Source organism: Polyodon spathula, chromosome 1 (genome assembly GCF_017654505.1).
Source record: "Polyodon spathula isolate WHYD16114869_AA chromosome 1, ASM1765450v1, whole genome shotgun sequence".
Classification (NCBI taxonomy): domain Eukaryota; kingdom Metazoa; phylum Chordata; class Actinopteri; order Acipenseriformes; family Polyodontidae; genus Polyodon; species Polyodon spathula.
Genome location: NC_054534.1, coordinates 31,532,047 through 31,676,225, shown reverse-complemented (window position 1 = coordinate 31,676,225; position 144,179 = coordinate 31,532,047). Strand labels below are relative to the sequence as shown.

At 37.1% G+C, this 144,179-nt stretch overlaps 1 protein-coding gene across 1 annotated transcript; it reads right to left on the bottom strand.

The window, feature by feature from the left end:
* Positions 1-35,217: 35,217 nt before the first annotated feature.
* Positions 35,218-136,827, bottom strand: LOC121317269 (A disintegrin and metalloproteinase with thrombospondin motifs 3-like). Its single transcript, XM_041253019.1, has 23 exons — positions 136,521-136,827; positions 135,846-135,870; positions 134,855-135,273; positions 102,486-102,642; positions 77,571-77,758; positions 68,007-68,090; positions 67,595-67,751; positions 66,162-66,267; positions 64,964-65,107; positions 64,649-64,781; positions 63,305-63,418; positions 63,051-63,196; positions 62,327-62,502; positions 62,014-62,147; positions 60,678-60,801; positions 56,244-56,324; positions 53,448-53,455; positions 52,073-52,228; positions 50,102-50,273; positions 49,348-49,480; positions 42,740-42,947; positions 39,090-39,207; positions 35,218-37,865 (listed from the first exon to the last, which is right to left on the bottom strand). Exons 1-23 carry the CDS (start codon positions 136,587-136,589, stop codon positions 37,303-37,305), a joined length of 3,615 nt encoding a protein of 1,204 aa, XP_041108953.1. The 5' UTR covers positions 136,590-136,827; the 3' UTR covers positions 35,218-37,302.
* Positions 136,828-144,179: the final 7,352 nt, after the last annotated feature.

Below are 144,179 nucleotides of genomic sequence, written 5' to 3'. Positions count from 1 at the left end.
ATTCATCGGTCCATAAGACCTTCTTCCAGTCTTCAGTAGTCCACTGGCGGTGCTTCATGGCCCAGGCAAGCCTCTTTTTTTTATTTTGCCATCTTATCAATGGCTTTCTTATTGACACTTGACCTGTCAAACCTGCAGCTCAAAGCCTTCTCTTCACAGTTGAAACTGAGACTTGCTTACTTCTACCAGTGTTAAGCTGTGCTTGAAGCTATTGTCCTGTCAGCCGCCTATCACGCAAGCTGTTGACTCTTAGAAACTTGTCTTCTGATTCTGTTGTGGCTTTGGGTCTGCCAGACCTCATCCTGTCAGAGTTTCCTCCAGTTTCCAAGTGCCTTTTGATGGTATAGGAAATTATACTCACTGACACCTTGGCTTTCTTTGCAATTTCTCTAAAGGAAAGACCAACACTTTTAAGGGTTATAATGGTCTGTCTGTCTTCCTTTGTTAATTGCCTTTTTCTCACCATTATGATAGCAATATACTACTTCCTGCAGTACAATACTGTCCAAATAATGCTTAAGAGGGTGTAGTAACACAGTCTGTTCCAACACTGCTTTTATACAGACAGAGGGTTTGTAAGCAATTAACAAAAGTTGGGACACCTGTAGGAATTGTTAGCATCAACTTTCAAGGCTTAATTTACTTCCATTGCTGCAGAACAGCTGTAAGTTGTTAACCCATTACTTGTTCCCTGAAAAAGGCCTTGTGGCAGGCTGGCGAGTGGATAGAGGCCCAGAGACAGTCTGCAGTTCAAAAAAATAACAATTTTATTATAAATAAACAAAAATAAAGTGCACAAGGGCAAAACCGCAGATACTCAAACACAAATAAAGCAAAAACAAAACTCACAAAAATAAAGTTTCCAGGCTGGGCAATGCCTTCACTGGATTTAGAAAATTCAAAAAACCACAAAACAAACACCAACCTGCTTCCTCAGCTCCCTTCTCCCCAAATGAGAAGCAGAGGCCTCCTTTTATATCAGGTGGCTGGGTGCTGATTGATCGTTAATCAACCTAATCAACTAATCTCACCTAATAAGCCGTTAGATCCTTTTGCATGGAAGGCCATGGTTGCAAGGATGTGTGGTTCATTGATGGATCCAGATTTAGTTAAAATGTGTTTGCCCACTGTTACCACATTAAAGCAGTAGAACCTGTAGCAAGTATGCGGCATAGCCCAGCTAGCCGTAGTACATGCTTTGGAAAGAGGGGCCTCTCTGAAGAGGGCCCAAGATGTAGCCAACCCCCTGGTAAAGTGCACGGCTACCCTCCCAGGTGGGGGCAAGCCGGCACTATCACATGCAGTCAAAGCTGTGTCCACAATCCAGTGCGACAGTTGCTGTTTCGAGAGGGACTGTCCTAGAGTCCATATATTGTGACAAAGAGCTGGTCAGAATAACGACGCGCTCTTGTCCTGTGTACGTATCAACTTAATGCCCACACCGGGCAGAGGGAGTTCAATCTCCTGTCCTCTTCCGAAGAAAACAGAGGTGGCTAGAAAGTCTACAGTTCCACAGACTAGTTCATGTTGAAGTGTGTGATCACCTTAGGGAGGAATGCAGGGTATGTACATAGTGACACCCTGCTGCCATCATACCAACATTGCATAAAGAAGCTGTGGACTGACAGCACCTGTAGCTCACTGACCCACTTTGCAAATGCGAAGTAAGCCCAGCTCGATGGCCGATATGGCAACGGCTATCAGACCTGTTAGTTTTGACAAGATATCAAGGTAATCTCTGATCCCTGTTGAAATAGGGAGAGACAACCTCAAATAGCTGTTACCCCGTCAACAGACAGGTATGCACACATCGTACTGGAGTCCAGCTGGAGCCCCAAGTGCATCGTGCATTGCACCTGTGTAAGCCGGCTCTTTGCGTCGTTGATGGTGAGGCCCAGCCTCACCAGATGCTGTGTCACAATCGCTGTGTGGGCCACTGTTTCCTCTCGTGACTGGGAACAAATCAACCAGTTGTTGAGGTAGTTCAATACCCTGATCTCCTGCAACGCAAGGGGGCCAGGATAGCATCTACGCACTTTGAAAACATACGAGGAGCTAAGGAAAGGCCAAATGGCAGCACAGAAAACTTGTAAATGCTTTTCCTTGAAAGGTGAAGCGGAGGTACTTCCTGTGCATGGTAAGAATGGGAACGTGGAAGTACACTTCCCATAAGTCCATAGTAGGTGATGGTGAGTCATCATTTGGAACCTTCTTTCAAAAACTTGTAGAGGAATCTCAGGTCTAGATTGGGGCGAAAGCCAGCAACCTCCTTGGGCACCCGGAAGTACCTTGAGTAGAACCCCTTTCCATGGGAGATGGGGCATACCAGACAAATGGCTCGCTTGCACAGCAAGGCGGCCACTTCCTGCTGAAGGGCCGAGACCTTAAGTGCGTCTGTCACAGATGTATTCATGAGGAGGCCCCATGCAAAATTGTAGCTCATAACCAGTGTACACGGTGGCAAGCACCCAGGAGTCTGAGGTGCAAGAGTGCCAATATTGCAGCCAGTTAGGGCAAAGCATGCTGAGGCAGCTGTCTCGGGCAACAGCCCTGGAACTGCCTTCTAGAACATTGTTTTGTGAATGCACCACATTCTGCATTCTCCCTGCCTTGCGGGAGGGCCCGATTTCCTGCTGCCATGGTGGACTGCAGGCAGTGCCTCACCTCCTCCATAAAATCAGGAAAAGCTGGGAAAGGCTGTGAATGGGGGGCCACTTCCTACGTTTTTTAACACAGACCGGCGTGGTTCAGCCACTGCCATCCGGAGGACCTGCAAAAAGTTTACAGCATGTCCCATCAGTGCCAACACGGAGCTCACAAGTGGGAGCACACTTGGTTACGAGGCAGCCTCGGAACAAGGCTTACCTCAGCAGAGAGCACAGAGAACGTAGAGAGTGCAGACTCCTCCCCTTCCTCCATCTTGGTGGGGAAATGAGTCCTCATCCCAGTGTGTCCTCCTCTGCTGTCATTGATGGTGCTTCCAGCTTACCCTGAGCTCCCCTGGGGGAGGCAAGGGCAGGTACCGGAGCAGGTGGTGGCGGAGCTGTGGCCGGAGCAAAGTGGTGTGCTGGACAACCAGGCACCACACACACAGAGTATGCCCATCATTGTTGGGCATGTTCACCCCACAGGACATGAAAGCATGAAATCACTGTATGCTCGTCATTGTGATGTCAAACAACATGCCTGAATAAGGTGCAAGGCAAGGGAGCGGTGAATCATCGCATGCACTGGGGTACCGAAACACCAAGGGCACCACATGCACCTGGCTATGCGAGCACCGAGGCACTAAGTACCGCTTGCACTGACCAACACCATGCACCAAGAGTGTCATGCGCATCGAGTGCACCAAGCACTGTGGGCACTGTGGGCTATATGCACACAGAGCACTGTGGGCGCTATGAGGACTGAGTTACGGAGTGCACCGAGTACCAGTACCAGGCACAGCGGGCACTATGTGCGCCGAGGTACCAGATGCCTCTACACCATGCATACAGAGCGCACTAAGCAACTGGGGCACAGAGTTATGGGGGGACAAAGTACCATGCTGGACAAGGAGCCTTGTGCGCCGAGCACCGGTGGCACTATTGCATCATGCACACCGAGTGCGATGAGTTCCGCGTGCACCGGGTATACAGAGCACTATGTGCACTATGCGCACCGAGCACCGAGGGCGCTACAATGGCTCTCAAAAGTATTGACACCCCCCTTGGACTTTTCCACATTTTATTGTGTCACAACATGGAATCAAAATGGATGTAATTAGGAGTTTTTTCCACTGATCAACACAAAAAAAGTCCATAATGTCAAAGTGAAAAATACAATCTACAAATTGTTCTATATTAATTATAAATATAAAACAGAAAATACAATTTTAATATTACACTGTGACAGGATAGAGTCACTGCCCAAGATTTTCCCGACAGGAATTAGAGACTTAGAGACAAAAGCTGCAGTTTAAAGAACAAAGCACACATTTATTAAACAAAATGACACAAAGGAAAAGGCACAAGGGCCAAAAATAAAAGGTTTAAACAAAAGAATAACTATGTGTAGGCTGGGCATTAGACTTCATTACTACATTGATGAACAATACAAAAATCACAGCACAAACACTCACTGCTGATTGCTGGCAGGGACAGATTTAACCCCATCCCTGCCACCTGTACATTCCCCCACACACACTATTTACAGCAGTAGGGTTTCTGCCCTACCATACACACATTTTAAATGCAACACTTAGAAAAAGGCTTACAAATTTCAGTTTAGCCTTTCATAATGTTTGCTAAAAGTAATAGTTATACATTAACATAAGGTAAAAAAAAAAAAAAGCTTCTTTATTTACAGTATAACTTTGAACACAGTTCTGGGTTCCTAACACTGTCTTTGCTGGATAAAGCACTCTCGACAGCAAAGGATGTATGTTTACTTATTCTGTGGTGTCCCTTTTCCAGTGGGAACATGGCTTCTTTTAACAAACATTACAAAACAAAAATAAATCCCAGCTCCTATTTTGAAGCACTAACTAAACTTAGCAGGATCTCTAACTTTCAGTCAGACCGCTAATCTGTCTTACTGACTTTAAATATATTATTCACAAATCACAGATTAATATACCTTGTTTTAATATAGACCATATCATCTATACATAGGTCCTTACCGTCACTCAGACAGCTATTGTCTTTGAAGCCTATCCTTTTATACCTGCCTGGCTTGTTAAATTACAAACAGGTGTATTCGTGGATAGCTATATGACATTCTTGGAGATGTAGTTTTTCATTCCTCATTTAAACAGCAAGAACTTTATTTTTCCACCCTCATTTTTTAATGCCTGCCTTATATTCTAGGGTAAAAACCGCATTCTATTTGGGGTCCTATGTATCTCCCTTCTAGAATTTTACCCCATGTTCTACCACAAAATTAATTTCCACATAACCACTCCCCTTCTAATTTGTATTTCACATTTCTTTTGGACAGGTTCAGGAACAACAGCAATTTCATCGTCAATTAATAAATCTCCATCAATTACACAAATGTTAGATTTAATCTCATCTTTTGCATTTCATTCACTTACATATTGAAAAGCGATCGCTGGCAATGATATATAATCTGTTTTAGATTTGACAAAGCGATCAATAGTTTTACTCTCCATTTCCGGTTCCCATTCCTTTGGTTTTTGTATTTTTATTTTTCTAATGCCACTTTCATGTTCTACATCTAAAACATAGTCATCACAACTATCTTCACTCCAACGAACACATTTGTCTGTGCAAGAGACAAACATTAACAATCAATTGAATCTCAATATTGAACAAGTATCAATTAGGAAGAAGTGTTTTAAGTGGCATAAACAACTCAGAGTGTTGAATCAATATGGAAGCTGAGGGATGAGAAGAGGCAGGTGATTAACTCAGGCTGAAGTATACAGAGAGGTTCTGGAATGCAGTTGAGCCACTTGGAGATGTGACCCACACAATGATCTGTAAAATAGCCCCTCCTTGTGCTGATGTGGGCTTGACCTTTTATAAGGTTAGTTTCATCTAAAGGGAGGATTGGGTAGTAAAAGGCTCTGGTGACTGTAATGTGAGCTCTTACCTCTTTTTATTTGTTGTTGGTGTATTTTGGTAGCTGATAAAGTTGATACACATGGTCCAACAACAAGGGTGATCTTGTGTGTTTCTGATTTTTAGACGAGCCGGGGCTGGCTGTAATTGCAAGAGGGGAAGTAAATTAATAAAAAGTGAGCTTCACCACAACAAATCGGTGCTGGTGTGAGGGCATCTGGTGTCCTGGTTCAAAATGTAAATGTTGCATGTGGGACACTTGCAGGTTGTGGCTCCCTTTTTGCAAACAGTAATTAAGAACCTCTATCAAAATGGAAATGTTAGCCGGGTTAGACATGGAGAATGCTGGGCCTGTCTTTTTGTTTTCCGGGGTCATTTTCAAATACAAACTGCAAACCAAGAGAGCATGAGCTGTGTGAGACTTCTCCAACTTGTATGCGTATTAACAGCTTACCTGAGTATTTTAGGGCAAGCTGTGGAGAGCTGTATGGGTTATGAACACACGAGTCTGCCGTGAGGATGTGATTGCAATTACTGTTTGTTATTGTTTAGTTACTGTTTATTTATTTGCTTATTTATGATTAGCAATCCCCTTTTCTTTATTTACTGTATTTATTTGGTTCTTGTTTATTTATGATTAATGACCACCTTCCCTTTATTTAAATCAACCTTCTATTTCTGGAATATAATGTATTTTTCTTTTTATTATTTTATACACCTTGTGTTTTGGTTATTGTTATTAATTATTGAATGTGCCTTCTGCATTAACTTGACAACAATGTGCAACCCCACCATGGCTGCATGGACTGTGTACACGCAGGAATTCGTCATTTGATTTTATTTTGGGGATTTGATATCTGTTTGCACATTTATTTTGCACACATGTCTATTTTGCATTTGGTGTTTTTGTGGTTTCCTTTTCTTCACGTTTCACGTTTTATATTTGTTTGTGTAGTTATTACATTTCCTGTGTCTGTCCTTTTCTTTGCTCTCAATGGTGTGGTTGTCTTTATTTTGTTTTTAACTTCTACAGATCCTACATAATTGGTGTTTCTTTCTGAACTTCAACCTCACCTGTTAAACTATAGAAACCTTACATTTATTTATCTTTAATTCTAAATTTCTTTTGATACATTAGAGTCCTGTGGTGCTCTTTTTATACTTTTTTATCATTTAATAAAACTGCTCTGTAAAGGCAATTTTAAATAGCACTTCTGACTATTGACTTTCATTTAATTGAAGGGGCTTGTGTGAGGGAACCCATATCTTGCTCATGAATTAGAAGTCTCCTACCTCTACATAAACAAGGGGTGACATAGTTTTTGGGGTGTATTTAACTATATTTGAAACAAGGTTATTCAACTTTAAATCTCCCTTGCCCTAATCACGGCAGACGCTACAGTAAGTAGTCCCACCCTTCAGTTGCACTTACTTGAGTTCATGCTTTCAGTGTGCAATTTTCCTTAAATTTAGCTTTCACTTTAACATATGCAAAGTGAACATATTTAAAAGTCAAAAGAAATAACCTTTCGCTATGTAATTACTATTGCTCTACCTCCTGCCCATAGAGAGGTGCATTCTCTGTACAGTAATATTCCTGGGCAGCAGAGTTAATGATAAATAGCTTAAACAGACTATACCAACAGTGCAGGAACTTCAAAGAATATCTGTATGTCAGGGTTTTTTTGTCATGGTTTGTTTTTTCCATTTTGAGTATAGGCAGATGACACAACACAATATCCTTTTTCAATGACTGCATTGTGACTTTTGCGCATGTTTTTTTTTTCCTCATATTGATTGCTCTCAAATCTTTGCAAAATGTGACACCTAATAATGACAATAGCCCTGGGGATAGAAATCTACTTCAAGACCTCTTTCTTCTTACAGAAGCATTACTTCTCTCCAGCTACATGTCATTGAAGACTCTCCAGGGGTTAATTAATCAAGTATCCAATTCATCATCATTCAATAGATAGCCAGCAAGGCAAATGATAAAGCATAAGACTTTTAATTTAAAAAAAATAAGATCATAAACAAGCCTTATTTTTATTTCTTGACCTGCTGCCGAATAAGCACAACACACAGCATCAACTCGCCAAATGATCTACATTGTATTAGTTCCTCAGAGTCACATTTTATAATATAATGAGAGGTGACCCAACTTGCCACTGAACATATTGATAGATGTATATCTCAAAAGGTTGCTGCCCTCTTGATTACAAGAAAAAACCTTGACTTGATAGTTGTACTATTCCTGTTGTGTATCCTTCTGTGAGTCAAATATGTGACCAAAATGCAGTATCAGTTTTACCTTCCCTTGAGTGAGTCATTGTACTGCCACAAGCACAGTAAAGTGGCCGTGGTGTTACTGTGCTGCCAACCAGATCATTGTATTTGTTGTAAAGAGTTGGTAAGAACACATTGGAACAACAGCTAGTTTGGGCAAAAAAAAAAAAAAAAAATACTATTCAAATTAATTTTATTTACTGATAATGTAGAAATGTGTCTTTCCATAGCTGCCACATTATACAAATAACACCACTCTACCATCTGTCACTGGGACTGGCTTGAAAGGGATTTGAAAACAGACTTAATTACCATCAGCATTTCTATTGCAGTTATACAAAAATGTGATACATACAAGTGATCTTTGACTTCAAAGCTGAGCATTTTTTTGTGTGTGTCTAGGTGCAGTTTGGATTGTAGTTTGCAAATGGAACCCACAGCACCAGTATGATATTGGAACGAGATGATATTTGATGACCTATCTATCAGTGGTTTTAAATTGGATAAATTAAATGCATATATTTATATTACACATACTATTTAAATGTCACACACTACCTTAGAAACATCGATATCACTAAAAGGTAGACAGCACAGAGATTTTAGTGTTTATTTTTAATCTTTCATTTTGTATTTATTTATAATCAAATGGAAGAAAGAAATCTGCAACAGGCTATGAAAATGGTTCATAATAGACATGCTAAGATTACAGTTTTAAGGTATGATTCACCCAAAGGTCCCTCAGCCAAAGGAAAGAAAGAAATATGTGACAGGCTATTAAAATGGGCCATAATTTAAAAGCCCTGGGTTACATTTTTAAAGTACTGTTCACCTGAAGATCCCTCAGCCAATTTGGTGTGGCAAGGTTACATTGTGTGATTGACAGGAGAGCTCTTAAAAGAGAATTACAGCACAGACCTTCAACATTCCATTTTTATTACAGTGGAAGTGATCTTAGCATTTTACTTTTATGCTACAGGGGTATCACAGGTTACAGGTCAGACATTAGTCAATGGGCTATGTCTGCAATTAGAGTTCAATAAAATATAATGTTTAACTCGATGATTATACACATGTGATGGACAAATAATCAAGATTGATCATGATTCTTATTCATCAGGCCAAGCTAATCTGTATAAGTTGTTTTATGCAGAATTTAAAAGAGTAAAGTACTGTATTACTGTAGATTTTTTGTTTTGTTTTAACAACACTGTTCAGTTGTTGAAACACAACTATTCCCAACTTTATCTCATGAATATATTAAATGAATGTGGGACTATGCATATGTTTAGTTCACATCTTCAGCCTTACCTTGTTTAAAGACAATACACCAAGAGCATGTATTTAATCCTGACATAAAGACATTTTTAAAAGTCATTAAATAATTGTATTTAGTTTTATCTGCCTTTTGTGCCTTTATTTAACAAAAGTAAATCAATTTGTGAGGACAGATCTGTAACAGCTTCGGTAAAAAAAGCAGATTCAACAGTAAACTTGAATACATAAATAAAAGATGACCTAGACCATAGATATTTATTTAAAAAAACACACCACAAACATTGTAATAAATATTTCTCCAACAATAAAATACTGCTGTTAGTCTAATACCCTGATGGTCCATGTGGTTGGTACTGTAATGGAAATGAGGCCATATCCCTTTACCCAGACCACTCACACGCTCATTCTGGAGAGGTTATTTAAGACTTGAATTCATCACAAACAACAATTACGGTGCATGCTGTAGCTACCCCTTTGATCCAAAGCTTCCACAGAACATTGAGATATTACTGCATTGCTTTGCCATGAGTGGTCTAACTCCTCCATCAAGCTCACGCCTAATATAATAATAAAAGCCAAGGTTGCTGGGATTCTATATGAATCTCAAATAAAAAGGCCTATCAAGTCCCTTTCTGGTGAAATGTGTTTATCAATAAAACACTATAGTGTACTGTACGCCATGGCCGATAATTTGAATGGCAAATGTTATACAGTACCACTTACCATTAAATGAAAATACTGTTCAATGTCAGAATAAAAAATTGTTTTACTGTATTACAATACTACTCAGGTTCATTGTGAAATCGGGTTAGAAAACTACTGTTTTGTAATTTTCTTTTTTTTTCTGAACTGCCCTATTGGACCCAGAAGCTGATTCAATGTATTAAAAAAACAAACAAACAAACAAACAAACAAACAAAAAACAAGTAGTGGTAATAGCAAAATGAGTTGGGTTTTACTTATACTCAGAAACACTGACATAATCATTACATATATTCCAGCTGGTTCACAGACCCAGATTAGCACTAGTCTTGAATGTCCTTACCTAAAGTAACATTAAGTCATCCAGGATTAGTGCTAATCAGGGTCTGTGAAGCCAGCCATTATTGTTGGAAAGCTTAAAGGATTTGATAAATATAGTTGTTAAAATAAAAGGGGTCAGCTGAATATAGATGTGAAAAACAAAATAAAGTATTGGTCATTTTTACAGTGACAAATCAGTGCAATAATATTCTCATCTAATTTTCCTTTGAATTGTTTACAATCAGTTTCCTACATTTATTGTTTTTTTTTTGTTTGTTTGTTTTTTTTTTTTGACTAGTTTGGCTGCATTTTAATCAAACCAGTGTCAATTTATCTTCTCTAAAACTGATCGTGTATGTATGATTTCATGTTGGAATTACTTTCTTGAAGACTAGATACAGCAAGAATCTCAGTTCATGGGGTGTCTGCTGGGGCTGTAAGGATAGAGCAGAGTAAACAGAAACGAGCTGTTAGTTAAACAATATCGACCACAGGACACTTGGCCAAGGATAGAGTGACAAGGAATCACCTCGGAATTAGGTGCGGGCTTAGAGAAGCCCGGGCTTGAAATTAAGATAGAAAAGAGATTCCGAAAGATGAGCTCTCTTATTGCAAAGGACAGAGCTTGATCGAAGATCATTTCGTTGGGGATCTGAAAACATATAGAAGGTTTCTGCTCGGCAGAGGCTCCTTTCAGGGTGATAGGAATAGTCCAACAGATTAGGACTGAAAGGGGAGATGGTAAAAGGGTTCCCTGGTCTGGTGCTGCCCTCATGTGAGGTGAAGTGAGGTAAGGTGAGGTGAGGTGAGGTGAAGCACAGGCCTCCGAAGCCGGAAGCGGGAAAGCATCCAGCAGGTAACCTGCAAAAGAGAGAGATGGGTTAGTCTGGGATTTGAGTACTGACAGCATAAAGCAGGCCATGTCCCGAGCGAAGGATGAACAGTGCCTCATGTGGTGAGGTGGAATAGGTGCATGAGCTGTGAAAGGATAGTGTGGCAGGGGGTCCCCTGTGACTCACATGGTGAGAACCCCCCTAGTGCGAGGACGAGGTAGCATGGCTGACCTGAGGTCAGGGGAGTGGATCCGCACCTACCCACCCAAAGGATGGAAAAAACCCTTCCTAGCAGGGGAAAACCTCTGATGGCCTGGCAGTCAGGTAGCCTCCACTCCAGGCATGCTAGCTAGTCTTTGATGGCTATTGCTATGTCGGTAGGGGATGAACAGATGTATGAATTGACTGCTGTAGAGGACCAGCACCCCATGATCCTCGACCGGAAGGAGATCTATGTTGGCTCTGGCTGCGGAAGTAGCTGCTCGATCCAAAATGATTGGGGAAAAAGCCGGTTCTGGAGACGAGAATGGTGAGACCATCCTATGTGTTAGTTAATACGGGATCGATCAGTGGTTTGCTACTATTACACACACACACACACACACACATATATATATTCACATTCAGATGGTGGAACTCCTTAACTCACAATCAAGACAGATTTTCAGTCTCATACCACATCTCTCACCACGTATTAATGTTTGTATTATTTGAAAGGATGAGCAGACATACGACTAGACTGCTGAGGAAGTCAAAAGGAAATGGCTGCCACGATCGAGGTATTGGAGGCAAGCTGGAGCATTGGAAGCTGTGGAGGAGGACAGTTGTAGATTTAAATGGTAAACTAAAGCAACTTTTGCTTGCTGCAGGAGCCGAGATCTGCTGTAGTGAAAATTCATGACTTTTGCAGTGAAAGAGGTCCTGCTAAAATGTATAGAACTTGTGGTGTTATACTGCCATCTAGAGGTTATGATTAGAATAAAACCGTTGACTTTAGAAAGTGATACAGGGTAGAATATTTGATTACTGTTGTTAATAACCCTTGCGATTGGAAAGTTTATCCTAAATGCTCTGACGCTGTATCATGATTGTATTTTGACAGAGGGAGGTAGAATGGGCTGAGAATGCATAGAGTCCACAGGCGTTGGCTCGCGAACCGCTGAAAATGCTGTTAAAGACGGCTGAATCAGGAGAAGACTGATCGACAAAATGCTTATCTGCTGCTCAGATGGCAGCGGCTTTAGCGGAGAATGTTTGATAGTACTCATAGAACATAGTACCCAGGTATCTAACAGAGCTCGATAATGTAGAATAAATATTAATCCGGCTTGATATCTTTACCGTCGATTATTTATTTGATAAAAGACCGGAATGTTATTGTTTAAACTATGTTTCCAGTTGGTGGAAACGGATATGTTTGATATGAAATCGAATGTTTGGTGAGAGCGTGGTGCCTAATGGTAGAGGCTGAATGAGAACCGGATGCAATTACTAATGCAAAATTGTACTCAGACTATGCTTGATGATTCCTTACAGTGTAAGACGGACTGGTGGGATAGACAGCAAGACAGGGGAAAAACTGCCAATAAAATAATAGTGATAGTGAATCCCACTAATGTATGATTTAATTGTGCCTAGAGCCAGTTGGAGAGAGTCTCTTGCATGTGCGATAAAAGCAAGGATCCATTCTTGATTGTACGGATAGGAAGAATCCAGTTTTGAGCACAGAAGACTGATAGCAATTACAGCCTGTGGATGAAACACCTGCAATGAGACTGGAGCTACTGCTGCGATGAGCTTGCGGAATCTGGTGATTCATGAAACCCTTGAATCTTAGAAATGAGGCGTCTGTGAAAAGGGACGAGTCATGGGGGGCTGAGATGTAGTCTTTGTAGAATAGTGAAAGCCCGTTCCAGTTTGGAATTATAATGCACACATTTTGATGTCCTTCCTGGGTTGCACGGATATGCTTTTCTGAGCTTCCTGGCTTGATGGTATAGAAAAGGAGCAAGGAGACTTGAAATTAAGGTTCTACCCTGGGGGATGATGTGAATTGCGAAATTGAAATGGCCCAGTAAGGATAGCAGGTCCCATTTTACATTTTTTTAAATACAAATTAAGGATCTGAGGTTGCAGAGTGTGAGTTTTTGCAAATGTGAGATACATTATGAAACTATCTTTACTTTAGTGGCAGTGAAACTGGAAGTGTTCAGGGCGGGACAATCTAGTACAAATAGCAGTGTGAAGCCTGTTTCCAAAAAAAAAAACTTGACAAAAACCACAACTCAGCCATTACTTGCAAGCAGTCTTAAATTAGAACTGTACTTGACAATGTTCTCTTTCAGAAAAATAAATTGAAATGAGCTGGAAAATAGCTTTGAGAATCTAGCCCTTAATGTTGCAAAAGTATCTAAAGTAGAAGCCATACAGTATGTGGTTGCTGGACTTTCTAACTACAGGCGTGTGCTATGGACCCTTGAGTGCAGCTGATGCCAGGTTGTAAGTGGAAATGTCAGCTGTGGGTACCGGAAGTGCTGAACCAAGATGGCGGCCATGATTGGAGTGGCGAATATTGGGCTTGATACAGATTACTGCAGTGTTGGAAGTGACCTGTTTGTCCATATCTTTGAGCCGTGTATTAATTGAAGCAATTGAGATGGTGAAGAGGTGAATGAGGGACTTCATGTTCTCAAAAATGTTGTTTATGCAACTGAAGGGTGGGATTTGTTTCAGCTTCGGCTCCTGGTTGCTGTGCTGGGAGGAGACAAGTGATCAAACACTGGAGAGGAGGGCGATACTGCCACCTGTCCTGGGCAAGCAAGTTTGCGGAAGGGCGCTTGAGAAGCAGGCAGCACAGTGTAGCAGATACAATAAATATTGAACAATGCCATACTATCACTTCCAGCCGGGATGTTGATATTGTTGTTGTACAGGGTTTTAAAAAGTTAAGTGAGTGGCCAATCCTTATAAAATAGCTGCTCCGGAGGCTGAGTCTGCTGGCAGGGATGTTTTGATCTTCGTATTTCCGGGGCAGCAGGTCTGGTTGTTGGGAGAAGCTGCATTAGAAGCAGAGGGTACTGTATTTCCATCAGAGAAATGAATGAGATATTATTGAGGAGACTCCAGCAAGGATATTTACTGATCTGAATTGGAGTTGGTTCATGCTGAAAATTAAGTTTTAAATTTTGCGCAGAGAAGAGGTTGCAGCATATGCAAGAAAACAAAACAGTAGACCGAGAAGGAGGTTAATGAGGATGGACGTTAATTAATTAAGCTGCCAAGCTAACACCCCCCAAATTGTGCCCTAAGGTTAACATGTATAAATCAGTCTATTTGCCCAGATGCCCTATGATAATGTAATTTCTACTCCTGGCTGTTTCTCCTCCTTACACACAGCACACGTAGTTATTTCTTGCTCAATTTGTTCTGTAGAGTTTGTATTTGTACAATGACAGTTTTATATCCTATATTTAACACGGACAAATACTAAAGGTTTGAAAGTAGTGACCCACAGGATAACTTACTGTAAATAATGCAATAGGTCAGCCAGCAATATTGGGTTGTTATTTTTAGCCTGGCTGGCACCATGGATTATGAAAACTTATTCTCTTTAAAACAGACTTTGATCATGTAGATTTCCTTCTGGATTTATTAATGGATTTTCCCGATGGCTACAAGCCAGATCAGGACATTTTGGACAGAAGGATTTGACTTTATGTTTAATTGTTTTGCTCAATGTTGAAATAAGGAATAAAAGAAGAAAGGAAAGAGAAGTCGCGGGCTTCTTCTTTTCGAGTCCAGACAAGTATAGTTTATTGATACAAAAGTTCTGAGTTGCAAAGTTACAACCAGACACCTTAAAGGTTACATGGGGACAACAGTGTGTAGGTATCCTCTTTCCAAGCACGGATCAGAGCAATACAAAGAACATTTCAGTATTCTCAGTTTAAATGCAGTCTTTCAATGACATCATGATTTTTCCTTAAACCAATCAGAAAAAGACACCAACCTCTTATCACTTGGTTAATTGTCCATTTGTCTTAACTCTAGCTTCAAATCATCTGGTTCAATCCAGTTTATCTTAGAAGTAGCCAGTTTTTATAACCCTCATAAAATCGACTGTAATTTCCTAAGAAAACCTGTTTTATTTCTAGCTCGTACTGTCTAAGTAGGAATTTAACCAGAATCTGACTTAATCTTTAACCCATTCTGTGAGTTGTATTCTAAGACCAAAAATTAATTTATATCTAAATAAAATGTTCCAACACTCAAAATACCAGTTATTCCCTGATTTATCTATATTGTTACTGACTATAGATTATTATTATTATTATTATTATTATTATTATTATTATTATTATTATTATTATTATTATTATTACGAAAATGTTCTCTTGCAAATGACTGACACCTGACAAGCAAGAATACTTGAAACTGATATTAGGTACTTCCTACCTTGACTTCAGCTATGATGTATATTTTGGCCCCAGCAGTACAATCCTTTAGGACAGTAGGGATTGAGCACTCTTGTCAAGGTTAGAGAGTTGGTCGATAAAGGAAAACAGATTTGATTACCCTTATATGTAGAAACAGAACCCACCCCCAGTGTAAAAACAGTTTGACAGTGCAAAGGTAGGTTCCTTTATGACTGCTCATTAGTAACTTTCTTGGAACAGCCAAACCAATTAAAATATCTGGACAACAGCTGCTATGCCAGGAGGCGCTGTCAATTAAGTTGAGATCCAGCACATTTTGAGACAAGTGCATTTCTCATGCAATGTGTTCAAGTTGGCCTGTGAGTATCTATTCTCTTTGTCTTGATTTTCATATTCTTCTGTTGGGAGTAATGTTGAGCACTGGTCACTGCAAATGCAATGCTGTTAGGTGCTTCCTCTTGCAGCCTCTTTTTAAATAACTTTTTTAAGGTGTGAGTCAAAGTCTTAATTGTCTAAAGGCATATAGAATATCAGTTGCAAAAAAGAAACTTCATTCCCGTGTCAATTGTGTTGTGAGCTAGTAACAATAGTGGATTTCTGCCAGAATAAACAAAAGAATATTGGACAAAAAACCATACAGAACAAACATAAATACATCAAATGTGCTAAATTGATCATTTGTTGGTGTCTGTTCATTTTAGTTGCCTTCTATCTTTGTATGCTAATAGTGCGCAACTTAACTATGATGGTTTGCGACATTTCATAAGCATTTATATAACAAGCTAGCATTTTACCTTAACCCTCAGAAGTATCTACGATAAATAAATATAATGACGCCCAGAAGAACAATTTCCTGTCTTCTATATACAGTAATCTTGCAACATGCTCTTTTTTTTGTAATAGTACAACAAACTGAAATGTCAGCTGCTCAGGTTTAAAGCAGGATACATTTACATTAACAGTTTATTTTATTTAATTTTCACTGTGGGCCTCCATATGTATTTTTTAGATAAGGATTTTATGTATTGCTAGCAAAATGTGAAATGTTTTATTTAGTTTGACTGTTATTACAAATAGAAATTGATGTGTATACTAGCCAGGAGACAACATGTGTTAAAACACACATCAGTGGTAAAACTGAAAGGAAATATTGGGTGTAAAGATTAATTAATTTTCAGAATTACTAGTAAATTGCAAAACTAAAATTGATATTGTGGATATCAGGCATTTCATGGAAGGAAGAACATCATAATATATTGTAATTCCAAAAATCCCAAAAGCCTGCCATATCAATGCATTCGAAGTTGTATGTAACTCAAACTGAAATACAAAACAGCTATACAAATGAAATACCATACAGAGTAATTAAAAGGTATGCTTGTCAGAGATTTGCAAAATATCTGTTTTTGTAAGGCATTGCTTCACTATAGTTCTAGCAATAATATCTCTATATTTTACAGGACAGTGTTGTTCGTTTAGGATTTGATCTTAGTTTCAACTTCAAACATCTCTGTGTGTTGCTTGCAGTTTAGTAATATAAGATTTAACTGTATGAAAGGCACCATTGTAAACTATGAATATAATGTTAGGGGAAAAAATCATTAACAATATTAAAAGACATACCATTCAGAATTTGATGAGATTAGTTGTTATCCCGTTATTTTACCTGAATTGCTCTGTGTACTTTTTTTTTTTTTTTCTGGCACGGTAGTAGATTTATTTTAACAATGATCAATATGTCATTTTAAATATACTGGTCAAGTGCAGTGGTGAGCAAAGTGTGTGGGGTATGGAGAGTCACGACTATGACTAAAAGGGCCGTTATGGAAACATTGACTGCTAATTAGTCAAATTTCTTACCTTTCAAATGAGCCATTGACAATCATTTTAGGACTTGTATAGCCAGAGTAATTATGTTTGAAGTGGCTAGTGAAACTGCAGTGAACAGAGCCTATATATATATATATATATATATATATATATATATATATATATATATATATATATAGATAGATAGATAGATATAGTATATATATAGTGTGTATATATATATATATATATATATATATATATATATATATATATATATATATATATATATATATATATATATAATTAGTTTAAGAGGTGTTTTTTCTCGAATTTAATATAAATTGCATATTTTTTCCTAGATTTAACCAAAAAAGTCCAGATATAGTTAAATACATAAATGTTAACAAACACATTCTTATACATTTTGAAATGTGTACATTTTTTGGTTCTGAGAGTCCATACAATGCCAAATCAAATGCTTCAATGGGCGGGGGCTTATTTGCACGTTAGCTTCAGATTTAGCTGGCAAAATAAATATTTATTTTGTGAAAAAACAAATTTATTTTTTCAGATTTAATTGCTGAACGATAATGTTTTTAAAATTTATCTGTTAGCTAAATGTTGGCTTGCCTAGTGTAAAAAAATATTTATAGACTTAGTATTTTCCAGATTTAACTGGCATACAGATTTTAAATGTTTAATTTGTGATATACATTTTCAACATTTATAAATTACATCTGAAAGTACAAATTTCAAAACTTTTAAGAAAGTGTTTTTTAACATTTATGTAGCTAAATCTGGATCTTTTTTTGTCACTCAAGGTCAGAATAGCAATCTTTGGCTTCTGAGTGATCAGTTTGAGAATGGAAACTGATCACTCAGAAGTGAATTGTGAATTCCTCAAGGAAAATGAGTTGAATCACAGTCTTATTCAGGACGTTGTTTCTACTCATCTCGAAAATTAGTTCAGCGACAGTTTGTAGATCCATTTCAAGAATCGACAGAAGAATACAATTGGATACAGAGTCCATTCGATACCAACATAAGAACAACTTTCCATCGGTCAATGGCAGTACAAGAAAAGTTGATAACACTATCCAGTGATAGAACTCTTCAGGCAGAATTGAAGTCAAAAGCCCTCTGCAAATTTTGGATGCTAATTCGCAAAGAATGCCCTGATCTGTCAAGAAAAGCAATGGGCATGCTTTTGCCTTTCACATCAACATACCTGTGTGACTCAGCATTTTCCTCTCTGACAGCTAGCAAAACAAAACAGTGATCTCGTCTGCAGGTAGAGGGGGGTGGACCTTTTCTCGGCCCAAATTCAAGCCCATCCTTCAAATTATAGTGGTGAGAAAACTAAAACTGTGTGGGTTATGATATGTCATGTTTTAAGATTTATTTTTTATATATAAATTGAAGTCTGTGTTTAAAGTTAAGTTCTAAGGTTTGTGATGGAGTGTATTTTTCAAACATTAATCTGAAGGCTTTAGGTCCCTGGGAAAACACACACTCCATCACATTAAAAGAAGTTAATGGGATAATTGTTTTGTTTAATTGGTTGATTGACAAGTTATTAAAAGTGACAGTCTCTCCTGTAGAGGGGAGAATGTGTAAAGAAGGAGGTAAATAAACTCTTGAAGAGGTGCAGTTTTCAGTTGGGGTAAGGAGGATTAGTCTTCCCTCTTTAGACAGGAAACCATGACTTTAGTGGAGGACCTGGAAAGGGGTTAGGTTTTTGTTTTCATTTACTTTTGTTTTGTAAAACAAATAAACACATACTACGATGTTTCATTTTACCTCTGTTGTTCTGGTCTTTGTGTTACAAGAAGTACGTTATGAGAAGGTGGGAATACATCACATACTGTACCAGAAGTGGGGTATTGCAAACACCACACTTATATTTGTATAAACAAACAGTAATATAAATGAAAGAGCTTATGAGGGCAGTGGTACAAGCCACGGTCATGCAGCAGCAAGCCACTGCTGCACTCCAAGAGAGCGTCTGGGTGGTGATAGAATGAACGATGGGGATGGCAAAGAGGGAGGTGTGGCTGACAGCACAGTGGGCAGGGATCATTGCCCCATTCCTGAGCAGTGCAGCTCAAAAGACTTATTTTGATTTAGACCAAGGAGAGGCAACAGACTATCGGGTACTGAAAGCTGAGATTCTGGCCTGAACAGGGGTCATCACCACTATCAGAGTGCAGCAATTTCATACCTGGAAGTATGGAGAGGAGAAACCTCCACTCAGTTGTTTGACCTTATTAATTTAGCCACATGATGGTTAAAACCAGAGATACATACTGCAGCACGAATCGTGTAGATATTGATTAGGGAACATTATTTAAGAACCTTACTCTCGACCTTGTGAAAGTGAGTAGCACAAGGTGATCCAACTTCTGCTGATGAACTAATAACTTTGGTTGAGTAGCAACTTACAGCTATGGAAGTATCCCATCCTGCATGCTCGAGGACCACAAGAACTACTTGGCGACCCCCCCAGCGCAAAGCACCAGGGCAACAGATAGACCGGTGGTCCATAAGGTGGGCATGATTGGTTAATCATCACGGTCGGGGAGCTGGTGTTTGACCAACGCTGCGCCAACCGACCTATTTTAAGATTAACTCACTGTCATAGATCTCAATTGAGATGGTACAAGCTGATATTCCAATTTTTATATATAGAATAATGAAAAAATACTGTGCTTGCTGAATGGAAAAAGGCCATTGATTTTAATGACAGTGTGTCAAAATGTATTATCAGCACTATACAGACTGTAGCCCTGTAGCACTTCTTGGGAGCACTGACAGCACTGTATCCACTTCCTGGGACTCCCTCATGCAGATTATGTACCAGGAGTGGGCTGCAAATCCACAGACCAATATTGCTGCTCTCATACACACAATGTGTAAGCACGTTGTTGCCTTGCATAAGGCAAAGGGATGCACCACAAAGTAATAACTCCACTCATATTTTGCCAGTGGTTCAGGAATAAACAGATTTTCTTTCAAATGTGGATATCTATTTACTTATGTCAAGGCTCTGTATGTTCAATATAGTTATATCATAATTTAAATGTATATTATTAATGTTATTTATTCCAGACCAAACAGAAAATATCGGACAAGCCCTGAATCTGAGAATGAGCCACCAACTCTACCTCCACCTCCATCTGTCCTGCTTCCTCCTGTAGCTCCGGTGAGGAGGGCTTTATCAACAACCCTCCCCAGGCCTGGAGCACTACAGAGATAAGGCCTCCATTATACACTCCTATGAGGACCTCAGCAACAGATCTGCCTGGAACACATCCGTTATAATTAATTTACTCAAAACTTTAAACACTCAGGGCCCAATTAATTCATTATATGATTATGAAAGGTGAGGCAGGCTAAGCTTTATATTTTGGTAGGCAGTTGGATCGAGCAGTGATCTTATTTAGACAGCAAATGTTGTCTGTCATCAATTGTTTCTACTTGGCTAAAACACATTACTCTCTTTATGTGATTTAGCTATACAGTGCTTTGTATGAGTATTTAATTTGATAAAGAGTTTTTTTATTTTTCAGAATGTTTTACATAAACTGCAAAATATTTGTTTCTCTTTGCCACTGTAGAAAGCCATATCATTAAGATGCTGGTGGACATAGAGGAAAAGCTTGACCATAACACCAGATTACTAAATCCGATAATAAATCCCACTGAGATGCAGAACAGAGCAGAGGTGAATGAAATGCTCAAAGAGGTGACACTGCCAATTTGGACATCCCTTCATTGGAGGCTCAAAAAAGCTTGTGAGTATTACTTGGAAGTATTTTATCCAAAAATTGGATCGTTATATAAATATATGATACCCATCAAGGAAGACATCAATAAAAAAAAATAAAAAAAAAACATTATGAAACTTAAATCTAATGACAGAGTGTTGATAGACTGACAGAATGCATTTAGATGGTGCTTTTTTCATTTTTTTATAATATTCAAATTATATGGAAGTTTAAAAGATAAAATGTAAATGTTAAAAGCATGTCCTCTTTTTTAGTTATCAATAATACATTATACAATATATATTTTGTATTATTTAGTAGTGATCAGTTGTGCTTAGTTTAGTAAGTCGTATTTCTTTATAAATAAGAATATATTGACACTGAATTGTGCTGAGTATTTTGTCTTACTTCAGTACCACTGGTGGAGTAGAAGTCTTGGAAACAACCAGGAGAGTTTTATAAAGGACACTGGGCACAGGATAAGCGACAAAGTTAAACTGGAAGGAAAAGGGACAAAAGCTTGCCTTCTCCAACCTTGAATTGAAAAATGATGTTCCTTAAGTACTGACCTTTAATCTTACAAGTGTAGCACATTTACAATATATTGTATTTGTTTAGGAAATAGAACTACCAGCATTAAAGGATGGCATTTATTTAGTGTACATTTCAGAGGGCTAGTTTTATTACATTTTGCTATAGTATAAGTTTGCAAAAGATTCTAAACTCAGAGATACGTTTTGTAAACACTTAAATACAAATACACTTAGATATATATATGTAAATGCATTTATATAAATATGTGTTTTGTTTGGGATTTCTTAGTTATTAGCAAAGCCTTTACTGTGTACATGTTTTAATAATTAATATGCTAATTTCTGCAGGAGCTGTGAGGAAAAATCCACTAGCAGCTAATGCAAGCGATGCTGCAATTGACACCACCATAAAATCATTGCTAAAATATGCTGGTGATAGGAATGGAGGGAGAAAACAGAGGTAGAGGCAGTAAGGTAAACAAGACTTAAAAATCAAATGTCTAATAAAATGTCTTACGCTGCAATCAGTAATGTCTTACTGACAGCAGGGTATCTAGATTTGTTATGCTGCAATTTACCCCGGAAGACTTTGAAAGCTAATTATTGTGCTGTATTTTAAGCAATAATCAATATAAAAATATCATGGACTATAAACAAATAAATAAACCTGAAAAAATGTCTGCTACTTGCCAAGCTTCTATTAGTTATTTATGAATATAATACAATTAAACCATGCTCTATTGAAATTCTTATCCACAGCCCTGTAGACAAGACAAGACAGCTTTAATCACATGATACAGCATTCATCTTTTCTGATTAGTATTCTGCTCCTTGTTAACGCTATATGCATAACCTTTCATGTGAAATGAATATTACTTTATGTTGCTTGCCACTACTTTGTAACAAAACCAATCTAGAATAGATTGTATTTTAATGTAGTACAATAAATCGATCTGATCCAAATTAACACTAGTAGGGGATTAACTTTTCAATATAGTACTTTTTTATATGAACGATAACATATGAGTTACTCCTTACTTATGGACAATGGACGTATGCAATATATATATATATATATATATATATATATATATATATATATATATATATATATATATATATGAGTCTTTATAACATAAAAAAACAGACAATAAGACAGTTTTAATATAAAACAAACAATTTGCAAACAATGTTAATTTTGAAATTTTGTTTTTGTTTAAAGTTCCATATATTATTTAAAAAAAATATGCAACTTTTTTGTTCATTTACATGCACAGTTGTATAGTTAATTACTCCTTTGTCATGTAATTAGTTCTAACCATGGTATACTGTACAATTTACTGTACTGTACCATCTAGTCTTATCTTGTTGTGGGGCATATAACTTAATACAGCAAACAGTGCATTCTAACCAAATTCTAGATTGCATTTTCTACAATGCAACAAATTAACTGAGACACAAACTACATAGTGCAGCAAATGCCATGCAGTGTGAAGCTACAGTATATGCACTGTTAACATTATTTGCAGGGCAGTTAATTGGGTATTGTTTTGTTATTACACTCATCTCAGTTACTTCCTTCATAGCGTTGACAGTATCAATGTTTATTTATTTGCAGATTTTGTTATTTTGGTTATTTTATCATACTAATTCAAATGTTGCAATATTACATAATTAAAGAAAATAAATGAAAAATCTAAGAACAAAAAAACATACTTAAGATTAAGACAAACACAGAAAGCATTATTAAGCACAAAGGACTGTCTGGGTGATAATGGGGTACAATAGAAACAATGATGTATATTACATATACAGAGAGTCATTTGCCAAGGTTGGATAATAATTGTATTCATGTTGGCCCATGGTCAATACATAGTTGGCTACTTACGTTTGGCCAAGATTGGAACAACGAGCAACACGAGCAAAAATCTTAAAAGCAGCATTTGACCAAATTACCATGTTAGGGACTGAAGCTTTTGTAAGTTCTGTGGGAGCTGCTCTGGTTGCAAAGTGCACAATACATCTATAGTAGCCTAGTAGTCCTTAAAAAGCTCTTTTTTTTTTTCTATTTTTATAGCGTCCACTTTGTTTACCTGTGGCTTTATTAAACTTTGTAGAACCCAAATATTTAGTCTCTTGTAATGTGAAAGCACTTTTTTTTTTGCATTCACTGTCAAGCCTGCTTCCCTTAATGAATGTAAAACAGCTTCCACCCTGTCTAAATACGAGTCTCAGTCTGTGTTAAAAATTACCACATCATCCAGGTATGTCGCTGCATGCTGGCTATGTGGGCTGAGCCTCTGAAAAGGGGCTGGTGCCCCATGTACCCCAAATTTTAAAACAGTATATATAAGCCCTCGGGTGTTACGGAAGCAGTTTTCTCTTTTGGAAGAAGCTGATAAAGGGACCTGCCAATATCCAAGGTTATAAAGCGGGCTGTACCAAATTTCTCCAGTAACTCATCCACGTGTGGCATTGGGTACGCATAGAACTTTGAAATCTCATTTACCCCCTGAAATCCATGCAAAACCTTACTGTACCATTGGGTTTCGGAACCATGAGGACCGGTCTGCACCATTCACTGTATGATTCCTCTATAACACCCAACTCAAGCATTTGTTTCGCCTGTTCTGAAAATTCTACACGTTTGGCCTTAGGTACACTATAAGGTTTTTTTTTTGTTTCTAAAACAAAATCCTAATATTCTATTACCATCTGACAATATTCTATTGTCAGAAAATACCTTTCTGTGAGCCCTAATCAACTGCCTCACCTGTTCTCTGTGTAGACAGCTGTTCGCCAATTCTAACCTGACTCTTGGTTCCCTCAGTCATTATTTCCGGACCCAGATCTGCACACTCTTCCTGTAACTGCACAACTAATTCCTCTCTTTCTTTCCAGAGCTTTAGCAGATTAATGTGATATATTTGATAAGGTTTTCTTTTGCCCGGCTGGAACACCTTATAGTTCACGTCAGACAGTTTCTGAACAATTCGGAATGGCCTCTGCCACTTTGCTAGAAACTTATGCATGTTGGAGGGCAGTAAAACAACAGTTTTGTCGCCCACTGCAAACTCCTGTAGCCTTGCCCTACATTGTGAGCTTTTTTTTGTTGCTCTTGAGCTTTTAGTAAGTTTTCATTGGACAGTTTGTTAACTTTCTTCATTCTAACCTGCATGCTTGTTACATGATCTACAACACTTTCCCCACAGCTAGGTTGCTCCACCCACATCTCTTTGACCGAGCACGTCCCATGGTTGTCTCCCATGCAGTAACTCCAAAGGGGACAACCCCGTGGAGGCTTGTGGAGCTTCCCTTACTGCAAACATCAAATATGGGAAAAACACAATTATTATTGCATCCTACAAATGAATAAGTGTACTAAATCTAATTTTGTTCAGGAGTAAGTTCTTAATGAATAAAGTCACTTAACATGTAATATGTTTTATTGTTTCGATTTTATTGGTGCTGACAGAGAATTTTAACACACTGAACTATTATTTTTCAAATGTAAAATACTGCTTTTTGTAAACCCATAATTATAAGCGTATGTGGATTTTTGTGGGACTGTCAGAGACATGTAAATAAGAAAAATGCACACTCTGCTAAATTCATGATACTAACGTTAATTGAGCCCTTAAAATTATTATAAACATTAAAATGCTACCATCCATACACCTTTAGAAAGGGGAAGAACATCCACAATGTGTATTACATGGTTTTCTTTTTCACATTTAATAACTACTTTTCTATTTCAATAATTGTAATGTGTTTCATTTGGGTTTACATGTAGTTCTTTACTTCCAAATTCAAATGAGTCGAGTAATATTAAATTATGGGAGGATATATTTAACTGTGTCTTTAGGCTACTTCGGATGGGTCTAAAATTCAACACATACACTACCTCCTCTGAACTCCACGAAAGCAGAGGATGCCTGGTGAACCCCTACATGTGGACTGTTCTTTCACCAGATGCTGTCTGTGAAATCAATGACATGTGGTGTTCTGACTGGAGAGGTTGCCTCAATGCATGAAAGTGCCAGTAATGCTAACTATGGACCTAGGTGTTTATTAGTAGTAAAATTACTTTGCGCTTGTTCGGTACAGTTAGGTAGCATGTCAGCATGTCTTCTGCAATGTTGTTGAATGACTACATCTTTTCCTTTTGCTTTGCACAGCATGTTCCATTTAATGTTTTATTGCCTCTGCCTCTTCACCATCTGACAAACTTTTACATTTTAACAAATGTCCTCATGACGCTGACGTGCTTTATTGAGATATAAGAAAGTTTACAAACGAGAGGAGGCCATTTGGCCCATCTTGCTCGTTTGGTTGTTAGTAGCTTATTGATCCTAGAATCTCATCAAGCAGCTTCTTGAAGGATCCCAGGGTGTCAGCATCAACAACATTACTGGGGAGTTGATTCCAGACCCTCACTATTCTCTGTGTAAAAAAGTGCCTCCTATTTTCTGTTCTTTTATTTCCTGCATGCAGTACCTTACACTTTTCTCTATTAAATGTCATTTGCCATGTGTCTGTCCAGTTCTGAATCTTGTCTAGATCATTTTGAATGACCTTTGCTGCTGCAACAGTGTTTGCCACTCCTCCTTTTTTTGTGTCGTCTGCAAATTTAACAAGTTCGCTTGCTATACCAGAAACTAAATAATTAATGTAGATTAGGAATATCAGAGGAAATAATATTGATCCCTGTGGTACTCCACTGGTTACCACACTCCATTCTGAGGTTTCTCCTCTAATCAGTACTTTCTGTTTTCTACATGTTAACCACTCCCTAATCCATGTACATGTGTTTCCTTGAATCCCTGCTGCGTTCAGTTTGAGAATTAATCTTTTATGTGGGACTTTGTCAAAAGCTTTCTGGAAATCTAAATAAACCATGTCATATGCTTTGCAATTATCGATGTTGCATCCTCAAAAAAATCAAGCAGGTTAGTTAGACACGATCTCCTTTTCCTAAAACCATGTTGACTGTCTCCCAGGACACTGTTACCGTATAGGTAATTTTCCATTTTGGATCTTATTATAGTTTCCATAAGTTTGCATATAATAGAAGTAAGGCTTATTGGTGTGTAGTTACATGATTCAGTTTGTTTCCCTTTTTGTGGATCGGTATTACGATTGAAATTTTCCAGTCTGTCGGTACAACCCCTGTGTCAAGAGACAACCATTAAATGTATTTATTTAAATGCTAGAAGTATCAGAAACAAAATTTTAAAACTTGGAGCTATTGCACTAACAAGTAACTATGATGTGATAGGTGTTACAGAAACTTGGTTGTCTGAGAGTGATGGGGACGAATATAATATTTGTGGGTATACACTGTATAGGAAAGACAGGCAGGACAGAAGAGGAGGAGGGGTAGCGCTATACATATGAAACAGTCTTGTAGCCCAGGGTTAAACCTGGACAAAGAAAATAAAGCTGAATCAATATGGGTCAGAATAACGGACAAAAATTCAAAGGGCATAATAATAGGAGCATGCTATAAACATGCATGCCAGATTCAGACGGTGAGCAAAATAATCTGTTATACAATGACATTAGAAATGTGTGTAGCAAAGGAGAAGCCATACTAATGGGGGATTTCAACTTCCCCCATATAAAATGGGAAAACCCGGTAGGGAGCACGACGGATGGAATTGAAATGGTGGAAATGACAAATGACTGCTTCCTAACACAATTTGTCAAGGTACCGACTAGAGGGGAGGCATGCCTTGATTTAGTCTTTTCAAATAATGAAGACAGAATAACTAAAACAGAGGTCAGAGAACCACTTGCAAACTCAGACCACAACATGGTCTCATTTGAAGTGCTTTTTAAAACCCCAAAAGTAATGACTAAAGCTAAGGTTTACAATTGATATGATCAAATTACCCCTGGCTATCTGAGTTTGGAGACACTGACATGCCCTATTGAGATATGATCAAATCACCCCGGATATCTGAGTTTGAAATTTATCAGGAGGTCCTCATGTCCTGTGGTAAAAAAAAACAGAGGTAGTGGTGGGGAATTTCTTAAGGAAAAACTAAGATACATGTTGGATTGCATTTCTCAGGAGCTTGTCGGTGTTTCAGAGATAATTTCTTTATATGATGAATTTTAGTCCTGTGTGAATTGGCCTGTTCGTGTTGTGAAAGTATTTATATAGAACAAATGCAGTAAAATGTTTTGTAGAGTACATTTTCAAATTGTTTTTATAAATCTACTATAGGTATCTACTAGACCACATTTCTCACTAATAATAATAATAATAATAATAATAATAATAATAATAATAATAATAATAATAATAATAATAATTAGCAGAAACCAGATTCCATATAGTCAGAGTGAGGTTCTCGCCAGTTGAATGAATGATGTGATATTTTGTGTTACTGGGGCTCCAGTAAATTACACACATTCAACCTTTTCCTCAGTAGATGCTTATTCCACCCTGGACATTTCTTTAACTTTCTGAATCTGATAAGCCCCACCTTCTCTCTGAGGAAATTAATGGAATCATACAAATACAATACACATGGCCTGAGCATTGTACACATTAATATAATGTAAAAGATGGGATACACATATATTTTATACTGTAAAATTGTTTTTACAGTAAAACACAGTATGCAAGAGATGTCTAACAATATTGTTGAAAGGAAAAGAAAAAAAGATTCAGGCACAATATTTGTATTGAGTAATTACTTATCAATGTGCCAATAGATTTGATAAGACAATTCCATTAAAACTTTCTCTTTTCCTTTGATTGTCCATTTAAAGCACCTACTTCCAGTTTTCTTCAAGTCATTTACTGACTTTATTTTTCTCAAACTTCAACATGAACATTATTCACCATCATTAGACTGTGTAAGTGTTAATGACCCTTGTGTCATTCCTAACTGGCAGACAAAGACCTGTGGGGGCGGAAGGTTCTTTAGTGCTATTGTACCATCTATTCAGAGTGAAGAATGGATAGAGAAGGTGAGAAGAGATGAGACAAGATTAAATGATTCAGTATTACATCTAATTTGAAATATTTATATTCATACACAACATTATCCTCCTACTCCCTGATCTTTTTTTCATTCGGTGCTGTGGATAATGGTCACAAACCATCTGGTCAAAAGCCAATAGCACCAGCTGTTAGACACTTCTCGGTTTCTCCCAACCTCCAGTTGAGAATGCCAGTATCTGAAATCCCTTTCCTACATATTAAATCTAGTCTGCTGAATATAAAGGAATGACTCCAGGGAATGCTCAGCTACATCCAACCTTTATTGGTGTCCCCAATGCCTGTGATGCCTTTTTTCTGTGGACCAGGGAATGATGGATGTGTGGTGGTCCGTGCCTTCTCTTCAGTCTCTTGTTCAGATAGGCTTATAAGTTTCATTTGTTCTCTCTCTACAGAGCCTGTCAGGGATAGAAAGTAAAACATTAATTATGATATGTGATGTGCCATTTTAATAGCCATGTAAATCACGCCAATACAGCACTGTCAATTTTTTTGGTAATGTGTTATCAATGTTGTTTTGTTATTCTACCCTTAGATTTGTATTTTTAAATGTCCTGACAAGTGTCCCAGTCCCTGCCAATGAGAAACATCCCCATAGCATGATAATGCCACCACCGTGTTTCACAGTAGGGATGGTGTTCTTTGGATGATGCACTGTGTTGGGTTTGCGCCAAACATAATGCTTTGCATTTAGGCCAAAAAGTTCAATTTTAGTTTAGTCAGACAACAAAACTTTATGCCACATGGCTACAGAATCTCCTGAGGTTTTTTTTTTTTTTTTTTTTGCATACTTCAAACAGGATTCAAGGTGGGCTTTCTTGAGTAATGGCTTTCTTCTTGTCACCCTACCATACAGGCCAGATTTGTGGATTGCTTGGAATATTGTTGTCACATGCACACTTTGACCGGTCTTGACCATAAAAGCCTGTAGCTCTTGCAAAGTTGCTTTTGGCCTCTTAGTAAGTCTTCTTGCTCGGTCATCCAGTTTAGAGGGGCGGCCTGATCTAGGCAGGGTCTTCGTGGTGCCATATACCTTCCACTTCTTAACCATCTTGACCGTACTCCAAGGGATATTCAAGTCCTTTGATATATTTTTATACCCGTCCCCTGATCTGTGTCTTTCAACAACTTTGTCCTGGAGTTCTTTTGAAAACGCCTTGGTGCTCATGGTTGAATCTTTGCTATGAAATGCACTACCCAGCAGAAGGAGCCTACAGGAACTGCTGAATTTATGCTGAAATCATGTGAATCACTACAATTTAACAGAGGTGGAGGCCACTTAACTTGATGTGTGATTTTGAAGGTGATTGGTTACACCTGAGCTAATTTAGGATTGCTATTACAAGGGGGAGGTGGACACTTATCCGACCAAGCTATTTCAGTTTTTATTTTTAATTAATTTTCTACAAATTTCTAGAATATTGTTTTTCACTTGGAAGTTGTGGGGTAGGATGTTTAGATACATGAAAAAAAGAAAACTGTTTTATTGCATTTTACTTCCAGGTTATAAGGCAACAAGGTGAACATTTTGAAAGGGGGTGTAGACTTTCTATAGACACTTTAGATGTTCACAACTGTCTAAGAACATTTGATCCCGCTTAAATAAAAACTGTATTTTTACTTGAAATGTGTGATGGACCAATTAAACCCTAGACATAAAACATAATTAATAAATATGCCTCACAGCATTAAAGAAGATAGCAAGAACTGAACCTGTAGTGTAATATACCTCTGAGTTGAACAGGTGCACATTTATATTTGCATGTCAATTCCTGGGCAATCACCTCTATGTAATGAGAACCCTGAAGTGTCAACAATACAGTTTATAACTGTGGGCAAAAGTAAGGTAAAAGAAAAACCATCATAAGTTTCAGCATACTTTACACTGCACAAGTTTTGATTTTTGAGAAATTGCACATGTTTGTAAAAATGTTTGCTGACCCTAAAGCACTTGTACAATGGCTTGTGTGATGACAAGGACAAGATTACAGAAATGCATGAATGGGTTATGAAGCATGGCTTGAAGGAGGACTACTTTTTCCAGAGCTATGATTTTGATATCTGTCTCAGTAAACTTGGGATGAAAAAAGGTGTATACAAGAACAGCTCCAAGGAATCTAGAGAAACTTTTCTGAAGCATGTTTTCCAAAGTTTTTGGAAAGCTTATGCTTTGCTGCCAGCTAGAAGCAAGAAAGGCAACCGGTTTTATTAAACTTATGAAATATATTATTATAACACATGACTTGGTCATGAAATACATTTGTAATTTTTTAAGGTCTTTTTATATGTGACATTTATATCTAAACAATCCTCTAGCCACCATCACTAATAATAACATAAGGTGAAGTGAGGTACCTCAAACTGTACATAACTATACACCACAAAGATTTTATAATTAGTATACATGCAGCGTGTCAACAACATTAAATAACAAAAAATAAACACACTATAGCATTTTCTTAAACCTCACTGCATTCCTGAAAATCCTTACTCAGTAGTTGACAAGAAATGGTTCAGTAACATCTATTAACAGATTCTACCCGATGGTGAAAAGCAGGGGAAAGGGTTAGTTGTGTCGATCACTGTTGAAGGTTTAATTAACCACAGTTAAACAGTTCAGACATATCTCACTACTACTGATAAGGAACTCTGATTCTCTTGGTAGTTGGAACATTCTTGCAGTATTCATGCTATTTTCAGGATCTGAAAATACATTGTTTAACTGATTTGTCTGTTTTCTTAATTACTAATACATGACAGCAACTTGTCACTGGGGATTTTAATTGCAGCCTGTGAAAGGACAGTGTCACTGGTACGGCTGTTGTTTACCAAGAAGGGGGACTGAGACACAGAAGGTACAGTGAAGCGCTAATGCACACTTTAATAATAATAAATAAATAAACAAAACACGAAACACAGAAGAAAAACGCATTAACAAAATAACATGCATAAGGGCCCTATACAAAACACTCACAGACTTAAATAACACAGAATGGGACAGCACAGAACACATATCTCCACCTCCTCTAACACCAACATCAATCCTTATCAACCTACTAACACCCATGATCACCCTATTTAGAGTGGCTCTCAAAAGTATTCACCCTCATTGGAATTTTCCACATTTTACTGTGTTACAACATGGAATCAAAAGGGGTTTATTTAGGAGTTTTTGCCACTGATCAACACAAAGAAGTCCATAATGTCAAAGTGAAAAATAAAATCTACAAATTGTTCAAAATTAATTACAAATACAAAACAGAAAATAATTGATTGCATAAGTATTCACCCCCTTGAGTGAAAGTTTGGTAGAGGCACCTTTGGCATCATTTACAGCCATGAGTCTATTTGGATAAGTCTCTGCCAGCTTTGCACATCTGGACACTACAATTTTTGCCCATTCTTCTTTGCAAAATTGCTCAAGCTCCGTCAAGTTGTATGGGGACCTTTGTCAACAACGATTTTCAACTCTTTCCATATAGTCTCAATTGGATTGAGGTTCGGGCTTTGACTGGGCCACTCCAGGACATTGACCTTTTTGTTTTTAAGCCATAGAATCTACTTCCGCTTGGTCTCAGTCTCTCCCACATGCTTTCTGGCAAATCTAGGCGAGATTTGATGTGAGTTTTTTTCAACAATTGCTTTTTTTTGCCACTGTCCCATAAAGACCAGTTTTGTGAAGCACCCAGGCTATTGTTGCTGTATGCACAGTGTCTCCCAGCTCAGCCGTGGAAGACTGTAACTCCTTTAGAGTTGCAATAGGCCTCTTGGTGACCTCTCTGACTAGTGCCCTTCTCGCCAGGATACTCAGTTTTTGAGGACAGCCTGTTCTAGACAGATTCACAGTTGTGCCATATTCTCTTCATTTCTTAATAATGGACTTTACTGTGCTCCAAGGGATATTTAATTCCTTGGAAATGTTCTATCCTACCCCTGATTGGTGCTATTGAAGAACCATATTCTGGATTTGCTTTGAATGTTCCTTCATCTTCATGATGTAGTTTTTGTTAGGAAATGTATTAATCAACTGTGGGACCTCCCAGAGACAGGTGTATTTAACCTGGAGTCATGTGAAACACCTTAATTGCACACAGGTGGACTCCATTCAACTAATTATGTGACTTCTAAAGACAATTGGTTGCACCAGAGCTTATTTAGGTGTGTCATAGCAAAGGGGGTGAATACTTATGCAATCAATTATTTTCTTTTATATTTGTAATTAATTTAGAACAATTTGTAGATTTTATTTTTCACTTCGACATTATGGACTTTTTTGTGTTGATCAGTGGCAAAAACTCCTAATTAAATCAATTTTGATTCCATGTTGTAACACAATAAAATGTGGAAAAGTCCAAGGGAGGGGGTGAATACTTTTGAGATCCACTGTATACACCGTTCCCAGGTGTTTTTGCAGGGTGGATTTTATCCCCCCCACTCCCCACATCACACACACACACTCATGCTTCGGCAGAGCTTTCCCCCTGCCACACTGCCACACAGCCCCATCTTGAAATAGAGCTGCCTCTGCTACAAGTTTTTAGGCTTCTCAATTTTCTGTCGACTGCTCTAGCCATCTTGGATGATTTAGCAATTTCAGTTAAGTGAATCTACCCTGAGGCATGTTGGTTTTATTATATTTCATTCTCTTTAAAGAAAGAGTTTCCTTTTTAGAATCGTTGACTGTTGAGAAAAGCTTCTTACCCAAAACATTAACCCTTTGCGGTCCTATGTCAGACACTGTCCAACATCATCAAAAAGAGAAAACATTTCAATGGACGAGTGAGACCAATATGAGCCGAGCGAAGCTGAAAAAAAGGGAGTATCTGACAGCCCCATGTGCCACAAAGATAACAAGGACATAAACAAAGGAGATAGGTGCTTCTGCATCCAGGGCTCAAAGAATATCAAAGACATTTGCAGAGCTTTTTGAGATGTTATAGCAATAAAATAATGACTAGGATCACATTATTGAGGAGTTTATCAGTATGCACGTCTATAAAGAGGTATGTGAAAAATACAGCGAACAAGGGGTGGGGCTTGGCTGGAGATGCAGTACTGCGTGTCCTTTTGCGATTCAGTGTCTTTTAAACCTGTTTTACTCTGAAAATATTTTTTTTTAACATCTGACCTGCCTGACAAGTGCTGAGTAAATGGACTGCTAAGGGTTAAGTGACCTGTATTTGTCTTTTTTAATGAATGCTGCTTATGAGTGTAGTGGTCTAAATTATTCATAGGCTGGGCACCAGGGCTGTGAGAGGAAGGGAGTGTTTTGCAACTTAGGATTCAAGGTTTGGCCTCTAGAGCAGGTGAGAGAGAGAGAGAAAAGGACAGGCTGGACTACAATCTAGAGATCCTTCCCTATGGAGTCGAGTCTGGCTCTATTGGCCTCTGGACCCCTGAAAACAGAGTCCTGTGACTTCTTGGAGTAGTTATAGACTTGGCCTTGAGACTGGGTCCCAGTTAACGACTGGGTTCAACCCTTAGAGGACGGTAGCCTTGACATAAGGAGGACAAGGGAATCTGAAAGAACAAAAATAATTGTTAGTTACGGGACTCGAACACTAAGAGTCTGAGGGCCACGTCCAAGGAGGATAAAGGTGGAAGTAAGACAGAGCCTTCTTTCATGAGGCAAGATAAAGCACATGAGCTGTGAAAGAATAGTGTGACCGGTGGTCCCTTCTGACCACATGAAGAACCTGTCGAGTTATGGGATCTCTAGGTCGGGAAAGTGAGACACAGAGGCACGGCATATGAAAAAATGTGAGGCGGAGGAAAAAAGCTAACGCAAGAGAAAGAGTTGAGTTGTGACTGGGTTTATATAGGGAGTCAGTGATGATAGACAAGTGAAATTAGGATATAGTGAAGCCCTGGTTCACCCCCCTGAATTTCACCAAATTCAACTTCAATTTTTCTTTAACCAATGTAAATTACCCAGGCTTAATGAAGATCAGCTGAACTCAGAATATGTTTTTTTTTTTTTTTTTGCAATGGTAATGACATCTCTGATCAAATGGTTTGTAAGAATGAAGTAAAACAGAAATGTCTTTATTGCATGGTTTGAAAAAATCTAAAGTGAAAGATGACTGTGAAGTCATCTAAAAGCAGAAGTCTGTGTCATTGATATGGCAAGCGGAACAGAAGCAGTGAAAAGGTCATATAACAGTAACCCTGGTTCCCTGAAAGAGAAATGTTATCCAGTACAGAATTGGGATACACTGCTGTGTAGCCTGATTTATTTTTTTAAACTATGAAACTCCAAGCTAGTTCAGCGTGCACAGTAAAATTCTAAATGGATTCAGGTTAATACTGATAAATAACATCCATTTAGATTTTGTTCTGTTGCAATCTAAAATACATTTTACCAGTTTTTCAGTGTGTCTGACAGTGTTTGTACAGTGAATGTTTTTGGTTATTCAGTACATTATGTTTATAAATATTATAAAAAGGTGACAGTGACACTGGCTAATGTGTTATCCAGCCCATTAGACTACCGAGCACCCAGCAGACTAATCCATTACCAAAATTGCAGACAGTGATCTGGCCAGTGAATTAGCTCACAATACCATGAGAAGAGGCTCTGAACAAATCCCATTACTCTGGTGCTAGAATACTGGACAGGACTGTAGAGGTACACTGAACTAAAGTTAAAACCTCACACAAAAGAGACACCTTTGAAGTTTTGTTAAGACTTTATTGCTATGTGCTCCCCAATACAACAAACAGCATCAGTAGTGTACACTTAAAACAGAAAAAAAATGACTTGGTACAAAACAAGCAAAACAACAGTAAAAAATAATACAAAGAATCTCTGCATTCATATTTTTACATTTGGGGAGTACCAGGGATACATACATAATATATACTATATCTGTTCGAGGCTCAGGGATTGTCAATATAAAATCTATAAAATACTAGCTTCTCTTTGACCATAGAAAGCCTTGCATAAAGGTAGCAGCAATTCTTTAGAGGCAATGAGTCAAGGGGTTACATGACAAGCAAGACAACAAAAAGACTTCCACAGTGTAGCACTATGAGCTTCAACATTGTTAGTTGACGACTACACTTACTGTATATATTTTCCTTCAACTACCCCAAATTATCATGGAGATAATTTCACAATCATATGATTTTGTTTTTTAAAAATAAACAATAATAATAATATAATAATAATAATAATAATAATAATAATAATAATAATAATAATAATAATAATAACAACGAAAAAAGAATATTAATGTTTCTTTAGTTCTACATTTGCTGTGATAAAAAAACAGCTTTGTCTAGGGAAACTTTACAAATATTATAATTGCAAGTCAATTTTTTAGTAAACGATTGAAACCCTAAAATGCTTGTCAAAACCATTGTCATATATTTGTTAATTTAAAAATGCTTCTTAGATTTAAACATTTTTTTTTTAGATTTAGTTTTGTCAGCTATGGTCATTGTTACATGCATTTAACACGTACCATGTGTAATTTTTCCTTCTATATGTTGGCAAATAGTTATTCACTGCTTTTTATCATATTATTTACTACATAAAATACTATAAGAACATCAATATTTAATAAATATTTTAGGTTCTCAGTACTATATACAAGTACTATACAGGAACACACAGGAAAGTATGACTGTCTGAACTGAAAAATAGACTGATAAAATTGATATAAATTGCTATTGCAGTCAGGTGCATTGTGATAGTGAGGTGATACCTGTTGAAATAAATAGCTCTCACCCATTTATTTACTTATTTTAATCACAAACTAACTTAAAGGCAACATGTCTACTGTATAAATGGCACTTAAAAAGTTCCCTACAAAACTTAAAAAAATAACCTTGAAAGCTTATCTGCCTTTTGGAACGTACAGAGTATGAATGACATCTGTAAATGAAAACGTTATTTTGCACTACTCACCTATCACTCCTTGAGTTCTATTATTTTGTAAGGATACAGTACCTAGAATACAGATTTTTTTTTTACAGCACTGTAATTTCAAGCTAGCACCATTCAAACTATTCAAAGAAAAATGAAGTGGTATAGAGTGTATCTTTTGACATAGAAGTATAGCTTGTTCTTATGTTTTTGGCAGTTTTTTTTTTTTTTTGTCTACACTATAGATGTTTTCAGAAAACGAACTGAAATTGAAATTTGATCATATTAACTTATTGTCTTTAAGCCCATGTACAATGAATCATTACATTTTTATTCTATAAACAATAAGTTAAGGAATGGCAGGCACCCAATATAATGTCCATGTAACTATGTTAAAAAGAACGCATCATTACAACTTGCGTTCTTTAAAAATACTACTGATGTTTTGCATATACATTATTTACACAACAGCTGCAGTTGCTTATAAATATCTAATATTTAACAAAAACAGGCAAATTAGTAAAAACAACAAATTTGCTGGAGTCCGGTATAGTCTATATAACTTATCTTTTTAAATTTTTTTTTGTTTTTTTTAAATATATATTTTATAACTTCAGCTGAAGTGCAAAACTTCCTTGACTTTTATTAGAGGAACAGCCAAAGTAATCCATCCTTTTTGAGCATATCTTTGGTGCATTTCCAGTCATTACAGACAAATTACTGATTTACTGGTACAGGAAGCCAATAACATACAAGTGAACCAGCACTTTTACAATTTTTTTGATTTTTATAAATGTTGTGGATTTAAAAATGAATTTTTTGCAGGATGCACCATTATGTCCACATTGGTTTTACAAATAGTCCTTGTTATTCAGGTGCCCACCTTCATCTTTCCACAGTAGAAGACCTGGTGGGCCACCTCCTGTCCACATGTCTCTCAGTCTTCCTTGTAAATGCCTCAGGTGACAGAGGGACTGATGAACTGCTGTTACTTTCAGGTGGTGGATTATCGACTACCAATGCAGAGTAATTACTGGTGGTTTTGCTTGAACGAGGCTGGTATTGCATTGCTACCAACCTGTAAGTCTTACTGCCTGCTGAGTTAACTTTTTTTGAATCTGTAGATTTTGACTTCTCATCAGCTAAAGAAACAACCCGATCACCTTCTGTGGCTGATCTACGGCTTTGAGAGCCTTTTCTGTTGGAAACAGAGACTGAAGTATTTTGTGTGGAGGTTGGTATGGTTATGAGTCCAGGAATCTGAACAGAATAATCAAAGCTGATTTCATCTTCGGTGTTAGCTACCTCAGGCAGGGATGAAGGGGGGAGGGTGCTAGTGTGCTTGCTGCAGGACTCGCAACAAAGCTTACTGTATCCTGGGATAGAGCAATATCTTGCGAGCGCCTCCATCTGACAAAATATAGACTTGTCTCCCGTACATAGTTCATCTGCAAAAAAAACCAAACAGATTATGCTTAGAACATTGAAAAGCTAGTTCATTGAAAAGTAAAAAAAAAAATAGTCTTTAGTGTATAGAACTAAATATGAAGACAATAGCAGGTACAATTTTAGACCAGAGTCTTTCCTTTGTACAGTTTGTCTAATTAAGCTAAATTGTGAACAATTAGGCTTAGAGTAAAACTTGGAATGAGATTAATTAATGGATGGGCAGCTTCATTTAAAAACAAATCACTACCATTATCAGTCTCACCATGACAAAGAAGAAATAATAAATTCCAAATAAAGACATGGGCATTCAACCAAACAAGGACGAGAACTCAGAAACTATTATTATTATTATTATTATTATTATTATTATTATTATTATTATTATTATTATTATTATAATAATATTTTTTTTTTTTTTCAAAGAGCAAGGAAATGAAAATACAGACTTCTGGTCTAGAGTTCATAGCATTGTCACCTAGTGCTTCTGTAAAACACAAACCTCCTGTGGAATTTTGTTTAAATAAAAAAAAAGTTAGCAACGTAGTAATATCATTGTTTTAATCAACAGTCCAAAGCCCTTTCACACTGGCATGCTCTACCCGGGTCACAACTTGGTGTCATGCGGGTCAGCTATGTGATTTCACACTGCTTTCTGAAGAACCAGGCTTGACCTTTGTGACAAGTACACAGTGCGTGTATGCAATGCTCCAGAAGCAGCAACATTTACATGACCACCCTTTCATCTGTTCAGGCTATCAAAATGGTGTGCTTGTTATGGATGCTTCCCTCCAAACTTCTCTGGATTAAATCGTCATCCCAAATGTTGATTAGAGCAAATGTTTCTTCATCCCTGCTGCAATCTGACTCAGGGTGTGGCTCAAAGAACAGAAATGTGGCTAAACAGAATAACATGAAGTGGCTAGCAAGATCCTTGTGGAAGTGAAACCTTCACGCATGCGTGGCTCTGCTACTGATAACATAGACTTAAAAAAACTTAGTAATTCATTAAGTGTCAAATACAAACTATTATGTAATAATGTACTTGAGTAAAAATGAAACACACAACAGCATGTCTAGTTACACATTGCCAAGATGTATGGATACTTTGTGAAGTCTGTGCATCTCAGCATAATCTGAAACTGTCCGGATGAGCCGAGATACCAGGAAAGCATACAAATCTTTTGATTCAATTAAATTCTGTTTGAATACAAACATTTACATACCATTGCAAGGAGCAAGTGTGCATATTTTGGCAGATTCTGGTTTCTCTCCATCACAGTGATCCCCTGTGCGACATGTGACAGATCTGCGCTCAGTTCCTTCTCCACATGTTACAGAGCACTGTAAACATAAATAGCAGGAAATAACTATAGTCAATTCTCATTAATATAAATTTCAAGGGACCAGCAAAAAAAAAAAAAAAGTCTTATCAGAAATTCAGATTAACAATGAAAAGTATTATATATTTAAAAGTGCTGTGTACTTAAATAATTTTAAAAAGTATACATTGCAAATGAACTGCACTTTAAACCTGCATGTTCCATTCTGATCATAACATTTTGAAACCACAAAAGCAAAGTGTCCTCAACGTCAGGGTATTGAGCAAATCAGAAACATTGACGACTTGCATCCACAGTATCTGTTCATAAGCCTGTACTGTGTAGCCTGTTTTCTGTTTCTTGTATGCAAGGATAGTGCATGTTTTTGCAGGAGAAAGTATGCCAACTTGAAATGCATTATAGGATCTGCAGTCCACAGACAGCACTAACATACAGTGAAGAAGCGCTAACCTGGATGCAAGTTAATACGTTTCCCGATATCCTTTACACTCAGTTCTTCGAACTAGGGTGTTTAGTTTTATTTATATTTTTCTTCCCTGGGAGGGCTCCAAAATAATTTGTACTAACAGGACATTCGTGTTAAATGAATTTGTATTCTAAGAAGTAATTTACAATAAGCAACTGCTAAATTTAGCTGAGACCTTGTAGAAAATTCTTAGTATTAGGAAATTCGGCTAATCCCAGTTTGTTTTAACAACATTTGACAATTAACTGCACCTACACATTAACATTACAGAATTCAACCTACTAGCCTGGTTCTTTAAAAGTATTTCACTTTACTGCAGATATCAGCTTTGTCATCTCAAGTGTTTAACATTTAATCATATTTAGATATTCCTTTGTCATTACGCAAAACTGTTTTATCAACACAAATAAACTGAAAATATTCTTAATATGCAGATCAATCCCAAAGCCCAAGAAAAATAAAAATGTCTGAACACTTTTATTCACAAGCATATTAGACAAGTACAATCCTAAATATACTGATGACAAATTATTTCTAAAAGAGCTATGTCAGTATTACAATGGGTATTGATTAAATTCTAAGGCAACTGGGTTAATTCATGTGGCTAATTCTTGCATTGTTTCATGTTGATAAATGCAGGAGGAGAATAGCTGTCCACCAGGCAGTGTATGAACGAGATACAGCAACAGCAATGGCATGCTCATTTATCAAGCCATAGCCTAGGGTTTCTATGCTTAATGTTCATGGATCTGTCAATGTCTATTTCCATGCTGTGATTTATGCATGGTTTGTTTAAAAGCAGATCATGTGTACATTATTTAAGTATGTTATATTCCTGAAGTAATACAGTAAATATGTGTATGCCTATACAATTGAATTGCAGTCTAAGCCATGGTATTTGGCAAAAGTGAAACAATGGTTTTGAAAATGTTTAACTACGTGTATTGATTCCTGATTGAAGATAGACGGTTTAAAAAAAAAACATTTGTGATACATTAGGTAATTTTATAATGTTTACAAAGAGAGGTTCATTGTGAAAGACACAGGTACATATATGGGCAAAGCTGTTGGAGCCACAGTGTGAACACACCCTAAAAAATATCAATTAAAAAAATCCTACAAATTTGGAACCAAGGAACGGAAAAAGGAGCTGAACACTAGAAATGTTCTCTCATTTTCCACTTGTATTGATGTGGGCAACTCAAAAATGTCTCCTGCTTAGAATGGCGAGAATGTTTCACATCCATTATCTGAGCAACTAGACTGCCCTTTGAAAATGGTTTCTGAAGGTGATGATGTTCTCCGTGATTGCACTGCTGCACTCATCCAATGACCTTGAGCTTCAAAAAGAAAGAGATCATCTCCTCACAAAAATGGACTGCCATGGGTACCAGCTGAATCAGGCAGATCGTACACTGCAGGGAACTCCTCTCCAGATGGTCAACTCCTGGGACGCAAAGACAGTGATGGTCTGCAGCCAATAACATCTTAATACTGCAGGTTTGGAGTCAAGACGGTGAGATGTTGCTCCCACACTGCCTCTGTCCTGTGGTATTTGGTACTTCGGGGTATTTGGTATGTCAAGTCTGGTTACCTGTGCTGCAGCACATGAAGACCCTGTTCTTGATTATGTCCATGATGCTGGTGGGACTCAGATGACCAGCCAGATCAAGATTGTTAAGTAATCCACCTGCTGGTTGTGCTCATAAGTCCACAGCATGGTTAGGAACATTCGTCTTCTTGGACTAGCTCACAGGCGAGGTCATTCATTTTGTTTTCCTTCAGTGCACGTGACTCTGTATGTCTGCAAAGTTTCCTTGATATTGGGAATGTGGAAAAAAGCCTCTTATGCAAGCCATGTTTTCTCTATTAGATATGACTACAACATAACCTTAACTTGTTTAACATAATTCCAACATTTTTTCTCTATTATGGAACACTGGCAGTAAAGATTTTACTAGAGAGGTTTCTTTTAGGTGGAAGATTTAAAGTATTTTGTCATTTTCTGATTAAAGCAAAAGATACACCCCTTAAGGCAGTGGTTTCTGAAAATGTGTCCTTTCCTGGGGAGAACAAAAATTGTGAGCCATTCAATAATGTGTTACTTTTGTTCAGTAAATTTCAGTATAATCTGTATGTTTTGTCATGTGTACAAGTTAAGTGGTGGTACATCCTACCATGATACATTTTATTTTTGAAATCTGTGCTTAAATTCAAAGAAATAAAAGCTAAGCTGTACTTCAAAAAACTCAAAATAATGTCGCTCTATAATCCTTTATAATTAACAGCGCCCTTTTCAAAACCAACAGCAGTATCTTTTACCTAGTAAGCTTAAAGGCTAAAAATAGAAGGAATTCAAACGATGAACACTACCCATAAAGAGACTTATCTTTAGTAATTACTCATTTTTCATTATTCTTAAAAAAAAAAAAAAAGTTTGCCTACAGGCCTTATCGAGGAAAGCATGGTTGGTAGTCCACTGTTAAGTTCATGGTGGACCTTGTTTTATTGTTGCCACAGGGAATTGATTAGAACTCATACATATTTAACAGAGATTTGATCTTCCCATGCAAGCAGAGGCTGCCCTTAAAACCTGGTAGCAGTTTGCACAGCATATCTGGCTCAATGTTTATAGTTGACAAACTGGCATTCTGCCATTCAAAGGCAAGCTCATTAAGGTTTATTGCTTTTTTGGCCTTTGGTTCTTTGCTTATATTTAAAAACTTTATTGTGGACTAGAGAGATTTCAAAGACAATGCTGTATGAAATTGGGTTCTGCATATTGGTTCTAAATACTAAGTACTATAGCTCTGTTTTACTTCAGTTGTTGAGCTGTAAAAGCTGTGTACTTAAACATTGTGTATCCAAAATAAAAGTACAAAAACAAACAATGAACCCAAAGATCTTTATTACCAGACGCAGGGGGAAGAAAAAAAAAGGAGATTACAAATGTGATTTGGCGCTGATAAACATACTGTAGTTTCCAGTATAAACTACTGTGAGCTACTGATTATACAGTGAATGAGATTTAACAATCATCCTTTAACAACAAACAGTCTATACCAACCTCTGACCAGGATCCAGTTTTCCACTGTGCAGGGCATGGAGCTCTATTGCATGACCTTCGACTTTCAGGCTTTTCCCCACTACAGTATTTACTGTGAACTGAGCGGTTTGTTCCATCATTAAGGACTTGCATGCAAAGCACTGTACGGATTTGATATCCAGAACTTCCGCAGGTTTTAGTGCAGTGTTCCCACTCGTCTGTGATCCAACTGAGAAGGAAACGATGACAGTAAAATCCTCAAGCAACAGATAATGAACCAAAACATATCCCTTTAAGCATCAGTTGTCATAATAAGGTGCATATTTTTGGAAACAATCCTTTAGTTGAAACTATTTATTAAATCATATAGCTGTGGCCACATTTTTGCATCACCTACAATTTTAGGATTGAGACATTATTAAAAAAACGAAAAAACAAACAAAAACAAACAAACACACACTATAACTTGTATTAAATCTATACATAAAGTTAGTACATATATAAACTACACAATGATACTGCAAAAGCCTACTGGAAGCCATAATAATAGTACAGTATTTTATGTTAGATATTGTCATTTTTCAATTTGTGTCAGTTAAGTACATGGGAAAACTACAAAGCAGTCTGTATGCATCAATATGTTAACATAACATTATTCAGCAGGTTATTCAATCGCCTTTATGAAGCAAAACTAGTTAATTCTTTTGGGTGATGTAAAAACATTTATTCATATCTTGCCATGGCATAGTGACAACATTTCTGTATTATCCCCAGCCATTTCTCTCTTAAATGAATGCTTTATCTATTCTAGTGATTGATTTGATGATTTAACACGTTGTTGTTTTTAAAAGGTTTTCATGTTTGTGTATCTCACTACCATATGGGACACAATTTTATCTTTATAGAAATGGAAACTGTCACGAGTGAACCTAAAACTCATCTGTATGCAGCAGAGACGGATAGCTCTTTGATAGAAACAGCTTAATTTATTTGAAGTCTTCCCACTGACGATGGGAATGACAATGTAGAGATGGGAGCCCAGCTAACAAGATTTAAGTTTTTTGCAAGTATCAGGCTATTAAAGCTCACACACCCACACCTGTTGTGGCTTTGACAGACTCACTGCGAGCAGAAACTGACCCAAGACTGTCACAGCTACTGGAAGCAGGCTGATCTTTGGGATACAAATTAAACATTTGCAAAACTGCAACAAATATTGTAATGACTGTAATGTATTTTAAAAGAACATAAAGTCAGCAGCAATATTAAACAAACTGTTAAAACAAACTATTCCAATTTTTTTTTTTATTTTTTATAATGTAATCTGTATTGGTCTATAAGAAAATTGTAGGATTCCATATTCCTGTTTATTCTAGTGTAACAGTAGAAAAATATTATTAGTGAATGTGTAATGTCAGGCCGACCTGCTGAAAGTTCCAAACCTCCCTGTGACAAAGACGGCTGTAGTGGGGGCGTCAGACCAGAAGAAACACACAGTACTGCGAGAGGAAATGATAAATGGATGCGCTGCTGCACGGTTTATTATTATAAAATAAAACAGGACAAAAACAGGACACGGCACTGGCAGCCAACACAAAGAGACAAACAAAAACAAACTACACAGACAAACACTGTGAGCTGAATTTATGATTTACTTTACGTTATTATTTTATTATTGCCTCTGTCTCCAATCCCGTTCTCCACTCATGGAACACACAACCCTGAGTGAGTGAAAACATGCTGCTTTTATGCAGCTGTACCAAGACTGGACTGCTACTCAATCATTCAATTGGAGTCGCGTTGTTAGATGTTATTCTATATCAGAGTAAAGCAGTCCTAAGTTTAATGTTCAGGGTTGATTTGCTGCCAAGCAGGTGCCTAATTAAAAAAAAAAAAAAACCTCTTGCCTTCTATGTATATTAATGGAGTAAAATAAAATTACAATTTATAAAAGAGACTGCTATATTGAAGTATCTGAATTCGAAATACATGTTATAAAATAATTTAAAGTTAAACCATTACACAAATAAAATTATTATTGTTGAAAGAAAATATTAGTTAAAAATGAGAGAAGTTCAGTACTAACTGACACTGTCAGAATATTGTAATAATTGTACTGTGTTTTAAAGAATATACAACCAGTAGAAATACTATTGTAGCAAATTATAAGCAGAATAACAATTTAAATTAAGAAAACTGAACAAATGTTAATGTTAGAAAAAAAGCTTGTCTGTTTGTCTTTGTTATTCGAATGCATACACTCTTGGAAGCTGGTTAGACTCAAAAATAGGGCCTCCCCTATCTTTAAAATTAATAAGCACTATCGTGCATGGAAGCCTGTGTTAACCTTGGCAGAAGCCAGCATCTGGTTTAATTAGCTTGAAAATCAAGTCATAGTTTTCAGGGAAATAAACACAGAGGCTAAGTATTGCAACCTAACAAAAAGAAAAAAGTAACCCTTTCTAGACAGAACAATGTTTAAGGCTAAAAAAAACTGTTATACCTATTTTATTGTATTTCAAATAAGCACAGAGTTTTTAAAAAGTATTTTGTTCTAATAAGAAAAAAATATTTGGACTAACAACTGTTTTTGCCTGTTTGGAGCTTTAGTGTAATAAAAAATAGTAATAACAACAGAAAATAAGTATTATATGTTTGAATACAGTACAATAAAGTGTAAACTGTATTTAATAACTTTTAGTACACAGTTTTTTTACTGACTTACTGAAGGAAAATAATTAATTTTGTGATCTCTTCTTTACCTTGCAGCAAGGCTGTGCTGGGCATGAAAAAATAGGTTTTGGCAGGCAAAGCGAGACTTGCTGGTAATCAGCAGTTTTGAATCCAAGTCCTTTGTATAATGAGCGATCTTTTTAAAAATGAACTACTGAAATACCTTTTGGTACCAGAATAAGGGAGTATATGGGGAAATGTCGTTCTCATCATTATATTATAGAAATTAATGAAAACTTGGCAGCCGAAGTGAGGATTTCATTTAAATTAGAAGAGTTGTCTACAGTTCAAGCTCTTATCAGGATGGTAGCGACTTTAATTGGGATGATGTTTGTGAGACAAAAATACGGAGGCTTTTGTATTACAGAAGAAAAAGCAATTGTTGGACAGTTACATTTAAAACTAAAAAGGCCACATTGTTGCATTTATTTAAGTTTTACTGCAGTAATGAACAAATTAATTTATTTACAGGGAAACTGTTGTGTTTAAAAGTGAAAGAATTAAAAGTTTGTCTCAGACACACAGTATAGAGCGCACTAGATCTTCAAAAGATAAGGCTTAGTCTTTGGCACCTCAAAGCAGGATTCAGGGTTGGCTCTTAAAAGCAGATTTGCCAACCCTGAATGATAATCAACGGAAGGTGCTTTAAGAAAATAGGAGTATGTATCTCATTATATTATTAGAAAATAATGAGAGCTTAGTTATAAAAAAATAGGATGTAAGCTTTTTTCTTATCCTAAAAGATACCGATTCGAGGCTCTCTTAAATCTGACCAAAAATAACTTAATGTGGTGAATTTGGAAAAGTGCTTGCATATTACTTAGAAAACTATCCTTGCAGGTAAACAGGGTGTCTGAAAACTGCTTGCACAGGGGATTTTTTAGAAACAGAGAGAGGTCAGGCTTAGTCCAAGCATGGTATAGTTAATATGAGACTATTCTATTTCAAATGTTCATTATAGCCTGAATTTAAATTAAAATAACTGATATGGCCAATGCATGCTTTGTGGTTTTATTCAAAAGGCTTATGATAAACCCTTATAGTCTTTGACCAATACTTTGTTCATGCACATTTGTATATGAAGTTAAAATGGCTCATTGACAACACACTGAAAAGGTAACATAGTATGCTGCTAAGAGGGACACATTTCTGACCCAGGTTAATATAATCAAATAGAGCTGGTGCTACATGTTAAAAACATCTTTTATATGTAGGACCCTGTGAACCTAAATTTTAGGAAAGGAGGGGTGGAAGATAATGAACCATGAGCAGTGCAAGTTGAAAACTTTTCCCACAGTGGCCATAACAATATTTATATATATATATATATATATATATATATATATAATATATATATATATATATATATATATATATATATACTCACTTAAAGATAGGATCTGGTTCTTCTGACGTTTTAAATGGAGAAAAAACTCTATAAAAGCTGACGTGAAACCCCAGTCAAGTGTCACTTAACTTGATCTTACAAGTTGCGTGGTCCACGCTCTGACGATCTCTGAAAAAGCTGGTTGCTGTTTGGTCATTGTAGCAGGGTGGTAGGAAAGCCCTGCCGTTTAATTGTATTGTTTGTTTATTTTTAGAATGGGGTCTCCTCCTCTGCCCCTGTGTTATTTTGCATTTGTTTATTGTATTGTGTTTTATTTTGTTTATAGAATACTATGAACCGCCATGTGTTTTGTTTGTTTATTAATTATTGTATGACGGCATAGCTGTGTTTAGTTTTGTTATTGTTTTGCAGCGTGGATGGGAAGCCCCATCCACATTATAAAACCCATGCAGAAGGTGGCCATCTCCCAAATGAATTAAGTGATTCATTTGTTGCTAATCAGGAGATGGTCACCTGCATAAATACCTGCAGCTGTCTGCACTCCGGGTGGGTGTTCGGAAGTGGAGAACAGAAGAGTGAGAGGAGATATTCATTTAAAAACAGCAGATATAGGAACAGTGAAGGCAATCACCCAGCCTGACCTATATTTGTATTTTGTGTTCGTGATTTATTTTTGTTTAAACCTTTTATTTTTGTGCTCTGTGAGCAGTGTTTATTTTTGTTTAAATATTGTTTTTAATTTTGGGTTATTTAATAAACGACGCAAGCCGCGCCTGTAAACTGCAGTTACCTGACCTGTGTGCTTCCTTCTTCTGGTCTGACATCACCGGAATGGCATTTCCTGCCACAGTCGTGTTGTATTCTACAACTACACTTAAGGTAAGAAAATTATAGCTCATTTATATTGATGCATTGCTATAAGGTATAGGATTTACATTTTCTCTTTGGAGAGCGATATATTGGATGTTTTAGGATTTAGCAGTGGGCACTTTAGCAGTTTGCATGTCTAGCCTAAGGGCTGAGTATGTGATAACCATTGCTGTATTATTGTGTTGAAGTATTAATGCTGTTAAACCTGTAAAGGCACTGGAATCGCCCAGATTGCCTATTAGCAGGGAACCAACGTGGCTTGCAAGCACTCGATCCATTACACTATGTAACACAATTTTTGTTCCTGGGTAGTAAGTGTTATTTCCTAATTGCTTATGCCTCAAAAGTATAGAAAATGGCTATTATTCCCCACAAACTTTGCTTTTGTGACCAGGACAGTGATATTTTGAAATATCACTATTTCCAATGAGAAAACGGGTGCTTTTGTGTCTTTTCGTTCACATAAAGTCCGAAAAAAACAACATATGAATCCAAATTAACATGTATTTATACTAAAGTAATACAAAAATGACTACAAAAGATTTAGAAGTGAGTAGTTTTCCGAGATTTACGATTATACTGTATTTACAGTTGTGAGAGCAATGTGCCTGACAGTTGTGGCATATGAACTGAGAGTATTTGTCATGCATACTCATCATGGATACATTCCGGGCACCCCAAAGCTCTCCAAAAAGGCCACCTTTTGAATGAAATATTGGACAAATAAGTAATGTGGCAATGTACAGCATGTGTGGCGCCAGAAGGTAACCTCCCTTTTAGAACTTACTCAAGAAACTAGTGTATGACTGGCCATAAAGATTTACACAATATTCATTTTTGGAGAGGTTTGGGGACCCTTGGGCCTAGCTTTGTAAAACCTCATGTAGAATTTGATCCCTTTATTCAATCAGTTTCAAACTGTTATCCAGTGTAGTAGACATGTTGGGGAAGCACTGGAAAAAAAATCTTGCTCTTTTCATGTGCTACAAGGTGAAAAAATGACGATAGAATAAAAACAAATTAAAGGCGTTTGCTTTTTATGTTTTTTTTTTTCTGGATATCTCCTTCCAGTGTGGTACTGAGTAAGACTTATATCAAATCTGAGTCCTAATGGCCAGAGGGTTACCTTGAATTCAAGCCCTGACCATGCCTGTGCTGTCTATACCTTGGAAGATAATGACATTTATTTAAGGCCATAGCCTTCCAGGCGGAAATTGCCTGTGGGAGGCTGGGGGTTTAACAGGTTAAATGAGTGTGTAATTTTCTTGATTAAAAGTTGTCTGGATACCTTGCAAGCCCAGTGCATGAACAATCCACTACAGGAGTCCAAAACACCTCTGTCCTACTTAAATGTCTCTCCTGAGTTTAAGAGTATGCTCAGAGAAATAAAAGAAGTATGTGCGAAATCTGACAAACTCCCTAACGTAACATTTTTGAAAGAATATCCTAATAAACAAAAAAAGAAACTCTTAATTCCATAAATTCAGATATATCTAGAGAAAATAAATGAGGTAACACTGGCTTGAGGAAGATGAGACTGAGTGTGGGGGTCAGTGATTCTGTTCTCTATTAATTATAGCTTGTTATCAGCACACAAAATATACCAAATATTTACTATTTAGTCATTCATAATAAATTACAGATTTTGTTTATAAATCGTAATACATTCTACACTTACATAGGCTGAGTGCACTCCTGAAGGTTACACATCCTGCGAATGGGCTTTGGCTTTTTGTTTGCATCACAATAACTGCGATGAACCAGCTTGTTGTCATTCTTTCTCCGGCATCCATATTTAGTGTACTGTGAACCTATGAATGAAAAGCAAAGCACATGTGCCTTCGACTATAATCGACTGGTCAAATCTGCTCAATCTGTTACTTTATTTTCAGGTCCACTGTGCTTCATTTTTCCAATGTAAGACACCACACAGAACTTGCATATTACTCCCTTCAAGCAGAGTTAGACAGCTCTCCCTTCATTAGTTAAAAGCTTGTATGAAGCTACTGCAAAATCCTTGCAACAAAAGGAATCCTTCAGTATCATATCAAATAATTTTCCTTCTGTTGACGTCATATCTATTAAGAGACACGTAATCTACAGAGTCTTGCAGTTACCCTTTCCTCCTCATAAGACTATTCACAGACTGTTGCAAGAACAATAAATTCAGTGGCTTTGTCTCATCTAATAATACTTTCTCACAACATGGTCAGAATGTTATTTTTTATTCAGTGATAACAGCAAAGTTTACAACCATTAGTGTTTAAATGACACTGGTAATTAATGAAATGAAAAAGCAAACACACATGCTTTTATAAACACAATTTCTGTCACACACACATCCAGCTTTATATTCTGCTATTAGAATTGAATTTGTAAGACTTTGCAATATAATAAATGCAACAGTAAATCATGGAAATGGAGAGCATTACCTCCTGCACAAGGTTTTGTGCACTGTGACCAGCTCTTCAAAGCCCACTCGAATAAGTCTGCATTTTCCTGTAGTACATTGTTGTTACCCGTACTAATTGTGGGTACAGAGTCCTCATGAATGATATATTTGTATGTCAAACTTGATCTTGTGTCATTGTCTTGAGGTATAATCTGAAAAAAAGATAAATGACAAACAGTTTTTTTGTTAAACATTTATTTCAACTCCAACAAACACTTGCAATAAATTATTTTTAATTGTTTAATACATAAAAATCCACACTCTTTAGGGTTACAATTCTTCTGTAAAACCCTGACCAGGATAATCATATCCGCCTCCATTATCTGAGATATTCAATTTGTCCCTATTGGACATGATGGTTCCTGCAGACCATTGTTCTAGGAATTCATCCAAGCAAGAACTTTTGTATCACTTTTGTGCAAACTATAATATGTATCATAGGCAGGCAGCTTTTACAAAACTCAGGTCAGGGCTATCAAAGAGTCTCAAATCAATTTCTGCTTATAAAGTGGTCTGGCAGTTGGTAATATACTGTGAATGTAGCTGAACACACTTTGTCTGGATTTTCAGTCTGGCATTGTTGAACTATACTATGAAAGTGACATTCTACTTTCACATTCCCTGCACATTAACACTGTTTTGTAGGATAGCAGGGAGAACAAGACATAAGCCCTGTCCTTGGTTGCTGAGTGGCATGTCATTTTGAGTTGATGTGACCGAGCAATTGTAGCAGAGCGTTAACCCCCCTCCAAAAGAAAAAAAAAAAAATTTAGTTCCCCAAAATGTTACATTCTTACTTTATGACTGTGGGGTGTTATTCTTGGAACCAGGTTTATTATTACCACAGTAAGACGTTATATATTATTTTTTCAGTTTTGCATCTTGGGAGGCGCTAAACATAAAGCAAGTGTTTTGGAATTCTGTATCTTGTGTTTGTTTGTTTGTTTGTTGTTGTTTTATTCCCTACTGCTAAAATGTAAAATGTTTGATTATTTGAAAATGTTGGTCACTTCAAGAGGGGATGAATGTAGCAGAGTGTTAATTTAAAGTCCCCAAAAGAAAATTAATAAAGTTTATCAAAATGTTAAGTTCTTGCATTATGACTGTGGGATGCTATTCTTGGGAAAAGAGAGACCCCTAGGGGCTGAAACTGGCAACTCATTAATTTGCATCAGTGAGTCTAACTTGCTTTACGGCTTTAAAGCTTGCTCCTGCCGTAGAAGGTGGGTTTATTTTTCTCTGCTCCGATAATTGTATGCTTTATTCCAAAAATACTGTTCGGAATATCTCAAAACCAGTTACTAGAAATAGTTTGTGCAATGTTATTTTCTTATTCAGAAAATAACCCAAAACTACACAACCACACTGTGCTGGAGCATGGCTAGTACTAGGTAATGCACTCCATGTGTGAGTTAGAAGCTTGTTACTGCCGTAGGAGAGAGAGAATACTGCTCTGTGAAGCTGCCTGTTCCAACCGCAGTCTTGTTTATTTGTCATGAATTTATAAGCTGTAAGAACCACCTCTCCTCCTGATTCCTTTGAGGATAACAAGGCAGTGCTGAACAGCGAACAGGATCGCATAGGTCACACAAGCAATTCAAATGTGATAACTGCATGCTAAGAAGAGATGACAGTATCGCTAACCGAATCCTCAGAAGCTTCATAAATATACATTCTAATATAGAGGATACAAGTGTTAAGTGTTTTCAATATCAGACCAAATGTAGAACGTGCAACAACTTGTCCTTGTTATGTCTGTATGTATAAAAATGATCACATAGAACATAAAAAAAAAAATCTTTTGACGATACATACTGTATATATGTTTGATAAAGTGAGAGGCTGAATGTTAAAATTCTGTTCTGTTCAGTTTCTCCTTCTATTGTACATGTGTAGGCCTGAAATTGCAAGAGAAAACTTTTTTTTTTTTTTATTAAAGTGCAAAACCTACCAAGACAACAACTGCATCATGTAACGGTCCATTGGTGTGAAGGGTCTCTATGTCTTCCTCGATGATGTAATCCCACTCCACTCCCAGGTCAATAAAGTTCCGAGATTTTGCTTCCTCTCCTTTGCCATTGAGAATATAATGCCCTGTGGCTTGATTCTTGTTGAATTCCTAAATTTCGGGGTGATTGCCATCTTATGACCACATTAAAAGGGTGTGACGAGTTCTGCAGTCGCCACGACCGACTGGCTGAAGTTAACCAGGGTACGTGAAAAATAAAAAAACAGTCACCATTAGGTTGAAAAACAGCCAAAAAACAAGATACAGAGTAACTCTGCTATACTTAATGATTTAACCCCCACACGCCATTTTACAGCACTACAAATACAAGTTACACACACATTTAAAGACATGTTATATATGCAAAGCTGTTTTCAAAAGTGAAAGCTGTTGCTTAATTAAGCGATTTTCATTACTCATACAATTCAGTAGAGGTGTTGCTTATTGCTAAAAACATGTTCTAAATTAATACTCACATGAATATTGAAATAGTGGTTACACTTAAAAAACATGGCTGATATTTAAACCTCTGTTTAGGAAAAGAGAGCCTATCTAAGACACATCTACATTGTTAAACATAAGCTACTATAATGTCAGGAGCTTATAAAAGAAGCAGCACTATGTTGTTTACAGACAGAAAGGGTTAACTGGGTCTGCCCTCATGGACAACACCAAACAGAAGTTTGACACTGTGTGCTTTAGCTGTTGGATTAACCTCTTCTGCTTTAGATTGTCAAAGGGATACAGTGCCCTCTATATCCAGTTTGCTGCAGAATTTATTTTAAGATTTAGACAAAATGTAATCTTGTTTTTTTGTAATACTTACTGTAAAGTAATGAGTATCTATGTAAAAACGACTAAATGTGATTAAAGCATTTCTGTTTAGGTTATATTCTGCAAATTAGGTTCCTCCTTCTCCTTCTCCTCTGTGTATTATTCATTTTACTTGTAGTTTAAGAACTTATGAATTAGTTGGAATCATTTACACACAGATAATAGTGATTTCGACATACAGTTCTGTAAGGTCTGTATGGTATATACCTGGTATAACTTCAATATGAAAAACTGCAGTAAAAAGTACACAGAATGGGACTTAATGGGACATAATGACTGTAGACATAGGTATACTTCACTACTTGCAGAGTGTAGCACTCTAGTTAAATAGCTGTTTAAATTAGCTTCAAGTACAAGTGACTTTGTAATATATAATTGAAGTTACAGTGTAGTTATAGAGCAGCTAAATTGCAGTTAATCTACTGTATCTCCACTGTGCAATTATTTGGCATTTTGTGCAGCCAGGATTCTGCTTTTTATAGACTTGTATAACTTAAGGACACTGATGAAAAGTATTACACCAATACTATCACAGCAATTATGGATTTAGTTATCCAGTCCTCAACAGGGAGCAATTTAATAGTTAGGGGATGACTCAGCATTAAAATGTAAAGCAAATTATTCTTTCACGCTGATAGAGAGGTGACAAACGGGGAACTGGGAATTTGGGAGTTACTTGGCAGTACAGTACAGAAGTACATAGTTACACTTAAAATAAAACAATGACTACATAGAAGATACTTCTGAGCCTGCAGCTATTCTGCATCGATGTCAGAGACATGGAAAACAGGATGCGTGCTGTAGGGGTGCATCAGTAAGGGACACAATGCCTCTGGTCTGGATCATAAGCAGTGCACCAGCGTGGTGTTAGGAGGCACTGTGCTCTACAGGGTGAGTGTGTAGGGGTGCATCAGTAAGGGACACAATGCCTCTGGTCTGGATCATAAGCAGAGAACCAGCGTGGTGTTAGGAGGCACTGTGCTCTACAGGGTGAGTGTGTAGGGGTGCATCAATAAGGGACACAATGCCTCTGGTCTGGATCATAAGCAGTGCACCAGCGTGGTGTTAGGAGGCACTGTGCTCTACAGGGTGAGTGTGTAGGGGTGCATCAGTAAGGGACACAATGCCTCTGGACTGGATCATAAGCAGTGCACCAGCGTGGTGTTAGGAGGCACTGTGCTCTACAGGGTGAGTGTGTAGGGGTGCATCAGTAAGGGACACAATGCCTCTGGACTGGATCATAAGCAGTGCACCAGCGTGGTGTTAGGAGGCACTGTGCTCTACAGGGTGAGTGTGTAGGGGTATATCAGTAAGGGACACAATGCCTCTGGTCTGGATCATAAGCAGAGCACCAGCGTGGTTTTAGGAGGCACTGTGCTCTACAGGGTGAGTGTGTAGGGGTGCATCAGTAAGGGACACAATGCCTCTGGTCTGGATCATAAGCAATGCACCAGCGTGGTGTTATGAGGCACTGTGCTCTACAGGGTGTTCTTATCATGCCACTCTTAACACTACAGGTTAAAGACTAAGTAGCTTCAAATGACAACCTCTTAGTTTGTGCTGTTTATTTACTCTTTGTATGATGCAACTACTCAGAGAGGTTCTAATTTCAAACAAATACGGAGACTGTCTGAAAGCGTTGATTTTGAGTTCAGGAGCTGCTCTTTGGTTTTTGTTGCCTGCCATAGACCTATGTAATGAAGGTTTCATCAGGCAAAGTGTCTTTATATTAGTAAGCACCAGCACAATTGCCATATAGTACAGTGTATTGCCAGCAAAACACAGTTTCACAGAAAGACTTTAGATAATCTAATCTCTGTTACACTATAAACATACTGTATACAGCCATCCTATACATCCTACACTTATTACACCACAAATCAAGGTAACAGACTAGGAACATTGTAGTAAACTTCAGCCACTTTAATAAAACACAAAAAACCTAACTATGCAATTTCTACTAATTTAACAAATAATAATAAAAAAATATATATTTAAAGTATTAGTTCATGACAAAAGTATTGGCACCCCTGCTTTAGTATTTCACGTGTCCTCCTTTTGCTTTTATTACGGCATTCAACCACTTCTGATCATTCTTAACCAGTATGTTACATCTTGTTGGTAAAATCTGGGCCCTTTCTGTTTTGCATATTTCCTTCAGCTCAGACAGATTGGATACATTTGGCTACAGATTTTTTCAGATCAGTCCAAAGCATTTATACTGGATTGAGATCTGGTAATTGCGAAGGCCATTCCAGAACTTTTATCATAGTTTTCTTAAAGAATTCCAGAGTTGACTTAGCCATATGCTTTGCGTCGTTCGTGTTGGAAGATAAATTGACTGCCAATCAGCCTACGAGTATTATTGTACATTGTACAATGTTTTGATACATGGCTGCATTAATTCGGCCTTGAATCACATGAATGCATCCAGTCCCTGACTGCTAAAATTGTGTCATCAGAACTTTTAAATGTAGAAACAAATATTTTATAACAAGTTCCCACAAATTCTTAATTCTTATATTACTTGAAATTAATTTCCAAACTTTAAATTGTTGTAATGTTTAACCTTTATATTACTTGAAGAAAGTGTTAACTGTGGGATAGTATGATAATGTAATTGGTAATTATTGATTAACTGGGCTCCAGGCACAGCCTAAAAAAGCCAAGAGAAACCTGTTAAAAGCAAAAGATTTCAAAGACTTTGATATAAAATTGGAGATCTGCCTGGGAGAGAAAAACGGTATGTGCTACATTTTACAATACATCCATTGAACTGAATCATTACAATGGGCTGCCTATGTTTGTTTGTTTAGTTATTTTTTAAACTGTGCTGTGCTGTTTTGCTTTGCTATAGGGTTAACAGTAAGCTTCATTTATGTTTATTTAACTTTCATTAAACTCTACCATGTTAGTACACTGTTAGTACACTCCCCCCCCCCCCCCAATTCAAATACAACGATGCCCCCTAGGCTACAGACATGTTTGTTGTAAACCCTCCTAAAAAGGCACATAAATTGGAAATTGTATTGCATTACAAAGACACGCCAACAGTGTACCAGTCTTTTTTTCTCTCACACACTTTGCCTAAGCCTAAAACAATCTGATGGTATGTCCAGGAGGTTGCATCCAACTAATACTTCTTTTTGACCAAGCTATTGTATTATAGGTGTTTAAGGAGTTCATTCTATATGATGGACACAATGCACTCAATTTAGACAAACTGTAAACACCTTTTAAATATGCAGGAATGCAAATTCTAATGTTAGAAGCCACTTACCAAGAATGTGAGGAGAAGCCTCGTCTTCTTGGATGAACACATGTCTGGCACCAGGTGGGATGTCAAACATCTTAAGGTAACCTTTGCATGTGTTTTGATCAGCGATGAAAGAAAATATTAAAAAAGACAAAGCAGTGGTTAGTAGAGCTATGAACGCTAACTTTTCTTGCAGAAGCGGACATCCCTTTACTATGAAGGCAGTTTACACTAAATGCTACTGGTTGAAGACAAACTACTATACCTTATGCAATGTTATGCATGCCTGCAAAAAAAGATTTCAGCTATGCTTTTTAGGCAAAAAGTTCACTGTCTTATTGCTGACTTTTTTTTTTTTTTTTAACTTAGAGGGCCCTATTTAGAAGCAAGTGAAAAAACACATTTTCAGAGAGGAATACAATTATTGTACTAGTATAGAACTAGCAAGACTCCACCAGAATGATGAAACTGTTCCTGCAAATGATTTGTTTCTTGCTAGTTGTATACAATTACAACAGTGTTATCCCTATGCCTTTGTGCTTTAATATAAGCACCAGACTTGTAATGCTGGTAATATATTTCTAAGTGAAACATCAAACTGTAGCAGTTAACAGTAACATTACAAACCTGGCAATAATGGAGGATAGTTGAAAAATAAGTAAATTAAATCCATAGGGCTTCCTCTCAGCTACTTGATCTCTGTGTGCTTTTTGTTGCTGCTACTTCTTTATTATTTGGCTTGGATTTACTTTCTGAATAACTTCTAAATACAGCATCTGTTAAATATATAAATCCTTAAATGAGCCAGTAAACGTGTTTCAGTACACAGATCACAAATTGAATTGAAATAAACAGTGAATCTTTTGCCCAGTTTGTAAAGCTGATCAGTAAATTCTACATTGCTGCAAAATAGCCTTCTCTATTCTAAGGATGCCCTTTCTTCTGCAAATTGTTTTGACTTACCAAGGGTATTTTTAGAATCCTTTGTTTCAATGAGATGCACATTTCGTGCTCCTTTAGGTAATAAGAATGCTCCTCTCATCTTCCCTTAAATTAAAATGGGTTTGTTAGTTTTGAATAATGAATTCTTTTTCATTGACTATTACCAATTGTTGTGTGTGTGTGTATGTATATATATATATATATATATATATATATATATATATATAGAGAGAGAGAGAGAGAGAGAGAGAGAGAGAGAGAGAGAGAGAGAGAGAGAGAGAGAGATATCCAAATTAAGAAAATAGCATCTGCATACTGGTATATGAACAAGTAAATTAAAAAATGAGAGGAAGTATTTTTTAAAGTCATTATCTATTTCAATGCTTTTTCCCTGTGAGAGGGTGCGGTCTGTGCTGGCTTTTGTTCCTGTGTTTTATTTTCCCTTTTTGCTTTCGCCTTCTGGTAACACTATGTAACACAATTTTTGTTCCTGGGTAGTAAGTGTTAGTTCCTAACTGCTTATGCCTCAAAAGTATAGAAAATGGCTATTATTCCCCACAAACTTTGCTTTTGTGACCAGGACAGTGATATTTTGAAATGTACCTATTTACAATGAGAAAACGGTCTTTTCGTTCACATAAAGTCATAAAAAAAACAACATATGAATCCAAATTAACATGTACTTATACTAAAGTAATACAAAAATGACTACAAAAGATTTAGAAGTGAGTAGTTTTTCGGGATTTACGATTATACTGTAAATCACTTTCACGAATCAGTCCCCAAATGTAGTCTCCCATCATGTTCTCGTTATACTGTCCTTGGTAGCGGCGTTCAAAGTCCAGTATATACTGGTGGAAGTGCTTGCCTTGCTCCTCCGAGTACGCTCCCATGTTCTCCTTGAATTTATCAAGATGAGCATCAAGGATATGGACTTTGAGGGACATCCTACAGCCCATTGTGCCGTAGTTCTTCACCAGAGTCTCAACCAGCTCCACATAGTTTTTGGACTTGTGATTGCCCAGGAAGCCCCGAACCACTACAACAAAGCTGTTCCAAGCTGCTTTCTCCTTATTAGTGAGCTTTTTGGGGAATTCATTGCACTCCAGGATCTTCTTTATCTGTGGTGCGACGAAGACACCGGCTTTGACCTTTGCCTCAGACAGCTTAGGGAAGAAGTCTTGAAGATACTTGAAGGCTGCCAACTCCTTATCTAGAACTCTGACAAATTGTTTCATAAGGCCCAGTTTGATGTGCAGTGGTGGCAAATGCACCTTCCAGGGGTCCACCAGTGGCTCCCACTTGACGTTGTTCCTCCCCACAGAGAACTCGGTCCACTGTAGCCAGTCCCGCCTGTGGTAGTGCGCCTTGGTGTCCCTGCTGTCCCAAAGGCAAAGATAGCAGAGAAACTTGGTAAAACCATCTTGGAGACCCATCAGGAATGCCACCATTGCAGCCTCTTGATGCCATCTCAGAAAAATGCAGATATGTATCCACTTAGGCAGCTGGAACTAAACTGAACTGGTGGGCTTAAGGCCCCTGTATTTATACTACTATTTTTATTACTGGAAAGTTCTAGAAGTTACTCCAAGTTTACTCAGCACTGAATCTATCTGGAATGTTCTGGAAAATAGGTAAATTTCAAAATATCACTGTCCTGGTCACAAAAGCAAAGTTTGTGGGGAATAATAGCCATTTTCTATACTTTTGAGGCATAAGCAATTAGAAAATAACACTTACTGCCCAGGAACCAAAAAAAAATAATAATTGTTACACAGTGTAATCACTGCGTGCCACCCCATTGTCGGTATTTGGGACCACAGCATAACAGCGCCATCTACTGTACCAAATAAATCAGTGCACCCTACCCTTCCACACCTGTACATTTGCAAATTTGCTTTGTGTTTGCAATACATCTGAATACAATGAATATGCAAATTTGGACAAACTTGCAAAAGTATTAACATAATGTACAGTCAATGAAAAAGAATGTCACTATCGGAAACAAAAGTTGGTTAGATAATACTGGATACTTGCAGGTTTTGTTTTCCAACAAATGGATTTCTTTTTGGCATCTCTTGCTTAATTGCTTTCCTGTTAAAAAGAAGATTCATTAATATTTACATCTGTTTGTTTTTTAAAGAAAAAAACAGTAAAAAAAAAGATAACTACAGACATTACTAAAGTGTATTTGTACTGCAAGTTGTAACTTTCTGACTAATAGATTCTGTAACTTCTACAATTGATTTATAATCCCATTCAACACCAAAGGGAGGGGTTAAGACCACCTTCCTTATGCATACATAACAGACACACAAGACACAAACAGAAGTCACCTCGTTTACATAAAATTGGTTTATCTGATTATTATTAAAACTGCAGTCCTCATCTCCTGGGACTTTTACTATATTATGGTCTTAAATATTCTTTAACAGACATATCTGTTTGGATCTTGCACTAATTTGTACGCCCACATTGATGCAGTAATCTCATCAAGAGCATACCTACAAACAAAATTATCTCATTGTCTTGACAGCGTTGCTTGAATCATGTCTTAAAAATATCTGGGCCTATATTTATCATTTGTTCCGTGAATACATGATTTGATCGTACGCATGAAGTTTGGAATTGTCACACACATAATTAAATCCAGATTTATCAACCATGCATAAGGCACTGGTTTGGCTTGTTTGTATCTGCATTTAAAACACCCCTTCATAGCCATATATGATAAATGTAGCTGTCTGGTACGGCTCCATTTTCTAGGCGAGGGCTCACACTGCTGTTTTGAAGAATAAATTAACTGTAGGGTCAGCCTGGTCATTTAGTCACAACATTCAGTAGACGGAGACAGGCATCAGATGGAACCTGTACATTCATTGAAAGGTAATGTCTTCAGTAATTACCAGTGTGCAACTGAAACAAGGGAGTAGCAAAACATTACCTACTGCTTAGTAAGTAAAAATCATAGTGGGGGTAACAAAACATTTATGTCATGTTAGTATTAATAATAGCATATTTGGTATACAACAGCAATAATTTATAAAATAATGACATGTAACAAACATTTCAGCAATACTTGCATCAATAACAAAAACTGAATGAGAAAGTTATTTTACATATTGCACTGATAGTGGATATTTAGACGATTTAATAGGAGTTTAATTTTGTGTTCCAGTGCTCTTATTTTCATTTTTAGACATTAGAATCCTCAGAGAAGGTGATTTGCTTTGGTGATGGGTTGTTTGTACTTCTGCTTAGTTTTTATGTCATGTGTGTTTCTCACAGAACATGATTCAAATGGTTTTACAGATTTAGAAATTATTATTTCATTTTTAATTTTTTTTGCTTTTGAGGAGTGTGCACATATATTGTCATACCAAATTTCTATAGAAATAGTAACCTGATGAAGTGAGTAAGTCTCGACTGAGCACAATTGGGTCAGTGAAAATCAATTGACAGTGAACTAAAAAATGGTTTCCATACAGAGCAGTGAATTGCAGTTAACATCCTTACCAGGTTTTTTTGGAGTTCTGGTAAAAGTCCCCTTGACAGTTCTGCAGTGCGAGTTATCCCCTCCACAAACTCCACACTTATCTTCAACTTTGTTTGACCCAATCTCTCTGTCACATCCTACATTCTGTGGAATGAGAACACAAGAAGACAACATAGATTTGCAGTCCAGAAGACATAAGCTTACCATGGTCTGTATGCACATTTGGGAACAACTTCCTCAGGGCTAAGATGTATTCAATCAATACATGTATGAAGGGTCTTCTCAAGCACACCATCTAAAGATACAGTTATTCTAGCAAAATACATGTTAATGCCTTTACTGCAAGGTTTACATTTGCCTTCTTAATTCTTAATTACAGCCTCTTTAAACATGTTCATCTTCAATATGAATGCTTCAGTTATCACTTATTCGGGTTGAAAGGGTGATAAGGCAATATTATACAAATATGGACTGGCGTTGAGGTGCAGTGGAAAACTCACCAAGGGCTACTGAAATGCTCAATAACTTGTGCTAGAGAATGTCCTACCACATTTCATTACAATTGTATAGACTGTTCTCTAAAGGTATGTAAAACTGTAAGACAGACAAAAAGACAAAACGAAAGACCAACTCCATAGCTCCAGATTCTAATATCGGAGTCATTTAACTTGTGCGATAAGTTAAGGATGAGAGAGTCTCCAGAGATGAGTAGGCGAGTCCTGGAGGCGGTCGAGTCTCTAGGCGAGGGAGAGAGATGAAACAAAAAAAAAACATCTCTATATAATTATATATATATATATATATATATATATAGATATATATATATATATAATCTCCAACCTCCCGGTGGATATAGTAGAGAGGTGGAGAGAATAATAGACTGGAACTCATCAAGAAGGAATTGGAGAAAGCAACCTGCCATTACCACCAAGTGATCTGGAGTTTCGAATAAAGCAAGAGTACAGTGTTTCATTACAATGCATTTCCAATCATAATTGGCAGTTTTATAAAATTGTCTTTCATTCTAAAGTTTGCGCTGCTACCTGCAGGTCTCCATACCGACAACATGTCAGGCTGCAGGTTTCCACTGACTCATCTACATTTTGTTTTTGTCTTTTTAGTCTGATGTTATTACTTTTCACAGCAGTGGTTCTGTCTGTTTAATACATTTTACAATTCTAGCTAGGATGTGTCTTAACATTTAAGAAGGAAAAAATGAAATTCTTTTTTTTTTAAGTATGCATTGATAAGTACTGTCTGTAACAGTGTCAATTTGAGTTGCACCTGACATCAACATTCAGTATTGTTCAAGTTTTTTCAGCTTCTGAAATTGTTAATGTGAGTTTGTTCACTCACCACGCATTCACCACGCACACAGATGCTGTAGAGATCCTTGTAAGAACAACGTGTCCCATCATGGACTAACTGTTTCATATAGGCCACATCTCCTGTTTCCTTTGATTGGCAGTAAAGATGGCACCTTTTAATGGCTGTGAAAGACAATATGGATTCAGTTGAGACACCTAAAACTACTTCAATCATTTCTACAGTGCATAGTTACATCAAAGAGTCACCAATGAAAGCAAAGCCGCAACAAATCAAAAATGTTAAAAATTCTACCCTTACTGTACATGTAATAATAATTAAAAAGTAACAAGTTTTGACTTACAGTCTGGATGTTCATGGGGGAGCCAATGATGCTTTGCACTCTGGAACTCAAAGTATGAATTACGCTGCTGGCACTGCTGTGCTCTGAAATCTTCAAACTGCTTTGGACATTCATCTGTGTTACACAGCTGGTATTCATAGTTTATACCAGGGCAATCCTGACCTCCATTTGAAGGCCTGGCATGTAAAAGAGTTGAGTTTATTATTTTGCAATGGACCAAAGATTTGTGTTGTTGCACACTACACATTAAAGCTCATTTCATATAGCCGTGCCAAAATGATCCTCAAACACTAGGCTTAAACATTGTGTTCAAGTTTATTATATCTATGATTACCCACTTAAAACGAATTGCAAGTTAAGCAGTCCCTGGACACAGACAGGGTGGTTTTTCAACAGCAGAATGACAAAAACTGGACATGACAGGTATTCGAGAACTTTCTTCACAAAGTTATTTTCACATAATGATTTAATATGAGTTTGTTTGAAAAAGCTGCATGGCACTGGTGCTTTTTAGTCATTCATCATTCAAATTTACTGATTTGGGGAACAGTGTTTCTCTTTCATATATCTAAGTGCGTTTACCTGAAATATATTGTGTTCTGTGTTTCATTCACCCCCTCCCCTCCAACTCTTAAGCACTAAGAAAGCGACACTGGATGAAGCATATAAATGTGTTTGTAAATGGGTTTCACAGCTGTCTCTGTCAGGCTGAAAGACAACTTACGTGGGGTTGTTGCACTGACGAGTTCTAAACCTAACCCCAGTTCCACAGGTTCGTGAACAGGAACCAAACTTTGCCCAGGATCCCCAGCTACCATCCTGTTTCAGCTGGTTGGTATTCTTCCACATGCAGTGACCCTTATAGCACCACTGTGTATTAAAAACATAGCAGTCAACACAGCAGACATTTGTTTTAATGAGTTGTATGCATATACAGTACTTGTGGAGGGAGTCCCAGTGAATATATGTAAAACTTACTTGTCCTGGTGCACACTCTGTTCCATCTAGTGGGGGCCCTTTCTTGGTTTTGCAGAAGTAAGGGTTGTCAGGGTGGCTACACCAAAGTTGCTTGCATGGGTCAAATGTCCGAAACTAAAACATAAAATATAACATTATTGTATATTACAACACAGCAGGGAGGGGGTTAACATCATCCGTGCATAAAACATGTATTTAATTATATTTGTTAATTGTTTTATTACTAATTATCCCCTGCACCTGGTGTTCATTGTAAATTAGAGCCAGGTGCAGGATATTTAAAGGAAGCAGCCAGTCTGTTTAGGGCTGCTGGTGTGTATAGAAGCCCCTAGTGTGCTCAAGTGTATAAAAACAAAAGGTAGTGTAAAACCTTTTGATTTGTAAAACTGTGTGTTTTGCAGCCAGCAAACAGTTTAGCTGTCCGGTGATTAGTTTAGAGTGGCAGTTAATGTTTAGTTAGTGCTCGAAATAAGCTAGGTGTTTATTTTTGTTTATTTATTAAACATGAAATCAAAAGGTTTTACACTGTCTTTTCTTTTTATATGCTTGAGCATACTATCAAGCGGGCTTCTATACACACCAGCAACCCTGAGCAAACTGGCTGCTTTCTTTAAATACCCTGCATCTGGTTCTACTTTACAGTAATCACCAGGTGCAGAGGATAATTAATAATAAACAATTAACAAATATAATTAAACAAATACACGTTTTATGGAGGGAGGATATTAACCCCCTGTAACACAACATTTTAGTCGAGTTAAATTCCCCATTAAGTCTAAGGCCAAGAAAACATGTCACATTCTGTATTTAATTAAGGCAGACGACAAACTGCACCCTCTTTCATCACTTGATCTAATACAAATGTAAAAGGGCTAACATGGGACGTTCCAGGTGATACTGATTAATTATTCTTTACAGAAATAATTATTTAAGAAAATTAGTAATTAATATTCATGAACCAAGAAAAATGTTTTGTAGGTTTGGCTGATTGAAACTGAAGTCAGGTATCATAAATAAATAAAGAATGCTAACAAATGAGTCTGTGCAGTGTGTCCCCAAACTTAATACACCATGCCAGTTTAAACAGTATTGTGATTACTGTAACAAAGCTTCCGATATAAAATGCAGCTCTGTGCAGTATCTATAATGAAAAGTCTGTAAATTGTGCACTTTTGTAACGAGAAAACACTGCCTAGCTTCAATTTTAATAACGGCAGTATATTGTTATATTCCATCAGGTGGTCAACATGTTACACTATATAATGTAGGTCTATATAATATATAAACTTGTATTCTTGATAAATAAATATATAAAGAAAGAAAGAAACAAACAAACAAACATACTGCTGTGCACATCTTGTATCCAACTCCAAAGTCAAAACGACATTGTTCATCCATTGAATAATTAATTCCTGGCAGTTCTGGAAGTTTGGGCCAGTCATGTTCAAAGGGGTCATCCAAAAGACAGTCATACGAGCTATAGGGCAGATTTAAAAATGTTTCAGATAATATTAGTTGGATAGTATTTTATGATAAATCTGTGCAAGCTATCTATACTAAGTAAAATCAACAAAGCCGACACGTGAGCCCTATATAAAATGTGTTATATAAGTACTTGATGCTATAAAATAAAATAGATCAGTAAAAAAAAAAACCTACTTAATATATCGCTTGAGTTCTTGGCCACTACACCGAGACCAGTGGTAGCGGTGAAATGCAGCCTGAACTAAAGGAGCCATAACACTGCCCATTGCTGTCTCATCACCACAGCGATTGCCTTGGCCATCATGCTCCATTCCGAGTCTGAAACACCAATGAAGTGAACAGCAATAAACACACTGTAAAGAAGCATATCTTTTCACTTTGTTCTGTGAAGTTTACCTTGTAGCTGTCTTTCTTATTCTTCTTTACTAATCCATATTTCTTGCGGTAAGTGCACAGATTTGCCTTACCTGTTGAACTCTCTTATTTCGGTGCAACTTTTCCCTTTGTCAGTAAGCTATGTCAGCATGCAGACATTTTAGACAAATGCATATCAAATCATAAACAAGTATTCAGTTATCCCAAATGTGTTTTGCAATGATATGATAATGAAGCTAAGACCCTGCTTCCAGTCCATACAGAATGACTTAATTAATATTAGTGTTGCCTGTTGCGCTGATCCCATACAAATATCGTCAAAAGGAACATTTTAATCTAATACAAAAGGTGCATTACTATACACAGGTCATCATCCATAAACTCTTCAACAAACAAAACATTACAAATTCCCTAAATAAAACAAACAAATAGCATCATGTTACTTCTATTTATACTAAAATGAGGTAACCAATAGTAACCCAAGGCACTCCTGACATTACAGTAAACAAACTACCTTTGTTTCAAACAGCTCAATGCTATGGTGATAAATATGGATCTCAGATGAATGAAAGCTTTTAATAGGTATCCCAGGGACCAGTGTTTTGAACTTGATAAATACAGGAAACACAATAGATTGTCCTGAGGCATTTCAAATCAAATGAGTTATGAATGGAGGGCCTTAAACTGACCCTGGCTTTCCATCACTTATAGAACCAGGTTGCAGTGTGATATCTAACACTACATAGCTCACAGTGTATTTTGACTGCTTTTTAGTTTATAGTGCAGTGCCACGTACTGTATATCTGACATCCTGATTACTGCAAATATATGAAGAAATATAAGCCAAATTCTATGTGAGCCACCTCTGCTACTGATTTGAAAAAAAAAAAAAAAAAAAAAAACATGCATGTTATCCTGATAACTGCAGTCACATTTACATGCTAGAGCTGAACATTGTGTTATATAAAGCAGTCTGACATTTGTTTAAGACACTTACACATGTCCTGTTTCGTGAGCCACAACAAATGCTGAAGAAAATCCATCTTCATGGTTCAGAGTACAGCTACGTACAGGATGACACATGCCTGTTACCGGCGCATAGCCTAAAAAAGGACAAATGGAATTCAATAATGTATGCATCTATTTTTTTCCTCTTATTTGCTGGGCTTTCTCCATGAAGGCGATCACCACTTTCAAAACTGTGTTATGTATTATATGTAGGGCTTCTGTTTTTCGTTTTAATTAATTTTATTCCTCTGTGATTACTTTCAGCTATTTTCAAGTTACCCCGAATTTTTTTTTTTTTGTGCTTTCACTTTTTATATACTTTATGAAATTATTGTTTTTCAGTTACTTTCCAAAATGCTTGTACGTTTGTTTGTTTTTTTCTGTCACAATATGTATAGTAACTCGACAGTAATTAAGTTGTACCTTCTTTCCTTTGCTGTTTTCCTCAGCAAGGTCCTTACAGTCAGGGGCACATTCTTCTGGGTTTTTGTGTGTTTTTTACATTTCACCACAATTTGCAATTTTGTTTTAAATCCTCCCTACATTTAAAATTTAAATTTAAATCCCGCGAACACTTCTCCGTTCCTAATTGTAATCTTGTTTAAATCTCGCAAGCAGAGTCTCAAATAGAAATGTAGAAATGTGCTGCCACTCAGCAGTTGGGATGGGTTTAAAGCATTCAGATACCTTAGATACAAGTCAGGAAGGAGGGACATTGCCCAAATGCACTGGGAAAGGTAGTTTTATTGTAGTCGTAGTAGATTTATTAATTTTTTAATGGGAAAGAAGTGAAGTCAACGTGAATACTGGTGTTTATTGGCTATACACCGATTTAATTTTGTTTTTTTTGTATCTGGGGTGTTTTATCGTTTTTTTTTCAATTAAAACTGAAAATCAGAAGCCCAAATTATATGTCATTTCATCATTACAGCCTTTTAGTAGCAACTACATTATAAATGCTTTAAGAGTATATTCTTATGAACGAAAACATAAATAAAGATAACAAAGTAAAACTTAATAATGTCACCGTAAGCTTAACTATCAGAATATAATAGGATTCAATGAGGCCAAACCTCTGAGAATGTCACTTTTGATATCTCACTCTGTAACATTCATCACATGATGGGGTCATATAATTGAATTACATTAAGCTTAATATCAACTTGGGGAAAAATATACCTTTGTAAAACTTGAGTGCATATTTAGAGCTTTCTAATGTTTTCAATAACCTGGGAGTTGCCAGTGTGCACTATTGTCTGTTGCACAACATCACTAAAAACCGAATATTTTCAGTTTGTAACTCAATCCTACATTAATTTAGACCGAGACTGAGATATAAGGCCAGGCACAGATAGAAGAGTAGAAAGGAAAAAAAGGCACGGCCAAAAAATAAGTTTGAAACCTGCCAAGCTTTTACTATACCTTGCATGCCAGCAGGTCCAAAATCTTGCCTGGTTAGAAAAATAGCGTGGTCATGATGCTCTGAATGATCTGGATCCGACTTCTGCTGTGAGAATGCCCAGCGGCAGACACTCTCCAAGCTCCTTGATGGGTTTCCTCTTTCAATCAGGCTAATGGACTGATAGAATGAATACATCAGGCCTGTAGCGCTTTAATACTCAGTAATTACAGATTCCTTTCCAAATTGTTCAATTGAGTTATGTAGGTGTTTCAAAAATTTGTATCACATTACTTATCACTGTTCTTGTAATTTTTTTTTTTTTTTTTAAAAGCGCACCCTCAGAGATTTGTAATTTACTACAGCTTTAATCCTTAAAATATCAGAATGAATGACACACATTACATTGTCAGTATTTTTGTAGAAAGGTCTTACCTTTGCATACCCAAGCATAATCATTCTCACCAGCACTACGTTTATATGTGCGCCAAGGGACTCATCATGGTAAATCTCATTGACCTAAAAATAAAAAGAAAGAAACTTACACATACAACTTTAAAAAAAAAGAATACAAACTTATAATCTTACAGGAAAAATACAGTGTTTAAAAACTTGCATATTTTATACCATATGTGATTAAATACAAAGGCAAACACTAATTGGATAATCTGAACAATTGCAGAAATAAATAGTCACTCTTTAACTATTATTTATCCAGCTGGGGTTAATACATTTTTTTAAAAATCTGACAATAGACCAAATATCAGATCACCATCTGAAGACGCTTATACCATTAGGCAAACTACATTTTAAAACGCTGCAAACAGATTAAAATGCTTTTTTTTTTTTTTTTAAACAAACACGTTTTGAAAAAAAGAAAACAGATAATCAATAAAATATTGTCAGTTGATATTTCTTCTTTGAGAAAAGATGTAATCAAGTCTGTGTCAGCGTCCATTACTGCCACGTAAAGGGGGTACACCAGGGAAATTAACAGTTCAATACAATACTCTTTGAATCTGAAAAAGAGATTAGTGAAAGATCTACAGAAGCACTGAAATTGGATGGCATTGATGGATAATGTCAAGTATAGACCGCAGATTTTAAAAGAACAACAATAACTGCAGTTACCTTGACAACTATCTGCGGAAAGAACTTGAAGTACAGAATTATGCACTGCTATGTATGGGCAATGGCAGGAGGGGAATGGGTCTCCTAACCAATCCACAGAGACACTGGTTTCAAGCAAGTGGAAACTGACATTATAAAAGTAGCAAGGCAGTCTGTATAAAAGCCTTCCTTGACATTTACAGTGAGTTGCAGAAACACTGGTTAAATTGAACACTGTTATGTGAGGAGGAGGTTAAATGTCACCAAAACTTGCAAAAAAAATGCACAAAATGAAATGCACTGGTTGTATAAGTATTCAGCCCCTTGTCAGTACTTGGTAGAAGCACCTTTTGCAGCAATTACTGCTGAGTCTTTTTGGATAGGTCTCTATTAGCTTTGCACAGTAGGATGGTGATTTTTTGCTCATTCTTCACAGAAAATTGCTCCAGTTCTGATAAGCTTGTTGGGGATCATCGATGGACTGCAATCTTCAAGTCTCGCCATAAATTGTTCATTTGATTCAAGTCAGGACTTTGACTGGGCCACTCAAGAACATTAAGTTACATTTTTGTCTTGTCTGACCACAAAACTTTTTTCCACATGTCTGCAGTACCATCTACATGCTTTAAGATGTGGCTTTTTGACTAATGGCTTCTTCTGCCATCTGTCCATACAGGTCAGCTTTATGTAGGGGCTGGCTTATTGTTGATGTGTGAACACTGATTCCCATCTCGGACACAGAACTTTGCAGACCTCTCATGGTCATTGTTGTCTTCAGAGTAACATCCCAAACCAGTCTCCTGCTTTCCCGGCTACTCAGTTTGGGAGTGCAACCTGATCTGGGTAGTTTCTGGGTGGTATGATGCATCTTCCACTTCTTAATTGTGGACTTCACTGTGCTGAGAGGGGTATCAGCGCCTTTGAAATTTTCTTGTACCCTTCTGCGCTGTGCCTCTCTACCACTTTATCCCTGACTTGTTTCGAAAGCTCTTTGGTCTTCATGGTTGCTTTGTTGGATCACTATGTGAGTTGCAGCTTGAAAGTCTTTATATATCCAAGGGAAATTATCTACAAGTTAAACCACTTTGAGTACACACAGGCTGAAACCATTTCACTAATTTTGTGACCTTTCAAGCAAATCATTTGCACCTGAGCTGATTTAGGGCTGCAGTAGCAAAGGGATTGAATACTTATGCCACTGAGATTAATCTGTTTTTCTCTGTAAATCTTACTTATTTATATTCTATATGCAATTTTTTTAACTTTATCAATGTGGAGTAGTTTGTGTAGATTCTACATGTAAAGTCTAATTTGAAAGCGTTGTGGAGTACGCTCAGATGCCAACAAAATGTCAAAACTTTTCAGAGGGGTGAATACTTCTGCAAACCACTGCAGCTGGCTATTCAGTTTAGTTGTAAATTTAATCAGTTCTGGAAAAAGAAAAAGGCACAAGAAGAACTTTTAACTGAAAAGAACCCCTACACACTGCCACATACAATTAGCGAATGCAGTACTGTCAGAGAAATAAATCACTAGCAGGATACCTCAGTGAAAAGCATTGAAACAAACTATAATAAATCCTAGGGAAGAGTCACAGTTATTTGAGCATTGAAACAAACTATAATGAACCTTAGGGAAGAGTCACAGTTATTTGAGCACTGAAACAAACTATAATGAATCTTAGGGAAGAGTCACAGTTATTTGAGAATTGAAACAAACTATAATGAATCTTAGGGAACAGTCACAGTTATTTGATGTGGCAGTGGGGAACCATAAAATGCAGCAACCACGCAAATACAGTGAAGAAGGATTGTCAATCTTTATAAACAGAAAAAGGAACATTAGACATTCATATTCAAATTTCTTGGCAGTGTTTGCCACCACAACCTTTCTTTTAGAAAAGCAGCTTAATTTGACAGCACCATTGCTATTTCTGTTTTGCAGTGCGTCTGAGGTAGTTTATTTTTCACACATTTTGATTTTCAGAATGCAGAGTAGCATTTGAAAGTTGGCCACTTCAGCCAAAGTTTTAATTATTACTGCCACAAAACTATTACACATTGGATGATACATTTGCCATGAATAAATAAAGTAATTAATTCAAATGTAACTGATTGTGAATTACAAATTAAGTCTAAAAAGAGGCAGATGAAAATCAAAATAGAGCTCTCCCTACTGTACAGTACATTCACCAGCACTAAATATCCACGGTGAAGTAATAAACCAGACACATACAAATCCATACTGTATTTTAAATGGTATCAGTGTTTCGATCAACTGATAGACCCCAAAATGTTTAAACTACAGTCTAGAAGAAGTATGTCACACGAGGGCCGGGAAGAATCAGGCATCTTACAACATTAATATGCCTCTCATTCATTACCTGCTTTGCACTCTATATATCAGGCACACTTCGATCAAATAAGTTAAAATCTTGTTGATTGTGAAAGCAATGGGATGCAACGCTTTGGTCACAATAGGAGTTTATTATAGTGCATATAAGCCACGTCGAATAATTTCCATTGATCGGTCTGTAGCATTTAATGTGATTTGTTTTTCAGGTCTGCAAAACAAATAGCAAATAACTTATTTTCTAGGTGAATGAAGAAGTTTGACAACCCTGATGCAGAACTACTACCATAGCAGGCTGTCATACAGACTGTCATGGGTGAATGGTGACACATAACAACTGTGTATGTATTTTTAAAATACCATGTGAAAACACTAGGATAAGAATCTGGTAGAAGCTTCCTTGGAGAACTTAGTAGTTTGTCTCATGTTATTAGCTGCCAAAATAAGCAAACAATTCCACATTTGAGAAGGCAGCTGGAGGTCAAAATAAATAATCTACATGATGCAGAAATTGGAATCTCATTTCTTGAGTTCCCCAGTAAACTGATACAAGTTATAATATTACTGTATTAAGTACTTGTGAAAGATATTGCTAATAAAGCAGTACAGAACAACCATGGAATTTTAATGTTTGGATATTTGTTCAAGACGTATATATTCATTCGTATATATTCATTCAAGATTTAGATATCCACCTGGCAGCAGCGAGCGCACACCTGTAGCTACCGAGATAGTCTGTCCAGACCTCGATGTGAACTGTTAGTCCAGACGACCTCCACTTGTGCTCAAGCTTGCGGCAGGCAGACTTAAGCAATCGAAGTTCGAGCGTATCCAATGGGCGGTTAAGATGTTTCTTGCGTGGTAGAGGATCGCCGCATCATCAACCAAAAACGGAAGAGTACCAGTTAGAGGGGGAGAAGAGACACATTCCGGTGCCAGAGGATGGACAGAAGGAAATAACATCAGTAGTGGAAGAAGGAGCAGGAAGATTAATGTTAGCAGTGATTAAGAAATGGTCAGAGAGAGAGAGAGATATCTGAGACAGAGAGATTGGAGATGTCCAGACCCCTGGTGATGAGCAGATCCAGGGTTTGTCCTCAGCTGTGAGTGGGGACATTGACAGATTGAGAGAGCCCAAGACAGTCCAGAAGCGTGTTAAAGTTGGTCACTAGGGGGGAAGAAAGCAAGTCAACATAAATGTTGAAGTAACCTAGGAGTGAGACTTCAGCACAGAATGACACAGAATGAATACCATGATATTAAGATGTTAATATCATGCTAAAGAATATCAACATGTCTGTTTTACAGTATGTGAAATTATTTCTTGTGTTCACAAGATACATCAAAAAAGTGTGACATACAGACAGACAGACATACAGCACAATCAGACAGATGTACAGTACATGCGGACAGACAGATGTACGGTACATACAGACAGACACGTCCATATATACCCCCAATCTGATACTCCCAATAATTTAAGCAAAATAACACTTTTCCAAATGTATGCAAACAGTGTAAAACGCGCGCGCAAAAAAAAGGGTAATATTATTAATATATAGAACATACAAGGACTCTGATAAATTAATCATTTGCCTTTCTTTATGCCAGTCTTTCTGTCTCACTCACACTGTAACCCATTGCTATTCTCCATAAGAGTCTGATTTAAAACAGAGTCACATGTTTCTTAAACAAGCCCAATTTACTGGTTTTAATTTACTCTTGAGAGATTACTTTCATGTAAAAAGAAATTCCATCTCATTAAAAAAAAGGAATTAATATTTTAAGTATTGGTCAGAATTTTTAAAATATATTAAAAACATAAAATAATACATACATATCCCCCAGCACTAATTACACTTGATATTGTAACAAGTATTCTTTTTTTTTTTTTTTACCCAAGAACAGCAACACCTACAGACTTAAATACACTTTTAAAAGCTGTATATCAGTGCACAATGTTATTACAAAGGTATTACTGAATTCTACCTCAGGGATCTGAAGTATGACACATAAAAGAATGAAAAAAAAGCACAGACACCTGGGGTACAACAGAAATGTAATCATGTCATTGTAATTTTCTTTTAACACAAAGATAGCTGAGTATCTATCTCATAAAGATGCCCCTCTCTGATTAATAATTGGCTCGTGAGTATTACTTCACTTTGGGATTGGGTTCAATCATCACTTAATTTTTGTAATAATAACACTATTCCTTCATTGCACGTCCAGACTCCTGCACAGAATGACTGATTATTATTGATTATTACTGAACAGATTATTATTATTATTATTATTATTATTATTATTATTATTATTATTATTATTGTTGTTACTGTTGATGTAAATGTATTGCACCAATATGGTATTGCTTTCCCCTCTGCTCTTCGAAAACATAGAAATGATGATGCTATATAATAATTTCACTGGACATGCGGTAAAGCCATTACCTACATTCTGTTTCTGCAGGCCTAAAACTGCATCCTGAAAGCAGCTATCATGCTGTGGCTGGTTGTTTTTTTGTTTTTTTTTATAATCAGAATGTGGTCACTGAACCCAGGTATATTGTTTAGTGGCATAACTAAGTGTTTAAGCATTTGTGGGCAATTTTATTAAGTGTTATATTTGCCTGAAACATAATGGATTATTGAATTTTGATGCTTTTTCTGTTGGGATTTATATTAATTTTCATTGCATTTTGTATTAGAATTCACTCCCTTGTTATCAATGTAGCTGTAAGAACTGTATACTGTACTTACTGCACTGTACAGTTATAAAGAGGACAATAGATTCCTCAGAATCCACTGAAGACTAAAGACCAAGGGATTTATTGGAATTTAAGGTCCCAGAACTTTTTACTTTTTGAAACTTTTACAAGGGATACACGTTATTTTTTTTTAACATATACAATGCCTACTAAAGTGATAATATTACAGATTTGGAATATAAATCTGTAAGGGAATTATACAAAGCAGTCAACAAAGGAAACCCAAGGGTTGGTATAAATTATAACACATGTATTGTATTTCATGATGATGTCTGCATTTCCTGCAGATGCAATCACTCATTTTGTATGCTGTAATATATCTTAAAAACAACCAGCTTATTGTTCTTCTATTTCCACAGTCTAACAGTGACACCTGCTGGTAGAGATAGGACTGCATAACTGTGTATCTCAAGGCTCAATTTTCCTTTACTAATTGGAACATCTGGCATCCCTTAATGCAATAGCAAACAATAACACCTCATTAAACCCACATTTAAATAATATTTTGAAGCAATCTTCCATTAAGTTAGATGAAAGGGGACATTGAAGGACAAAAAGTTAGTGCAATCTTGTTAAAAGAGAGTACTTTCTTTGGGGAATAATTCTGTGATTCTGGATTCATGTTCCACTAAGTGCTCTATCATCTAGTACATTTTCTTTCAGACTGTCCCCACACTCTGCCAAAAACAGTTTAGAAAGTAGTTACTTATAATATCAACTGTGGCACTTGTTCAACAAAATGATGGGTCTGCCTCATTGTTACAGGCCTCCGAGTGGGCACTGGTTCTGCTCTCTAATACACTGGCAAAGAAACAATTGCAGGCTGCATGAAATTTCCATTTCTGGTCAAAGAGATGCTTATACAATGATGCACACTGCCACAGGCAGGATTTGGGACCAACATGTGGCTGGGCAAATAATGCAAGCATTTCTCTAGAAATAAACAAAGTTAGATTTTTAAGTTCAAATATATACTCCACATGCATACTGTACTGTATAGACCAATAATCAGACCACTAAATGTAGTACATTTTTCAGGTGCTTTTTTCCCCATTTAGAAAGCCTTTCTTTGGAAATGTTTCATCTGTCCAGCTACACTACCATACATAGAACAAAAAAAAAAATAGTTCATCCAGGGCTGGACTAAATAAAACTACTTTTGTAATTATTTATGAAAAGTTCGGGACTGTTAGCACTGAAGACTGAAGCGATTTCTATTTATTCACTGGGATAGCATAACTAACTACAAAGTTAGCTTCCCCCATAATACCCCTTGAACTGCTACAGGCCTCTCACACTTATAAGATGAGGAATTAGTTTGTTTAACCAGGATGAGAGCCCATTGAGATCTGCATCTCATTATCAAGGGTGAAAGTACAAATAATGGCAAGTGCATTGTACAGTAAATACTGTATTGCTCTATTCAAAAAAAGTTCAGCTTCCATGACCATTCAATCGTGTGATATATGAGGCAGACTACAGCCCACTAAAACCAAGCTGAGACAACCAAAACCATTTCACTTGTGACCTAAGCAGGATTCAGACTCTGGGTTCTCAGCTAGTGCAAGAGACTGTAAATATGCACTTCTTGGTGAACAGTTTGTTATTGTGACAGTGTCAGGTAGAGGACAATAGAGAATAAAGGATAACAAAAGACGATAAAAATTACTTAAACCTGTTACTGTATATCACACAACAATAGTGTTGTATTTCTCTTGGAAACTTGATGGTTTTGGTTATATCTGATATATATATATATATTATATATATTATATATATATATATATATATATATATATATATATATATATATCAAAATCTGTGTCAAAAGATGAGTGGATATGGGCAGTCTATACATTGCATGAACTACATTATAAATATAGGCATTATATTATATATATATATTTTCATTATTTCTGATAATAATGGAATCATACTGTACTCATTATATTGTCCTTTTTCTGCTTTTATAGCTACCTAACGATGCATCTATAAGATCCCCTTCTTTTTTTTTTGAGGGAACAATGGTCTCCAGGACTTCCATAATTTTTTATATTCTATATCTTGTCCGATTTACTCCATGCTGGATTTCCTTCCAGCAACTACCCTGGACACTTCTTCAGAATAGGCGCTGCTGTTTCAGCAGATTACAGAGCGTTCTCCACATTTAATCAAGGCATCAGGGAGATGGGCCTCCGCAGCTTACGAACTGTGTATCCGAAAATGTCAATGACACAGTAACTGCTCAAAAATACTAGTGTTAATTGTTAAAGATCATTTCAGAGGTTTTATTTTTCGGGCCTGGAGGAAGGGATACCATTGGTCACGATTTCTCTAAGGTTTCCTCCTGTTACCATGTGGGTACACAGGGGGATTTTCCTTACCTGAGTGCTGGGTGGTTTAGTTCTGTGAGGTGAACTGCCACGTGTCCTGCTTGCTGGCTAGTTTTCATCTACAGTTAGTAGATTATAGTAATAATAACTAATCATTTACAGGCATGTTGATCTGTCAATTCAATACATCGTTCATTTCGTTCCATTGGTGGGTCTCCTCTCTGAATAGTGTTTATCAGTGCAACGGTTTTTAAAAATCAACATGTGCTAAGCAGTGTATTTAAAAAGTCTATAAAGGAGGAACGTGTTCTACTAAAAAAAGTTAAAAAAAGGTTAAAAAAAAGTGTGGAAATTGCTTTAATCTAAAAATAATATATCATTAAACACCCATATAGAGTTAAACTTATAAAAGACCACATCTGGCTGCATAGTTCCAAGTTAGAACCATGAAGAGAAATTATAACTTGCCGTTTAAAAATATTGTATTACCCTGACAAGATAATACACAATAATGTTAAAGATACTGGCTCATACATGTCAACACATTTACTGGAATTACAAAAGGAAAAACACTGACAATTCAAACTTGTTTTTACATTCATAGTAACGTTTTGTATCTGTTGCCTGACAAAGAACAGCCCTGTAAACAATATGTTATCTCTCAAGTATGTACAAATATATCCTTAATACATTTCATGCTCGTTTTTAAATACATGTTTGTTGTTTTTTGTATGGGGGGGGGGGGGGGGGGATTGTACCAAATGGCCCAAAAGTCAAGCAAATAGATGCCTACAACCTAAGTATACCTTTACCTTAAATTATGTTCCTGAAAACTAAAATTATTTTCTATATATACAATTATGTTTTACAACTATGTGTACATACTGTACTACTATGTTTTACAAACTTCTACACTGAAGGATATTATTCTACTATCTTCTCACCCTGAACCTTTAACTAAAATACCCCACTCTGGTCAAATACATATCCTGCTGTCAACCAAACAGCTGTTAAATTTTGTCTTAGATAGCTATGTTATTTGTTTTCACCTAATTTTTCATCCTATTTAAATGGAAGGAAATATATCATAATAAACATTCTTATAACTAACTTGAAGATACAAATATAACCCCTGTTCCTTGAAATGTGCACAACCACAGTGGCTCTTCTACAGATCATCTCCATGAAAATTTGAAATGCAGCTGTCAGTCGCTGATCTCCCTTGTCAGGCTATCCAGGCTTACAAATTGTCAAAAACGATCAAATTACACACCTGTTGTGGAAAGCTGAATATATTCACTCTACTTCACTCTTTTTTTTAATTTGCTAACTCTGTACTGTTATCATTTTGTTTTTCTCTCAAACAAAAAATGGTACAAACTTTACATGTTGTGTGAATTTGGTCCAGTACTTTTAGTAAGTTAAATTGATACTCACTATATTCATAAGTGTGAGGAGGTAGTTCTGAACATGTTCCTTTCCGTGGAATCGCACAACAGAGTCATCTACCCCCAAGAGGACCTCAATGTTGTAGTCATCATCCCCCGCATGTCTGCGCTTCCGGAGAGTCTCCTTCAGCTCTTCGGAGATGTCATCAAGCGATGCGGTAACATCAAGTTCAGGCTCTGATAAAGAAACAACAAAATGCCTTCAACAAAATGCCTTGTAAACAGCAATGACGTACACGACTAGACTCTACTCAAAATCCATCATAGAAATAAAACGCACACAGTTAGTTTCAGATTGTTAAGTACAGCAACATCAGTAAATATCACCTTCATCACTAACAGCTATGTTAGAACTTGATTACAATCAGTACATCTAACCTCATGTACTTGTAATGGAAGGAGTTGTACTACCATAGACAAATCATATAATAGTTTAATAAAGGTTTGTGAAAGCAGGGTAAAACATGAGTAAGCATAGGTGAGTATTGCTAAACCCAGACAGGCATAGTAAACCAATGTTAATAAAACAATACAAACCATGAAATAGCCACTGGGAAAGTGTGGGAAAACTGCTCAATTACCCTGTTATACTTTCATAAGGGGTGATATGATGTAAATGAACAAGATCCAGGTTAGCCAATAGATTTTCTGAAACCATAATGAAAATTTTGTCTCTGAATCATCAGCTTGGTATTCTTGTTAACCACAGCATCACATAAATAACATCTTTCAGATCCCACATCAAAGGGAAGGAGTTTCCCTGAAGCTGCTAAAAAATCTCTAAAATTCACAGTGTGCTATCCAGGAGCTAGACTCAGCACTATACCTCAACCACGCAGACTTGAGTTTATGAATAGCAAAGTTTACATAGCACACTAGTGGGAAATGCATGGACCAACTTCACTTCTAAAAACTACATACACTGGCAAAGGCAACACGTTTCACCTCCAGTGGAAATCTACCAATGACGTCATCTCTACAAGCCATACCATTTTTGCTACTGGTACCGTTAATCTGATGAAACCGGAAGTTGTGAATTGCATGCATCCCCACACTTATCTTCCAGTCAAGCGGTGCAGACTTGTTTTTATCAGGTATCAGGACTGTGGGCAGTCCGTGACATCTGCTGCATTCCTTTCCTTGTGTTCTAGAATAGACAACTAATGCATCACACATAATGAGTTCTACATTAGACAACTTGGCTGTAGTTTCCATCGTCTACATAATGAATACAGTTCTGTAATGCATTATCATTTCAACATTGTAATAGCTGCATTCTAATTACTGTTAAATGGGCACATCACATAGTCAACAATTGCTGCCACCACAGGACTACACTGTATAAATAACAGAGATGAAAAGGGGTTTCTTGCATAAAAAAAGTAATTGCAGCAACTCTTGATCTTTTAGGCTGCAATGGTTAGTAATAGGGGCATAACGATTAATTGTGCATTGATGAATCACAATACTTTTTTTACATGATATATCTTATCGCTCAGTGTAGATCACCAAATTTTGTTATGCATCATACAAGTAGCCAATCAGGATAATCACACGCATCGTGCTTCGTATTGTGCATATTGTGATATGTACCATATCGTGAGATTAGTCATTACATCCCTATTTAGTAAACAAAAAATGTACAAATTATCTGTCTAACGCATTTGAAATATTAATTAAAACATTGACACAGATTATATTAGCACTGCATTACTTACCTGCATCTACTGTACATTACTAACTTTAACAGTGAATACTGCTTTCTTGATTTTGGGCCAGAAGTAAACCAAAACACTAAATTAAAGGTAGCAGTATAAGAAGTATAAGGACTGCCACTTAAAGGTCAGATATCTCAAACACTAGATCTATTTTATTGATTTAAATAGTGATCTTATTTCCACCACCCTGAAACTAGTGCACTGTGTTTCTGCTAAATTACCTTTTTTTTTAGTGTGTGTGTGTGTGTTTGTATATATATATATATATATATATATATATATATATATATATATATATATATATATATATATATATATATATATACATACACACACACACACACACACACACACAGAGCTGAGAAAAAGTTTGTGAACCCCAATGATAATTATGGAAATTCCATAGTTTTACCATGATAGCCTTCTTGAATCAAAACCAGTCTTTTCTTAAATATCCAATAGGGTTTATATTAACCAATTCCTGTCTGTTGAAACAAAATGATGTATGAATTAGACAAACAATGAGTAATTAAGATTCAGGGTATGTGGAAAAGTAAGTGAAGCCCAGGTTTTATCAGCTCAATTAAGGGGATAATTAGAATCAGGTGTTTAGATAATTAGGTAGATCATCAGGGGTGAGTTTGGGAGGCTCCACCCTATATAAAGATCAGAAACTTTGAGAGTTTGGTCTTCACCATACAGGTGTGTGGAAACACGTTATGCCACGATCAAAAGAAATCTCTGAGGAATTCAGAAAAAACAGTTATTGATGCTCATCAGTCTAGAAAGGGTTACAAAACCATTTATAAGGATTTGGGGCTCCACCAATCCACTGTCAGACAGACAGTCTACAAATGGAGAAAGTTAAGACCAGAGTCATTCTACCCAGGAGTGGTTGTCCTACCAAAATCTCTCCATGAACAAACCAAAAAATCATCAAGGAAGTCACAAAGAACCCCACAGTAACATCTAAGGATCTGCAGGCCACTCTCGCCTTGGCTAATGTGGTGTTCATGACTCAACTATCAGAAAAAGACGAACAAGAATGGTGTTCATGGCAGGATAACCAGGAGGAAACCACTGCTCTCTAAAAAGAACATTGCTCCCTGTCTGAAGTTCGCCAAAGAGCACATAGATGATCCACAAGACTTCTGGAAAAATGTTCTCTGGACACACGAGTATAAGGTAGAACTTTTTGGCCTCAATGAGAAACGTTAAGTTTGGTGAAAACCAGACACTGTGGTCAAACAGAAGAACCTCATCCCAACCGTCAAGCATGGTGAAAACCAGACACTGTGGTCGAACAGAAGAACTTCATCCCAACCGTCAAGCATGGTGGTGGGAGTGTGATGGTTTGGGGCTGCTTTGCTGCCTCAGGACCTGGACAGCTTGCCATCATTGACACAACCATGAATTCTGCATTGTATCAGAAGATTCTAGAGGAGAACATCAGGCCATCCGTCCGTGAGCTGAAGCTGAACCGAAAGAGGGTCATGCAGCAAGACGATGATCCTAAACATACAAGCAGATCTACAAAAGAATGGTTGCAGAAGAAGAAATTACGCATTTTAGAAATGCCTAGTCAAAGTCCGGACCTATACCCCATCGAAGTGTTGTGGCAGGACCTGAAGCGAGCTGTTCATGCAAGGAAGCCCTCAAATGTCGTCGAGTTGAAGCTGTTCTGTAAGGAGGAATGGGCCAAAATTCCTCAAAACGAATTTGAGAGACTGACCAACAGTTACAGGAAAAGCTTAGTTGAAGTCATTGCTGCTCAAGGGGGTGCCACTAGCTACTGAATCTAAAGGTTCACATACTTTTTCACACATAGATATTGAATGTTGAATCATTTGAGGAGAAATAAATGTCAAAAAAGTATCATGTTTTTGTTTAATTTGTTTAATCAGGTTATCTTTATCTATTATTAGGACTTAGATTACTATCTAATAACATTTTAGGTTTGAAATATGTGAAATATGTGAAAATCCTAAGGGGTTCACAAACTTTTTCTCTGCACTGTATATAGTTTTAAAATAAAACATGTTGGAAAGCCAATACAACAGCTTAGGCTGGGTTAAGTTTATCATTAGAAAGAGGACATGCCATATTAGATACTTTCACAAACAATAGAAAAGCTATGAAGTTGCAGGTCATCCACAGAAACCTGTGCTGTAGAGGTTATCTTCATAAAATGAATAAACTCACATACAGTACACAGTAGCAACAGTGAAACAAATAATAAGTACTTGTAAGAAATCAGTACATTATTTAAAAATTCTAACACTTATTTTCTTTGAACAACAAACAGCACAGCATTCGCTCCGCATGCACTGTTCAAAAATGGGTCACATTTACAGATGTTCTCGTTTACAGCCTGCTGGCCTCAGAGGCTTTTACTGCTTGATATTCTTTGAAAAGTTCTGACGCACACTTACTGTGCTTTCCCATAGACTGCTGGGAAAGTCCTATAAAATACAGCAGTGTAGACTAAATGAACTGTTAGAAATGTATACTTTTAAACCTAGGGGGTTGACCTTTGTTGTTTTCACTTCCATCCATCATACACCTGTTTCTGCTGCTTCTGATTATGGATAGCTACAGATTCATCTTCCCTGCCGGTGTGACAGGCAGCATGCGTGGCAATAGTGTAAGAGCATCGGGAAAGGACATTGGCTGTTCTGGGCTCTTGCAGGGTGTTTCGGTATATTGTTGCCATTTCTCTCCATATTCTTATTTTTTATTTTATTTTTCCTTCTAATAAGATAAATTAAAAAAAATGTTTTAGTATTTTTATATTTTGTTTAATTTCTGTAAGTCGCTTTGGATAAAAGCGTCTGATAATAATAATAATAATAATAATAATAATAATAATAATAATAATAATAATAATAATAATAATAATAATAATAATCTTTTTTTTTTTTTTTTTTTTTTTACAGATTCCTTATTCTTATCTGAATAAAGAGAATGTGAACATTAACAAGTCAACAAGTAATATACACCCTCCCACCATGGCTGTAAAGTAACAAAAAGTAAATCACTGATCTACATGTAATTGTGCAATGCAGACAGGCAGAAAGACAATTCCTTCCAGGTTATTATTCTCTTAATAATGCATGTTAAACCAAATTACATCACAATTGGTTGCTGAGGCAGAAATAATAATACCAAAAAAAAAAACCTAGCACCAGTAATAAACCAAACAAGACAGGTTTCCTGATTCCAATAAATAGTTATAATATTTATACTGTTCAGGGATCAGTGCCAGAAATGGGACATCTATTAAAAAAAAAACAAAAAAAATAATATCTTCTCTTCTGTTAACAAAATGTCATTTGTTTTTTATTAAATGATTTGCGTAAAAGTGTATTGGTAAATTAAACCCTATAAATAATGTATTTACACTTATGGTTTTTCTAAAATAATATAAAAAAAAAAAAATCCTTTTAAAATCCTGTTACATATTTAGAGGGATGTAAGGGTTAAATAAATGTCAGTAGCCACCTACAGCGTTCTGTTTATTAATCTGATGATACGTCCTTTGTAGTAATGGGATGAGCAATTCAAAAGGTTAAAGTAACATAATGAGATGATTGTTTAATGATTGTTCATTATGTGGCTTACTGTGGAGGCTATATCGACACATAGGGGCTGTAGGACTAAATTACAAGTAAGGAAAAACTCACAAGGCTAGCCTTCCCTACTACCAACATGTAGGAAAAGACTTTAGTATTTGCGCATTCTAGAAATTCATTCAGTACATTTCAAGTCTTGCTGAATGCAAACAGCTGTTGCTGTACCAATGAAACAGCAAAGTGATCATCTTAAACGCCAAACTTTTTTTAATAAACCAGGTGTATGTGAGCTGGTGGTACTTTATAAAAACAGTGAAGGCAACTGTGATGAAGTGTAATACATTCAATTGTTTACTGATAATTGAATATAATTGTGAAGAACATTTCTTTTGAAAATGTATGTTCCTTATTCTGGTTAAATGCATAAAACTGTGAGGCACATGGGATTTGCATTTCACAGGAATCTACTGCATGGGCATTTTCATAGGAAATGTGCTTTACATTTTTTTTTTTTTTTTTAAGTTAACAAGAATATGCAGTTATCATTGGAAAGCAATTCATTGGAATGCACTGTAGTTGTATGACTCAAACTGTAAACCTACAGTAATAATATATCGGCACACCATGGCTACACTGTAAAAATGCATATATATATATATATATATATATATATATATAGAAAGTCTACACCCAATTGAACTTTTTTTCACATTTTGTTGTGTCAGTGTCAGAGCATTCTACAGAAGTTTACAGATAAAGTAATACAAATGCATAGATTAGGGAAAGGGTACAAAATAATATCCAAGTGTTTGGATATCCCAGTGAGCACAGTTGGATCAATAATCAGGAAGTGGAAGCTGCATCACACCACCCAGGCACTGCCAAGAAAAGGCCGTCCCTCAAAACTCAGCGCGCAAACAAGAAGGAGACTTGTGAGAGAAGCCACAGAGAGGCCAACAATCACTTTGAAGGAGCTACAGAGTTCAGTGGCTGGGAGTGGAGTAATGGTGCACCAGTCAACCATATCAAGAGCTCTGCATAACACTGGTCTGTATGGGAGGGTAGCAAGAAAGAAGCAGTTACTCAAAAGTACCATCTGAAAACACGTCTGGAGTTTGGCAGAAAGCATGAGAGTGACCCAGCTGCGATATGGGAAAAGGTTTTGTGGTCAGATGAGACCAAGATAGAGCTTTTTGGCCAAAACTCAAAGCGCTATGTGTGGCACAAACCTAACACTGCCCATGCCTCAAGACACACCATCCCTACAGTGAAGTATGGTGGTGGCAGCATCATGCTGTGGGGATGCTTCTCATCAGCAGGGACTGGGCATCTTGTTCCAATTGAAGGATGAATGGATGGAGCAAAATACAGGAAAATACTGCAAGAGAATCTGCTTCAGTCCGCTAAAACACTGAAGCTTGGGAGGAAATTTACCTTTCAGCAGGACAATGGTCCCAAGCCCAAGGCCAAAGCAACATTGGAGTGGCTCAAGAACAAAAAGGTGAATGTCCTACAGTGGCCAAGTCAAAGTCCTGATCTCAATCCCATTGAGAATCTGTGGCACTATTTGAAAATTGCGGTCCACAAGCGTCGTCCAACCAACCTGAACAACCTGGAGCAAATCTGCCAAGATGAATGGGCCAAAATCACTCCGACACTGTGTGCAAAGTTGGAACATACTTACCCCAAAAGACTTAAAGCTGTTCTTGCAATGAAAGGTGGCTCTACCAAATATTAATGTGTGGGGGTTGAATACTTATGCAAGCAAGATATTTCAGTTTTTTATTTTTCTTAACAATATTTCCCAACATAAAACCAATGTCACCTTACAATAATTGATTCTGAGTTTCAGTGTTTAAAAATAAAATATCAAACAGAACGAAATTTCAATGTACCATTTGTAATTCGGTAATATGAGAGAATTGGTCAGGGGTCTGAATACTTTTGCAAGGCACTGTATATATATATATATATATATATATATATATATATATATATATATATATATATATATATATAATTTAAAATAAACAGAAATGTTTATGGTAACTATGACATCAGTTGTTCAGGTTCTCCCCACTTAGGCAATGCCAGGAAGTACAATCACAATCACAAACAGCTTTAATGAATGGAAACTGTTATTAACCGCGCTATTATATCTATATTTAAAGTAAAAGTGCTTTTCAAATTTAAGATTGTCTCTTCTAGGCATGTGCTAACTTGTTTAACAGCCAAGGTAAACCAGCCTGTTGCAAGCATATTTCACCCTAGTTCCCCCTTCCCGTGATGCTGTATTATTTAATGTATGCTGCTAATGAACAGAATTCTCTGTTTTTATTAATTACCAATAATTTTAACATTCAGAATTGTTTCTCCACCCCTTGCAATATACAGTATGACAAGATTACTGGCAGTGAGAGAAGAACAAGAACAGAGAAACACAGTGAAATGACTGCCAAGTTTTGGATGGAAAAACTGTATTTCTGGAAGGAGAATCCGCCCACTAATCAACAAGTCCTATCCAAGTGCCATAAAAACTCTGCTTGCATTAATGTTGCTTCTTTTTGTTTGGCCTCTCAGTCATGAGCAGCAAGGCCAAACAGGCAGCCGTCTTAAGAGCCTGGACGAAGGACTACCCCAGCCATGGATTCCCTAAGATTTCCTCCTACCAGCAAGTAGGGGGTTTTTCCATACCCGAGTTCCGAGCGGTTCATATTTAGTTTCTGCAGGGTGCATGGCAGGCTGGAGAGGCTGGGTTCTCCCTCAGTGCATTTCATGCTCTGGGTGGTGGTCCCGTGTTTCAGCTGCTTACTTTTTATTCATCATTTTCCTATTTTTTGGGGGTAGGTGGCAGTGGAGACACGTAGGGGGGGCACGCCTGGTCACGTTTCCCCCCAGATTTCTGCCAGGCACTGCATTACAGGAAAAAAAAAAGTGCTGAAAAGATGTTTTTTTGGTGGCCTCTATACGCTTCAATCAGTAGTATACACATGAACCTCCACTCACAACTGAACAGTGACAAGCTTGCTGTCTGCCAAAGCGTGCATTTCAAATTTATGTTTGTGATTGGGCTATTTACTGTCATTCGTAAAAGGTTCAATCTTGAACTCTTCTGATTGGACAATGCACACAGCTTTTACACTTTACAGTCCAAATGGACGCGCACCGTGACATAACACTGAGTGGGAGACGTGAAGTATAGCCTGACAGCGGTAGGGGAATGGAAAACATAATTAAAAAATTAGCTATTTGTTTTGGTCGTCCTAACTTGTCTAAACGTCAGAAAACTGTTGATGAACCGCCTGAAGACAACAAGCTAGCAGCTACCACCAGCAGTCCTGTGCCTGTCAAATGGTAATTAAATTTGTGAGATTAAATAAAATGGTTTGCTTTGCTTTGAACACAACGTTAGTTAACAAAAATGAACAACCATAAGTATTAATTAAATTAGATATAGTTATTTTTAATTATTATCATAATGTGAAATTGAAATCTGATGTGCATGTTAAAAGTTCAAGTCCTTTCCTTTGTATTTCCTTTTTTGTTTTTAATCGGAAGTGTTCTAAACTGAATCTTTGCTTTTTTTTTTTTTTTTTTTACTATTTTGCATAACAGTGTATTTGGTTATTGAATCTTCTGTTAAAAAAAAAAAAAGGTTGTTCTTTATTTTTCGAAAAATAAAACGTCAATGCCTGAATAAAAAATCAGGTTGCCAATTGCACCTCTGTGATTACTCACCTTATAAAAGTTACCATTTCCATCCCCTCCCGAAAATAAATCCCAGCTACGCCACTGCTGCCAGGGTTTATTATTTAAAAATAAAAATATATATTTTTATGTTTTCCGTAAGTGGGTACAGAATATGTACAGTTAATCTGCAGTTTATTTCAAACTTTCAAACCTTAGTAACATAACCAAACAGTGTCTAAGACCCTTCACCGTTATATTTGTTCTCGTGTGAGACTTTTACTTTTTCAGTCAGCGAAAATGTGCTAAAAACAGAGTGAATTTGATGTAGCCCTTTTAAAATGGCAAAAAGGCAGTTACTTTTGGAGTTTTTCTACAACAAAAAAGCTAAACTACCAACGGCAGAGACATCAACAGAAACCGAACTTGACTCTTGTGTAGTTCAGAATGTTATTAACAGCACGAGAGTGTGAAGATACTTCCATTTCAAATGCTGAGGTTAGTGCAGGTGCAGCTGTCAATAAAAGAGACAAGGTCTCCGGCCAAATTCATTATCATCATTAAATCGTCAGTTCAATTGCAATTTAAATTTAAATCATCCACATTGAGGAATCTCTGTATTAAATTGCATCAGGCTCACAGCTAATCAGCCCATGTCTACTCTCTGAATAGTATATTATCCTGGAAGAAATTGAAATGCTGATAAAAACAACTTCAAAAATGACAGGTTGTCAGAATACTTTTCTATTTTTTTTTTTTAATTATCTGTCATCCTCTAATAAGGACTACATCATCTATTAGAAATCTGTTTAAATTGATATGATATGCACTGTATTACAGCAAGTACTGCGACATTAAGGGCATATACAAGGTCATAAATTCACAACCATTTATTAAACTTCTAATCTGCTTTAATATAGCACCATTCCCTTAGAAAAGTTTAGCGTGGTATTTTTTCAGTTTTATCGTGTTTTTCCCATGGTTACACTGCATTCACCATAGTTTACACTGGTTTGCCATGTTTATTAATATACTTGAACATACCTTATTGTTCTTTCCAATGCTTAACTATGCTTTACATTGCTTTTACTATGCTTTACTCAATTAAGCTATGATTCTACTATGGTTAACATTTGGATTTCTCCATCTCAGCGAGTGCCAGTTCAGTAATAGATTGTGGTCTGTTGACTCTAGCCCTCAGGCAGTGTTCCAAGACGTCCCAGATATTCTGACAACCTGCCATTTTTGAAGTTGTTTTGTCAGCAATTCAATTTCTTCCAGGATATTTCACAATTTAGAGAGACCCTTGACATGAGCAGATTAGCCGTGAGCCTGGTGTAATAAAAACTTGGCAGTCATTTAATTGTGTTTCTCTGTTTTTGTTCTTCTCTCACTGCCAGTAATCTCGTCAAACTGTACTGTAAGGGGTGGATAAATAATTCTGGATGTTAAAGTTGAATTACATTTATTGGTCATTAATAAAAACAGAGACTAGCAACAGCCACTTTGTCCTTCTTTATTTATTCTAGTACTGTAAGAATAAGATGTGAAGTGTATTTGCTAAAACGATAGATTACAGTAGATTATGTTTGGAGGACCAATCACGTCATCATGGGGTGTCCACTAGCCAGCACATCTGGAGCACAGCAAATGTACCCTTTCAAATAATTTTCACTTAAAACAGTAGGGATAAAATTATATTGTTTAATATTGCATTATTATAAATAATGTCTACATTGTGGAAAGTTTTTGAGGAGGGTATTAGTTTCTGAAGATTCCACAATTCAATTGTGTGTCTTCTTTTGACCTTCATTATGAGTGAAGCAGAAATGGCAATAGAGAAATATAAGAGAACACATACATTTATCAGATGATATTAATCAGATGAGGAATGAATGATTTAGAATATTAAATGGTGTAAAGCATCCATTTATACTGTATTTGGATACTGAACTTCAATGGCTTTGCAAAGGCCATACTTTGCTTTATCTCCCATTGCTGTCTGTGTCTAATGTCTTGAAAGAGGAGATTGTTCCTCTGAGGCACAGATGTCTCAAGGTGTTACAAATGTCCATATGTTTTTCTACGGTGTAAAGCATCGTGCCTCTCTGAGCCCACTTATTTTATAACCATATATTATAAAGCATATATATTCAGAAATATGTCAAATCTGCAGCTACAACATGTTTACTGTAGTGACTTAAAAAAAATGCAAAGAGAGACAAAAGGTAAAAGACTGACAATAACTGTACAGCATTTACATTTTCTCTTATAAAATGTGAAAAGACTGCTGACATAAATGACCTTAACTGCCAAGGTACACTGTGATAATCTGTTGTGGGAAGAGGGGCAATTCTTATTCAGTCATATATTGTAGAAGGTATAACAAAGCATTTCAGACAGAATGTGGGAAAATATGCATGTCAACCTTTTACCAAAACAACAGAGTAACTTCAAATGCCCCTTCACTGATACCATGACTCACAAATTGGCCTTGCGTTCACAATGGCTCATTTCCTTCCAATGTGTCACCATTGTGTTGATCACTAATGTGCGAGAATGCATTATTGTCCTTAATTGTTCAGTTGTCACTAAGTGGATTCCAACCCTCTTACATTCCAGTGTTTAACAGATGTTTTGGGGCAATGAACTCTGGATGTCCTCCCTGCACCTGCTCTTACACACTGGTTTGCCAGTTCTGTCAACCAATATCAGAAACCAGCTTTGAGATAAAAGCTATTGTAGGCATGCAGTGTTATAATTAGGGCTTCTGATTTTCAGTGCTTTACCACAACTTTTCTACTCTCCTTTAATAATTCAATTGATACCTGTTAAGCCACTCATGTATCTTAAATCACAACTGAGAAACATGTTAATAGTAAAATTGATTTAATTTACAGGGTTATTTTTTTTCTGTGAAACAACTACATTGGCTTTTAAATTGGCCAAGCCTTCTTTTTTGATTAACAAGCAGAATGTACAAACAAGATCGCAACATGTTAATAAGCGACAAATCTTTATTAAAGCTATAATGAAAAATAAGGTATTTTATGCTGGAAATACTTTATTACAATTATTTTGACATATCCAATGGAACCCTGAAACCAATGAAATGGGATATGACAGTTTATACTGTACTACATAACTACGGTACATAAAGGGTTTGATGTAAGTATAGGTGCAGTGCAAATAATTGTGGATGCAAAATTCAAATTGCATTGTGACCAGGCAATTACTTTGCACTGCACCCTATGTAAGCTTAAGAATAATGTAAATTACTCAACACACACAAATAATGATCATCAATTATGTTAACACAGTTGCACAGTTAGGAGTACAGAGAGCATTAGTCGCCACATGACAATTGTAGAGCATGAAAATACAAACCCCCAAAAAAACATGTCAGAGAAATGGCAGCAAAGTCCTCTTGGCACACAGAAAAGAAAATACGTTTTCAGAGGAGGAGCTGAGAGTCCTTAAGCCTTAGCCCACATCAGTTATGCTAGCATCTTCAGGAAATTATATGTACTGGCCTGCCCGTTTTAGCATGACATCCAGAAATTTGCCTAGCACTCTGGAAAAGGTGGATTGGGCTATCCCTCCAGACATTCCAACTGTGGTTTGAAAGGAACTAGAGGCTAAGTAATGCAGAGAACACAGCACTTTCACATATGCAGGGATAGCAATTCCTAGATTGACACTGGGGTCTAGCTCATCCCTGAATTCAACTATTAGGTCTAGGATGACCTGTGGAGTGAGACTATAACACTCTAGCACCGAATCCTCCAGAATCCCAAACAAAGTGACCCTGGGATTGAATATGCAGGGTCTTCTTGTCATGCCCTTCTCCTCTGAATGTGCTCCTGCCTCTTCCAAATAAGAGCCAAGTGTCACTGCATTAGGAAGTGTACCCCAGCAGCCATCCTGAGGTCAATGACAGGTCTCTGCATGTCTGTGATTTTATATAGCTCTTAGTTACTCGCTTCTACAATGGTGTGCACCATGTAAGAAGAGGTGTAAAGTTTTTGGAGGGTCAGCAATTGCTTGTGCAAGGCAAAATCCTTACATCACATTTACTGTTCCACGTTTCCGGTTTATTCCGAATTTTACCAAAAAATTACAGGACTTTTTTTTTTTTTTTTAACAGGATGTCGGTTTTTACTGATCTATACATGATTTTTGTCTATTACTCAATATTTTCTTGGGACTATTTTCTAGGAAATGCACAACATTTTGATTAAAATGCTGTTTCATTTTGACTCTGACATTGTAATAAGCAGCCCTACACTGTACCCTAGGATACAGCAGACTTTTAGACGTCAGCGGATCAAATAACATTCAAACGTGGTTCTCTGTCACTTCACAAACACATTATCACCTGATTATGTTGACCAATCAAGGTCAGATTATTGTGGCAATTGCTAGGCATGGTAACTACTAGCTTAATCAAAAACTAAATTGAAACACGGAAATATAATATTTTTTAGCGGATGAGGAATGGGGAGAAAATGTAAATCAGTTTATGAATACTTACAAGAAAACAAAAGCAAAAATAACAGAAGTGGGTTAGATGAGGCAAAATACGCATAACAGTGGAAATACAGCTGCATTGAGATGTTCGCGCTAACAAAAAAAGAACATACAGGAAAATAAGGGATACATTAAACTAAAACAAGATAGTGAACTGAGAGACACAGACAGGTATGTATTGCTATTGGAGACTTCCTGCGATGGTACCGCCCAGTTAGGTCAATTTTCTTTTTAGTTTTTTTATGATTTCAAGGCGAATAAACCTGGCTTGTTTTGCAATACTCATACCTTTTGTAGATACTATTTCCACCAGCATAGCGATTGCCCAAACATTTGCAAAATACCAGCTAACATGGGAAAATGTGGCCTCGACTTGCACAGATTCTGCTTCATCATACATGCCAAGGTCATTAAACTTAATCAGAAACCAATCAGAACTGCTACGCATCATGTTCCACCTGTAACGTGTGTATACTGAGATCCAACCCTCCCCCCCTCCAATTTTTACGGATGTTTCAATTAAAAATTATTTATTACTGATTGTATCCCAATTTTTCTATATATATATATATATATATATATATATATATAAAATAAACTCGAAATGCAGAATACTGTCAATCAATCTTTATTTTATGTAGTGCCTTTCATGGTGTAACACCATCACAAAGTGCTTTACAAGATGCAGAAACAACAAGAACATACAAATTATTTTAAAATACAGAGAAATGCATGATACATGACACAGTAAAAAAAAAAAAAAAAAAAAAAAAAAGCATAATACATTAAATACAGTGGAAAGTGCATAATACATGATAGTAGCATAATACATGAAATAGTTAATTAAATACGAAATAACATGCATAATACATGACAGTAACATAATACGCAAGATAGTAGCAGCAACACAGAAGCTAATAGCAGATATGAGGCTTAAAGAGCATGGAAAGTAAGAGAGAACAGGTGGGTCTTGAGAGCTGATTTAAAGCAAGCGACGGTGGGAGCATCAAACACCAAAGCTGGGAGAGAATTCCAAAGAGTCAGAGTCATGAAGCTAAATGAGCGTTCTCCGAGTGTGGTGCACTTTTGCTTGCGGATAACAAGCAGGCCGGAGTCAGAGGACCTCAGCTTGTGGGCAGGGACATACTGTAGCTGGTCAGCAGGTTGAGGAGGTTTGGGACCTGTGTGATGAAGGGCATTGTAGGTGAGCAGGAGAGTTTTGAAAATAGTCCTGAACTTTACAGGTAGCCAGTGCAGCTTGGCAAGAAGGTAGTTAATGTAATCATGTTTTTTACATCTGGTAAGGATCCTGGCAGCGGCATTCTGGACTAGCTGCAGTCGGTTTATGGTGCATGCTGGGAGACCACCATATAGAGAGTTGCAGTAGTCGAGTTGAGAGGAGACAAATGCATGACAAAGTATCTCCACATCTGGAAGGGAATGATAGGCACGGACTTTGGAGATGGCCCAGTGTACCATGGGCAGTTTCGATCTTTCACGACGGTTCTGGTTGTAAGCGGGGCAAGAGTGTCAATGATATGAGCAAGAGCGGTGTTGTAGAGGGTCACCACATCGAGACACATTCTGAGAGTTTCAGAGGATTCAGCAGATTCTTGGGATGGAAGGAGACAACAGTATCAGTAGTGGAGGAAGGAGCAGGGAGATTAATATTAGCAGTGATTAAGAAATGGTCAGAGAGAGAGACATCTGAAATGGACAGACTGGAGATATCAAGGCCCCAGGTGATCACTAATCACATTATAATAATTGTGCCTGCTTAGTGTCCAGATCCCACCCATGTCCATGATCTTTTCTTCAGTTGAATACATTTCAATATAATTTTAATGGATTAATGGTTACAAAGTGAAAATTTGACAGCGGGTGCAGAACGCCAGGTGAACACCATTCTTTACATGCGCTGCTTTTTAGTAACCGGTAAAATCAGACTTTACAGCTGCTAAACATGATTTACGGCAGCACTTTGCATGTATCCTTACATCACCCCCAAAGAGTGTTAGTTAACCCGGATTCTATACTTCTCATATACTTCTGAAGAACATTTTCAAAACTGTATTTCTTCATAAATAAAGATCAGATGAGACCCAAAATTAATGTTACTTTAGTATTTTTTATTGGTCAATACCTATTATAAAACTAGCCTGAGGGAATCATTCAACAACGCTGCATATCAATTTAGTCAGTATGTAAATACATACATTATGCACTGAATGTATTATTTAAAAAAAAGGCCCCACTTGTTTTATTTTCTTTAAATTACATCATTTTAAGAAACCACGATAATCTGCACATTACATTGTTAAATATATTTGTATTTACTACTGTATAATGAATTAAAGAGCTTCCTAATCCAAGATTAGATATAAAACGTTTTACATTTTTCTGTGTGATATTTCTTTTGAATCTTTTCTGCCAATTTTTTTTGGTTTTGCTTCCCTGCCAGCTCACCAAATTCCTACCAGTGAGCCAGGACTGAGTCTCACACAGATGTGTTATGAATATAAATCATGCTTATTCACACAAGAGATTTTTATCTTTCTTTTTCAGCATGCTGTGCACAGTAATAAATTCTCCCACATAGGACCTCCACCTTTTCCTGGCCTGAAAGAAAGTCACTTGCTCTGATATAAGTGTAGACTTATTGCAAAAACAGATCATAAACTCAATACAGCATGTTCACTGTTTACAGATAACATGTTTAAATTTTAAATCTAATGAACATGCTCAGGAATCAACTGGTAAAGACACTCTGTTGAAAGGTTTGTCTGTTCTACTAAAGACCTTTTTTTTTCAGATTTGAATCCCTTTATTAACAAAGATAAAAATTGTGTGGAGTTGATGCAGTTTTACAATTACAAACATTACCATTCCTTGTTCAAAGCTGGGTATCCTACCAGGGGCAGAAATATACAAGTGCTGATACATTTTTTTTTTTTTTGTATGTATGTTTTCAATGTAGCAAATGTATGTTTGTATAATTAAAAAAAAAAAAAAAAAACATTTTCTGAGGAGAAATGCAGGGAATAAAATTGCTAAATTTATGGTTGCAACTCAGCATAGAATGCACATACTGTATCTTTTTCTTTCGTTTAGTTTTTTGTGTGACCAGTTTAGTCTCTGCTAAAAGAGCATACAGATAAATTACATCACATTGAGGTGACACTTTTTTTTTTACAAATCTGTTCATAACCTCAAAGAAAACATTGCTTTACTAATTAAGCATATACCCCTTGCCCCAGATCAAACAGACAACTCCCCTGAATGAAAGCTATTTGGTGTGTTACCATGGTACAGGTCAGACACTTTAACCCACAATTGGTTCAGCCAGTTCCCTCTAGTGGATTGTCAGTGAATTGAACTACAGTAATACAGTTAACATTTGTGATATTGGCGGAGGTTACATGCAGTGTTATTGACTCATGAAGTGATGATGCATGTTCACGTTTGGGTCACAAACTCTGTGCACAAGGCACAAGCCACAGCTGTACACGGTTTAATTTTAACAAGATGTCACGTGACAACCATGGACTCCATTCTCAAATATTGTTCTCTGCATGTAAACCACCCGTTCTGGCATTTTCCTGCGAAAACAGCATGAGTTCTGTACAGGTGGCTAATTTGCATATGCGCTCCATCCTTTCCTCTTCATTTGCATGATGTCTGGTGAACAGCTGCTCTTCCTTAAACCCCGAGATGGACAGGGTCATTTAATCTTTGGCCGAGCAAATTGTCTCAAGTAAAAGGTTAGCACACACGTGTTCACATCACCATTCAAAACATATGCACGGGAAACTTTTACTGTAGCTGAGATTGCACCCTGCTGTAAATGGTCAAAATGGTCAAAATATGAAGCACAATTAGGCTTTTGTGCAATTAATCCTTCCTATATTTGTATTTATATGTTTTACCAAATACTGTGGATATATTACTAACCTAATTTCATGCAAAGTATACTTAAGGTCACATCATTCCTACTGTACTTAGCAGAGATAGGTTGTCAAGTCCGTTCCCCCCACTCCTTAATTCCAACTCATACATTATATGAAGTGTTCAGTCATCTTAAACATGCATCAAGGTGAGAACACATGCCCATTCTAATTGCTTGTAGATTTTAGATACAGAGATGCATATTTTGGATACTAACACTATGTGAAGTTGACAACTGACAGCCAGTGACGGTATCTCCCGATAAAAGCGGTCCAACACAGTTATCAATTAACTACTACAACAACAGTGAAGTTTCCACAGTGGAATTTCGGAACAAGCTAGTCCTTCAGTTTGCCAAGACGTTTCAGTGAACATAACTGTCCATGTCATTAATCAGAAAAGAAAGTCTTCTAGTTGTCATCTTCATAAGAACGGGGTGTTCTATTCAGTCATCTGCTGATGCAATCGGTTTAACAGCACAGTCAAAATAACTCATTTATTTTTTTAAACAAAGACCAAAGAAAAATGTCCCGAGTACCCATTTGAAATTCATTTTACAACTGTGGTAAAATGTAAAACGAGCACAGGTTCATTTTTACACAGACCTTCAAAGCTAACATATTCTTGGTAACGCTACAAAGGAGATCATACCTCAGATTACGTAGTCTGATATCAGGCAACATTTACAGGTTAAAACTAACATTTAAACAATCCTGATTTGGAAAGGAATTTAGCACTGTCCTGTTGGATCAGTGACATTTTTTTTTTCTGAATTCTTTAGCTGTTACAACCTTTAGTTGTAACAGCCAATGATTCTGGCAGATTAAAACTGTAAAAATGGGTTTTATACTATGAAATTCAAGCCAACTATGCATCTGGCCCAATATCCAAGTCAAAGAGAGAAACTACTTTTACAGTAGTTCCCTTCTTATCTGTCTTACATTTCAAGCTAACATTCTAATACCAATAATGCTACTCATTATGCATGAGCAGACTATCTGCATAGACCTAAACTCTTTAAGTACATATATTTTATTTTATATTTTTACTTAAATTAATATGACTATTTAAAACTGTAAACAACACCTAAAGCAGCCAAAGTTTGACATTCACATTACATACCGATAGGCTTCAGTGAAACAAATTCATTATGGGAGGAGGAACAAAGGTCAACGGGCATCTTCTGTTCCCACTTTTCACTTGGTGAACCAAAACAGAGGATATTGCTGAGCTACTGAACCCCGGAGGAGGAAATGAACCTTATCTATTGAATTACCAGCTGACTTTTGCTCTTCAGCCTGTGGGAGCGCTATAGCAGTGCATAGCTCCTTATAGGCCATCAGCCACAACCAGCAGCTCTACGTGACTGGGAATTTACCCTGCAAGCTCCTGATCTCATGACACCCTGTTTCACCAGACAAGGTGAGCCAATGGGGGTAAATGCAATATTATATATTTATTAAATTTATTATCTGATATTTAACAATAATTTTGTTGTTGTTGTTGTTGTTGAATGGTGACGTATATCAATCCAAAAGGGTCACCTTGCTACAAATCTTTACAGGGAGTGGGCTGAAGCAGCTGGAAAATTGATTCATAAAATAAAAACAATTAACCTTGACTTAACGGTTTCTGCCTTCTTCATCATTTCAGTGCAAAAGCAATTTAAATCATTAAAAAAAATGGAATTTCCAGTTAAAGGAAGAAACTTTCAGATATTTTGCAAATATGTTATAATTTAGAATCATTCTGGAGGAAAAGCAAACCTTTTTATTCCTTCTAAATGCAAATGAACAGTCAATTTCTTCTACCTGTGGTCAAAGACATTACCTCTTTATTTCAGCACCCATTTTCCCACAGGAAAGAGCAGATTCAACAGCAGCGGATTGGCAAGCAAAGAGGTCTCGAAGACTGACCTGAGCTGCATGGAAAGCATTCAAGTAACACAGTGTCGTGAATTGCTCTACAAACCAAGATACAGCATAACCAGCCTCTCGAAAAGCCTCATTCACGGGTCTATTCACAAACCCAGCCAGTTACAGGGAATTCAATTAGGCTCATAGGTTCTGTATGTACAGCATCTTGGGTACTTAACATCTTTTTGATTGCAAGTGCCGAGTTCATGCTACGAGCTTAAGTCAGTGTATGCAGTTATGCATTCAGTTTACACATATCTTTCATGAGGCAATGACTGGGTATTAATGTTCTTCGAACAGTTCAAAAAGTCTCCAATTGAAATATCATTAGGAAAACAGCTTAAAACAGCTATTCTTTTGGGGTAAGGAATCAGCATTCTTGTACTTTCTATTATTAGAATTGAATTTCAATCAATGGGTTTACATTCCTTTACATTTACATTCCTACAGCATCAAGGTTAAACTGTCTTTAACAGAACAATAAATAAAATTGACTATGCACCTCCTGTTTAATACTGTAAGGTGAAAATTCAGAATTCACAACACACCAGTAGTCCCACACTGTAATTGGTGTAATTGGAGGTCAATGGCACAATAAACATCTAACTTTTCTTTGTGCTATATCTCCATTTCTTGTTCATTGTTAACCCAGTCTGAACTTTATGGAAAGGGTGGACTGTTTAAACAAATTTAAACTTGGAAACATACCTAATTTGGCTGTAATAAACAGAAAGGCTAGGGCAAACTAATCTAAAAAAAGGCAGATACTTCTTCCCTTGCCATAGACCTATTTAGTAATTTAGAATATCCATGTGCTTTATGAAACAGTAATTAAAAGATAAGTTAAGGTTTCTGTGGGCTAGATTCTCCAAGCTATTTACCACAACCGTCTTTAGCACACTTGTTTTTTTTTTTTGTTTTTTTTATTATTATTTATTTTATTTTTACGAGAAAAAAAACATTTTACAATTCCAAAACTAGTAAGAAACAACTAAAGACTGCTGAATTAAATTTGTCAGTTGCTTACTGTTTTGTTAATGTTATTTGGTTTGTTTTCCTTTTTTGAAAAGTGTTTTCTAATGGCAAATGGGTATAAACAGCATGTAGAATCGTGCCCAGTACTTTTAATTACAATAAATATTTTGCAACTTTTTTGGAAAGTTGTTTAAGTTTTTTGAGCAATTCATAGCCATACAAAAGCGTGGGTCTGAACCAACACACTTTAAAACAGATGGATGCAGAGACTAGCCATGGTTATTTGCGCTGTAGTTCTATGATCGCGATTAACAGTCAAACCTAATCATATTTAAGAAATGCTTCTGCAAGCAACTGCACACCAATTTTATGTGTCTGCTACAATCCCCTGCTCTTTATACACATGTGGAAGGCAAATTCATATTTTAGTATTAATAATTCAACATGTGGAATGTTATTTAAAAGATCAGCTTTATTTAGAAACAAGCTGGAAAATCCCAACAGATACATGGCCACAGACAATGTTAGGATGTCTGGGAAATCTCTGAGGTCTCATAAGGACAGCAGTTATCTCATTATCCTGGCTGCTGTTTCTTGGTCTACATTTCCTAGCAACCAGGAGCAACTCCCAAATCATTCCCCACTCCTGCATGTTTCCCACCTGGGACAAAGACACGCTAACAGATTGTCATGGCAACTACAACAACCACACAAGAACTTGGCTCTTTAGGGAAAGTGAAAAAAAAAACCTTGAAAGGAAGCTGCAAGATAAAGGCCCTGTTATCCCAAGTTTCCCACTGTTAGAATGTAATTACAAAATTACTTGGGCACAAAGCACTTTCTAAATGAATGTGTTGCACTGAATGGGGGGTTTTGTCATTGAGACATTGGTGCTGAACTGCTAAGGGGCAAACAGAATCTAGTAAAACCATAATTCACAATGAATGATATATTGGAAATGGCCACCAACACTGCTCAAACAGTGGGTAATGCATTTCTGAAACATCCACTTGTGGAATTACCCTAATTTTTAACCGTAAACGCATTTTTTGTTAACTTAAGGTTTAGAAAACCTCCAAATAAAAAAGTTATCATTCAAAACGTGAATAGCTTTGTTAACCAATATTTTGATCCCGCAAGAAAACAAATATTACATGAAGAATTACATCCTGTACATGGTATAATCCAATAATATGAAAGTTTTCTTTTTTTTTTTCATTTTTTTTTTTTAAGAAACATCAAAACAATTCCTGGATATTGTGTTTTTATTATTGAGATACACGAATACATGAAAGTTGTGAGGGTTTACCCAGCTAGGAACTCGCTTGTATATTCCTTCAACAAGTATTGCAATTTACTTTCCCGCACACCTTATCTAAGCCAATGCAAAACCGTGAATCATTCAGTGATACTAGATGAGATGTAATTTACTGTCAAGAACTTGATCACGGCAACTCAGGATGAACTGCGCATGGGCAGCTGGTGTGAGGTGGCTAGTCCATCACCCTAGGGGAGAAGCGAAGCAAGGGGGGGGGGGGTGCAAGAAGTATCCAAAAGTATATCAAAAACAATTTTTTTATATTTATATCAATAGAAAGCCCATTAAAATCCTTTAAATTAATGCAAGGCATGGCAGGGTCAGATAAACAATGCACAACTGAGATGCAAAAAATCGAAAAATGCAAAGAGTACAAACATGCAAAAATGTCTACGACAAAGTATTCACCCCGCTTGGACTTTTCCACATTTTATTGGGTTACAACATGGAATCAAAATGGATTTAATTAGACGTTTTTGCCACTGATCAACACAGAAAAGACCATAATGTCAACGTGAAAAATACATTCTACAAATTGTTCTAAATTAATTACAAACATAAAACAGAAAATAGTTGATTGCATAAGTATTCACCCCCTTTGCTATGACACACCTAAATAAGCTCTGGTACAACCAATTGTCTTTAGAAGTCACATAACTAGTTGAATGGAGTCCACCTGTGTGCAATTAAGGTGTTTCACATGATTTCAGGTTAAATACACCTGTCTCTGGGAGGTTCCACAGTTGGTTAGTACCAACAAAAACTACATCATGAAGACGAAGGAACAATCAAAGCAAATCCGGAATAAGGTTCTTCAAAAGCACCAATAAGGGGTAGGATATAAGAACATTTCCATGGCATTGAATATCCCCAGAGCACAGTAAAGTCCATTATTAAGAAATGGAGAGAATATGGCACAACTGTGAATCTGTCTAGAACAGGCCGTCCTCAAAAACTGAGTATCCGGGAGAGAAGGGCACTAGTCAGGCAGGCCACCAAGAGGCCTATGGCAACTCTAAAGGAGTTACAGTCTTCCACGGCTGAGCTGGTAGACACTGTGCATATGGCAACAATAGCCTGGGTGCTTCACAAAACTGGCCTTTATGGGAGAGTGACAAAAAGAAAGCCATTGTTGAAAAAAACTCACATCAAATCTTGGCTAGAGTTTGCCAGAAGGCATGTGGGAGACTGTGGCAAAAGATTCTATGGTCTGATGAGACCAAAATAGAGCTTTTTGGCCTCAACGCTAAGCTCTATATTTGGCGCAAGCCTAGCACTGCACAACATCCTGAGACCACCATCCCTACCGTGAAGCATGGTGGTGACAGCATCATGTTATGGGGATGCTTCTCTGCGTCAGGGCCTGGAAAGCTTGTGAAGACAGAGGTCAAAATGGATGCAGCAAAGTACAGACAAATCCTGGAGGAAAACCTGCTGAAGTCTGCAAAAGACCTGGGCCTTGGGAGAAGATTCATCTTCCAGCAGGATAATGACCCCAAACATACATGCAAAGCCACACTGGAGTGGCTTGAAAACAAAAAGGTCAATGTCCTGGAGTGGCCCAGTCAAAGCCCGGACCTCAATCCAATCAAAAATATGTGGAAATTTTGCAAAGAAGAATGGGCAAAAATTGCAGTGTCCAGATGTGCAAAGCTGGCAGAGACTTATCCAAATAGAGTCATGGCTGTAAATGATGCCAAAGGTGCCTCTACCAAATATTGACTCAAGGGGGTGAATACTTATGCAATCAATTATTTTCTGTTTTGTATTTGTAATTAATTTAGAACAATTTGTAGATTTTATTTTTCACTTTGACATTACATACTTTTTTGTGTTGATCAGTGGCAAACTCCTAATTAAATCCATTTTGAATCCATGTTGTAACACAATAAAATGTAGAAAAGTCCAAGGGGGGGGTGAATACTTTTGAGAGTCACTGTATATAGCATAATAGCGTTCTGGCTGTATTCAGCCCTAGGCAATGTTATTTTTTCCTTGATTTACACACTTTGTTCTAGATGACAATATTGTACTGCCAAAATCTTGGGAATGTACAAACTACCAGTTAATTTACAAAATTGACATTTTTTATTATTATTATGGGGCTCCTATTGTCTCCCTTTACAAGTCATTTGGTCCATTGATGGATTCTAGAAACATAATCTAGAAAACTAATCACATACTTGAACAGTAAGTGAAATCACCAAGCTCTATAATTTTGTAAAAAAAAATACAAATAATTCTTCCTTCAAAAAACACAAAGTCAACAGTTGAAAACCACTTGAAACGTATTCCAGAGAATGTAACATTAGGATTTGTAGGTGGTATTTTGTACCAATGGCAATAATTGTACAAGCATCCAAATATTTTCTGGCAACTGTACTGCACTTATGTAAGTCTGGATTTTACTAAACGTTTCCATTAGCAGGGCCGGGCTTAATTTATATATATTATATATATATATATATAATATATATAGATAGAAAATATATTATTATATATATATATATATATATATCTCAATCAAGTTCATTCATTCCAGTTGACATTTAGGGGTCTAGTCAGTAGCGTATCTAAATACTGCTGACATTTAAATGATTAAAATAGGATCTTCCCTGACATTTTAAATACTGTAAAACAGGATTTTTTGCGGCAACTTAATTTCGCTAATGGCCTTCAAGGTCCATTTTTGCTGCAAAAAACATTTCTTGCTCACGAAATGTTCTCGTTTTACAGTATTTTTACAGACAATAACACATCAAGAACTGTGATGCATTTAAACCTTAACTTAAAAGTAGCTTCAAATTACTTTTTTTTTTTTTTTAAAGTGGTCCCATCCCATTTGACGTTTGATGTTTCCTATCATTCAGACTGCTGCAGTCCGAGATACAGTGCTTTGGCCTACAGACTTTAAAAGTTGCTCTTCAGTTCTAGCTGCCAGTAAAGCTTTTTCTTTTGTAAACAAACCACATGCAGTAAACTGAATGGCATTAATTAACCGCTTCAACATGTGCTTCTGTCACGTAGTGAGCATTCTAAAAACCATGCCTAGTTTGAATACAATGCAATGCAAAGCACATAACAACAGCTGCTTTTACTTTCATCAGAATGATGCTGATCATCCAACATTCTTGGAATGAACATGCGACTTACACAAGCAAACCAACAGTACAATTAATCTGTAGAAAAAAAAAAAGTATAGTGTTTAAATTCTGAGCGATTATTTTAACATAAAAAACATACCAGCAATTTGGAAGTCAGTGGATATGTCAGGGGATGCCTGTTGGACAGCTGACCTTCGGTACACTACATGAACTCTCCCTTCATCTTCATTTCTCTGCATCCCCTGTTGCAGTGGTTCAATGAAGTATTCATCAGAACCTGTTCGAATCATCCCAGCCTAGAAACAGAAGGTAAAACAAAATGTTATTCAACCACTCATAATAAATAAAACAGAAACAAGCTGCTAACAACTAAATTGTTGAAATGCTATTATGCTGTATTTAGCACACACATTATTATTATTATTATTATTATTATTATTATTATTATTAGTAGTAGTAGTAGTAGTAGTCGTAGTGGTAATAGTAGTCGTAGTCAAATAATGCTTCATATTTTCTACTTCTAAATACTATAAAAACTTTCAGATAAACCTAATTATAAAGTAAACAACTCTGCTTATACAGGATTCTGAATTAAAGCTCTTGAAGCAGGATTTTTTTTGTTAGCAAAATGCCTGGTTGGTGGAAAACCAGATTTAACTACAGTGCTCACAGTATCAACTTAGAGGACATTTTCCCTTTCTGTCCATGGTATACTGGTACTAAATAAATCTCTCCCTGTGGTAATCATCAATTAATTAGCAAGCTAGTCCACCTCAGTATCTACAGCATAACAGTTTGAGTCATCCTGACGGGAGTCTACACAAAGCTGGAATATTTCTTTAAGAATACGGGAACATTATTCTTCAAAAGTCTCAAACATTGTGAATTGTAGTTTGGGGTCAAGAGTCGTGTTCATGCATTAGGGACTGTGATCACAGTACTACATAAATCCAGTTATGCCTGGAAGGCATCTTCTCAAACAGAAATGGCAATATCAAATTATCAGTATTAGTCAAACTTGAATCCAATCCAAGATCTCAATCCAATTGAGACTCACTGGGATGCAGAATAGTGTACCTGATGTCTAAAGTTACTTTATTCAAATATATTTAATAAACAGATTATAAGAAATTAAAATTGAAATATTTGACTGCTTTTGGGCTAGATTCTCAAAGCTCTTTACTTCAAAATGTCATCAGCATGACATTTTCACAAAGTAATAACAAGCCCAATAAAGTTACCACACCAGAAATAAACAACTCAGACATTCAATGTTGGAGCTTGCTTTTGAAGACATAATCCCAAGCCAGTTTGCACATGTTTTAAGCTATCTTAAATGCATCCTACTATGTACAAATAATGATTACATATTTAAGAAAGTTACCGTGTCACTATGAAAAGCAGTTTTAAGGTGTATAATGTAAATGTTATCAAAACACCATTTACATTTTTGCAGTATAATGTTTCAATATTTTTTTTTCCTTTGAGACAAAGCACATGCAATATTATCAAACGTTTTTCAAGAAGTTTTTCAAACTGGTCTCGTAACTGAACAAAAACATATATTACAGATATTACAGACAACAAAAAACAGAGACAACAAAAAACAGAGGGCACATTAAATGAATTGCATTGATATGAAGATAAAGAAAGGGGTAAAACCTGATAACAAGCCGTTCTTCTCTTTTTTGTATTCCAATACTTGTTGGAGAATAAGATTATTAATAGTAATATTCTTCAATTAATTGAAAAAGAGTGATGGACATCTCTCCAAACGCTGTTTTAGTAATAAATTACTAAAAATGCCAGACATGACATCACATTGTTTTTCATCCAACATTCATTTTACATCCATTTAATATTGTAAAGTAGTTCGGATGTCCTGCTGACTTTTTTGGTTTTTAATATAATTAGGTCATCAGTTATACTACTGGCTGCAAAACCAAGGCAGAAATTCTCCCGTGCCTATTTTAGACAGGGTAGGGAATGCTGTGCTGTCTCTCTATACCTTTACTAAATGGATGTGTATCAAATCCTATGAGGTAAACAGTTCAACTCAGCCCCAGTTCAGGCCTCATGTACACAGTCTACTTCCACAGTCAGGTTGGAATGTGGTCAAAATGTAATTTCCCATTCCTCATCATACCTCAAGCTGGCCTCCTCAGGGAGATCCTACGGTATGTGTGTATTGCAAATTAAAACAATTTCCATGATTAACATAAATAGTCAAATTTTACCAACTCCACTCATTCTTAATTTGCCACACTGGATTATCTGTCAAGATAACTGGGTTAGGTTGTTGATGTGTACAGCAAGTCTACCACAGACTGTCAAAACAATTAATTACTGTGAACTGCTTCATGTAAACTGAAAGCAATGCATTTAAAAAGAAAAAAAATAAAACATAGTTACGACCTGGCTTAAAACATTAAAGCATTGTAACCCCACACTAGTGCCTCACTAGGACTCAATGTAATAGTGGTCTGTAATATATGTTTTTGTTCAAAACAAAGTAAGACTCTTAGTAAGCTTATTAGTTTAAAATAGGCTTGATCTGTTGCTTAAGGGACAATGCCATTATCACTTCTATAGTGCTATCTTTTAAAGTTCTGTATTTATTTACCTCAGTTTGTTGGAAATAATCATTGTAATTCACCGAGTTGACTTTTGTGAGAGGAGGGTTTGAACTTCCCTGTGAAGCATTTCATCAGTAAGCAGGGGCTTTATAAACAAGTGTCGTTTACTGAGTATTAACAGACCAGATGACCTGCACAGAAAACAATGAGAGAGCAGTGTACGGTTGTTCTATTACACCCCTGTAAAAAACAGAGATCCACTTTTAGAATGGGCACATACAGTACCCAGAGTTTGTTGGGCCTTTGCCAACCTCAGCTGTACTCCCTATATTCAGGAGAAGTAGAGCTGTGCTTGTTAATCAGCATTATGATGCAGGCCTGCAGACACTTATTTGCATGCAAATGACTTGGCTCTTTAAAGGCTATTTTGTCATGATTAAGAATGCACATTTGGTTGCTAAGTTACAGCAGAAAGTCTTCATCTTAACAAGCTTTATAACTGGAAAAAAAACTGTTTCAACAAGGTCATTAGCCTTAAGCTGAAAAATAATCTTTGAATCAAATTGTGATGTGGGGCCCAAAAAGAGCTATGGTAACGCTGCTATTTGTTAATGCGCAGTTCTTTGTTCAAAGTGACTTTAAACTACCCAGTGTGATAAGAAAAAAAAAAGAACATTATACTTTTATTTTCTGTCTCCAAATCATACAAAGTTAAGTTAGCCAGTCAACTAACAAAAACAGAGCTCTACAGCAAATATGCCTCAATATATTTAATACAGTCAACCACTCAAGCACTAAAACCTCACAGTTCATTAAAAAATACAGTGCACTGAGTAAACCAACATGGTGTCTTCTATTTAAACTACAACTACAGAGCTCATCGAATGCACAAGGAGATAACTGCATTCAAACTGCATAAAATCAAGATTTTATACAGTGGTCTCCAAGTGCATCCCCTATAGTTATTATATTAACAAAGTGTTCCATACCTGGATCTTTTTCTTCGAGTCTGACTTGAACCAAATCAGTCATTCACTTGAGCAACAGACTGCTGTCACTATGATGTCAATGGAACCTTTTGCTACATTAGATTCATCCAGGCTGTTTATTGTGTTAGTGCAGAATAACAGGATTTGGAATCTCAATGGAAGTGAATAGCAAAAAGGTTTCACTTGTTTAATTTATGTGCCCGTACACCACTAGTAACACAAATGAAAAACACAATGGCATGTCCTTATGTTTAGTTTTATTGAACTGACATGCAAGTTCAAAACAGAAGCATTTCTCATGTAAACATTGGTTGGAGAAGAGAAGAATAAAAATAGATTAAATTAAATGCTCAAGCAATGATTTTTGTTTTGAGTACTCAGAGCGCTACTCAAATACTAACTTAAGCATGATTCGCACAGAACTAAAAAAAAAAAAAAAAAGGGGTCCTCAGAGTTAAATAAAGCCGAGGATGTCTAGTAACCTCCCAGACGTGGATTAGTTTTCATCAAGAAAAGTTGGTAAATTCAATTTTGTGCATGATTTGTAAACAGTGAACCAAAGACTAGAATAATCATTTCGTCTTGAGTGATATGTATTTCCATATCCATAAATTGGGATAGAAAAGAGATCCCCAACTGGGGAGCTGTCCTGCTCGGAGGAGAGGGCTTGGTCTCTAAGGCTGCTAGCCCCAAAGATCTGAAAACACATAGGTGATCTCTGGCTTGGCAGAGGCGCCTCTCTGAGCGAGGAAATCAGGCCTGGTGCTGTTAGGACCTGAAAGGAAATTGGAAATACAGCAGAGTTTTACAAGATGGGGTAAGATAAGCACATGAGCTGTGAAAGGGTCCTCTCTGACTCACGTGGTGAGAACCTCCCTTTAACAAAGGTAAAGGAAGTGTAGCTTGAGGTAAGGTCGAGAAGTGAGACTCACTTACCCCGAAAGAATGGACCCCCGGCTCCCCACAGAACCTCACTGTGAGACAAACAACAGAACATGTGCGAATGCATAATATAAACATAGAGAAGTAAGGGACATACAAGAGAAACAAGGAAAGAGGTTTAGAAAGGGTTAGTGTGAGGTGTTTTATGTGTTTTAGTGTCATTCAGTGTAGAGGAAAAAAGCCCTTTCATTAGTAGGGGAAAACCTCTGGTGGCCCCGGCGGTCAGGTAGCCTCCACTCCGGGCATGCAAGCTATTTTCTGATGAGCTGCAGCAATGTCTGTAGAAGTCCAATGTCGCTGAGGAAGTCCAATGCCCCATGTTTTTTATTAGGTGGAGATTATGATGTTAGCCTTGGCTGCAGAAGTGGCTGCCCTGTTTCTAAATGAGTGAGAGGTGTAGGATTGCGGCAGAAGGCCTGCTTTGGAGACAAGGGTGGTTAGATGGTATGAGAACCAGTGTTGAGATATGATTGTGCGAGAGGAATTGATGAACAGCGGATCTGATGGGAGAAAGGGCTTCTTCAGGGAAATGTACTTTGTCATGGAAGAGTAGGGGCATACTGGAGAGTCGATTTTTGATAGCTGAATAAAGTGTCCTTGATGAAATGTTTTGGTTTTGGAGGTGCGGAGCCAGATGTGGAAGTGTGAGTCCAGAAACACAAAAAGGTCAGGGTAATGGATGCCTGATGAAGGAAAGCTGGAAGCTGATGAGATGGTGAACTCTGAGCATCTGAGAAATCTAAAGAATGCTGCTAAGCACATAACTTCAATGACCAGGTAATCAAAGGGAGAAAAGTAGCCTTTCCGGAGAGTTGAGAATATAGAATGCTTTGTTGAGATAGGTTGGCAAGAGGATGAAGTGGGGTTTGGGGCTCTTGAGGATCCCTTGGAGTGTCAGGCGAACTGTTGGAATGGATAGAAGAGTTGTGGAAGGCCCAGACATGAGGTGGTAAAAGTAATGGATTCTGGAGATATATGATTTTAAGTGTAGCAGGAGCCAGACGAAGAGAATCTCTTGCATGGATGACGAAAGCTAAGATCCATTCTTGATTAAACGGGATAGATTGGATATGGTTTTGAGCACAGACGGTTGCAAATGTTGTCCAGCTGGTAGTGTAGGATGATTTAGTAGCAGGAGCTACAGCCTCGGCCATGTAGCTTCGGGCAGATTGCAAGAGGTTACAGAGTGTTGAATTCAGCTGAACAGCAGATGTCGGAGCTATGGAGAGGGGATGGGGATGCTGAAGGGACCAGTTGATGAAATTGCGACACCTGTAGACGACAAAGAGCATCGGCAGCGCAATTGTGAGTACCAGGAAGATGGCAAGCTTGAACTGTAAAATTGTGAGAGACTGAGATCCAGATTAGACGTTGAAGCATTTGCATAATAAGAGTGGAGGAAGAGCACCCTCTTTTAATGAAGTGAACAGTGGATTTATTGTCACTGTAAAAAAGGATGGATTTCCATGTCCATTGGTGACCCCAGAGGTGAATGACTGTAACAATGGGGTATATTTCCAGAAGAGCTGTAGATTTTAGATGAGGGGATAGGCTGTGGATTTTGAGGAGCCATTTCAAAATAAATGTTGTACACCCCATGGTTAAATACTTAAGAAGGCATGAGTCAGGGGATTTAAGTGTAACTAAAAGGTCCCCACAATCAACTATACGGTGGTCCAGAAACTCAAAAGTGGAGATAAGTATGGAAACTAAGTTGACATTTTTACCTTCAAGTATTTGTTTTCGAATATTAGGTGTAAGAGAACGACACCTTAATTAGAGGCTGAGTGGGAACCATATGCAATTGTCGTTGCGAAATGACGGGGATGTCAATAGCGGGGACCGAAGATGAAGTAATGGAAGCGGAAGCTACTGCAGGATTAGAGGTTGAAGAGAAGGTAATAATGTTGACGGTATGACACGGTTTTCCAAGTTGTCGAGTCGGGTGTTGTTCATGAGTTTGCGATAGACTGGATGGGGTCTTTTAAATCATTGAAGATGCTTTAATATAGGTGGAAGACTGGATCTCCAGATGAAATTGAGTTTTGAGAAGGCTCTGTGGGAGTGGATCCAGTGTGTGGAGCATCTGCTTGAAATTGCTTTCAGGCTAGGAGGAAAGACACGTTCTGCGGACAACGCTTCAGAGTAGATGTTAAAAAGAGCTAGGCGATCACTGCCAGCAGGAATGTTGATGCCTTTGTCGAGCAGAGCTTTTAAAAGTTTGGCGGTGGGCCAATCTTTATAATGGAGATGCAGTGGAGATTGAGTACGGGAGCAGTGCTTTGAAAGGCATTGTTGCTGGGATAGAGGCTTGATCGCTGCAGGATAGAGCTGAGGTAGCCAGACAGAAAGAGACCGAAGGGCGAGAGGTATCTTCATAGTAGGTAGGAACAGAGGTTAATTGCTTTGAATCATCTGAACCGGACGAGTGGGCAAGGAGATGAAATTAAGACATGCTAAAGAAAGCAGGTTTAAGCAATTAAGGGCCCCAGCTTCATATCTTCCATTGGTTTTAATGAGGAATTTAGTGAGTTTCCAGTTTTTCCATCTGATTTAATAAATGAAAGACAACTTGTTTGTTTTTGAAGTCTGCAATTGTACAGTGCACACTGGCACCCACAACGATCTGATATCATAGTTTCCATTACAGAAAAAAAACACTTTGTTGGTACTAACAAACTTCCAAAGAGTATAGTTATGAAAAACAATATGTATAAATGTATGCAAATACAAGTCACATAGCTGAAGTCACCAAACAAACTCCATATTGTTGCTGTTTACTAAATGTATATTCAACACTATTGTTAATGTTATTCTACAAAAAAAAGCATTATAGAAGAATAAAAATTAAAAGTTTCAGCCAAAAATCTGGACAAAAGCTGTGAAGAACTATACAATGCCAAACTTGAATTGCCAAAAGTTTCTGCCTTAAAAATCCAAAACAAGCTAAAATGTAAAAATTAAACAATTGAGTATAACTTTTAAATAAGTTTTTTTTTTTTTTTTTGTAACCTACATTTTCTGAGATATCTGCAAATATAAGAATCAGTAGCAGGAAATCAGTATACAAGAATCAGTAGCAGGAAAAAACAGATCAGCATACTCTTACTCTATAATAAAAATGTGTGACATACAGACAGACAAACAGCATTCCTCCCTATCCCTAGACTCACAACAGTGGAAAAGTTTTATCACAGTTGGGGCAGTTATCAAAAAAGTTAAAATATAAGCATGAAATATGAACTCAGTTAATGACAGATGGTGTATCCTCTAGTAAATTATAGTGAGTGTAAGTAACAAATATTGTGGTCTTTCAACTGATGAATCAGTCATTTGGCTCGATGACAGGACCCTTTGTGGCTTACAAATAGAAATTCTGACACTCTCAATAACTCCTGAATAATCTGCTCACCAAGATTAGATTGGAGCACAGTTATAAGCGGCTCCCCAGAAATATGTAAAACTCAAAAGGGTGTTATACCTACAGTACATACGCCAAACATACCCCACTATATCCCTGTCACACCAGCAGGGAATAATAAGTAAATAATTGATTTGGTTACTTGCCCATATAAACAGCATGTTAAACAGGCAGTAAGTAATGGCAGTGTAGGTGCAGACCAAACATCTCTACAATAGAGTACTTCAGTTTAGGCTAAACAGGATTTTTGAAGAGTAAGTATGAAAACAAAGAATGAAAATATCAGCCACATAAAGACGTGAAGATGAGTGGTATGAGCTCCTATAGGGCTGACCCTACAGTATCAGTCTTTTGTGCAGCTATCACATATATCCAAGTTGGACAAGAGTTTCAAAAGATGCAGATTAAAATCCTAGTCAAGATAGAACTAAAATGTAGATACAGAAATCGCCTCAAAACTAATGGCAGAGTGAATGTTTACAACCTGTAATTTGTTTTTTTATTGCCAGTAACAGATCCGGGAACAGCCTGTAAGAGAAATAATAATAATAATAATAATATCGCGTCTTTCATAGTGGACCACAACCACAAAGCTCTTTACAGAGGTAATCTTTGAACTGTGCATCATATGCAGAGTCACTTACAATAGGACACTGATTTAACATCTAATCCGCAAGGAGGTTAAGTGACTTGCTCAGGGTCACACAGTGAGTCAGTCAGTGGCAGAGCTGGGATTTAAACCGGTGACCTTCTGTTTATAAGCCCTGGACTTTAACCACTGGACCACACTGCTCCCTACATTTAGTTTTCATTAGAAATCTAGTTGCATGAATGGTTCACATTTATGAAATTGTAATTCATGTGAATAAATACAGATAGTGCAACTAAGTAATACCCAACTTGAATTGTATCTAATGCCCATGTACCACGAGTCAACTTTCAGGCAACTTTTTCTGGAACTAGTTGTAGGTGACTTTTATTTTTACAATCAAATGAAGATAATATATAGTAGCTTGAATTACTGACATGGTGAGAATTGTTTAAGTGTCACCTATGACAAGTTGTTTTGTAAATCGCCACAAACATGTACCTGAAAGTGTTTCGTAGGCTTTAAATATGGGTCTGTGGCAAGGTGCCCGCCCATTTTATTAATTATGTATCATTATTATTTGAGTTATATTTTTATCTGTTGTTATTAATCATAATAGTAGTATTGTTATTATATGTATTTGTATGCAGGCGAACGAAACTGTCCATCCTTATCATTATTATTGTCTTCATGTGCAGGCGGTCGAGCACCATCCTTCTTTTATTGTTTACTGTTTGAGACCGGCGAAAAAGCCGGTCTTACAATGTGTAGTCAGTGGGGATTGGGTTAAAACTCCTTCCCTAGAACTCTCGTGGGAATGTGGCTGGAGCCTTAAAGTAACTATTGTATTGTTGTCTAATTAAGGCTCGAGCCACAGAACATAAAGATGCACTCCAGGCTAATTCGATGGAGAGTGACAGAGATGAGACAAGAGACGCGCATCTGAACTGAGAGAAAACAATTGCTAAATTCCAAAATATACTTGTTTTGTGTTTATTTTGGTTTGCACAGTGTGTCCTTTACTTTGTGTTTTGTTTAAACTGTTTGTTGATTTTTGTTTAATAAAGAGCTGAGCGCTCTTGTGTTCAGTTTTGCCCCGTACGTTCGTTGTTATTGTTTCACTTCCTGGTCTGATGTCCCACCCACACCCACCACTCTAGCCACACTATGACAGGGTCTTACTCAAATATCGAGGCAGCCGCTCTGTTAGACACAAAGGGCCCGATTTTGATGAAAGTGCTTTACGCTTGAGGAGGCAAAAAAGGTTTGAAGATCAGGAGCAACTGACATTTACTTTAAGAAAACTGTAGCCCTAGCAAAACTGTCTTTGCTGTAATCTTGATGAAGAAAACATTGATATTTTTTGCCATAGCAAATGGAACAAATTTGCATCTGTTACTGCAGTGTTTCACTATATTCATAAACATCAACTGTTTTATACATGCTTCCAGCCTTTAAAATATATAACTTATTTAGGATGTACTGTATATGTAGTGTTCCGCATTTTCGTTTTTTATCTTTAAAAAAAATTCCCGGAAATTTTTCTGAGTTTATTTTACAAATCTTAAAATCGGGATAAAATCGGTAAAAAAAATTGTTTTTAATTGAAACAGCGTAAAAATTGCGGGAAAAAATTATCAGTCTACATACTTTACATGTGGAATAAGATTATAGCAGTTCTAGTTTATGATTAAGTCCCTGGTATGTATGATAAAGCAGAATCTGTGCAAGCCAAGGCCACATTTTTCAAAGTTAGCTGGTACTTTGCAAATATTTTTGCAATCGCTGTGCTGACGGAAATAGTATCTGCAGAAGGTATGAACATGACATGAGTCATTAACAGTCATTCTGCGCTCTCTTTTATTAAGGCTGGTGTAAAAGCCACAGAGATGGATTGCTTGTCTCTCAGTTCACTGTCTTGTTTTAGTTTAATGTGTTGCTTCATCGCACCCCACCCCCCATGAAATGCAGATTCTTTTCCAAAGTGATTTCTTTCACATGAATTCTGAATTCTGGAGCTTCCTGCTCTTGCTCAGGAACACATTCATTTTTCCAAAATACTATGTTTGATTTGCAAAGAGAGGATTGCCGTTTTTAAAGAGTACAATGTTAGGAGACACTAGAAGACAAAACACAAAGACAAATACTGTGAATATCCAAATTTCACCCAGTTTGCTCACACTTATTTACGTGAGCAAACATCAAAGTTGCATTCAAGAATGCCAGACGATCACCTCCATGCAGTGCACCAGGGTCACACTAACATTGACCTGCTATAGACCATGCTTGGCAGTGTCTGAAACATTTAGTGAATGCATTTTTGTTTGAAATTGAATGCCTGTAAACTGTAAATATACAGGTATGCCTGGGCTGGCTTTTGTGGGGTTTTTTTTTTTTTTTTGGCAGTGATTTACTGTAAAACTTTGTATTATAATGTATATAAAACTCCCATTAAAAAATAATGCTAGTTATTTCACATTTATGCCATTTCAGATTGGTGTTGTTATGAAATAAGAAAATGAAACGCATATTTGTATGGCTTTTTTAAACTTCATAATTAAGACATGAGAACTGCATTTCTGTGATTTTTCATGCATTGGTCAGAACTCAGCTGGATGTTTTGAAGATCTCACCACGATTTATGTAAGGCCTTAATTTCAATATTAAACTCGCGAATTGTGTTTCGATGGGAAGACTAAAAATAACACTGATGGTAACTGATATGTGGAAGGTGGCTTCATTAACTTTAGTGCTGCTCTGAATAATGCCATGTTTAAAAATGATTGCAAAAAAAGAGAATGTATCCAAAACTACAGATTACAGAAGTGTACATTGTTGACCAAATCCATCAAAGCATCAAGCTAGACCAGTTTTTTCTTTTTTTTTTAAATACCCCTAGAGTCTGCAGAGCGGGGGCAGAAGATGACTCAATGTTGGATAACACGGTATGAGAATGGGGAGTACTTCACAGGAAGACTAGTTCAAGATCTGCAGTTAGCAAAGGCATGGAACTCCAGGTTTGTGTCTGCGACTGGACAAGGTGACAATGGTCAAGGGTTTGAAGATTCATCAAGGGAGAATGAAATGCTTGAGGGAGAAAGGACAAGGGCCTCGCATTGATCAGTACTTCTTACGAAGTCAGTCAAGTCAGTCAAATGAAATCCAGCGACAGGAAGCAAACCACACTTCACAGGATATCAGCTCCCCTGTCATAGACATGAGGAGGACTTGCATGGATACAACTAGTGATGAACCTAATGATCCTTGTGAACCTGGTCAGACACCAGCGTAAGAGAGAAAAGAACCTCAGCAGGCACAAGCCTGGCGTTAAATGGCCAAGAGCTTGTAAGAAAACTGCATGGGACACAGTAAACACGGATCTCTGTTTTACTTTGGAAAGGTTAAATAGAACAGTTGAAAAGAAGCTGGATAACTTTGGGGACATCATCTACACATATGGAAGCGAGAGGTTTGGAATTGAAAAAAGGAAGGAAAAAGTACAAACTATTCCTGGAAAGTCTAGACGGCAGCAGGAGATTGAACGCTTAGTTAGAGAAAGGAGGCAGTTGAGGAAGCAATGGAGAAAAGCAGAACAAAGTCAGAAGAAGGGACTCAATCTGTTACAAAGGGTCATGAAAGATAAGCTTGCAACATTGCTCAGAGCTGAGCGCCAACGGAAACTCTACAAAAAGAAAGAGCATATGAGAACTAACTTTTATAAGATCCATTCAAATTTGTAAAGAAGATATTCACCAGCGAGAAAAATGGCACACTAAAATCATCTAAGTTTGAGCTGGAGAGATATTTGGAGGAAACACATACGGATTCAAAAAGGCAGGAGCCTAAGTCAATTTCTTCAGATATTCCACCTATCAATCCACCCGAATACCAAATGGAGGACTGTGCACCTAAGTGTAAAGAAGTAGAGCAAGCTGTGAAAAAAGCAAGAGCATCATCACCTCCAGGGCCTAATGGAGTTCCATACAGAGTATACAAGAGTACTTCTGGAGTTCTATGAATCCTGTGGAAATTGATGAAAGTGGCATGGGAAAAACGGGTTGTACCAACAGAATGGCGCCGAGCAGGTGGAGTCTTTATACCAAAAGAAAAGGATTCTTCAAGTACTGGTCAGTTTCATCCTATTTCCCTATAAACGTAGAAGGCAAGATTTTCTTCAGCATTATTGCTCAGAGATTGTCAACCTACCTATTAAAGAACTGCTTCATTGACACTTCAGTACAAAAAAGCAGGCATTCCAGGTTTCCCAGAATGCTTAGAACACATCAGCGTAATCTGGCAACAAATTCAATCAGCAAAAAAGGAGAGGAAGGAGTTCCATGTGATATTCCTGGATTTGGCTAATGCATATGGTTCAGTGCCACATGAACTTCTTTGGGCAGTATTTGATTTTTTCAGTGTACCGATGACAATAACAAATTTAGTGAAAGCCTACTTCGGAGATTTGCAATTTAGTTTTTCAACTTCAGAATTCAGCACTACATGGCAATGCCTAGAAGTTGGAATAATGGCAGCATGTACCATTTCTCCACTAGCTTTTACCGTGGCAATGTAAGTAATTATAAGGGCATCAAAATGGGTAGTGGGAGGAGAGCGCGCGGCTTCTGGAATGCGACTACCATAATTCGAGCATACATGGATGACATGACAACAATGACTACAACAACAGCCTGCACTAACTGGTTATTGGGCAAATTAACCAATAATATTGAATGGGCATGAATGCAATTCAAGCCCACTAAATAAAGGAACATCTCTATAACTAAAGGTAAAGTAGCTGATAAAAGGTTCTACATTCATGATGAGGCAATACCAACAATGTCCAAGAAGCCAGTGAAAAGTCTAGGGAGATGGTACGACGGGGATCTAAAGGACACAGTTCGTGTGTGAGAAGTTAGACAACAAGCAGTGGAAGGGTTGAAGAGCATAGACAGCAGCGCTTTACCAGGCAAACTGAAACTCTGGTGCTTTCAGTTTGGTCTACTGCCAAGACTACTGTGGCCACTGACTGTGTACAAGGTTTCCTTGACAACAGTTGAGAAGCTAGAAGCTTTAATCGGTTCATACGTCAGGAAATGGTTGGGAGTTCCACGCTGCCTCAGCAGAGTGGGACTTTATGGTAAAGGAATACTGCAGCTACCAATTTCTGCTCTAACCGATGAAAGTCTGATTGGAAATGACAATAGTAGATTCACGTGACAAATGTGTAAGGGAAGCAGCACGTGTGCTAAAAACTGGAAGAAAATGGATGGCAAAGAAAGCTGTGGAAGATGCTAAGGCTGTCCTTCCAATCGGAGATATTATGGGACTTCAGCATGGAAAAGGAGGTTTTGGTCTCAATTCAGCTCCTCCTACATGGCACAAGGCAACCCTGGCTCAACGGAGGAAGCTGGTAGTCAATGAGGTGCAAAAGCAGGAGGAGAGGATCAGGTGGGTAAAGGCCATTTCCCAGACCAAGCAGGCAGAATGGATGAGATGGGAGAGTGTGGAACAACGCAAGATCATCTGGCAAGACCTATGGACAATGGAACAGAGCAGGATCAGTTTCCTCATCAGATCAGCATATGATGTTCTCCCATCACCACAGAACCTAAACCTTTGGGTGGGTGAGGATCCCTCATGTCCTTTGTGTTCATTACCTGCAACATTAAGGCACACTTTGACAGGATGTAAGGTGGGTCTTAGCCAAGGATGGTTTACTTGGTGCCATAACCAGGTGCTGTGATGTTTGGCCTTAGCATTGGAAGATAAGCGTAACCTGACCAATAAGTTGCCACCAGTTCCATCAAAGCATTACACACAAAAGACAATATTCCTCTGTCCAGGAGAGCAACCACCAAGAAAAGGTGTTAAAATCAAGCCTCGCTCAGGACAACTGGAAGCTGCTAGAGACTGGAAGATGCTGGAAGATGCTGGAAGATGTTGGCCCAACGGCTTATTTTTACACCTGAGATTGCCACCACTAACCTTCGACCAGACATTGTCTTGTGGTCTGGATCAGCACGCCTTGTTCATCTGGAAGAGTTAACAGTGTCATGGGAGGATGCTGTGGATGAGGCGTATGAGAGGAAGAAACTTCGGTATGCTCAACTAGCTGCTGAAGCGGAACAGCGAGGATGGAGAGTCCGAGTTTACCCAGTGGAGGTGGGTTGTCCAGGATTTGTGGCACACTCTACACCCGGTTTGTCAGAGACGTCAGGTTCAGTGGCCAAGAGTTGCATCGCAATGTGAAGAACTTATCTGAAGCAGCAGAAAGAAGCAGCAACTGGCTATGGTTGAGACGGAAAGGCTCTGGATTGGGATCTCATGCACAATAGAAAGAAAGCAACGCTGATGTACAGGTAAGTAAGCTGGGCTGAGCTGAGTGGGGGATAGGGGGGTGATGCTGGGATGCCAGAATCACTGTTGAGCCCTCATGAGGTGTCGTGGGCTAGTCAACGAAACACTGAGGATGGAAGGTGCCCACTTGAAGACCCCAGAGCTGTACCCTACTTAGCTCAATCCAGACGGTTGTCATGCTGATGCGCTGGGGAGACCGCACTGGGTTGACACCTGGAGCCAGCATCGCAGCCGTTATGTGTGCTGATGCACTGGGGAGGCAAAATGAGCTGATCCCTGGAGCCAGCATTACACTTCAGCAATCAACACCAGACAGAAGGATATCTACATCATCAGATGGAAAACAATGCAAATGGATGGAGATTCTGATGGATCACATTAGTTTAATGTAAAGCTATGTCTTAGTTGGTGCTTATCTTGGCGAGAGCCGAGTTCAAATCAGCATGAAGTTCAACATCTACTGTCATGTAATGGAAATCATGCCCTAAATAGTTATGAGTATTGTATTTGTTGCATGATGCATATACAGCCAATTGTGTAAAATGTCAGAGTCTGTGAGCGCTGTCTTTTGTTTGAACTGAAAACTAATGAATATGGGATCTATAAATTCTATTAAACAGGTCTGCCCAGTTTCTCAAAAAGTGGCTTGCACTGCAAGGTCATGTTGATATTTCTTGGTTTACAAAATAATAGTCTATAATCTATAAAACTTTGTGACAGTGCTTACTAATGAAAAAATTTATTAAATTGCAGTAGTTTGAGCATCAGTTTTTAAAATTATGGTCTAGAATTAAATATGAACAAACAAATATAATTAAACAACAAATATAACTATTCATTGGCAAGCTGGAATGGGGCCAATATCAATTATTTCTACAAAAATATGTGCAATTTTGTAGCCAGCTATTACATGCAGTCTGCTCGCTATTATTATTATTATTATTATTATTATTATTATTATTATTATTATTATTATTATTATTATTGTTGTTGTTGTTGTTGTTTCCTATTTTTAGTTTTTACTCTAAACTAGTTATCCATTTTAGTATCTTGGTAATTTGAGAGTCAGTTTTCAATCAGGGCATGTTTGTTTAATTTTAAAATGATTAACCAGGGCCAGAAGACCACCAAACCTTCAAAATGGTTCATTCAATCGCGTGAACTTAAAGTCTCTCAATTCTGGACACCCACCTAATGTAAATTGCAGTTCAGTATCCATTACTCAATTTTTGTTGTCTGAGGTTTTCTCAACATTCAATACTTCCTCTGTTAAGATGTGAATTGCATTCATTCAAGGCTAGCACATTGGTGCACTGAAATTATGTATAGGTCAATTATGTCATATTAAACAAAGTTAACATCTATAATTGGATCACAAGATGCTATAATTCATAGCTGTATCAGCCTTCACCCTCAAGTATGTTGTGCAATTTCCACTCACTGCTGCAACTGTTGCATGGTACCATTAAAAATGTATCTGCATTATAGACCCCAAGTTGATTAAATGTAGAAATATCCACACTTGTAGCAGTGAATGAAAATGTTAACTATGAAATATTCTAATGCACTTTGTGTGGCCACTACATACCTAGACATTTTCCATTACAAATGACTTCCAAGCTGATACGGTATGTTGCAGTCATTGTTAATATGAGCCTCCTTTGCAGTACTAGTATGCTGCCTGTCTCTAAGTACTTTTATACCAAAGACAATTGCAGGTGGCTGACACAGCACTAGCCTGCTGTTACCTAAATAGAAGCCCTCTGAAAGGGATCAAGAGCTCTGTGTTCCATCAATTTAATATCCCAACATCAGCGCCAGCCAAGCAGACACTGCCTCTCTGCCAAGACAAACATATGGGATTCAGCTGAAGGGGTCCAGTTTTCTGAGTGCCCTCCAGTATAAACTTCTTAAGGAGCCGGTATGAACGTGCTTTATTTAAAGGTGCTGCCGCTTTTAAACAACACTGATTCAGCTGAAACACTGGTACCTTTCACCTTCAGTTTTGTTTAAAAAGGGGTGTTCAGCTTAGAAATGCGTCATCATTACCTGCTGTGCGTTTATTCTCGTGAAAAGGAACTTTAAAGAGCAGCACACTGGTTGATTTATATTACTTTGTACTTAAAATAAAAATCAGAAAGTGGAAGTAATCTTCCTTGGTAGATATAATTGTAATTGTTATTTCTCTCTTTTAGGAATGTCCTAGGATAGACAACGTTTTGAAACAAAATGTTAAATGGCAGGCTTTTGGGTACCAGTACTAGCAGATCCGTTTTTGTCCTGTGCCCTGATGTACCACCACCTTTTCCTTTTCATATAACTCTGTAAGGTCTGGCACTTTCAATATTTAGTTTGTTTTTAAACTGCGACAAGGACATTAGTCTGTATGAACTATAATTTGTAATACCAACCTTTAGTGGGGTGTTACCCAGCAAATTTTTTAGGCAAATATAAATGACAAATATCAGGTATTTACCTGCAGCCATGTACAAATACTAGAGAGTGGTAAAGAAACAAAAGGAAAACTAGTCACAAACTGTGCAAATGAGAGAACTATGTGGCTATACATTATACAGTACAGGGTGCCATTAAAGTTGGAAAGCCATTCACCAACAGAACAATGAAAGCTGTCAGGTAGAATCACTAGACAGTCACTAGTCCAGATTGTTGGTCAAGAAGGATAGTTCACTCTAAGCTCCATGTCTGTGCAGATTCTGTGGAAAAGCACAGAGTAAACTATTTGAATATCTTTCTTTTTATTTGATATGGTTCATGGTGACATACTGGGTTTTTAGTCATATGATCGTATTTAGGAAAGAAATCCCAATATTTATTCTTAGCAGAATTTAAAGAAATACTTTTCCTCTGCTATTCATCACACAGAACCCTTCATGCACCTGAAACCATATACCAAAACATGTTGGGTCAGTCTCTAGAAACAGGCAAGTACTGAACTGAATAAACATCCAAAGCTTATAGTGAATAAAAGTGTTGTATCTGAGAAAGAGCTCAGTACTAACTTTGCTAGAAAAAGAGACTTAAATAGCATGTGCAGACTCTTGATTTTGTTACCAACTATTTTGGTTAACACAATACACAATCTGCATTTTCAAATTAGATAATTAATATACCTTATTTTTACACAAATACTAATGTTAAAAGTCGCCACACATTTTATTATTATTATTATCATTATTTAACAGTCACCAATTGATTTTTATCCCATTTTTCTCCCAATTTGAAATAGCCAATTGTATTTTTTTAGTCTCAACACACAGCTACAACCCCTACGCTGATGAACGGAGCGAAGAAGACGAACACATGCTGTCCTCCGAAACGTGTGCCATCAGATGACCACTTTTTTTCACTCAGCCCACCATGCAGCCACCTCAGAGCTACAGCATTGGAGGACAACGCAGCTCTGGGCAGCTTACAGGCAAGCCCGCAGGCACCCTGCCAGTCTACGCCATGCCAGTGTGTGGTGAGCCGAGGACACCCTAGCCGACCTAAGCCCTCTCCACCCGGGAGACGCTTGGCCAATAGTGCGGCGCCCCTAGGGAGCGCTCGTCCATGGTCAACAGTAGAATAGCCTGGACTCGAAAAGGCGACCTCCAGGCTATAGGGCACATCCTGCGCTCCATGCGGAGTGCCTTTACCAGATGTGCCACTCAGGAGCCCCCACTACACAATTCTTAAGCCCAGGACAGACATGCGTGGTGCGGCACTGCTGGGCATTTTAACAGTGCGACACGGCTAGTCTGCACCCAGACACACAGGCGCGATATGCACTACACAACTGACTTTTCTTACAATATAAAAACACTGAATGGTACAGTACAGTAGTTGTCAGTACTACACTGTCAGCTATGCACTTGAATATAATTTACACTGTGGCCAAAAGTGTTGCATCACCTAGTAGAATATTAGGATGCAGACATAATTAAAAAAAAAAAAAAACTATATGAACACAAGGCAAAGTGGTAATTACTGCGCAGGTGTTCAGCAGCTGCAGTAATCCAACAATGAAAGACAGACAACAAAGTAAAGCTGAAATGATTCTGTTTCATTTTGTAATTACAAACAGTCTGATGAACAAACAGTAAACAAAAGGAGGGCTGGTAATACACAGCGATGTGTATTGCACACTGATTAACTATGGGTTGCGTTCCCGTAAATAATAAACAATAATGCGGTACATACACACAAAACACAAACAAGGTCACAAGTCCCAAGTGAGTGCTGTAGTGCTTGTGGTGAAGTACAAGTTATCCATGATACAATGTGCAGTGTTGTCCGGGTTTAGTGCTGGCCCTAAGCGACAGCTCTGGATCGTGTGAGCCGTCTAATCTAATAACAAACAAACAGTTATATTAAAGATGAGACAGACAAAACACTCATGGTACTTTTCACTATACAGGTCCTTTCGGTTTAGCGTAACCATCAGAAGGAACAGATCACCTCATAAGAACATAAGAAAGTTTACAAACAAGAGGAAGCCATTTGGCCTATCTTGCTCGTTTGGTTGTTAGTAGCTTATTGGTCTCAGGGTGTCAGCTTCAACAACATTACTGGGGAGTTGGTTCCAGACCCTCACAATTCTCTGTGTAAAAAAGTTCCTCCTATTTTCTGTTTTAAATGCCCCTTTGTCTAATCTCCATTTGTGACCCCTGGTCCTTGTTTCTTTTTTCAGGTCGAAAAAGTCCCTTGGGTCGACATTGTCAATACCTTTTAGAATTTTGAAGGCTTGAATTAGGTCGCTGCATAGTCTTCTGTGTTCAAAACTGAATAGATTCAGTTCTTTTAGCCTGTCTGCAAATGACATGCCTTTTAAACCTGGAATAATTCTGGTCGCTCTTCTTTGCACTCTTTCTAGAGCAGCAATATCATTTTTGTAGTGAGGTGACCAGAATTGAACACAATATTTAAGATGAGGTCATAATAATTTATTGTACAGTTTTAACATTACTTCCCTTGATTTAAATTCAACACTTTTCACAATATATCCAAGAACCTTGTTGGCTTTTTTATAGTTTCCCCACACTATCTAGATGAAGACATTTCTGAGTCAACAAAAACTCCTAGGTCTTTTTCATAGATTCCTTCTTCAATTTCAGTATATCCCATATGATATTTATAATGCACATTTGTATTTCTTATGTGCAGTACCTTACACTTTTCTCTATTAAATGTCATTTGCCATGTGTCTGCCCAGTTCTGAATCTTGTCTAGATCATTTTGAATGACCTTTGCTGCTGCAACAATGTTTGCCACGCCTCCTATTTTTGTGTCGTCTGCAAATGTAACAAGTTTGCTTACTATACAAGAATCTAAATCATTAATGTAGATTAGGAATAGCAGAGGACATAATATTGATCCCTGTGGTACTCCACTGGTTACCTCGCTCCATTTTAGGGTTTCTCCTCTAATCAGTACTTTCTGTTTTCTACATGTTAACCACTCCCTAATCCATGTACATGTGTTTCCTTGAATCCCTACTGCGTTCAGTTTGAGAATTACTCTTTTATGCAAAACTTTGTCAAAAGCTTTCTGAAAATCTAAATAAACCATGTCATATGCTTTGTAATTATCCATTATAGAATGTGCATCCTTAAAAAAATCAAGCAGGTTAGTTACACACAATCTCCCTTTCCTAAAACCATGTTGATATCTCCCAGGATACTGTTACCATATAGGTAATTTTCCATTTTGGATCTTATTATAGTTTCCATCATTTTGCATACAATAGAAGTCAGGCTTATTGGTCTGTAGTTAATTGGTTTGGTTTTGTCTCTCTTTTTGTGGATCGGTATTACGTTTGCAATTTTCCAGTCTGTCGGTACAACCCCTGTGTCAAGAGACTGTTGCATGATCTTGGTTAGCGGTTTGTAAATAACTTCTTTCATTTCTTTGAGTACTATTAGGAAGATCTCATCCGGCCCAGTGGATTTGTTTATTTTAAGAGCTCCTAGTCCCTTTAACACTTCTGCCTCAGTTATGCTAAAGTTATTTAAAACTGGATAGGAACAGGTTGACATGTGGGGCATGTTGTCTGTATCCTCCTTTGTAAAAACTTGTGAAAAGTAATCATTTAATATATTTGCTATTTTTTTTCTTAGTCTATGATTTTGCCATTTGTATCTCTCAGACATTTAACCCTTTGCGGTCCTATGTCGGACCAGGTCCGACATTACAAGTTTTCCTTTCCAGACCATCAAAAAGACATAAAGCTTAGGTCTCTAGTTGTTTTTGTGTCTGGAAAAAGTCGAGAAAACCTTTCAATGGCCGAGTGAGACAGAGAGGAGCTGAATGAAACCGAAAAAAATAAATAAATTGCATTACAGAGAAAAAAATATTTTAAACAGCGCGTGTGAAAATAAATTGGACCTGACGTGCCTGATGAGCGCTGAATAAATGGACCGCAAAGGGTTAACCTCCTCTTTGAATGTTTTCTTGCTGTTGTAATATTGGAAAAAACATATTGGAATTGGTTTTAGCCCCCTTAGCAATGTTCATTTCTATTTCTCTCTTGGCCTTTCTAACTTCCTTTTTGACTTGTGTTTGCAGTTCCATGTACTCTTTCTGGGTTCTTTGTTTTTGGTCCCTTTTAAACGCTCTGTAATGTGCCTTTTTTTCGCGGAATTTTTTTTTTTTTAATTGATCTATTAAACCATTTTGGCAATTTCATTTTAGATTTAGATTTGTCTACTTTTGGGATGCAATTGTTTTGTGCCTCTAGTACTACATTTAAAAAAAAAAAAAAAAAAAAAAAAAAACATCCTTTTTCTGTGGATGTTTTCTCTATTTTACTCCAATCTACTTCTGTTAGTCTCTGTTTCATACCTTCATAGTTTGCCTTTCTAAAATTGTAAACCTTAGCTTGAGTCATTACGTCCCCTGATATACCGTCAACCATGACCCCTTGGTTAACGAGTGCAACTGTTCCTCCAATCGGCGGCTGCCACATCGTTTCCCTTCCGGGTCGATGATTTAGTGTACTATAGCTCTGCCCCCTTTCTAGATGGCCGACTTCCACTTAACCCTGGGAATTAATTGTCAGGCCATCAAGTCCAGGGTACTCTGTTCCCTTTACACAGCAACCTCACACGTCAGGAGGGAGATCTATCACCAAGAATCATTTGATCTTTGACACAACACAATTTTAATATTTTATTTAACATCATGAAATCTAAGAAACTACAAAATAGTATCTCAAAAGTCTTATTATAATTATAGTATTTCATGTTAGATTTAGAAATGTCACATTTCTACAAAGCGATATGGAATTTCAATATGTCAACGTAACATTATTAATTCTATAGGATGTGATGCAAAACTTTTGGCCATAGCTGTAATGCCTCCCATATAATCTACTAAATAAAAACACTGGTTTGTTTTTCTGTCATCTATATGCAGGTGCATGAAATGAGCAATCAGCTTAGCAAAGAAACATACAATACGTTACTGGCAACAAGTAGCCTACTACTAGTGTTATAAAATATATAATTTTACAGCCAGTTATTTAGTAAAAACAGTAGTGACATAAATACTAATAAAACACTGCCTGTCCTTGTATGAAATATGGGAGTGATGAGACACTTTAGGGTGCTTGGACACCTCTGTAAACAAGTTTCATTCATGATTTTTCCTGCCAAGCATGTGTTGTCAGGCTGTGATTGGTTAATCCACTGACGGTCCTGCACGGCAGTCAGAAGAAATCGCTCTAGATTCGATTTGAGCGGTACCACTCAGCGTCACTGCAAGACTAGAGGCATCACTCTGAGCTGATCTGTCCAACATCATTGCAAAGCAAGGGTAGCAATACATGTGGCAAAATGCCTTGCGTGCCGTGCTGCACCTGTCTATCCCGGGCTTTACCCAGCAAGAGCAATAACATAATAATAATATCTTTATATAGCACCTTTCATAGTGGACCACGACCACAAAATGCTTTACAGAGGTAGGCTATGAACTGTGCATTATATGCAGTGTCACTTACAATAGGACATTGATTTAACATCTCATTCACAGGATGGAGCACAAGGAGGTTATGTAACTTGCTTAGGGTCACACAATGAGTCAGTCTGTGGCAGAAGTGGGATTTGAACCAGTGACCTGGTTACAAGCCCCTGGACTTTAACCACTGAACCACACTGCCTCCTTGAAAAGCACATTTATCTTTCATGAATTGATTCAATAATACGTTTTGCTATATTCATAGTTGTGGAGAATATTTTTTTTCTGCAAGAAACTCAATTGTCGAAGACAATTAGGCCATAGAATGCTTTTGCTGCCACTAGTTGCCCCTGGGGTGATTTACTTACAACTGCACAGCAGGTTGTAAAAAAGTTGAGCGACCCACTTTCTTAGTTGTTATTTTCTAAACCCATGCTTTAACTGTTTATATAAATTACACCTTCAATTTTAACTATTTTGGGTCACATGTATCTAGAAATGACTTACCAATGAAGATACTTAAATAGAACAGTGGTTTAGGTACTGCTTCTCATACATTCATTTTATTTACAAGAAAGGAAACACTTCCTTTCAAGCAAGGAAGTTGTTGTTAAGGCAACATAATAAGAACATAAGAAAAGATATGAACAAGAGGTAGATCATTGACCCCAGAAGCGCATACAGGCAACTTGAAGGATCCCAATGAACCTGCAGCAACAACTTGTCTTGGCAAACCATTCCATACACCACCAATCTCTGGGACAAATTGTGTTACCTGTTAGACTTTGAAAAAGCAACTGGACAAAACACCATATTCAGACTTCATGTTATACCATTTAATATCATTTATATTCAGTTTTAAGTAAGCCTATATTTACCAATCTACAGTATGCAGTATTCATTCATTCTTTCTTTCTTTGACTACTTGTAAAGAAGACATCCACAAAAACAATAAGGATGCAAACTAACAGATGAGTCGTTTCTTCACTTTTTCATATTAATACTTTGCTTCATAATTTCAAATGCTATTTTCTTTATACTCAATAGTCTAATTTAAAACCACCAGTGTGGAGATTTTTTTATTTTTTTTGTTATTGTAGGTGGCACTAAACCTGTATATTTCCGTAAATGTACTGCAGATTGATACAGGGCCTGTAAATGTCACAGATCCTATAATAATACATCACACATAATCTAGTATATTGTTCATTTCAACACTATAGTCTTTGTTCAACATCACTGGAATGTGAGGCATGAAAAGGGTAAAAAAAGTTTATCTCAAAGGCCTTTCAGGGTCAGTGCGGATCAAAAAAAAATGTGGAAACAGAACATGAAATGGTATTTGGCAGTAAAAAAACTAAGTAAGTTAACTCCTTATATCATTAACTGCATTAATCCAAAGACAAAGGTCAACAGGATTAACTACTAAAGTTGTGCCAAGTGTTTCTATGAAGCAGTGCCAACAATCCTATTATACACAAGCAGCAGTGATCAATAAAATAATGCCTGGTCTAATCCATGTCATAAGTAATTTATGAATAATGCTTAGATAAATAATGCATGAATGTATTTTTATTTATGTAAGACTGTGTTTAACAGATTACATATTGTATTTAAACCACCTTTTAAACTATCATATTCATTCTCAAGAAAAAAGAGACTTGGATGTTTGTTTGTTTTTTCTGTCAAAGTTGGAATCAGCAACAGAGGCTGGGGTCCCTAAAAATAGGCTTACATTTTATTTCATCTTGCCGAACACAAAATTCTGCCTGATATTGACAACGATGACACAAATACAATGTTTATTTTATTATTCATTACATATGTTACTATTTACAAAACTGCTGGCTGGTTTGTGGAGTTGGTGGTCACAGCCTGTGAGTGATTAAATAACTATGAAATTGCTATTGTACTCACATACACACGCAGTCTTCACTAAAGTCCCAATTTGTAGAGGGTATGTTTCACTGTAGTCCACAGGATGAAACTGTTAGGTGGGTGGTGATTTTTTTTTTTTTTTTTTAATTAGCAGTTGTAGAAAAATGCTTCAGCAAGTAAAGTAGAATCTGCCAGAACTGCCGGATGCTGAATCTACTACTTTGGCAACTAATGAGAGCATAGCAAATACAAAAGAAAGCTGGGAGACTTCATATAAATGGATTTGAATATGTGAAGGATCGCCTTCCGGTTTGTCAGAGTCCCCAGTGAATGTTTTACTTTCTAAACACTGCAATAACAGTTCTGATTGCAAAGCATCTACACTATAATTTAGCAGAACAGTTGATTTATTTTTCCACCGTTGGTGCTTAAGCCCTGGAGCACTCACAGAATCGCCACCTATGCACCTATTAGCAGTGATTAAAGCTTGTTTTCCAAACTAATTGTCGCTTGCCAGTACTGTATTGATATAAGAAAAATTTTAAAAAGGTTGTTTCAGCTTCCAATCACTTAAAATATGCTGATGATAATGTAAACAACGTCAAGCTACAAAGAGCGAGTCTCAAACTTTAAATGTGTTACTGTTGTTTATTGTCAAGAACTCAACATTATTATGAATATACTAGAGATGGGACAAATATCTGAATATTCAAAAGAATATTTTTTGACATGTATTCAGATAAAAAAAATCAGATGTTCTTATTCACTATAAATGACAACAATACCTTGCACTTATTTACAGTCTCACCAGAATTTGCGCTGCAGTTTTTATATATATATATATATATATATATATATATATATATATATATATATATATATATATATATATATATATATATATAGTACTGTGCAAAAGTTTTAGGCAGGTGTGATAAAATGCTGTAAAGTAAGAATGCTTTCAAAAGTAGACATGTGAATAGTTTATATTTATCAATTAACTAAATGCAAAGTGAGTGAACAGAAGAAAAATCTACATCAAATCCATATTTGGTGTGACCACCCTTTGCCTTCAAAACAGCATCAATTCTTCTAGGTACACTTGCAAACAGTTTTTGAAGGAACTCGGCAGACAGATTGGCCCAAACATCTTGGAGAACTAACCACAGTTCTTCTGTGGATTTAGGCAGCCTCAGTTGCTTCTCTCTCTTCATGTAATCCCACACTGTGGGGGCCATACCATCACTTCCAGGACTCCTTGTTCTTCTTTACGCTGAAGATAGTTCTTAATGACTTTCACTGTATGTTTGGGGTCGTTGTCATGCTGCAGAATAAATCTGGGGCCAATCAGATGCCTCCCTGACGGTATTGCATGATGGATAAGTATCTGCCTGTATGTCTCAGCATTGAGGAGACCATTAATTCTGACCAAATCCCCAACTCCATTTGCAGAAATGCAGCCCCAAACTTGCAAGGAACCTCCACCATTCTTCATTGTTGCCTACAGACACTCATTCGTGTACCGCTCTCCAGCCCTTCGGCGAACAAACTGCCTTCTGCTACAGCCAAATATTTAAAATTTTGACTCATCAGTCCAGAGCACCTGATGCCATTTTTCTGCATCCCAGTTCCTGTGTTTTCGTGCATAGTTGAGTCACTTGGCCTTGTTTCCACATCGTAGCTATGGCTTTTTGGCCATAAGTCTTCCATTAAGGCCACTTCTGACCAGACTTCTCCGGACAGTAGATGGGTGTACCAGGGTCCCACTGTTTTCTGCCAATTCTGAGCTGATGGCATTGCTGAAAATCTTCCGATTGCGAAGGGAAGTAAGCATGATGTGTCTTTCATCTGCTGCAGTAAGTTTCCTTGGCCACTGCATCTACGGTCCTCAACGTTGCCCATTTCTTTGTGCCTCTTCAAAAGAGCTTGGACAGCACATCTGGAAACCCCTGTCTGCCTTGAAATTTCTGCCTGGGAGAGACCTTGCTGATGCAGTATAACTACCTTGTGTCTTGTTGCTGTGCTCAGTTTTGCCATGGTGTATGACTTTTGACAGTAAACTGTCTTCAGCAACCTCACCTTGTTGGCTGAGTTTGGCTGTTCCTCACCGAGACTTATTCCTCCTACACAGCTGTTTCTGTTTCAGTTAATGATTTTGTTTCAACCTATATATATATATATATATATATATATATATATATATATATATATATATATATATATATATATATATACTGGTCAAAGTGTGCATGTGACAACAATATCCCAAGCACTCCACAAATCTGGCCTGTATGGTAGGGTGGCAAGAAGGAAGCCATTACTCAAGAAAGCCCACCTTGAATCCCATTTGAAGTATGCAAAAAAACACTCAGGAGATTCTGTAGCCATGTGGCAAAAAGTTTTGTGGTCTGACGAAACTAAAATGGAACTTTTTGGCCTAAATGCAAAGCGTTATGTTTGGCACAGACCCAAAGAACACCATCCCTACTGTGAAGCATGGTGGTGGTAGCATCATGTTATGGGTATATTTCTCATCGGCAGGGACTGGGGTACTTGTCAGGATAGAAGGGAAAATGAATGGAGCAAAGTACAGAGAAGTCCTTGAGGAAAACCTGCTGCCCTCTGCAAGAAAGCTGAAACTGGGATGGAAGTTCACCTTTCAGCATGACAACACCCCAAAGCACACAGCCAAAGCTACACTGGAGTGGCTAAGGAACAAAAAGGTAAATGTCCTTTGGCCCAGTCAGAGCCCTGATATAAATCCAATCAAAAATTTGTGGCATGACTTGAAGATTGTTGTCCATCGACGCTCCCCAAGGAACTTGAAAGAGCTTTAACAGTTTTGTAAAGAAGAATGGTAAAATATTGCCAAATCCAGGTGTGCAAAGTTGGTAGAGACCTATCCCAACAGACTCACAGCTGTAATTGCTGCCAAAGGTGCTTCCACTAAGTATTAACTCAGGGGGGTGGAGACTTATCCAATTATGATCTTTCAGTTTTGTATTTGTAATATATTATTTTTTTCTCAATAAAAAACTTTTTTCCCCTTAACAGTGTGGAGTACAGTGTGTAGAAAAAAAAATCATAATTTAAATGCAAGAAACTTTGAGGCACTGACACAACAAAATGTGAAAAAGTTCAAGGGGGTGTAGACTTTCTATAGGCACTGTGTGTGTGTGTGTATATATATATATATATATATATATATATATATATATATATATATATATATATATATATATATATATATATATATATATATAAAACACAGGACCAACACAGCAACTCTTGAGCCTCTATTTAAAAGTTTTAGACAGCAAAAAGTAAACAAACCAGATTATGCCCGCACGGATACTAGCCTCTATGGGTAACCATCTGGGACAAAAACGCTTAAACAGTACCCAACTTCCTGAAAATGTTGGGTAGTGATTTTTATATAGATTGTATATATTATATATTTTTCTTGCAACTCTATGTTATCTGGAATCTAATAAACAAAAACCAAAACGGTGAGTTTTTTACCCCTTCATTTTATGCCATTTCCACGTTTGTTTTATTTGAAGTGTTTAAAGTTAAATTTCAGTTTTCATTTGCTTGTTCAGTTACAAAAAGGCACAGGTAAACCTCAAGTTATTACTTTATGAAAGCGATTCTATGGCCACTGTTTACTGGGAAGAAACGGCAATGGCAAGGAATGAAATGGAAAGGCATTGTTTGTTTTGTTGTTAAATCACGGGGGTAAAGTAAGTCCTACACAACTTATTCTTTACTCCTGGGATATTTTTCTATTTTAACGTGTTACATATTGTAAGGTCTTGCTGTAAAATAAAGGCACACACACAGGGCCACAACCACACCCCATGTCCCTGCTGCTATGCTGTCTCTGTCTGCATTCAGAGCAATATATCGGCTTTTATTACTTTTTGAAAAAAACGATCAAAATATTAGAACAAATATTTCAATTATGAGAGAATATCTGAATATGAAAATCCTGTGTTCATCCTAGCACTAGAATATATTGTGTTATTATGTTTTAAGCAACAAGCAATATTGGACTAATTGACTACTGAGAAACAGACATCAACTAGTCCTCATCAGATTTAATTCGCCTTGGGCGAATGGGAGAGTGTGAGTTTCTAACCCTGTCTCTGTGTAACCAACATTTTACAGTCAACATTATAAGTGGGGGCCCTGTGGTTAATAGCTTTGTTTCACTGCTTGATTCTTTATACTTTAATATATGTGTGCAGATGTGCAGATATAGGCAATGCAGATGCTGGGCGTTTACAGTACCTGACAAACAGCGGATGGGACAAGGTACTATACATGTAGGGATACAACTAAAGCTAAATACATGGCAAGGGGAAATTCATCCAGATTGAACCACTACAACATTCAGAGACAACAGGTGGAAAGAAGCAAAAGCACCAGCCAGCACTTTCAAACTTTGTTCACATCAGAATTTGTCAACCCTACCCATCAAGAACCCAAAACCAGTAATTAAACATTTATGTTCAGCATGCATTGTTTTCCAGTGCAAATCAGCTTCCAGAGAGCTTTTGAAACAGCTTGTAGCTACAGGTATTGCTTTAGAGTCAATGTTCCTCATCATCAGACTGCAGTACAACTATAAAGCAAATAAAACCAAAAAATGGTTGAAACAAAACACTAGATAAATTAAAGATACTTGACAACAAGGGTTAAAGACGTCTGGTACAGAAAATGGCAAGCCAAAATGGTCAGGTCAAGATTTACAATAAGTTGAAACCACTATCAAGATTCAAATCTGTTCTGGTACCACCAACATGAGAACTGAGTACCACCAAATCAACAGCTCTACTTGCTCTGGTCAAAATGTGTTCTACAAAGTCTGACCTATGATTGTAAACAGAAGTAAACATCATATGGCTCTCCTCAAGATGGCATGACCTAACCTTTCAATTTAATCAAGAGATCATGTAGAATAAAAGTCAACTGGCTTTATCAAAATCAGACACTTAGGTGCCAAGACAGCATACACCCTACAGGTAATTGCCTCCTCAGCTATCCTCCCGCCGATGTAAGTAGTTAATCTGTTCTGTACTGTACATCTCACTAAGATTTCTCTGAAGCAAAAATACGTCTGCTTTATAAGTAGTATTTCTGATTTTCAGCTTGCAAGACTAAACAGTTCTATGAACACAACCATCAGCAAAATAGAAATAAAATAGAAATTGACAAGCATGACAAAACATACACAGATAAACAATACAGAGCCCAATACAAAACACATCTGTTTTTTCAAGGAACAGTATGGTGTAATGCTTTATGCATGCTTGCATGTAACAGGCCTGTAAATGCAACAAGTGGAATTGTGCACTGCAGAAAGCAGTGGGGTGAGGAGATAGGGGAGGTTTCCGGATGTACTATGAAAGCCCTGGACTGGAAGGGCTTACTTTCCCTGGTTTAAAAACCCCCATTAATTCATTTTCATATCTGGATACCAAGGACTGGCAAACTATCACACATATTCTGCTGTTTACCATTGTAAAGGCATTCTAAAGCACAGTATAGTAAAAAGTTCAGTACAGCAAAAAACTAGTGAAACACATAAAAGCACAAATATGCCTGGTAAATCTAAAGGACACTATTTAAAAGCCAAGAAAATCTAACTCATCCAATTCTAAATGTCACTCACATTGAAAGGGAACGACAGCAATTCATATTTATTCAAAAACATACACTAGGTAGAATGAGGCATAGAGCTGGAAGTTCGGAGGACACTGTGGGGTACTGTGGGCTACACAGCACCAAGGATAGTATTAGCACTCGCTGCAGAAGTGAGAGGTACTGTAAATTAGAATTTGAACTGTCACCTCCAACTGACATATGAGTCAGCGTTTTATAAGTTAACAAACCTGTCTTGCTGTTTTTACACTTGACTGAAAAATGATGTGTTCCAAGCATTCTCACAGATTGGAACAGGGCTGGATTAACCTATACACAAATAATGCTACAGCGCAGGGTCCCCAGCAGAACTGGGGCCCAGGTGAGGTCGACGTTTTTGGGACATTTTACAAAAACTGCATGTGGTCGGCCAGGCCCACACACATAGGAAGAGAGCTGCACAGAAACTTTTTTTGATTTTTTATTTTACTTTATGGTGGCTAGGCATTCCTTTTTGATTACGGCATACTTGCTCTCATGCAAGCAGCTTCCTGCTAATGTATAATACCAAATGCTCCACTCCCTCTACCTCCTGCGAGAGATCCATCCCTTGCCCTACGTCAGAGGCATCAGTCTGCAGGATAAAATGTATGAATCTGGTTCAAATTACACATTCATTTATTTCAGTTTTAGGGTCAATTTAAAAACATGTCCTTGCTCAAAAGTCCACAGTTTGCCTCTTTCCATTTTCGAAGCTTTTGTGCACGGGAATCGTGAAATTAGCCCAATACCATGCTTTTTCAATATTCTTAAGAAATAAAAATAATTTCATAATTATTATTTGTATTTCATACAAAAAAAAAAAAAAAACGCATTAACTAAACTGTACAGCTCTAATATTGCTGTGCAGTGATTGTCATGTGACTACAGTATTTGCAATCTAGGCAGGAAATTAAAATACTATACACTGTAAATAAGAAAATGTGTGTGAGCAAATATTCCTTTTGAAAAATTGGACAACTGAAAGTTACTTAAATTGTTAATTACAACACAGTTTCACAAGCTATTGTCCATAGGGCCCCCAAAATATGGGTTAGCGTAGGGCCCCTCCGTCCTTTAATCCGGCCCTGGATTGGATGCTACCACCGACACCACAGAAACCATGCCTTCTGCAGCTGACTGCCATCCTTTAAATAGATAGCAAAATGATTTTTTTTTTAGCTATCTGACATTTTGAGACTCTATTTTTTTATATAATAAATCAATGCAGGTTTTCCTTTAATTAAAAACAGAAATGAAGCAGAGGAAATGCTTGTAAGATACAGCTGATTAGATTCTAAATTTAGCCGTTGTGGGGGGGGGGGGTACCAGTTGGGAGCCTCTGTTGGGTGGTGGTAAGGAAAAAATATGACATTTAACAGAAGGGACACCACCAAAGTAATTTTGTTGGACAAGCAATAATAATAATAAAGAGAAGCTGTGTGCTGTATATGAAAAGTTGAAACAAAGCATTGTTATTGTTCCTGTATTCTCACTGGTCCTTCTATCATTCACAAGTTCAGCAGTCAGTCTCTGTGCCAATGACCTCAAGTGGTGCCCTTAGATAAATCACAGCAGCAGAATACAAATGAAAAACACTTCAAAACATGCTTCAAATTTCTTACTTTAATTGCTAAAAAATATTACTTCTAATGAAGCAAACACACATGTACCAATAACCAGGATTTGTAAGCATTTTTGACTCATGCACAGTACTGCAGTGACTGAAGATAATACTTAATTACTTTTTTTCTGAAGGATTTGAAATGCTATACTGCAAAGCGTGGGAAGTTATTGACTCGTTTAGGGTTCAAATGAAGCTCCTCAGAGTGTTTCGATGCAGGAACAATTCGATAATACAACCCCAGTACTTCTAACTAGTATTAAATCTTGCCCTAACTGAATCAATGTAATCCAATTTTCAATTTTAAATCATCTGACACATGCATTCTTTAAAACTGTAAATATCTGTGACAAATTTAATTAATTACTTATTTGAAATACAGGTTTCCTGTGTGTAACAAAACTATTCTTAAGCATACAGTATAACAAAGTACTTACATGACACTTTTTGTATACACATTTCAAATGCATCATATTTAAGAAAAAAACACCTACCAGTCCATCACAGTTGCTAATGGCAACTGTCGCACCAGGGATGTCTGTTATGTCTCCAATATAAGCACAGTCTGTTCTAAGCAACTCTTTCTTCACTATCCTTTCTGTCCTATAGGGAGTGTGACTTCCATTCTCCACACCGGTTCCATTCTCAAATTCCCCACCCTCTTCATGCCACTCTACGACAGCTCCTGGAGCAACCAGCCTGCTGTTGAGGTGAAGGCACAGATGAAACTCCCTCCCAAAAGCAGTGACATTAAAAAAGAGCTTCTTATTTTCACGGTCAGCATCTTCAGATACATCCCTTTTGATTCGTTGCTTGTGGCTAGCTGAAAGACGATTTGATAAGTAGCGTCCTTCTGAGTCAGTACTAATTGGAGTTACCAGCCCATACTCTCTCAGGCTCTTTTTTAGGAAATCTAAAAAAAAAAAAAAAAAAAAAAATAATAATAATTTCAGCCAAAACACCACTATACTTTTAAACATGTATTTTTTTAAATAAGGTTCAAAAGTACTTGTAATACAGTTAAAACATATGTCTCATATAATTAACATGTTAATATAGAGATTCTAAAATATCTGAAAGAAAAAAATAAGTGAATCCACTATGACTAATTATCCTGTGTTTAACAAGCTCTTTAATGTATACCGTGATCTGTGGTCAATATAGCAGTGAAAGGAACTTTATAACCCTGAAACAGACTTCATTTCAAAGTAAATTTCCTACTTGGTTATAAATTTGAAAGATGGCTTGCTAACAGGCATGTATCAAACACACATAACGTATAAACCTTTGAACAAGTAGCATAGGTCTGTTTCCATCAGATTCTTAGCAATACTGTTAAACAAACTAACAACAAATTTAGGAAAAACAAACCAAACAGTGTTAGCAGAGATTCCCTGTGATAATACTGCTTGATTCAGATACATACTGTACACATGGGAGTGCTGCTTGCCAACAGCCCAGAAGTACCATGCCCGTTAATCTTACCTGTTTTATCACCTATTTTGCCAGCCTGCAAATAAACACAGAAATACAAAGTAAAAAAGATGCGAGTTAAAGCTGAAATAAAACTCATTCAATGAGAATTACTCTTCAATTTAGACCCATGGTAGGAAAGGGCTTCTGACAGACCTGGCAGAAATTCAAAATGTGAACTTTCGCTTTCACGTGTTCCACAGCCACAGGAGACAGTGGCAACAGCTAAAATCAAAATGTGATTACTATAAAGGCTTCTTGATTACCAAATAATTGGGATAAAAATATGGGAGACAATAACCTCATTCCTATCTGAACGTAATACTAGCTACACTGTGTATCTAGCAAGTTGTAACTACGGTGCTAAAAACAAATTGGCTACAATTAGCTACATAATTTGGAAAGGAAGTAAGCAAAATACAGTATTAAACATGCAACAAAAAGTATACATTTCGTCTAATATTACAAATAGTATAATAAGTGACTATTTCCCATGTTTCACCTTGAGAATATTAATCAGAAGTACACTGCATTAGTGACAAGTCAAAGAATAACGTTACTTAAAGTATTTTTGAGGAAAACGCATATAAATATCGATCTTCCAAATGTTTAATCAATACAGTGTAGACAATACAGTAAACAAAAAAATACATCTGTATAAAAATTTAAAAAATGAGTTTATTTTACCTTATCAGCTGAAGTCAAATTCACTACTATAGTTCCAGCTACAACAAACCATAGTGACAGGAGAACCATCACGAGTCGTTTTCACTTAAAAAGAAACAAAATCCTACAAAAGCTAAAATGTGTTTTTATCTCTTCAGCAATAATGCTTTAAATCCTTTTCTTAATCAATGTTTTACAGTTCAGTTTATCTGCAACGGGCCTTTTCCGCTGTTGCAGCAGTTGGGTCAGGATATTCTATTTCTTAAGGTCTGGAAGTTGTTAGTAAAAGATCCCTAGTAGATTGTTAGTTTTAGCCCTGCTGTTTCAGAGCAGCGTCTGCACTTAACTGAAGTCAGATCGCTCTCCGTCTAATAAACCACAGACCAGCCCACGCTGTGACGTCACACTCCCTTCCAGTCACTCACAAAGCAGCATTTTTAATCCAGCTGGACTGAATGGCCTGAGTTTTGAAAGCAGTAACCCCAGGGGTAAATAGTAAAGTTTATACAATTTGATGTTCCCTATTAGAGGATCAATTTATCTGAACACTACAGTATAACGGAGATACCCACAGGGGGTAGGAAGGAGCCACCAAAAGAGAGGCCTTTTGATGTAGCCTTGCTGTAGATTATACATCTGGATTCATATAGTAAGTACTGGCATGGTTTTGTAGGGATCTCCTTATCCCTTATTTACGTTTTGCTATTATTATTATTATTATTATTATTATTATTATTATTATTATTATTGACAAGTATTAGTGTTAAGATTTACCCAAACAAGACAGACAGACACCAGTTAGCAGTAAGCTCTTTATTAAAAGCAGGTGAATCACCAGCTACCTGAGCAGTAAAATACAGCTTCATACTTTCATTCACAGCCACAGCTAGCCACTTGCTCCACAGATTAGCACTGTACTGAATGTCAGGGTGGCACACGCCAAAACACAAGTTATCAACATGACTGAGCTAACGATTTCTGAATTACATAACGCCATAACAATAAAATAAATGTGATAACTAATAGTAATTATAAACAGTGAGATAACTGTAATAGTTAACCTTTCCCCAAAACCCCATTGTCCCAGCCTATTTACATATTTTGCATATTCTTCTCAAGATTCCATCGGGAGGTGCTTGCTAGAGTGCAGTGTCCTGAGCTTCCTCTTGCAGGCAGCAAGTAACAGGTTATCAGTGCGTGTTACATTGCCCCCGCCTAACGTCCCATTGGTCTGTTGTCCACGGTCCGTAACAAAGTCCAAGAATTATGTAGAAAATCAGATAACAGTTTCTTGACATTGTACTGTAATTAGCTTTTTTTTTTCTACTTTTGCAAACTGATGGCAGTTACATTACTTCTTTAACACGCTTTCAATTAGTCAGAAGAATCCTAGAAAAGTTTAATAATTCAGTATTGCAGAAACATAACCCAGAACCACTGTGATTGATTGAAAACAAACCAAAATAGTATTTAATAAATAGCGACAACTAAAATGGTAATCAGTAACAAAAGGAAAACTTCCTGAAATCAAGAAATACTTGTTTCAAAATGTATAGAGGACCCAGAAATTGTTTAATGTGCAACTCTGGGATTGACTGTGAACAAACAAGTCATTTTGTACAGAAGTACATAGAGAATTGCATATCATCATCAGATGTGTTTGACGAGTGACATATTTCACATACAGTAGTAATTAATCCCCCCCCCCCCCCCCCAAAAAAAAACCTGCAAAACAGCTAGATGGTAATAATGACAGAAGCAGAGTGAGAGTTCTAAGATATCGTGCAATGTTCTTCATATGTTACACAATAAAGCACAGAACAATAAGAAATTGTGGTGACTTAATATATATGATTTTGCAATAAGACCCTCCACCATGCACATTGGTTATGGTGTGTAGTCCAGTACAAAGGACACTATTGCTCTAGATCTAGTATCATTGTTGAAGATATTTAGGTTCTTTGCTTCAATTTGCAATATACATAATTCATAAGATAAAAAGTTGCTTTCATGTACCTAATCTCTTCATGTGTTGCAAACTTGCTACAATGGACTTTTAGCAATCATACCATGTGACCTACAGCAACGGTACCAGGAAACAGCAGATCAAAAAATAACCAACCTAATTTCAGTTTAATAAAAAAGGGGACCAGTAATAATGTTAATGAATCTAATAAGAAGTACTAATTTTAAAGTACTGATTATCACTTCTTTAATTACTGCTTTAACAGTGAAAAGTGACACATGTAGGACTCGATTTACAAAGACCCCTGGCTATGCCACTGGTTAGAGTCACCTGGGTGTGTGTTTTGGACTGAAACACATTGTTTGTATCCCACTTTTTTCAGATGCTCAGCTTCATTGAATTAATACTGCGGAACACTTGGTACAAGCCTGCTACCCTAGCACTCATTTTGTTAATGTTGACTGTGTGTTAGCAGGGATTTATTACAGGAATACAAGAATTAATGTCAAAAAGATATGTTACGCTTTGTAAATTGAGCCCTCAGTATATTTCAATAGGTTTAGTGGTCTTAAAGATTTGATTTATAAAAACACAGGGTTGTTATATGTTTAACCAGTTGTTCAGTCAACAATTTTAAACCTCAAGGATTGTCTCAGCCGATGAGATTCCTAGTAGAACGATCATGACCCTACAGTAAGACCCCTGTAATGCTCACAGGACTTTACAATCTTAAACCTGTTTTAAAAAGCAACATACATTTCAAGCAGTCAACCTGATCCAGACGACAATATAACCTCCTCACACAAAAAACAAATTTTCAGTTTACAATAGCATTAATATTCGTCACATCAGTCATTACCTGTAGATAACTGACCTTGCCTTTCATCGTGTTTGACAAGCCCATGTTGAAACACCCTAATCCTGGGTAAATGGGTGAGCTCAAAGATGAGTTTCCATTAAGCAGAGGGGGGAGAATGTAACAGATCTTCTAGTGGCTGATGAGTTAGTAATAGTGACATTAGCAGAAGACACATATGTACCTCTCGACTACAGTTTTCTCTTTAATTCAGACCTTTAATTCAATGGGCTGAGATCCCAAGCCATTACAAAAGCAATAAAAAGGTTATTTGAAAAAAAATGTATGGTACCTTATATGCTTTGAGTGTTACCAGTTGGTTTGTGTTGCTCCTGTCTGTACATCTGTAAAATAAATTATTACCAGACAATCTCAAAGTGCACCTTTGACCAGAACAAAGACATAGCTGTTTAATACAAACCAGATGTTTGTCGATTTTGTGGAAAAAAGTATTTGCCAATGTAAAAATTGAAATATTTTTATTTATGAAAAAACTAATTGAGGAAAACTATGAACTTCATAGATAGCCCATTTTATAACTTAATTAAAGCTCTAATGAATATTAAACCTGCCAAAATGAGTTGCACTTTGTGATAGATGCACATCCAGAACTTTCACAGACTTTAAGGAGAATTCCCATATAAAGCTAATAATATAAATTATTATTATTATTTATTATTATTATTATTATTATTATTATTATTATTATTATTATAAGTCCTACAGTTATGTATTGGTAGGTATAGTCTAGTGAGGTACAACATTTAAGTTTCCTAGTTATATTCAGAAGTCTCATACAGTTAGCAGACTTCACAAGCTTGCAGTGTTGATAGTGCAGATGGTGCTAAAGACAGACCACGTGCAACACACATTTAGAAGACATTTCACAATGATTTCATTGGCTTTTAGTGCTAGGTGGTTTTAGCACCAAATATAATAAACTGTTGGTTTTGGCAGTAATTCTCTTTGTGCCTATACAGTGCCTATAGAAAGTCTACACCCCCTTGAACTTTTTTTTTTCACATATTTTTGTGTAAGTACCTCAGAGTTTCATGCATTTAAATGATGATTTTTTTCCACTTATCTACACACCATACTCCACACTGTTATTGGGAAAAAAAAGGTTTTATTGAGAAAAAAATTATATATTAAAAATACAAAAATGAAAGATCATAATTGGATAAGTCTCCAGCCCCCTGAGTTAATACTTGGTGGAAGCACCTTTGGCAGCAATTACAGCTGTGAGTCTGTTGGGATAGGTCTCTACCAACTTTGCACACCTAGATTTGGCAATATTTGACCATTTTTCTTTACAAAACTGTTCAAGCTCTGTCAAGTTCCTTGGGGAGCGTTGAAGCAATCTTCAAGTCATGCCACAAATTTTCGATTGGCTTTAGGTCGGGGCTCTGACTTGGCCACTTAAGGACATTTACCTTTTTGTTCCCTAGCCACTCCAGTGTAGCTTTGGCTGTGTGCTTTGGGTCGTTGTCATGCTGAAAGGTGAACTTCCGTCCCAGTTTCAGCTTTCTTGCAGAGGTCAGCAAGTTTTACTCAAGGACTTCTCTGTACTTTGCTCCATTCATTTTCCCTTCTATCCTGACAAGTGTCCCAGTTCCTGCCGATGAGAAACATCCCCATAGCATGATGCTGCCACCACCATGCTTCACAGTAGGGATGGTGTTCTTTGGGTGATGCGCTGTGTTGGGTTTGCGCCAAACATAACGCTTTGCATTTAGGCCAAAAAATTCCATTTTAGTTTTGTCAGACCACAAAAATTTTTGTCATATAACTACAGAATCTCCTGAGTGTTTTTTTGCATACTTCAAACAGGATTCAAGGTGGGCTTTCTTGAGTAATGGCTTCGTTCTTGCCACTCTACCATACAGGCCAGATTTGTTGAGTGCTTGGGATATTGTTGTCGCATGCACACTTTGACCAGTCTTGGCCATAAAAAACTATAGCTCTTGCAAAGTTGCCGTTGGTCTCTTGGTAGATTCTCTGATCAGTCTCCTTTTTGCTCTCATCCAGTTTGGAGGGATGGCCTGATCTAGGCAGGGTCTTGGTGGTGCCATACACCTTCCACTTCTTAATAATTGTCTTGACCATGCTCCAAGGGATATTCAAGGCCTTTGATTTTTTTTTATTCCCATCCCCTGATCTGTGCCTTTCAACAACTTTGTCCCAGAGTTCTTTTGAAAGGGCCTTGGTGCTCATGGTTGAGTCTTTTCTTTGAAATGCACTACCCAGCAGAGGGAACATACAAGAACTGCTGAATTTATCATGTGAATCGCTACAATTTAACACAGATGGAGGCCACTTAACTTGGTGTGTGTTTTTGAAGGCAATTGGTTACACGTGAGCTAATTTAGGATTGCTATTACAAGGGGGGTGGACACTTATCCAACCAAGCTATTTCAGTTTTTATTTTTAATTAATTTTCTACACATTTCTAGAATACTTTTTTGCACTTAGAAGTTGTGGGGTAGGATGTGTAGATAAATGAAAAAAAAAAAAAAAATGCATTTTAATTCCAGGCTATAAGGCAACAAAAGTTGAAAAAATTGAAAGGGGGTGTAGACTTTCTATAGGCACTGTAGATGTTTAAGGTTTCTAATTGGATACAAGATATATATATATATATATATATATATATATATATATATATATATATATATATATATATATATATATATGTTAACGCAGGCAGGCACATCATACAGGGCGAGGCAATCCACACACAGGCTGAGGGCGGGCGCGAACCGGGGACCTCTCGCACTAAAGCATAGGGCCGATACCGCTGTACAAAAGAAGCTGTCTCCTTTGCAAGGAACATTTATCTTTATGTCTTTGTATGTGATTATGTCACCTACCAGCCCCGCTGCTGCCTTCCCTCGTGCATGCTACAATATATATATATATATATATATATATATATATATATATATATATATATGTATGTGTGTGTGTGTGTGTGTGTGTGTGTGTGTGTGTGTGTGTGTGTGTGTGTGTGTGTGTGTGTGTGTGTGTATATATATATATATATATATATATATATATATATATATATATATATATAGTTATAATTGTTAACGGCCCCTCAAAATTAATGTTTTTTCACGGCCATTGTGTAGGAAGTGTTTGGATCCAAACAATAACATGATTTCGTGGTTGAAAAAAAAAAAAAAAAACATTAATAAAACAAACAGTGAACATGACCCTTTCAAGCACATGGATTTCTATTGTGTTTTATAATGCCATCTCAAAAAGGCATCCAGAAAAAAAATCAAAAGCCTTGCTAATCTCCAAAACAAATAAGCAAAATATTATATATATTTTTTGGCCAATAGAAATGTTAACAATACTTATAAATGATTTTCTTTCAGGTGTTTTTAAAAAGAAAAAAGATGTGCCTTATGTATCCTCTCTAGGACATTCACTTTCTTGTTTTTAAGCCACTCCTGTGTTGCTTTGGTAGTGTGCTTCGGGTCATTGTCCTGCTGAAAGGTGGATCTCCATCCCAGTCTTAGGTCTTTTGCAGACTGAAGCAGGTTTTCCTCAAGGATTTGCCTGTATTTAGCTCCATCCATTTTGCCCCCTACCCTGACAAGCTTCCCAGTCCCTGCCGATGAAAAGCATCCCCATAGCATGATGCTGCCACCATCATGCTTCACAATAGGGATGGTGTTACCTGGGTGCTGTGCTGTGTTGGGTTTGCACCAGAGATAATGCTTTGCATTTAAGCCAAATAGTTCAATTTTTGTTTCATCGGACCGCAGAATCTTTTGCCTCATCTTTTCAGAGTCTCCCACATGCCATTTTGCAATTTCTAAGCAGGATTTTACATGGGCTTTTTTTCAGAAATGGCTTCCTTCTTGTCACTCTTCCATACAGGCCAGCTTTGTGGATTATCTCAGCTATTGTTGATACATGGACAGTTTCTCCCATCACAGCCATGGAACGCTTTAGGTCTTTCAGAGTTGTCATTGGCCTCCTGGTGGCTTCTCTGACCAATGCCCTTCTTACCCGGCTGAATCATGATAAACACTTTTTTAAAATTTGATGGATGTATATGGCATCAGACTCTGGCCTGCTTTTGTTGGCATGGAGTGAATTATAGGGCAATTGGCCACATGTGACATCTGAAAATGCTGATTTATTATAAAACTATGTTTATTGTCCTTAAACCAAACAAACCACACATAATTCTACAGAAACCAATTAGCATCAATTTTACCTTAGTCCAAGATGAGCACTGAAAAGGCACTGTGAAACAAGTTGTTAGAAATACTCAAGGGAAAATCCTTTTGCTGATTATATTAGTGTAAATCTAAATAAACATCTAATTGTAATCATGACTTGTATTTCAATTTATTATGGCTTGCCCCAGCACCAACAGTTTATCTTAAAATTGAACAACCCAAAGTGCAGCTTCAATTAAGGTTTCATATTGGTTTACGACTTCATATTAATATTGTTAAAGCTGTTGTTTTTGCCTATAGAAGTTAGTAAGAGAAGGTCCTTCTCCAATTTCTCTGAGGATAATCTTATAATCACTTTAACCCACTAAATGCCACCTAATTTATTTTTACCAGTGAATAATGCTTCCCATGTATTGATGATGCTGTTTTATATTACAATAAGTATTTGAGTACTATTTGTTTGTTTAGTTTTTTTATCTTTTCTTGTTGTTACCTAGGAACCTTGGTTTGCTTCTGAGCATTTTTGGAGATGTGAGTATTGTGGTGCAATTCCAGGCTTTCTATTTGTAGTCGAATTTGAGAGTGCAGCTTCTTGCCTATAAATAAGTGAATGCTGTCACCAAAATTACGTTCTACTCTGGCCTACTCTCATCAGCCTG

Coding starts and splice junctions, on each gene's coding strand:
- LOC121317269 (XM_041253019.1), bottom strand. CDS start 136,589: ATGGTTCTCCTGTCACTATGGTTTGTTGTAGCTGGAACTATAGTAGTG. Junction 135,871..136,520: donor ATTTGACTTCAGCTGATAAG/GTAAAATAAACT, acceptor GTTTATTTGCAG/GCTGGCAAAATAGGTGATAA. Junction 37,866..39,089: donor CACACTTGCTCCTTGCAATG/GTATGTAAATGT, acceptor TTTTTTTTGCAG/ATGAACTATGTACGGGAGAC.